The sequence below is a fragment of the Athalia rosae genome, chromosome 1, assembly GCF_917208135.1.
Source record: "Athalia rosae chromosome 1, iyAthRosa1.1, whole genome shotgun sequence".
NCBI lineage: Eukaryota > Metazoa > Arthropoda > Insecta > Hymenoptera > Athaliidae > Athalia > Athalia rosae.
In genome coordinates, this window is record NC_064026.1 from 27,568,110 (window position 1) to 27,674,500 (window position 106,391).

The window sequence follows — 106,391 nt, forward strand, 5'->3', positions numbered from 1 at the left end:
CTGTATTTTGTGTCGATCGATACTTGGAACATTCGAAGAAATTTTTTGAATCAATTTTTTTTTTTCCCTGTTTCTTCGCGGTGAAATTTTCAATATTTTCACCAGAGCGGTCGCCAGTTATACTTTTCATTAAACAGGACGCGACTCCACACACTTCTGATCTGAAAACTGCGCGAGTTTATAAAAGTTTATAAAGTAGGTGTATGTAAATATAGGTAATAATGGATCTAAAGTTCTCTAATTTACGGTGTACATAAAAGACAGAAAACAAAAAACGATAACTAGATGATCTCACGGATATATTCGTATATGAGATGCATTTTCTACAATACAAATCTCATAACAACCGCGCGTATATCTCATAGAAAAATGAGTATAAGACAGTTCTGGAAGGTTGATGGAGTTTTTCTGATATTATTATCATAACTTTTGTCATTCCAATTTCGTTCCTTTTGTCGTTATATATATATATACGTATAAGCTGGTAAACTTCTAACGAGATAGACAGACGTAAGTAGTACAGGTATACGAACGCGTAACATGCAGAATAGATCCCCCGTAGCTATACGTGCATGTATCCTATATACGTTATATTTTACCATATCCGTATGTGGTTTGCATGGGTATATATTTATCTCTCGGGATGAGCTGAACAATAATTCCGGGACCTCTGGAGAGCCCTACCGAAATAGATGCCTCCGCACCCTAAATTTCAGTACACTATTATATTATACCCGAAGACACGTGTGCTTTACGTAATTCATATGAATATATTTGGTATGTTATTCGTTGGATAATTCTCCCTTTGCGGGTAATATTTAATAACCCCGATGATAAACTGTGGCCATAAATATATATATGTATATATACGTGCACACGTGCACGTATCACAATCGTTTCAAAATTTTGACTCGATGATTACGCATGTACATATGTATGTACTTTTGAATTCAGATCACGAGCTGAAAATTATAACGGTCAGTCATTCGTTTATCCGATGGCGTTGGTTTAAAGAATATATTAAGTAGAAATCCATAACGCGTATACATACCAGTGTACATATTCATTTGTAGCTAAATTAATCGATCGATAAAATATTTCATTAAACTCGTTAAACACACGTGTACGAAGCGCAGCACTGCGGCGTATTATACCAATACTGCAATTATACGAATAAATTTATACGCATTACAGTCCGTGCATACATAATATACGCGAAGTGGATTAATTTTCATTCCACGATTCTATCAAGTACACGTTAATCACTAGGTACATGATAAATTGGTCAAACTGAATTATTTCCAATTCCGCACATCACTTGAACTCAACAAAATTATTTCATACGTACAATTGGTTTTGTTATCCAAACAACTTGATTTTTTCATCATATTCAACTGTTTGCATTTGCAGCATAGGCTACTGCAATCGTGTATAAAAAAAAAAACGCTTCAAAATATGGCTGGTATCGATTTTTTAACGTGCAGACAAAAATGATACGAGATAGAATTTCACACGTGTAAATAAAAACTTTTGATGAAGTAAGAAAGAGAGAAAAAGAATAGGTATCAAAAAAGTGAGTCGAGGATTGGTTGGTGAAGCGATTCGAAGGAACGGCGTTTGGAATTCCAATCGTGATGGGCAGTAAACGCGAAATGCCGAATTTCGTGTGGTTCCATAATACGCGAGGGGTAGATAGTGAGAGAGCTTAGCCTGATGCTGCGCTGCTGGCATAAGACGGAAGAAGAAGTCTCAAGATTAATGTAGCCCAAACGCACGCGGTGAAGAAGAACAAAAACGTACTAGTGATTTTCGGGTTAGTTGCACACACCCGCCCATATAATATATATATATATATATATATATATATATATATATATATAGATATATATATATTATACGTATACGTACATACATACATACCTATGTACGTACGTATATACCGGCAAGCGTTTCTCGATGAACTTTTTTCCGTGCTTTTGTTTGTTCGTTTTTTTGTATCTTAGGGGTGGGATAAGTTAGTCCTTCACTTTTTCCTGGACTGCACCCTTCAGCGAATATAGTTGCGGCTATATACCGAAAGAACGAAGAAAGTCTTTTTTCTGTACTCGGTACACATATATATTGTAGTCGACGAAATTTATCCCCATCGTTAATCGCCCGTTCCTGCAGAAGAGCTGTCCCCTTCCTCTCCGTATCTTTGGAGAATCTTTGGAGGGCGCAGGCGATTAGTAACGATACAATTAACCCTCGCGAATAAGCCGACATTCAATATCTTCAGCTGTCTCTGTCGCTGGCAGAGGGAAATTGTGTATCTTCAGCTAGAGCGATATTCTATAAGATTGAGAGGATTTAATATAAGTACCTTATACATATACAGACATTAATATTTCATAACTCAATCCGATATACCTTTCGAATTTTCGTATGTAATATTTACCGTTGTGTACAGAGCTAGAATTGAATATCTATTTAAGGACATGTCATTCGACAAGACGGATCATTTCTAAATCAATTTCTTTGGGCGTATCCGATAAAAAATGATCGAAGATAATACTAAGTAGCACCATTTTGTTTTTCATCCACTACCCTGATAATGATATTGCCAAGTAAAAATGTTGCGAAGTATTATTAGAAATTTTTCTCATAATTTTTTGCATCTGGTTTACTTTTATTGATTGAACAAAAAGAGAAAAGACGACAGAGATATCGTTGAGAAGAAAAATACATCATCCTGAAATTTTGGTTCCGAACAAAGGATCGCATCAACGACAAAATTTTTAACTACGTCAATCAATTAGTAAACCATAGTTATTTTCAAGCAAATTGTTCGTTGATGAAATTTCGAGTAATATTGCTTACGTGCTTACCGTGTATTCATATACATAATGCGACGATGGATCCATAGAGGGTATACAGCCGAGATCAGGAAAGAAAAACGAACCCAACCAAACCCAATTCAACTTGACCCATATAATATATGGGAGACATATATATATACATGAATGTATATATTATATAGATACATATATGAAGTCAAACCACACGAGGGTTTGAAGGAGATTGGAAAGTTTGGACGGACTTTTAGATTCCTTCATCCCTGATATTCTTATTATGCTTTGCTGTATGTAAAAAAATTTCGATCAGATTATGCACGTTCCATTTCACATTTATTATTGCAAATATATTATATCTATGTATAAGGGTATCTATTCACATGTTTGTCTGCCATCTGCCGGAAAATTATATATATCTTTTAATTCAACTCAACCGAAGAGTTAAATTGGCTTCACGTATACTATTACAGAGAAATGAGTAAGCAAAAATGAAAAGTATATGATCCGAAACACATCCATTCACCAATAGTTCCCGTCACGTACCGAATTATGTGAACGTCTGAAACTGATCTTCGTTGAATTAGCTTATTTCAAACTAGTTTCTGAACTAGTTACACTCTTACAGTTGATTCATAGTTGATTAAACTATACGAACCATTTCTATTTTCTTTAGAGTTTCTAATATCAGACTACCTCATACTCACCACCGTCCCTCCTCCCCAAACCCGATGGCTCTCGCACTGCTTCAGAACGAAGGCTGCGTAAAGATACGTACGGAAATAATGCAGACAAACATATTACAGCAATCTACCTGCCTGCTGGTGCAGCGGTAGCAGTTTTAGCAGCAGCACACACTCGTCAAATCTTAATTAAAGCCCAGAGACAGATGACGACGGAGATGAGTACACAGAATATATACTATATAAATATCTGGTACATATATATATACATACCTTGTATGTACGTAGGTAAACGTCGCACGGTGAGGCAAGGTAACGTATAAGGTACCTTATATAAAGGAGTAAAACACGGTGAGGGATACCTCGGTAACGATGAAAGAGGAGAAAGGGGAGTTTTGGATATAAACAAGCAAAGGGTGAGAAGGAAGGATTTGGCATCGAGTTTATAAGGGTGCTGGTAGTGGAGTGAAGGGAGTAAAAGGGAGTTGAAAGAAGAGGACAAGGAACGGAGAAAGTCGAGGAAGATGAGCGAGCGACGAAGAAGGATAGAGAAACTCGCGATGGTTCGAATGGGGTGGGAATTTGAGAGAGAAAGACGGAAAGAGAAAGGGGCGGAGTGAGAGGGAAGACGAAGGGTACCGGAAAGTTGCTCCAGAGTTGCTTGAAGACGGGTATTAATCAAATGAAGCGGTTTCTGTTACAGCCGGTGCTGGGCGAATAGGTGTTAGGTGAGGGAGCGACTCTCGGCGTAGTTCTCGTATACGTTGGATAATCAATCTAGAGAATTAGATCGGATAGGAACGAAACGTATAGTACGTTACATACATACATAATATACATATATATATGTGTAATACGTGTATACATATACCTCATACCCGCAGAAATCCCGACGAGACGACGATATTGTTAATCTCCTCTAACTGCAAAACTTTCGGTTTGACGAGCACAAAACACATAATGATATACAAGACGTACCTATATCCGAGAATTATAATATTTCGATGCTGTCAACGAGTTAAATCGATTTATCAATGAACATGTGGGACATATGTTCATGAATACATTTTCCTCTTTGTTTCTTCTTTTTATCTCCTTCTATTTTCCATTACGAATGACGACGATTTACGAGCGTTCGGAGCAAACTTGGGTTCGACACGGTTTGGAACTGTGAAAGACATGTAAAAAGGGTGAAAATTGGGTCGCGCAAAGGATCGACGAGTCATTCAGATTAAGCGAAAAACTTAGATAGGTTTCTGAAGAAAACCATTCCATATTGTACTATTATACGTAAATGTAAATGTTACGTGTACGATATTATAATTTACGGCTACCAGGTGGACGAATGCATTATCGTACATGCATAGCAGCTGCACATGCGGCGTAGTTGTCATTTTTGTTTGAAACGATAAAAAGTGGACCATGGAAATAAAACAATAAAAAATGATATTTATTTTTTTTATGTCGCGGGATCACCGTGCGCGCAACGTAAAATGCGTATATACCTAGTACCAAATGGGAAAAGTTTAGTGATTTATCAGTTGCGGCATAAATTTATATTCAAGTTTACAAAATGGTATCCCATGGGTCACGTTACGACTACCAGCCACTACAACCACCACCACCACCACCACCACCATCAGATTCGTTGAACCAACCCGAACACGTTGCACAGTGGAGAAGGCTCAAGTTTTCTGATATATCGCCATCCCTTTAAATGGCTCTTTGGTCTTTGCGGGACGTTCCCTAATTTTAAATTATACCCACCCACCCCGTCACTCCCTTCAACAACAAAAAAATCAAGAAAAAAAAATAGTCCGAAGGGGTAGGAAAAAAGGGGAAATCAGATCGAGGGCTGACAAGGTCCGAAAAAATACGAGGAAATATGTATACATACATTTTTTTCTTAATTCTACCCCACTTATACAGTAATTGAACCCATGCGGGGACCATTTGTTTTTTCAATTTAGGTACAAATTAGGCTGTAAAATAATTTTTTTCTCTTTCTCCTTATTTCGAAAAATATGATACATATTATCACTTCTCTTTTATTCATTCGCGTCTCGCAGTAGAATGCTGGAAGAGAAAATTTTTGAAAAAATTTCTCGCGCATATTCCGTGTAGAAACTGGGTGCAGAGTATAGGGAATAGAATGCTTTTTATTTTCCTTGGGCTGATATTGGCACATTTATTTTCATCCTCTGCCATAAAGAGGACCGGGGCTGAAACAGGATCGAGACCGAAACCAAGAACGGGTATGGGAATTGGAACGGGAATGGTAAGGGTGGAGTATTCGCATGAGAATAGAAATGCAGAGGGTCAACCGATACTCCCCAGTTGTTACCCTTTCCATCCCTAAATTCTGGTTACATCGAAGTCAGCATTGCAAACTATGTTTACAGAATTATTTATCCATTATTCATAATTTTTTTCTAAAATCAACTTTTATCTCCGTAATCGTCAATTACATTCAAGTATATGGATTACGACTCTATTGCACACACATTACGTTTTGAAATTAGGTGCGTGCATCAGGAACTACGAATTGAATATCGCAGCGATCTCTAGCGTTAATCCTTAATAACTTTAACTAACAATAAATAAATGATCCGGTATTTAACAAATAAGGTAACGCAGTCTGGTGGTGATTGTTAGCAACATTACGGACGGTGTTGTTCAAGAACTGCATTACCAACACGAATTTGATACTGCATATTATCGAATGTCATAGCTCGAAATAAAATCTCGACTATCGTGCAAGTGTCAAGGAACGGCGTACGGTGCGTCACTATTGGTGACTACATCATAGTATAAACGCGCGTTGCGTGCATCATTCATTAATCAGTATAGGGTGTAACCCTGCGTAACCGAAAAAGTTTGTGTAGCAATGTTATGATGTGTTCTACAAAGTACTTAGTTATTTTATTAACCCTGGTATACCTGGAGAACACAGCTGCATGTGAGTACTATTTTACTATTTGAAGAAATCGTTTCTTGAATAAAATATTGCAAATATTCTGTAACGTTTCTACCGTTGAAAGCGTTACTAGTGTAACAACTCTCAATCCGCCCAACCAAGCCCACATGCACTCAACATGGCGTTAGGTGTATCAATAACTGTGACAGAATGCCACAAAAATTTCTATAACCAAACATCCACTCCTCCCATTTTTTACCAATTCCTTATAAATTTCCGAAATTGTTTCAGTCTCATGAAAAAATTTTCCAATCATTTTCAGGGGACTATGAATGCAACGTACCACTACTTGATAGAGCTCAACTGAAGGCTACATCATTCCTGAATGAACGAGGAGCCAATAATGCAAGACTCAATGGTAAAAGAAACTATATTTATAAATTAATTTTAAATATAAATAAAATCTGCGTCATTTAAAAAATGTTATTTACATATTTTGGGGGACGTACTCATTAATTTTTTTCATATCAACTTCTGTGTTGTCTTGTAGTTTGAATAGCCTTGCTTATTTTCATTCTAGTTTATCGGTAATTCATTTTGGTTTGTTTGATCATTATTTGATGTATCAAGCTTCCCTGAGAGCAATTTTGATATTATGCTTCAATTATGTTAGCTTAATAAATGTTCTTTTCATTCTATTAATAACATCAGTTCAATAGGCACACCCTTGACGTCAATCTTGAGAGCACGTCTGCATTTTGTTTACAGTCGTTGATTAGTCCCACATTACACAGCTACACAGTTTGAAATAACTAGGATCATTTGTACACGTGTATCACCCACTGACTGATTTACATGAGATTCAAAGTAAAAAAAGTAAACTTAGCATTGTATATTTGCTTCAGGTGGATGCTAAGAAGTCCCCAGATTTTGAAAAGGAAGCCTTGGTAGAAGCCCCATGTAAAATAGCTTAGAAAATCTAGATTTCTAGACCCAAAGTTACAGTGAAAGACTTTATGATCCTTTACGTTATTAACTTTGCAAGAACTTATAAAAACGAGAATAAACTTGAATATAAAAATGGCAAAATCTGGTGTACGCTGGGCATTTAATTGGCATCAATGGAATCCTAGCGAGGCGGAATTTGCTAGATCAATATCATGTATACAAGTAGAGGAAAAAGAAAGAATAGGAAGATTTGTATTCAAAAAAGATGCACGAGCATCGCTAGTGGGTAGATTACTGATACGTAAATTTTTAAATGAGTATGGGGGTATACCCTATGATAAGATTGAACTTTCCAGGGATGAAAAGGGTCGACCTAATTTGAAAGGTGGTAACAAAAGCTTAAACTTCAATGTATCTCATCAGGGAAACTATACCGTATTTGCCGGTGAAGTTAGAAATAACCTTTTGCTAGGAGTAGATGTGATGAAGCTTGAGTATTCCGGTGGTAAAAATCTATCGGAATATTTCAGAATTATGAGTAAAATTTTTTCACCCTCCGAGTGGGTAACAATCAGAGGAAATGAATCTATGTCCGAATCTGATAAGGTTGCTATGTTCTGCAGACATTGGTCTTTAAAAGAAAGCTACACAAAAGCAGTAGGTGAAGGAATAACTATAGATCTTTCTAGGATTGTGTTCAAAGTCAATTCTGATTTAGTAGCGGGCAGTTTAATCAAAGATACTGAGTTGTATGTGGACGGTATCAAACAAAGCTGGCTTTTTGAGGAATCATTGATAGATTCAAATCATTGCGTAGCAGTTGCTTTGCAGGAAAATAAATGTGCGCCAAAGTCAGACAATATCAAATTTGAGGAAATCAACTATGAAAAACTGATGGAAAATTCAGTTTCCCTGCATTCCGTAGATATTGAATATTGTAAAGAATATTTTTCCAAATCTGAACATGCTAATATTTCATCAAAAAAATAATTTGAATGACTTTATCAGAGAAATACACCATCATGAGGTTAAAAGGCAAAGGTTTGATCTATCTCACTATCTCAGTAACAATATCTTTGCATCATAATGAGCAAACAGAATTGTACAGCAAATAATCAGCGGGTGAATAAATTATCGAAAACATGCAGCCAATGTCGTCTCATTATCCAACACAGAACTCCTCCATATCACGAAATAATATATTAGCTAATTTCTATGCATGCCTTTATACGAACGATTTTCTTGCTTTTGAAATCACTCAAAGTTAGACTTGAAAAACTCACAATTAGATTCAGTATTCGGGTCTCAATCAATATTTATATCCTTTACATAATTGTTTTCCCTATTCGTGTCTGTAGATTCTTTGTAAACAAGTTTATTGATCCCTAACATGATACACCAGATGTTCCGAGTAATCTTATTACATAAGTGGCATATTTCATAAACTATCCCCTCGAAAAAGAAAACAACTTAGGACGCACAGAAATATTCTTAGAATATGCCACTTTTACTTCTTTTCTGATTTAAAAAGTCCTTAATTTTTATATTATACAAATCTGCACGCATTTTTAAATAGCCACCAAGGGAACAATGCTCCACTAAATTCAATTAGGACTCACTTTTTATAATTCCAATGCTCATTAAGTTGATCAAATCATTCAAATTCAAAACAATTTGACTCCGATTCCATTTATTCATAGAAATAATAATAATTTTTTCAGTTATTCAAATCTCAGTAAACAATAACTGCGGGGTTTGATATTTAGAACAATTTCTAAATAGTAATTCAATAGTTTTACCTAAAATGAGTAGGTATTGTATAGACCCGCGTTGTTACATTATGTTTGAGTTGCTTGCATGCGTATGTATTATTGTGACATAGGCGGAAACGCATGGACAGCTAGCAGCTCAGACTTTGACCAATACCTCATCATCGACTTGGGACAAGTGATGAACCTGACTTCTATCGCAACCCAAGGACGTCCACACTCTAGCGAATATGTGATGGAATACCAAATTAGCTATGGCACAAACGGTCTTGATTACGCTGATTACAAGGAAGAAGATGGCAACACTAAGGTAATCTTCAGAGGATAAAGACAAATATCAATGTACCTGCGTTACAAGACGAAATCAACTTCACGTAATATACAGTTACTAACCCGTGGCTAATAATTTATCTTAATTTTATTGGGGTAGCATTTAATTGTTTTGTAGAATTATAATTGGAAAATGAATTTTGTAAAAGGCTTGAGGTAAGTGGTAACAATAATGCATGAGTAATATATGTCTGCATGTTAGTTCAATCTTCAGACTATGATACAGTTTATGTAATTGAATATGGCGATACTCCTACTAGGAAAATATAGCGCAATTTTTGTTGGACAATTATTTTGAATAGAAAGATGCGAGATAATAATTTTGAAAAACAATTATAAGAGAATAATCATCTGTACTCATACACCTGAACCTTTTTTTCTTGCTCTCTGCTTCACTTCTACTCTTTTCTCTCAACATTTGGATTCGGGGACCTGGAATTCCAGGGGACTCGGCATGGTCACCGGAAACCAGCAGTTACGATCAACACCTGACTGTGGAATTGGGTGACAGATATGAGATTCGCAGCATAGCGACACGTGGGCGTGATCATACTAACGAATATGTGACAGAATATATCGTCCAATATTCTAACGATGGTCAAGCTTGGACTAGTTATGAAAGCCAGGATGGAGTCGACGAGGTACTGAGAAAGAGTATTGGCGACAATTCAATTGATGGTTCATTTTATACGCGACAATGCATATGTAGCGTCGTATCGTCAGAATCAATATTGTTCTTAAGAAGTTTTTAATATACTATGTGTTATAAAAATTTCAAGTTCAAATGCTTTTGTAACTAACATTCTCACTACTACTAACTCTCATATATACACCTGCACTGGAGTTAACTGCACAAATAATTATCGAAAATTAAAACCATCCGAATTATAGTGGTAGGATATTAATTTTCAGTGACTTGAAATCTTCTTAAATATATACGTTATCAATTTTATCTCTGACTAAATTTTTCCTGTGTTTTGTATTGTTACTTGGCTGTTAGGCTTCGTTTGTATAACTTGGAGTTTTATCTGGATATTAAATCAAACTGTAATTTGAATTATAGATGTTCAAAGGAAACGTTAATGGAGACACTATTAAACTGAATAAATTCGAAGTGCCTATAATTGCACAGTGGATAAGGATAAATCCAACAAGATGGCGCGACAGAATATCTCTGAGAATTGAACTTTACGGATGTGACTATGTCTCAGATGTTCTATCTTTTAATGGATCATCCCTTGTGCTTTGGGATCTTCTGCGAGAGCCAATTGAAACCGATAGACATTCTCTTCGTTTCCGTTTCAAAACAAATAACGCTGATGGAGTACTTGTCTATTCCCGTGGAACACAAGGCGATTTCATAGCTCTACAATTACGGGACAATCGAATGCTGCTGAACATTGACTTGGGATCTGGTGTGATGACTAGTTTATCTGTTGGAAGTCTTTTGGATGACAATATGTGGCATGACGTTGTGATATCTAGAAACAGAAGAACAATTTCATTCTCTGTTGATCGAGTATTGATCAAAGGAAGAATCAAGGGAGAATTTCACAGGCTTGACTTGAACAGAGCCGTATGTAGAATTTTACTATTAATAACATCTTTGAACGATAGAAATCATCATTTCTTCATGCTTATTCCTATTATTTTTCTAGTTTTACATTGGCGGAGTACCAAATAAGCAAGATGGGTTAGTAGTCAATCAGAATTTCACGGGTTGTATAGAAAACTTTTACCTCAACACAACTAGTTTCATACATGAGCTCAAAGAAGTCGAAATCACTGGTGAAAATCTGAGGTACCACAAAGTGAATACGATCTACAGTTGCCCAGAGCCTCCAATAATTCCGATCACATTTTTAACGCCTCAATCTTTTGCACGACTGAAAGGGTATGAAGGAGTTTATTCCTTGAACGTGTCCCTTTCGTTCAGAAGCTATGAACAAACAGGGATGATTTTATACCATCAATTCACCTCTCCAGGATATGTAAAAGTGAGTACTTCTGATTTTCTACTGCTCAAAGAACCCCTCAAATGAGTCTATCATAAATTTGTTAATTCGTATTTGCTCTTTAAGGTTTATTTGGAGGAGGGAAAGATCAAAGTGGATATTCAAACACAAGGATATCCGAATGCGATATTGGACAATTTTGAAGAAACATTCAATGATGGAAAATGGCATTCAATCATTCTAACAATAAGCAAAAACAGTTTGATTTTAAATGTCGATGGACGTCCAATGCGGACCAAGCGTCTCCTTGATATGACAACCGGACCTCTATACTTGATAGGAGGAGGAATAACTGGAATGGGAACATCAAGAGGATTTGTTGGGTGCATGAGGATGATAAGTATTGATGGAAACTACAAGTTACCTACAGATTGGAAGGAAGATGAATACTGCTGTAAAAACGAGGTGGTATTCGACGCTTGTCAAATGGTGGACCGATGTAATCCTAATCCCTGCAAGCACACTGGAATCTGTCGTCAAACTTCTGATGAGTTTTTCTGTGACTGTACCAATACTGGTTACGCGGGAGCGGTTTGTCATACATGTAAGTAACGTAGAACTATATTGATACCGAGTTAATAAATTGTATGAAGAATACATTATATTTATACATTTCAGCATTGAACCCGCTCTCATGTGAAGCTTATAAGAATACAAACTCCGTCGATCAACGTGCTGAAGTCAGAATTGATGTTGACGGAAGCGGACCTCTACGCCCATTCCCAGTAACTTGTGAATTTTATTCCGATGGCCGAATAATGACAGTACTCAGACATAGCAATGAGCAGCCTACGCCAGTTGATGGTTTTGACGAGCCTGGTAGTTTCATTCAAGATGTTAACTATGATGCTGATTTTGATCAAATCGAAGCTCTTTTGAATCGCTCCACAAGCTGTGCCCAGAGAATTAATTATGCCTGCAAACAATCCAGGCTGTTCAATACCCCAGGTTTGCCTAAACACCAAATATAGGGTCTAATCCACATAAAACTACGATTGGTTTGATTCTAAATTCTGTTTCATTTCACAGTACCAATCGGGGAAGAATTCCGACCCAGTTCGTGGTGGGTGAGCAGAGGAAATCAACGTATGGACTACTGGGGTGGTGCGCTACCAGGTTCACGTAAATGTGAATGTGGAGTTCTAGGGACCTGTGTGGACCCGACAAAATGGTGTAACTGCGATGCTGGTTTCGAGGGTTGGCAGGAAGATGGTGGGGACATTACTGATAAGCAGCATCTGCCCGTTAAACAATTACGTTTTGGAGACACGGGAACACCGCTAGACGAAAAAGAAGGAAGATATACGTTGGGTCCTCTCATCTGCGAAGGAGATGGTGAGCTTCGAATTTTTCCAATTTAGACTTTTCTCACTTCTGAGAATAATAATCTGTCTGATATTCTAATATTCTTCCAATATTTTTCTGATCGATTTGTAAGGAACTGAATTACCGTGGTTACATGCAGGTGAGCAGATTAGCTAGTGGATAATGTGTACAAAATTGATAGATTAAAGGTAGCTACCATAGTCGTAGCAGACCCAAATTGTAGTTATTATCGATAACTATATCAATTAAAAATGTTATGTGTTCAAAATTTAACGGAACTAGAGGTAATGCAGAAGAAAAATCTACGTAGGTCATCAAAATCCTTACCCATAGAATAAACAAGTTCACCATTGAGAAAACCATAAACCTTTAAGAGTTCCAAATTTCAATCATCTTTTCTCCCACCAACATTAGACTAATTTTGTTTCAGATCTATTCAAGAATGTAGTAACGTTCCGTGTCGTTGATGCTACGATCAATCTTCCGACATTTGACATTGGTCACAGCGGAGATATCTATTTTGAATTCAAAACAACTATTCACGATGCAGTAATCATCCATTCCAAAGGACCAACAGATTACATCAAAGTATCTATAAACGGAGGAAATCAAATTCATTTTCAATACCAAGCAGGCGGTGGTCCACTAGCAGTCAGCGTTCAAACGTCTTACAGCCTAGCTAATAATCGTTGGCACTCTGTTTCTGTTGAAAGAAATCGCAAAGAAGCAAGAATTGTCATCGATGGAGCTCTCAAAAATGAAGTTAGGGAACCACCTGGTCCAGTGAGAGCTCTACACCTGACATCTGATCTTGTTATCGGTGCAACAACAGATTATAGAGATGGTTACGTTGGATGTATAAGATCCCTATTACTGAATGGTAAACTACAAGATATCAGAAGCCATGCACGAAGAGGATTATATGGAGTGAGCACTGACTGTGTGGGGAGATGCGAAAGCAACCCTTGTCTCAACAATGGTACTTGCCTGGAAAGATTTGACGGATACACCTGCGACTGCCGTTGGACAGCGTTTAAGGGTCCAATTTGTGCGGATGGTAAGGATACTAAATTTTTACTGAATTTACAGTCAATATTGGACGAAAATAAAGTAACATTTATTTTGCAGAAATTGGTGTGAATTTACGACAAAGCTCCATGATAAAATACGACTTCATGGGTAGCTGGCGTTCTACTATTGTAGAGAAAATTCGCGTTGGATTTACAACAACAAATCCAAAGGGTTTTTTGTTGGGTCTATTTTCTAATATTTCTGGTGAATACATGACTATAATGGTATCGAACAGCGGTCATTTGCGTGTAGTTTTTGACTTTGGTTTCGAAAGACAAGAGGTGATATTCCCCGACAAGCATTTTGGCTTAGGTCAATATCACGATGTTAGGATAAGCAGAAGAAATTCTGGAGCAACTCTGGTTATGCAGGTTGATAATTACGAACCAAAATTATTCAATTTCGATATAAAAGCTTCTGCAGATGCCCAGTTCAACAACATCCAATACATGTACATTGGAAAAAATGAATCTATGACGGAAGGATTTGCAGGCTGTATATCAAGAGTTGAATTTGACGACATTTACCCACTTAAACTATTATTCCAAGAAAGCGGACCAGCTAACGTAAGGTCTCTAGGTAGTCAGCTCACGGAAGATTTTTGCGGAGTTGAACCGTTCACTCATCCTCCTAACATAGTAGAAACTCGTCCACCACCACAAGTGGATGAAGACAAACTGAGAGCAGCATATAACGAAACTGATACAGCTATTTTAGGCAGTGTATTAGCTGTCATATTGATAGCTTTGATAATAATGGGGATGCTAATTGGAAGGTACATGGCTAGACATAAGGGAGAATATTTGACGCAGGAAGATAAGGGTGCGGAAATAGCTTTAGATCCGGACTCCGCAGTGGTTCATTCTACAACCGGGCACCAGGTACAAAAGAAAAAAGAATGGTTCATTTAGATCGAGACATTATCTCACTGAAATCATTCATTGCCTGGGAGAAAATTGAAGCAGAATCGTTTTTTACAGAAGTGAATTAATCAGATTTGTTCTGATTCGTAGAATTTCTAGTTTTCATAGCCAAGTAGGTCCTATCTGCTGATACGACCGGTGGACTCAGTCCTACACATTTTATATTACCTTCGAAAGGATTTGAGAATCAAAAATCAGCTATTCAATTTCAAACTCCACAGTTCTGTACCATCAAAGTACGACCGACCCAAGTTGTACATGCTCCTGAGGAATGGATTTCTCTCAAACTCAGGATTTTGATTCAGCCAAAATATCCAAACAGAATTTATAAGTTAGATACCTTTGATTATCAATGATTTAGATTAGACTGTTAGTTTTATAAATCCATTTATTAATATATTCCCATTTCGTAGTATGAGCCTAATTTTTTAATACTCACAAATTTTATCTCACCGTTGAGATAAAAACTAAATGAAAAATGTGAGACTTCGAATCTCGATCGATGTACAAATATTTTTATCACTAACAAGTACTTGATTTCATATTGATCTTTGCTTCCTTCATGTGGATCTGTACTAGTTGTAATGATTACCGTCCAACGTGCATTTAGCGACTTTAATTTTTTTATTTATAATTTTATTTGATATTTTTGCAATTATTTTATTATTTTATTTTGCTAATCTTATTGCCTACGCAAATAATTATTACCCTGCAATTCTGTATCACCTTTGGTGTTGAATCCTTACCGATAATTTTTGGCTACTCTCTTCTGTAACTAACTCGATTTTCGTTGTGTATATGTATATGTTTTACCCTGACAGGATATCAAAATAGCGAATTTTAATTCTAGGCTGTGGTTCAAGATTTGTCAGATATCGCTATAGAATCAAAAAATCACTATTACTTTCAAGAAACGCAACTTGCAGATGCATTGACATTACCATTTACATTATTGAAAACTGAGCCACCACCTTTACTTATAGTCTATATTTGCGATATGATTGCAAAAATAAATTTTAATGTATACAATTCCGATACATTCCAAACCAAAAAAACACATCAAACGTCTTTTATTTTCATCCATATGCCTAACTGTAAAAACTGAGCGCTGCAACATCAAGTTGTACAGTGCAACTCAACTTTTTCACCGGTATTCAAGTAGTTTATCAATGATGTTGGTAATTTATTATTTTCCATTAGAGCCTAGTCCAAGATTCAGATATTCTAGCATTACAATATAAATGCGCCTAATATTTATCACTCAACTTCCTAGCTGTGCCTTCACATTAAATAACAGGGTGCTAGCATAGGAATGTTTTTCAAATACCACAACATTTAGAAATTTTGAACACTATTAATTAGATTTCACTTATTATTCACAAATTCTTTAATTTAAAAGCCATGAATCCCTATGTGCAACATCGCAGTAAAAAAAAGTATTGACGAATCGAAATAAAAAGTAGCAAGATGATTTATTAATCAGTAGGACTACCATAAAATAAAACATTGGTTAGAGACTGTGATTAGTATAACATGTTGCATGTAAATTAGAGCTTTTAGTGGCAGTGAATGAACATGTAATACCAGTTTTGTAGAAATCTAAATCAGTTAATCGCCTGATGAATTTTGTAAGAATAAAACTTTATAATCAAAATATGAACGTGTCATTCTACTAGATTTTTCCATGAAATAAATATCCGAAAGTTCATTTTCATCTTATCATCATTTCGGATGTACGGCATCAGCATTGAAATGAACAACTCAAGAAATTTGTTCACACTGAATATACACACAGTCTTTCACTAAAAGGTGCGATAATACTTGATTCCTTACAATTTTTCGGTATTTGAGTTTAAAGCGTATGGAGCGTTGGCGCATATGAGTAGCAGTGACGAAACTTGGGTTTTTATTTCATTTTGAATCCCTGAAAGAAAATCTCGCACTACATGTTCGCACCATCAAAATCAGTCAAGTTTTCAAAGCGTCTTGCAAGATGGCCAGTCATGCTAGTTATGGCTTTATGAAAAATTTCAAGACCCATCTGATCTAAACGAATACAGTATATAAAACATGCAAACATGGATCATGCGATTCCTCGTCCTCGCGCTATAGTATTGCAGTACCGAATCAAATAGAAATCAGAATGTAAATCGTACTTTCATGAATCGTATTTTCGACAAAAGCACACCCCGGCATTCTAATCGACAAGCAAGAGATGAAAAAATTAAAGTTTTACCTCCACTTGATCCCTTATCTGTCTATCCCAAACTGAAATATCAAGGAGACACGATAATTCATTCTTCATGAAGTGGTTCGAACGCGGGAACGAATAACGAGTCGAACCGGAGGCACCCGAGCGCTATGCAGCACGAAATTCCGTCTGGGAAAATTCAAAAAAGGGGATAAAATAACAGCTCACCGTTGTGCTTCGTAGGAAAGACCGAGATCCGGTACGAATGCTTCCGGATATTCATACGCACTGAATATCACAAGTCTCAGAATCCGATATTATAACGTGTAATCAAACGAGAAGAGAGTTACTTTGAGCAAGGTAGAAGATTCAAAGTTGACGAGGTAGCTGCGCAAAGGCTTTGGACTGGATGATATCGGACCAATCAGAGGCCGCGTAGAAGTGCGCACTGGTACCAGGCTTTCACTAACGTTTCCACTAATTAATCCAATGTATCATCATGTTTAATCCTTTGAATTAGGCAGCATTATGCATAAGTGAGGTAGAATTTTCCAATTATTTTGACAAGCTTCAGAATCCGATGTTATAACGAATCGTTAAATGAGCAACGAGTTGCTTGGAGGAGACGATTCGAAGTTCGAAGAGTTAATGGCGCCGCCGCGCCATTCACTACTGTCATCTGTCATTTATCAACCCTTAGAAAAAAGTTTGTAAATTTCGACGTGTGGTGGCACGTTAGTCGAATTCATGACAGGAAAGAGATTTTCAGTGAACGAGATAAATGGTCCATGATCATGACCGTATTTCGGAATGTTAGTTATCTCCATAATATTGGTTTCACTCTTCATCAGTGACTTGTTTATCTGATTTAAAACGAAGAATTCGTTACATGTCAATTCAATTACTGCGTTATTGATGGTATCTATTTTTTTGGGGTTAAGTTTTAAGTCGCAAAATTCATGAGCAGAGATCCAGGATATCTGGAATAGTAAAACTTCTTAATCTTTGTAATTTGCTATTTACACGATTGTGTATTCGAAGTCTGCAATTAAAAATGTAACAATAATGAGTGGGCAAATAAAAGTGAGATCGCTTTCACTCAGCCGAAGAACACAGACTTCACCAAACAAAGAAGGTTTGTACACAACAAAAATATTGGTTTCAAATTCATTGCTGCAGGACATAACCTTTAGTATTTATTGGTAGAACATTTTGAATATTGTCTTGAACTTGCATTCGAAAGATCATTACTCTGCTTGGAGATAGACTCAAGTCTTCCCTTAATTTCTGTTTATAGAACCCCCTATACTGATGATCCCTAACGAGGAAAAGACTTCTATAGCAAATCTGGAAACTGTTCTCAGTTCACCAATTGCCCATTCCTCCCGGATTTGCTCAACCCCCATAAGTAAGAATGGGCAATTTGAAAACTTTGAAGAATCTCCAGACCATAACTACTGTGGAAGCCCAACATCTTTGTATCCATGTACTCAAGAAAGTGGAAGCGAAATTGCTTGGGACTGGAATAGCAACTCTAAACAGGACAACCATTCTCCCACTTTGGACAGAAAAAACAAGCACAATTCGATGCTTAACAATACCCCAAAGAGACCACAATTTCTGCGCAAAAAACGAATTGCAAAGGCTAACTCCCCGTTACTCAATATTCCTCATAAAAGAAAACTTAACCAATTAAATGTAGCTGAAAGTATTGGGAGGTTTGCAGAGGAGCTAAGAGCTCTCGCTGACAAAATTAAGACTGATCAGAATAGCGCAGAAAATGTAATCAGCAACGTAGCCAGTAAGTCCGTTGACAACGATGCAAAATCTTCGAAGGAATCGAATATATTTAATATGCAGACACAGGTGATGGCACCTGAGCCAAACATCCATGACTTGACAACACTTGAATTCAGTTATGAACCAAAAAAGGCTTCAGAAGCTAAAGATGATTCAAACAAACTTGATTCGAGCCTTGATGACTTATTTGACGACGGGATTGAGGCTTGCATGGTACAGTGTAGCCAAGAAGTCGAGAATAAGATGAAACTTGAAACAGAATTGCAAGAAAATGCCAATGTAACAAATACCAATGTGACTAATGGTGATAAAAATGTGGGATACAGTTCTAGGATAAGTAATGAAAACGATGTTAGTGTCCGTTTTGAACAGCCTACCCCGAAGATAAAAGCTGATGTGAATTCTAGCAAAGTTTTCTCAAACATCAATCGATCCGCTTCATCAGCGGATGATCAGCCTTCTCAAATTCCAGATGATTCGTTTGACGACTGTCTAGCTCTGTGTCTTGACGATGACCAGGACTTACTAAGCAAGGCTATGGTTGATAGAAATCCTGGAAATGAGACTCATCCGACCAAATTAAGCAAGGGATCGATCAGCCTTGTAGCCAACGTCCCCATTAGTAATTTTGACAAATTGAAGTCCACGCCAATTTCAAACATGATTCATCAGTCTTCAGATAGCAGTACAAATTTTAAAAGGAAGCAACCTTGTACAAGTACGAACCCCGGTTCTACCTCGAGTTGTGCAACTGGTGCCCAGAATAGAAAATTCTTCAAGACTAAAAGTATTTCAGATTCTTTTTACGGACATTCTAGTCCAGGATGTCCCAAAGCCTCAAATACAGGGTCGTCAACAAAATCAGGCATAAACAAGCAATGTCCAATCTGGAAATCGAATTCGTCATATAGTTTAAATGCAAAAACCAGAACAAATTCAGGATTTGCTATTCCAAATACGAGCAATCCTACTTTAGCTGCTGGCAGCAGAAATAATTCATCATGTTACACCGCACCAAATGAACAACAGTCGAATAATCGGGTCTCTTACTCATACCTGCGAGATAATAATGTGAAAACTTCGTATAGTGAATCGGTAGTATCGAATTGCAATCATTATGCAAGCCCTTCAGCGGCGTCTACAAAATCGCTCATGGAGCAGCAAAATTCAATGCCATCTTATTCTCGGCAGCTTAAGTGTACTCCTCAAGAGATTGAAAGAAAACGAATAGAAGCTAAAATGAGACTTGAAGCTAATAAAATGAAGAAACAGTTGGATTTGAATAAAACAAAAGTACCGATCAGTCAGTCAATTACAAGACTTGCTATAGTAAAGAGATGAAAAATAATTGTGTGACTAGATAACTAGATGTATGTCTATTTTTATAGCTTATAGTAAAATCTGCTGTATTAATTATTAAAGTTGAAGCCCAGTGGTTGCATTTTTAAAAAAACTTTATTTTGTTGTTTTTACAATTGATAAAATTCAGTGCGAAGTGATCATTCGTAATCATAGAGTTGAATTTGTGTATTCTCAAAACTAGGTCAATTTTCTTGTTTCATCTAAACGATCAGTATTTATAAAAACTTTGAGAAAAATTTCCATTTACAGGGACGATATGTGGAAAATGGCAACTTTGTACGCCTGACTAGCGTTAACATAACGTGCGCGGCGTTTGGAGTGGCCAGTTTCCACATATTGTCCCTGTATATCGAGACACGACGAGAAACCATACCTCCATGTCGTTGAGATTTAAATACAATCAAATAAAGAACCATCATTCTACAATTAATTATCAAACTAATTCATTAAACCAACCTGATCTCTATCCCGATTTCTACGCCACTATACGTACAAGGATGATACGCACCTTATAATTCTCTTCCTTTTACTTCAAAATCTACACTCATATTTCTCCACATTCATTGAGGCTTTTTTTTACGTCGATTTTTGAGCGAGACATATGAATCAGTTCTGCATAGAGTAAGATTAGATACCCGTTTTTTTTACCATGTGTATACGTATACATCATAATTTCGTAGCTTCGTTCCAATCCATGTGAAATTAGCAAATAAATTTTGAATTTGTGTTAAAATTCAAATGTAGTTATCATTATTAATTTGGAAGACTGCATATTATTCACTTTTATACGAGCTGTTATGCTATGCAAAATATATTTTATGTAATATCGCGAAGTTAAAGTTGCTTAAATTATATGCCTATAGTCTATAGATATACCTACCCTGTAAAAAATTCACCCGAAATCTGAAGGAGTCTCGTGAAAGTCAATTGAAATGAATTTCTTCATATATAAATACAAATATTTGTTCAACTTTTATACAATTGCGTGAAAAGTTGAGTTTTAAAAGTTCAAAAGCTTGGTACACCGAACGAGCTTTAAGACGTTTATTTAGTCTGTACAGAAATTAAGTAAATATATTTTGTTATTCCGTATACATACAATTGTATAACAGTTTTATTTTTCACCAATTTACAAGCCCCCGGAAAAGTTGGAGTTAAATAACAAGATTGCGGTAAAAATGCTATTTTAAGGTAATTTAGTAATCTTCCTGACGGCGTTCGCGTCACGTTTTCCGTTGACGCTGGATTTTCATCTTAAAAAATTTTTCCCTACCATTACTTTCCACCAGTCAATCGTCGAGTTTTAAATACCACTTATAACATCAAAACATTTTCACATCTCAACTCCTTTTTAATTTCACTTTATGTTTTTATTTTCCTTAAGATGTCTTCAAGATACAAACAATGAGACTTGAACTTTTAACACGCCTTTCTTTTCTCTTTATATAAAAGACGTAAATAATCCTCATCGATGTATATTAGGGGTGTATATCATTAGACTCTTTTATGGAAAATTATTTTTTACAGATGTAGTTGCGTGATCCAAGAGAATAAATACGATGGCGCCGTAACGGTGCGAAAATCATCATCGAAATATTGTGGAAGAAGAAAGAGAAAAAGATGAATAAGAATCTAAATTTATATCAATGATGATGAAGAAAGTTTTTACCTTGGCAAAGAATATGTCGATAATATTATTTCCAAGGAAAGTTCCACTGTAAAATCTTGACACGTTCAGTTTCTGAATTTATTCGACATTCTCCGGCGAACGTTCGCGGGATTACGTGAGTTGTCTGTCGAATTATTTGACGTCGCCATTCAGGCCTGCACGGTACAACGTAGCCAAGAAGTTGAGAATAAGATAGAACTCGGAACAGAATCGCAAGGAAATAGCACCGTGACTAACGGTGATAAAAATTTACGATACAGTTCTAGAATAAGTGATGAAAACGCTGCTGATGCCCAGTTTGAACAGTTTATTCCGTAAAAGAAAGCTTATTTAAGTTTTACCAGGGTTTTTCCAAACTCTAACCAATCTGCTTCATCATCAGTTTTCGACTCAAGAAATGTAACACGGTTAACGAGAGCTGCCCTTCAATTCCCACGGGAAACTATCCCCAACATATCAGACGGGGATCAAATTCAGGATAAATTTTTATCCATCTGTGCGAATCCAAAGATTGAATTTTTCTCCAATCATTACATAGGATTTGTCACATTTAAACAGAATTGAATCCATTTTTTTGCATAATTTGGTTCACCGAAGATAATTACTTTGGTTCGCGGGAATGAAAGATCTTCCGCCTGCCGCACAAGTTATACGGCTGATCTACTCGAACTTCAAGTAGAAACGATCGACGAGCGGTCAGACCGCCGCGCCGCAAGTAGAGTAGCGAGTCTGATTTAACGTTTGCCCTTACTACTGCGGTGTTTCAACGTCGCGCTCGTCGATAGCTCGCAATTAATTAGATTCAGGGTCGTATTTAATTGTGAGACGAAAATCTTTATGAATGGGTAAGCCTGGTAAACTGCTCGAAGCAAAATGTCACAGGTCAAATGTGAAAGTCGCCGAAATGACGGTGATTCCTGAGGTTATAACAAAAAAATTAATACAAATGAAGAAAAAAAGAAAATGTGTGGAAGTACGTACGTACTTGCCATTTGTACGAATCAATTAATTTTTCAGTGCAGAAGAGAATCCTAATTTTTTATCACATTTTCCTTCTTCAGCAATTAGAGAGATAAAAGTTCCAATAAAAAAAGGTATCAATTGTATACATTTCCAGACTTAACGCATCAGTGTCTTAGTCGCTTATTTCTGAATTTTCTTTTCGCCTACCAACTTCGCCTTCGCCGGTTTAACGAGTTGGGTATTATTCTTTACGAACTCTGACAACCGGTGATTCAAACAATCTTGAGTATTCTTTTTATTATCTACTTCTTTTAACGAGTCCAACAATATTTTTGTATAAGTACATACCAAGGACTAAGAATCAGAAGGGCACATACATATCTACAAAAATTAAAAACAGTTTCATCAAAAACAGTAATATCTACATTAAATTGAAAACAGTTGTTCGTACTCCTCATTTTTTTACCGAATACAACAACGAAATATTTCAAATTTTCATTGCCACCGAGTTGAATAAAATAAAAAAACGGAGAAATATTTCTCTTTACAAGTGGCATGTATGTACTTACGTGGGTACATTGCTCGCCACGCGCGGAATTATTAAACGTGACTGTTGAAGTTCAATTTTATGAAAAAAAAAAATCATTTTTTTAATTGGGTTTAATACGTTTTTCTTACGTATTTTGATCTCAGGAATCCGAATCTGGAAAAAAAATTGATCTATCTCTGAAATTGACCGAGTTATCGCCAATTTTCAGCTTTTTGGGGTCAAAAATAAAAAATTGACTTTTTACTTTATCTTCATGTATTTTGACCTCAGGAATTCGAATCCAGGAGAAAAATTGATCTATCTACAAAAATGACCGAGTTATCGCCATTTTTTCGCATTTTTTACCATAAAAATGGAGATATCTCGAGGGGAAAAAATCGTAGCTCAATTTGGACAACGGATTCGTGTTCCTGAGGTCAAAATACATAAGAAAAGTGCCATACGATCAATTTTTAAAGATAAAAATTTTTCGTCAAAATTTGAAAAAATCGTAAGGGGTACCCCTTGGAAAAATCTCAAATTTTGAGTAAAAATTTTTATTTTTCAAAATTGATCGTATGGTACTTTTCTTATGTCTTTTGACCTCAGGAACACGAATCCGTTGTCCGAATTGAGCTACGATTTTTTCCCTTCGAGATATCCCCATTTTTATGGTAAAAAATGCGAAAAAATGGCAATAACTCGGTCATTTTTGCAGATAGATCAATTTTACTTCCGGATTCAGATTTCTGAGCTCAAATTACGTTAAGATAGCCTAAAAAATCAATTTTTTATTTTTGACCCCAAAAAGCTGAAAATTGGCGATAACTCGGTCAATTTCAGAGATAGATCAATTTTTTTTCCAGATTCGGATTTCTGAGGTCAAAATACGTAAGAAAAGTGTAATACAATCAATTTTTTAACTAATTTACTTGGGGCTCAAAAATCGATTTTTTTCTTGGCTTTTCAAGGGTAATCTTACGTATAATCAGCTCAGGAATCCAAATCTAACAGCCAAAATCATCTACTCATGCAATCGATCGAGTAATCATCAATTATTCGCTTTTGGGAGCAGAAAAATCAAGACATATCGATTGGTTTCAGTCGTAGACCCACTTTGATTCGTCGCAATCCACGCATGGGTCGAAATATTTGAATTTCTCGGTCTACGAGGGAGCCCGAGCTTATCTGGAGTCAGGTAGCCACGGGCGCGGGGGTTTGTTGTGCGGCGTGACCTCTGCTCAGCGCCGAAGGTGACGTCTCACAACATAACAACATAGCGCTACGCTGCTGGCTACGGTGACTCTAGCATTGAAAACGTAATTGAAAAAGATATTCTGTCGAGAAATTGTAAAAAAGTTCTCTGCTGAAGTACGTTTCATCTGGACAACCGTGACAATAGTATTGATATTCGTTGCTTACGATAGAGAATTTATTGAAAATTTCAACTATTAAAATATCACGCAATTCGTAAGGCTTACAACTTTGCGTCGATCGTTGAATTGTTTTTTTTTCCTTCGTTTTTTTTTATTGCAATGGCTTGAAACTTGAGACATGTTTCATCACTTATGTATATCTAATATCATGGGTACGCTTTCGTTACCTTCTCAAACCACGCATTCTTAGATAATTTTATGCACAATGGAAAGTCTTTCGACGAACTTAAGAGTTTCTGTACGAAAGCATACCGCCCACGCATCTTACATATCTGTTCATGAATAATGTATTTATTTCGTCATATCAATACCTTATACGTCTATTTCCACTTGCGGGTGTTGCTTTGACGTAGGTATTTGGAGACTGTTATAAGTACCTACGTACTTGAAAAAAAAACCTGATCAAATAGAACACGAATTTTCTTTTTCTCACGCCGTCTTTGGTCAGCAATTCTGGTTCACCCCTTGCGGGTAAAGTTTTAATGACAAGTTCGGAGAACAGGAAAGTTTCTCGTCCTCTTTCTTTTCAGAGAATCACCCCGCCCGGCGATCGGTACATAAGAGATAACCTTGATGAAGTTTATTTCGAGAAATAATAAAATCTAGAAATAAAAGAACCGATAAAAGAGCCAACCGTCGAAGAGAAAAACTCGCGAGAAACTATCTATGTAGTACCTATGTGTACACCGCGAGAAAGGAAAAGAAAAAGGTACAGAGCTATGTGCGAGAATTTTATCCAGTCTGATGATTCTCGGTGTATTTTTTTTCTCTCTATCTGTAATATAATAACACACTTCAGTGTGATATGTAAAATCGAATATCGTATCAGGTGCAGCGGATGGTATGACGTGTTTTACGAGGCACTTCTGCAGATTGGGATTATGTGCTGCGCGCACAAGCTTATCTTAGCTCTTCAATTTCTTCGTTCGGGTTATAAACGCGGACTAAATCCTCCGAATTTATCGTTATATCAGAGTCTAGAAGGATCGTCTGGAATAAAACCCCCATGACATAAGCTATAACCTTAGAATATGCTGTCTTTATTTACACGGAACGGAAGGGCAAAGGTTAATTAAAAAAATATATTATTACACGCTCTCTGAAGTATCATCATATTTTGCAGGACACCGAGAGGATGAAAAAAAAGGGAAGAATAATCACACGCTTCACTAGACTAGATTAGTCGATCAATTCGGACATATAAATCGTTGGATATCGAGTAGGGCAATAATGTTCGTATTGCTGCAAAAATAGCAGATTCCAGGGATCGGAGAACAAGATCTGCAATTTTTCGGGTTTCTAAATCTCACGTCGCCGTACAAAACAAAAAGATGGACAGAAGAAAAATCGTGCGATGGGGACGTGATCGGAGTTATTTTTTATTCGAATTAACCCTTGTGGGCCGTGAAATTCAAACAAAACCCGATACGAAACCAAGTTGAAGAAAAAAGGGGGAAAGATCATGATGAAAAATAGAGTAGTCGCAGAAATGAGAAGTGGGCGGTAATCGCCGGCAGGCGACACAATTAGGCTCGGACCATGGCGCCAAAAAGATCGTGTTACGCCCTGGCTCAAAGTATCGCTCGTCTCCGCGAATATCATACCTATACTATACATCCGTCGAAATGGTCCGAAACCGGCTAGCTGGATCACGTCGAGTTTATTTTTTCAGGATATTATAGTTTTTTCTCGTATTTTTCTTTTTTTATTTCGACGCGTGTGCGAAGCAGCTGGGAGTTTGAGGTCTCGTTTAAGCACGTAGTAGGTAGATATACTTTCGTCTCATGATCGAGTTGCAACGCGAGAAGAGGTGAAAACTAGGGTGAAAATGAACACAACATGTTATGTGCATGTGCAATGGAAATGAAAATGTCTCATATATAACCATCGTCTGCGGTTCCCTCGAAGTTTAATCTCTTCGTTTCTTTCGAAACCCAAAATTTGTACAAACTTCGTTTTCGTTCCCAACCAAATGGTTGATTGGACAAGATAATGAATAAGACGAAAGAAGAATGATAGTAATTAATTTGAAAAAAACTATAGTTTCATTCCGACGATATTTGAAGGGTAAAAAATGAGGTAATTTTTGACACCCCCCCAAATTAGATATATTATGAACTAACTAGGATCTGAAATTCGCCACCGTGGTTCACCCTTAACGTTCGGTCCGCGCGGCTTCGTTGGTCCCTAAGGCGAACGGTGAAACGGGGATAAGTTTAAGGGTTTATCGTAGCTGGTAAAGGGAGGTTTCGTATAAGAACGACGCTTGCGCGTTTTATGATAAAACGCGGGGGGCAGCCGCATGCCGAATCAATATGGCCGCGTGACGTCAGACCTCCTGGAGTCTACGGTGGTCGTTGAAACTCTGAGCTAGGCAAACGCGGTGGGTGATTCGCGGTGTAACACCGTTTAAACCTATCCGTTGCAGAAAAAGCAACGTACCCGCGTACGTAACGTTCGGTTATAATGTCGGTTTCCAACAATTCCTAAAGTATTATTTTATTTTATTTTTTTTATATCACCTACACACAGGAATATACTATACAAATACGGTACTTGCGAGTAATTTTAGTTTTTATCAAAAAAAGTTGTCACAGACCGACGGATATAAGCCACCGACGGACCGTACGTACGTATCTCGTTACATTTATCAGAGCCGATGATATAAAAGATATATAGAAAAATACGAGAAACCGGTGCAGTAATATTATACGCGACAGGTTTATTGTTGCATAAGGTCGGTGTAAATAGAAGAAGCGAGGACGTCACGTGCGATCGTTACGATGATGCTACCGAAAGTGTCCACCGAGTTGACTTCTCAATTTCACGATGAAAATTTATCCGATCACTTCAAATTCGATCTGCCGATCGGCAAAGGGGTCATCGTCGATGGGAAGAAGTCGAGGGTTCCTTCTTTTCGCAGGAACCGCAAAAACTATGAAATCTCCTTCACAAACGTCCTGCGATTTCCATCGGTCAGCATTTTCATCGTCGCATTATTATTCTGCTTTGATATTTCGAATGGGGAAGTGTTCACGAACACGTTTTTGGTAAAAATGAGGCGACCGGCCGACGCCAGTCTCGCTGATCACATCGCTACCAGAAATGGATTCGTCAATCTTGGGTCGGTGAGTAAAATAATATTCAAATTTTATCGATGTTTGTCGTTAATTGTTTCCGATAATCACTCTAACTGTATGTATAAGTTCGAAAGGGTGCGGATGCTGAAAGCAAACACTCGGTTCAATTAGTTTCAAGGCTTCCTTGATGATTAAACCGGAAATGACGGAACGGTACAAGCTCCAAATTGATATCGCGATGGTCAGTCGATCGAGTTTTATAATATTCAAGTACGTATCTCACATTCCAGTCGAAAAAAACGCAGTTCAAATCTAAGGGTGCAGGTAGGTCGAACGGTTGGACTTTGCGTCCGCAAAAATTTTTAAAACTTTTCGCATGATTTTGTACCTTAACTATTTTCTTACCGTTTGCCCAGCTAATTCCACGTGCTAAAGAAACTTGAATTTCAGGAGAGTCTGAAAATTTTTCAGAGAATTTAAACGGATTTTTCACGATAATTTTCGCGTACGGTGTGACATTTGTATGGTTAAAATAAATTTGTCACCCGGAAGCGCCTCAAATCGGTGATCATCACTTTTTCCATTTCCGAATGTGCAATTCTTGAATCTCTATAGTATATGTATTATACAAGTGTACGTATATAATATTACATACAACAAGTATAGTAAGAGGTAATAAATAAAGCGAGCGAATGTTCAACCGAAGCAATTTTCTCGTAACATCAGGAAAAGCAAGGTGTCAAGACATAACGTGAGAAAATTGTGATATGATTGGCTTCTCAAGAAGTTTCATGTTTCGCTCGTTAACAGCAGGAGGTTAAACGTGCAAATCTAATACACGAAGTAAATAATATCAACGTATATACCTCTCTGTATATACATGACTTGCCACGTACTATATTCTCGCTTGAATAGGACAGTAACGAACCGTTTCGCCTTGTCGAGTTCCTCCAGCCAGGCATTTGGCGACATATGTGCAGACTAAACCGGTACCATCCCGGAGACGTGAGGACGCATAAAGTACATTAATATATAGACACATACATCCGTACCTACACGACGTTATTTCTTCATCCTCCACCATCCAAACGGTATTATCTCATTCCAGAGTAATTTCACCCGCAGCGAAACTTTTCGCGAAGTTCAAACCAACCAGCTGACTGCACGCGGCGCACTTAGAAAATTGAGGATACAAGTACAGGTTCATACGAAACGGAATCGACTATCTCCTCTTTTCACAGAATTAAATGCGGTACGAAAGAAAATATTAAAAATGAATTTATCCGCAAAAAAGACTCGGATGAGGATTATTTTATTTTCTCTTGTAAAAAATGGATCAGACGAGTTTCAACGTCGGATATGAGGATCGTTTGTGGCTCCGAAATCATCGAATTTTCGTAGCGAATTTAAGCGAGTTGATATTTTCTGTAAAAATTCACTTCGTCGATCGTCAAATCGTCAAATGTAGTTTCGCACTTGGTCGCTCGTTCTTTTTCATTCGAGAGGTTTACTTTTTATGCAAAGTCAGTAAACCGCACGAGTCGAGATGACCTACAAGAGTCGAAGGATTGAAATATATAAAATTACCAAGTCGATATTATCTACACGTAGTCGAGACAGTCGTCCAATACGTACGCGTACCGAAATGTTCCTCTTGACTATTTAAATTCGAAAAATATTGAAAATCTACAAGTTTCCAATTTTTTAGAAATATTTCTTGCTGCACACGATTGTCGCCACGTTTTCTTCGCTCGTAGGTGAAATAAAATTTTATCCACGGAATAAAAAAACATCTTTTTTCTCCCTGCGCCCACGGCGTCTGGTTATAGGTGTACATATATTAACATATTTATACTTTACGTATAAAACTATAATATATATAAATTATTTATGCATCCAGGGCGAAACTACGCGCGCATATCATATTCTAGCTGTCACCGTCGGGTACAAGCGAAGCGGGTTGTCGCCCGCATATTGTCAAGTTGCGGAGGTTCGCGTATCGAATAAATATATATATGTCCTATAAGTATACGTAGTTATAACACGTACGTACACCGTGTGTGAGATGAAAACCGCCGTTTCAGGTATCACGTGGTTATTATACACCGTGATGTTCAAGTCTGGCTAAGTAATTATACGTTAATAAATACCCGGGCCGCGTTCCGCGAGCGATAATCTCTCGCGTAGAGATAAGAGGGAAAAAAAATGTAGGTGTATGGTAAAATATACCATGGACGTCATATCATTGAATATCTACGTACACGTATAATAATACATTGCGTAGGTACTCGACGGCTTTGATAATGACAATGACGTATTATTAGTTCCGAATCGCGACCACGCAATATTTGAGAGATAATGGAAACCCGTAAATCACTACATCTATTTTTTTCCACTCCCTTCGTTTTACTACATTATTGTTCTCTTTTGTTTATAATAAATCGATAATTTCAGCTTCGTTAAGTAGGACGCGTATCGCGTATATGTATAGATGCTGGACGAAAGATAGAAAGATAGGGAGAAAGTTAACGAGGAATAAATAACTGAAAACCATCCAAGAATTAAATTTCCAAATCGGATCATATGGGAATAGACGCCCACGATGTACGATATCAGCTTAAGTACACCTACGTAAAAATATAACCAAAATATAGGGAAACGCGGTGAAGATGAAAAATTCTTTATGACAAATAATGAAAAGAAAACAAAACCAATTGAAGTCACCGACGATATCTATGGTCAGATATCGAAAGAAAACATTACTTATTTTATAAAACAATTTAACAGCTGTGAAACGATCTGTAAAAAAGTTATCCGTTTAGTTTCCGAATTCCTCTTTTTCGATTTCGAACACTTTCGAACTTGTTTAAAAAATTTATAGAAAGAATTTGGGAAAAAATCACACCCCATACTGAACCTGATGTACCGAAATTTTCCTCAAATTGGTTTACTGGTTCATGAGTTGTGAAATTTTCCGATACTTTGCGACTACGCTGTCTAGTTTAATGTGTGTCATCGCTTTGCACTAACAAATACTCCAAAAAAATTGATGGGTTTTTATTTTAAACCGTGATAGGAAAAAATGACACAAGATAGAGCTTTGACTGGCCCGTTGTAGCTATAGAACACAGATGAAAGGGATTCATTCATATTCATATTTATCTTTTTTTTAGTTTCTAGAGTACGTCGTGGTTTTTAAATTTCAAGCTTTGAGGTATCCGGCTGCAAAATTTTCAAAGAGAATTTCATCACCATGTTCAACCTGATTTCCGTGTGTCTCTTTTTCGATCTCTTTACTTTTGTGGAATTTTTTTCTCTCTTACTATCTTCTGATTCTCAGTCCTCGATGGTTCGTTTCTAATATAGCGAGGGTATTTTTTATTTCTCTTCGTGGTACAATAACGTGCCGTACAATGGCGGATGAAAACGATAGAATCGATATTATTACATCGGTTTTACGAGCGGATTTGCACTTTGTACGTAACGATGTTTGCGACCTCGTTTGTAGTTTGTAGCTAGCAGTTCGATTGCTCCACTTCTATGTTCAAATTTTGTTAAATATTCCATCGCTTCGTTCTCTTTTTCTATTCAATCAGTTTCTATCGTAGCCTTATCGTTACATGTTCATCCTCCGCTTCGGTTTCGAAACCGAATTCGTCGAGTTTCGATGAAATCCGGGGTGTGTCGGAAATAACAATTTTTTTTCTTCCGTTATTTTTCTGTCATTACATAATTAGCTTCCCGTGAAGTATATAATATTCCTTAAGATTCAAACGTCTCTCGACAACACTCCCAATTTAATTATTATATAACTGCACTGCAGAAAAGAAAAAAGAAAAAAAACAGGAAAATTTACTTTTATCATTATAAAAGAATTAAAATTTGGAGAAAGATTGAGGGCATCCCCTAGGGGATAAGGGAATGAGTAAAAACGAATTTATAAAAGTGCTTATTTTCGACGCACAGATTCAACTCTTACAGGCGTATAGGAGGGGGTGATTTATTTCTAACGGGACTTGGCTTGCGATTTTATTTATTCATTCGCCAATCGAATTCACGTGTCAGTGACGCACGATGAAAATTTCACGTGACCGGTCGGTCGGTGGTTTCACCGTCAATTCACAGTAGGTATGTATGTAACCCATACACGTACGGCAACGTATTAGATTACGTATTTAGCGGTTTATTCGGCTCGTTAGCCTCTTCTTCGTGTTGAAATATACGGTGGAGGAGGGCGAGGGCGAAGGGTGAGGAAAATCAAAACCCGCATGCTAACCAAGTTCTTTCTACAGTAAAATCAAAGCAATGCGATCTGCCAGAAACAGATGCAGTATCTGCGGGTGTCACGCATTTCCAGAGTTCATTCAATAAATTTCAAACTACGCGAATATCGACCGACGGAAAGTTTGGAAAATTTTTCTCTCGTACACGTCACGTGCGTTTGTATGTATTTGCACACGTACACAAGTGTACGATATTACCATATTCACGACGAGAGATTTGTACACTAGTTTCACAAAAGGATATGCGCCCTCTAATTCAACGACGTACACCTATAGGAAAACGTAGAGGACGGTTGGGACCACTCTGTAGGAAGTACATTGCTCGTCCAATACTTCCCTGTGGAACGGGGTGGCAGGAGAATGAAGAAGAATGCAGAGCAAACTAAAAGACGTATAGTAGAGGAAATTTATTTTCTCCATTCCATTTTTGTTTTTTTATTTTCTTAATCTCTTTTCTATTTTACGTCAATAGATATCCCTGCGGATCCACTAGGATATTTTTTTTTGTCTTCGTGACAATAGCAGATTTTTATGCAGTCGCGTTCGTACGCGGCTGCTACCGTTGATTTTCTACTTGCAGATGATAAAGAGATTCCGCGAATCTGTTAATTAGCGTAATTGCAGGAAGTGTTTTCTTCATATCTTGTTCGGGATAACAACCACGCCGTCATCAGCTGCGATAATAAAGTTTGCGCCAATATTATTTCTTCCCTTAAAGGCTTTTCTTTACACCTGCACGTGCAGATCCCGTACATTTCTCCCCGAGGTTTTCTCACGGCTGAAGCGAATACGCGGCATTCGTCATAACCATCATTGTTTCCATTGGAGAAAATTGTTGGAACAGATATTTCAAGGAGGCTTCACAAATTTTCACTGACAAAGCTAACAAGTAGGCACGTACGTGTACACAAGTATTCATACATACGAGTTTATTTATAATTAATAAAAAGCCCTCAGGAGCTACGTATGTACGGTACCTATGGTAAATATCTGAAATTTCTCTCCCTTTTACCGTAACTTTTTCGTTTATTTATTTTCTTTTCGTTTTATTTGAGTTTATTTTGGTAAGGTAGATGAACAAGACGAAAATCATTTTCGGTATTGTCTCCTTTACGTTATAATCATACGCGCACGAATGTGGGACGATGAAAAAATAATACTCCTTTCAATCGACCGGAAAAGGAGAGAAGATAATCTTTTTTCTAAAATAACCTTCATAATCGTTGTCATACTTCCCATTTGAATTCCTCGGTGACGATGTTCTTGATTCCCGGTAGGAATCGTGAAAAAAGCGAGAAATAACATAAGTCTGTGAAACAAAATCAGTCCTCTTCATTTTCATCCCCTTTTCAAATCTTCTTTGTTCTCGCAACTTCGCAGGATGTCGATCGTTCCGATGCGTTCTAAAAGGGAATTGGCCGTTAATTAAAATACCCGGGATTCCAAATACGATTTTATTCTCGTTCTCATTTTACTATTTCAAACTGTCTCCATCTTTTACTTCCTCCTGTCTCTTTTCAGCATCCTCTATCATAAAGTCATTTCCAACGAGACAAATTCTTCCAAACGCGGAATTGAGGATTTCAATTTTTTGCGAGGAGTATGACGGACTTACCGTATGCGGGGCATTACATTTAATACGAACTCCTTCTTCGCAACGTCGTAAAGAAATCGCTGGTTAGAAGGCGACCGGATGTCGGCGTCGAGTAGAATTTCGTGCCCGTTTTATCGACGGCTCGTTGATTTCCAACGAGAGGTTGAATTTCTAGGCTCGGCATTAGCTGGAATGCGTTACGCGTATGAACACCGATAATACTGGACTATATTCGAATTATAACGTACGATTAGCGAGTAGTGATATGCAACGCCCCAGAACGGGGGTAGGAGTATCTGGATCGTTCTCTACACCTATTTGCTCACGGCTATGAATAACATTCCGTAAATTTTTTTTGTGTCAATTATTTTCTCCCAGCCCCGCAAAATTTCACGATAATTGACGGGATTTCATACGCCAATTCAGAGGAATTGCGTAATTTTGATAAAAAAAAAAAAAGGGGTGAATATTCCAGTGAGACTGTAATACTTATTAAATGGGTGAACAATTGTGCGAAAGCTCAAACTTTTGGGTGTAGTAGGTGTTCGAAATATAACAGATAAAGACGATGGCGTTTTCAGAGAGGTCAAGAACGGGGATTAAAACGAGGGAGTGAAATAAAAATATATTTTTCCCGTAGGAAGATCTCTGACGATATCATGGCCGTGTGTGACATGTTATACCTTTGAAACGAGGATCGGATTCTAAGGACATCTGGGGTACGCGGATCTTTGTCTACCTACGTAACAAAACAGCTCTGACGACGAACATGATATTTTTTCATTTCCTCGATCATTATTTAGTGAGTAGAGTATCCCGGCGAAAAACATATAAAAAAGGCGAGAAAGGAAAGTGCGAATTCCGTTTTAAGTTGGGGTGATATTTTTTTACGTTCTTCATTGGTCTGGGTATATCGAGAAAGTGTGAAAGCGTATCACATACCGAATACGTTCAATCACAGCATGTTATTTCAAGGAAAAATGTCACGTAGGGTTACGTTCCGATGTATTTCCACAAAGTAACGTAATCATGCTAACGCGCGTTGCTGGTCGTTGGCAAAAGCACGTAATAGCTATATCTTGCTGCTGTCACGGTGGCCATGTTCATGTACTCTAATAAGTGGAATTACCTCCACCAACGCCACTTTAACGATGGATATATCGAACATTGTACGGTACATACATGTACCGTACGCATACTATATGCAGATCTGAACATGGCGAACATATTTTCAAGGACATGGGGAAACGTAGGGCGATATGGGGTTCTTCAGGAATCCATGAAAATAAAAATTGAAAAAATATTTAATCCTAAATGATGTTTGAGGTCCTTCTCGATCATCTTAAACGAATTTTTACGAAATTTTTGGGGCATCCCGTTCTGCCCCCCGCTCCTTTACAGATCTCCGAAATCGGTAAGCCAGGTAATTTTCCGAACGACGGTGTCAGGAAAAAAACCAGACTAGTGGTTTGATTTTTTTTCCGGGGATTTCGCACTGTACCCCATTTATACAGTAAAGCGCCCATTAGCCGGGTCAAAGGTCCAGCGATTATTCGTAGCTCCCCTGCATCGGCGAGACGGATCAATTCCAAAAATCGAATAATCAGATCTCGGAATTTTCGGGGAGAGATTTATCCGCCAATTTTTTCCTTCAAGCCGTGCCGCAATTTTTTTTCCTACGACTCGTGTTCCAGAGGTTCTCATGATTTGCGCGAAAGAAATTTCTCTAAAAAAGCTGATCGGATCTATTTCACGCACAGGTATTTAAATATAACCTTTTGTGGCTAATGTCGAAAGATATTTATACCTCATGGATTCGAGTCGGAAGAAAAAGTGCATCGGGTAGGTGAGTGAGAAAAGGTCGAGGTGGAATTCGATACCTGTATTGGCATACTTTTTTTGGTTTTTTTTTTTTTGTTCAACCTTTCTTTTCTTTTTCTAATAAAAGACTCGATATCATATACGAATTATATATAATACGATGTATGAAATACCTCGTGTTCAGGGTTGCTTTCATGTTATTTACCAGCAGTATCAGTGTCAGGGGTGGAATATTGCACATCAGAACTAGATGTATGAATGTAAAAAATATTACGTTCGATTTTAAAGCGACAGCAGGCCATGGCACCCGCTGAATATTTATGGAAGAAAAGTAAAGGTATACCGCTGCTTGTACCGTTATATAAAAGAGGGAGTAAAAACATTGATTGACCCCGGCGTGCTCGCCATTTTTTGTTCATTGACGAACAGAAGTATACGGTATAAAGGAAAAGTATGTCATCTACGTACATAAGCATGTCATAATGGAAAATAAAGGCGAAAACCCGACGGAATGTGGGGGATGACAAAAAGCGAGAGACTGACGCGCTCGAAATTATTATACTTAGCCGCGTGAATATAATAAAGCTCCGGTTAATCCCTGCACGTTCAGGAACAATTAAACTACGTTAAAATATCAGGTGAGCCCAGGGATTTACGGTCTGTGAGGTATTCTTATTTCTCTCCTATTCACCTGTATACATATACAGTGACAATGAATAACACATGGAAATATTCTTGTGCCGGCGGAGCGCAAATAAAATCAGGGAGAATAAAAACGAACGTGGTCGTGCACTTTAGGGAAGGAAGATAGTAGGGCAGTGAAAAAAAGTCTCTTGGGTCCGCTGAGGTGAAGTAGAAGAATTCAGAAATCAGACGATGTTTTTCTTTTCTTCTTTTTTATTCGATGTTTCAGGTGCTGGGAAGTAAAACTGAGTACCACTTCGAGCACCGTGCTTTACCACACGCCAGAACTAAGAGATCCGTCCCTCATACGAGAAGGCTGAAGGTCGATCCGATGGTAGGAATCGTTCATTATTATGGAGAAGGATAAGAAAATGATCGTACGTCGCACCGTGTGTACTGGAAAAAATTATCCCCTCGGGAATATTCGTTTCAGGTGCACACCGCGGTTCAGCAATCTGGATTCAAGCGAGTGAAACGTGGTTTCAAATCCCTGAGTATCGATCAGCTGGTACCTTTGCAGCAGATAAACAATGCGGATAATCGAGATCCGACTGACCCCTACTTCCAGTATCAATGGTACTTGAAAAACACTGGACAAAATGGAGGAAAGCCAAAGTTGGACCTGAACGTCGAAGCTGCGTGGGCTCAGGGGGTAACCGGAAAAAATGTTACGACCGCCATCATGGACGACGGTCAGTACGCGTCAGGGTGGATATATTTTGAGCTTTGTTTTCTCGTTCCGGTTCGTTACGTGGAAATCAATGTTCGCTTACGAAAAGAAACCTCGCCGAGGTTCTCGCCTCAAAGTTCGTTCAAGGTGTTTAAAAATTCATCTTATTCGTCAAATACCGTGAAAGTTATTGAACCGCAATTTTTGAACGCCTCCAACAAGCTCCGATTATGTTTTATTCTGCTGCAGAATTCTGAAGAATGTTATATTACGTCTTGTATTCAAGGCACATCGATGTTCGCGGTAAATGGAATTGAAATTTGAGAAACGAGCTCAAAATATGAATAATGCGATCCTTTTGGTACAAATATACGTTACGTTCGTGTTTAACTCTGTTTTACAAATCTATATTTTTGTTTTTCCGTTACAGGAGTCGATTACATGCACCCTGATTTGAAGTACAATTACGTAAGTAATATTTGCTAGCGTACCATAAACGAGATTTTGCCTCTTACGCAATACGTCAATTCTCTCGGATTATCATACGATATTTATTTATGGCGTTGCAAATTTTAGATCCCACGTACAATATGCATGATACACGGTGAATTCTGAACGATCTGTGAGCCGTAAGAATCCAAGAAAATATAACGCGAGATGACGTATTCCATCCACCGTAACAAACGAGCCATAAGGCGTCGCGACGCTTGTCGTACTATATCCGAGGCAAAAGACGTCACCCTGAAAATCTTCTACAGTGTAACAGACGCTGCGCGGCTCTCTTCCATACACTCCTTGATATAATAACCCTCCGGGTACCTCAGACACGTACATTCACCCTTCGTATATATGTACTATACACATAGATGAAAACCCTGGATTAATGATCTTGATACTCACTTGTCAACCTTAAGTGGCCGCCCACACGTAGTAAGACCGCTCGACGGATCCTGTACTCTCTACGAACATCCAGATCGAGCGTCTTTTTCCACTCAATTTTTCCGTCGCGAAAGTCGACGAAAAAGTGGTTGGTCAACTCCACTACCTCGCATCTCGAATGAAACCTGCAATGATTCGTTCTTTGTTTGTATTTCTTACAGAACGCCAAGGCTTCCTACGACTTCAGCAGCAACGATCCGTACCCCTATCCGAGGTACACGGACGATTGGTTCAACAGGTAATTTTTTGATATCGTGAATTGTAGCGATTAACAATTACGCTTGGGTCGAACGAGTTTGCCTCAAGCATGCATGGGATTACTTGCCGGATTAACTGCGGCGGAGAATTGAGCCTCCGCCGAATGAGCGGCTGATAGTTGACTACTCATCTCTAATTTTCTAGAGCCCCGAGTGAACGTTAATTAACCCTCGCTAATGATACGGTAAATTGATCAGCGCGTCAGTTTTTACATCAAGTGAAAATTGCCGCGGCTAATCGATAACAGATTTTCCATATCCTCCGCACGCTTAGTATCGATTATTTACGCGGCTATACGAGAATTAAACGCGAAAACGACAGGCTCGTGAACTTTGACCTTTACAATGACACCAAAAAAAAATGTACATGTATCTTGTACTTTTTTGATTTTGCTTCTGGTTTTGAGAATACAAAATTTTCAAATTTCCTATCTTTCGAATTCAAATTCGAATGAATATCAAAAATTTGTTCCAGTAATTCTTTGCGGTAAAGATCGATTTTATTTCATTTCTTTTATTTTTTCACTGACTGAATGAAAGAAGAAGGAAAAAGCGAAATTGTACCGCAAAAACTTGATGTACGTTATAACGACCTATAACGCTCCGTGACGAAGATCGACGATTGACAATATTTCCTCTGTTTGCGGAGTTTTACTTTCGCTTTTACTTTTGTTTTCAGCCGCGTGAACTAGTGGTTTTCCTTTTCCTTTTATTTGGGGAAAATCGCGAAGTACCGCGACCACTTTACCTGCTATATATATCGCGTAGTCGAGTATATTTTTATAACAACTTACGGGACGTCCTTGAGCTTTTATATCATTACGACCTCGCCTCGCGAACTTTGCCGAGCTTGAGCACGCGTCGGGGTGTTATAAAGCTAGAATTAATGCCGCAACAGCGACAGCTTTACGTGCGAAACGTGGAAATATTCTACTTTCACATCGTGCAGTCTCTCATCTGTGTACGATGTGTATTTAACGCATAATTTCATCAACATTTTTTTCAAGCGTATATAGATATACATGTGTGTATGTGCGCACCGCCATATAAGTTCGGGGAAAATATGCAATTTGAATATTCCATTTCGGAATATAATTAACCAATCTGCGTACGATTCGCCTTTATAGAGCTTCCAATTTTCATACTTGAGCACCGTACAGAATTCAAGATTCTAGAATTCCATTTGAAGCAGGTATACGATATGAAGTACTTGAACCAACTATCTCGTATACTTTATTTTTCGTATAATTTTCTGTATACCTTTACCGTAATATCACGTAATTTCTGTCTCTAGCTCAAGTACTTTTTTTCATTATTACAATTCACCCTACTCAGCGTGACATTTGCATATAATGCTGCCCGCTATTTTACGGCAGTGCAGTAAAATACGGACTATTTACTTTTCATTAAACACCATGGAGTGACATATGATATATGTATAAAACAACCATATGTACAACACATATATGTATATATTTTCAAGCAGAAACGTGATTTCCGCTACACCGGACTCGTTTATTTCTAAAACCCGTTTTTTTTTTTTCCGCGTACGAACAAAAGCACGTGTGCGCGGTTAACAAATGATCGATCCGCGAGGTGAAAAAAAAAAAAAAAACAACACGAAGAAGACAATAGGGATGAAACTATTTTTGAGTCACGCACGCTGATAATACCGATTGAATTTTATCAATAATTTTTGCGCAGTCACGGTACAAGATGCGCCGGAGAAGTGGCGGCTGCCAGAGATAACGGAGTTTGCGGTGTCGGCGTTGCCTACGATTCGAAAATCGCTGGCATACGGATGTTGGATCAGCCGTACATGACGGATTTGATCGAAGCTAACAGTATGGGACACGAGCCGAATCTAATCGACATTTACAGCGCCTCTTGGGGGCCGACTGACGACGGAAAAACCGTCGACGGTCCCAGAAATGCGACCATGAGAGCGATCGTGCGAGGAGTGAACGAGGTGAGTGTTGAAAATAAGACAAACCAACAAATTAATAACTAGAAACGTTGACCAGGGTAGAAAAAAAATCGCTACATTTTCTTTTTTCATTCGCACGAGAGAGCAGCGGAAAAAAAAAATTTGCCAAACAAAATTGACGCAGCTGAAAACCGAGTTTTCCCAGTACTAATTTCTTCCGATTACAATTCGCCCTCTGCAGTTTTTTGATTTTTTTTTTGTGTGTTTTCGTGTGTTTTTTTCCGCTACGTAAAGTAAGCTCCTCTTCCATACGTTTTTATCAACGTGCGATTAACTCGTGTGCGTATTTACACAGTGTATTTGTATGCGTGTACGTGAAAATCGAACATTAAAGTGTGACGTCGCGACGCGCGACACCCGCAGCGACTTTTCGGCGACGCGTGTGCTTCATCTGTTCAACGAACTTGCAAAATAGCTGTCTGCTGTTGTAAACTCTGCCCATACGAAGCGTATTTATAAGAATTGATCTAAAAATAAACACTAACGTCATTCATCGTTTTGGTGGCACAGCTTCGCGCTACTGAGACTGCGAGGGGTTGAATTTCGTGGCATCGTTAACCTGACCTAGCCCAGTGAATAGACGCCGACTATTTCTCCAGCTACGAGATTCGAAAAAAGAACACTCCTCAGAATTTTCACGCAATCACTTTCAACATTTTAGACATGAATTTGATCCTGCGCAATAGCTCTCCCCGATGTATAGAGTCGGATATGACATCTGCCTAAATTGAGACGAGGGTACAGGGTTGGTTAATTTGAACTGAATTGCTCTGCTAATTGTGCGGGTATTGAGCAAGTTTCGACATCCCGTCTAATAAACTGGTCTCCAATTTCCACGATGGAAAATTTCACGGATCCACCTCAATTTTCAGTTCATGTTTTCATGTTTCAACTCAACAGCAATTTTGGTTTATTATTTATTGTTAGAGAATTAACAAATCGGCAATTATACATATATAGTTTGGTGAGTTTGAAATAATTATTCGGAACCATTTATGGATCCGGAAGAATAAAAGTATTGAAAAAAAGGATATATTTGAAATCGTTCGAGGATTGGAGAGCCTTCATTGAAAACTCCAAAATCAGTGCACACTTGGTGAAATGAAAACGAACGAATGAATAAAACGCATCGAGGTAATAAAATTTGAGCACAGCAAAAAGAAGGTCGGAAATGAATTTTCCGAAGATGACGTTGAAAACGACGGAGGGTTGATCTCAGATCGGATCTCCGGTACTGATTTATCCGATGAAATCGCAAATTTATCGCGTTTTCTCACTTGTTTATCCAAGAGCGTTTAATGCCACGTCCCTCTTTAAAACGATCTCATGTGCAGACATTATGTACATAATGTCTATTTACACCTACACTCTCGCCCACACCTTATATAGGTTTACTGATTGTGAGTAGTATTTCTGACATGGAATAACAACCTCCGCACGTATTATGGTTCGATCCATTTCACGAGGATTGGATCAATGATTTTACTCCACTATTTTTCCGATTTTCTCGGGATTATCTCAATATTTAAAAGAATGTCCAGAATTGTTATATACCTACCGTTCACGGTAACATACGTACCCATTATATGCGATCGAGGGGGATTGTCGAATTTCATTGCTCGGACTTTATGAAATTCACGAACAATTACATAACCGGTGAGCAGGAAAAAAAAAAAACTTCAAAAATATGCGGGGCTCGTATTTCTGCGTGTGTTCGTGATTTTTGCACATACGTGGATGGAGTGAAGTGAAATTTCCCAAGCGAATATGACTTCATCATTGCGCTAGGTAAATTTCTCTGCACGTATGTATATTTACAATGTAGCCACGTACATGCGAACATGGCATGTATGTGCTAACGTTTGATGCATCATATTTATACGTGGAAAAGGTGTGGATATATTTTTTTTTCTTTGAAAAGGTGCAGGGTTTCCGTACGTGTGCTGAATTCACATGCTTCGAAAATTTCACTCCGATAAATGGATCCCAAGTAAAGTTACGCCTGTAGTTGAACATTGCGAGCGAGCGATTTTCCATAGTTTTTTTTTCAAATTTCGCCGAGACGTCCTAACGATGAGTCTGGATATTTGTCTTCGGAAAAACGGGAAAATAAGAAAAATTACACGACTCTAGTTTTTTTCTATGCCTTCGATACACACGCGATACATGTGTCGATTTCGTAAGGGTTTTTTTTTTCTCTTCCCTACCTGCAGAGCACACCCACACATCGACATATAATTCACCCGGGAGTGACGTGCATGAATATAATACAGGGGAGAAGCTCTACAGTTGATTCCGTTTAATTTAGCTTGGGAATTCGCCCCCAGTTTGTTGGACGCACGGATATCGTACAATACAGTATATTATGTGCGGTACGCATACATCTATGCACGATATGGTATAAATATATACATACGTACGTACATATAAAGGTGCGCTCAAAGTTCGGTGATAAATCAACCGTGGTACTATTGACTTTTATATTGACAATGAGATTTCTGCTCGTTTACGTATACCGCAATGTGTTCGGTTCATTTGAAAATTCAGCTATAACCATCCGTGAAGTATGTGTGGGATTATAGACTTTTATATGTACGCACCATGTACAGAAGCCATTCATCGACGTATCAGGTATGAAATCGAGGAAATCGCAAGCTCAGCCGGGGGAGCTTTACAAAGAGATTTTTAAAGCAAGATTTCTCTTACACGTCACATTGCGAATAAAGCGACCCGCTGTATCCTTCGTTTTCCGAAAGTTCGATCTTCGTTTCTTTCGTAAATTTTGGTTTTACCGATGAAAAATATTTTACAAAAAAATATAAATCGCCCCACGCTAACCCGAATTCTTCGAAAAATTCACTTCCCACGCTGCGGTGTCGTGTCAAAGCTGTGTATACATGTACAAAAAAACGATAGGGGAAGGTGATTTCCCACGATACGCGAGATGAAAAATAACAAAATAAAAGCAAACGAAAAATGGAAATTTTCAGTCTGTGCAAAGAATGAGAAAAAAATTGCTTGTCTTGCCGGCGCTGCGAGCCTTCTCGCGAAATAATATTATGTGTACAAATATAAGAAAATTTCTGCAGAGCTCGCGAGAAAGGCAAACACAGACGTTAATGAGAGACGACGAAAAGCAGTAAAATACAACGATATTAATTTATTCGTGACATGAACGTAATCCCGCGTTTACTCAGCTAACTGTAATTTTGCTAATTTTTTTTTTTTTCTCTTGTTACGTTTTGCGCGGCAGGGTCGAAATGGTTTGGGAAATATTTACGTTTGGGCATCGGGTGACGGTGGAGAGGAGGACGATTGCAATTGCGACGGTTATGCGGCGAGTATGTGGACCGTGAGCATCAACAGTGCCATCAACGACGGTCAAAATGCCCATTACGATGAAAGCTGTTCGAGCACTTTAGCCTCCACATTCAGCAACGGCGCTAAGGATCCCAACACCGGGGTGGTGAGTAGTCGATGTAGAAGAGGACAAAAAACCACCTCGAATAGAGAGGAAAAAATGAACCAACGCGATTATCGCCTGTTTCGGTCCGTACAAGGGGACCACCTTCGTCGGCACCGTTTTTATATTGACCAGCGTTGCACGCGCGCGCTTCGTGTGCGCCGCATTTGATTTTATTCCTCGTTTAAATTTTAGTCACGTAATTTTGTTTAATTTAACATCGGTATATTGCACACGCATGTGAAGAGCTTTTTTTTGGTCATTTACAAGGTTTCCCGATCGAGTTATCTCAATTTTTCTGCGCCGAATAGCGAGCATTTTTTCGGCTCAAGGAAATAAAGGGGTGCCTCAAGTTTCGTGATCAACTGCTAGTAGAAAAAATCATGAATAAGAAAAAAAAAAAAAAGAAAAAAGTGTTCGCGTATGATCAAAATTCAAAATGGCTCGATGATCCGGAATCGGTACGATCTTAATAAATCGAGTAAAACGGAAATTCCATAGCCCTTTGTTATCATACTCCTAATACCTCACGGTATATCAAAAGCCGTATCGCGATCATGAGGAATTTCCTCTGGAGCAGCTACTTCAAAAGACAACCCTTCTTGTAGAGGGGGTTGAAATGTGAGTGGAATAGCTGTTGACGTTTCACTTGGAATGTCAACTTTAAAGTAACTGTCAAAATTTGATATACACGTAGGCTGGCCACGGTCAGCTCGCCTTGTCATGTCAGTATTACACCCTGCATAGGAACGACGCGAATTTAACGTAGTATACCAACCGCAAGACCCTCTCTTTGAATGTCGTTCAAGGTGAACGCTACGCGTATGTACGGGTACACATCTGAAAGCCATTAATCGCTCTCTCTTTTTTGATACGTATGCGGTACGTTCTATGCGAGTATTTTTTCAACTTCTGCTCTATGTTGCGATTGCATTTGACAGGCGACGACGGACTTGTATGGAAAATGTACTACAACTCACAGCGGAACTTCTGCCGCCGCCCCCGAAGCCGCCGGTGTTTTCGCTCTAGCGTTGGAGGCTAAGTGAGTATTTCAACTGACCGTAATGTGCACATACAAATCTACACTTCTGGTGATTAATTGAAAAAAATGTGGCGATAAAAAATAAGAATAGAGGAAAGAAAAGATTCATATCTACCAGATAATCAAAAAAGCTCAGAGGGGGAGAAAAGCTCGACATTAATTTTTTCGACCCCGAGAAATGACGGGATTTTAGGAAAGGAAGTTTCTGTTTAATTTGGAGCTTTTGTAAAAATGAGAACGGGGTGATATTGAGCATTACTCCGGTTCCGTTGAGGGCAATAAATGATGAGAATGAAATGAAAAAATTCTCTTTGATCTTTTGTTCGGGTAGCCGGTTGAATTTTTTATTGGCGATTTCGGGGTGGATCGGTTATATATTCGTTTCACTTTATAGATATATAGCAAATGTCTGTAGAGAATGGAACTTATATTGACCCGCGCTTAAGGTTCGGTCGGGTGACTTCGTTGCCGTTCAAAACTTTTTAATGTTGATCAAATTACAAGGAGTAGCAGCTAGAGCGGCGCTGTAGGAAGTGGCAGCGACAAAATACCAAGAACTTTGAAACTCTGATTTATATTTGCTCCATTCGCCGATGTTCAGAACTACAGAGGCGATGGATTCGTAATGGGGGGGTGGAGGAAAATGAGCTTTGAAGATAACGTGATTAGATTTCGTTTTTCTCTCTCACTTTGCTGCCTGCTCTGTTTCGTTAAATAACTAATTAGCGAGATAACCGATGAATGTAATCCCGATGTTTTCCCTTTCTTTATTTCAGCCCTCAATTGACTTGGAGAGACATTCAGCATCTTACGGTTCTAACTTCGAAAAGGAATTCACTTTTTGACGCTAAAGGAAGATTTCACTGGACCATGAACGGCGTCGGTTTGGAATTCAATCATCTTTTTGGCTACGGTGTTTTGGACGCCGGATCGATGGTCGCGTTGGCCAAAAAATGGAAAACCGTTCCGCCGCGTTACCACTGCGAAGCTGGATTCGTCGTTCAACCAATGTAAGCAAGAGAAAAGAATTGGGATTTCAATCGGCAATGGGTTCAAAAAGGGTTAATTAATTTCACCGTGCTCGCTTGACGACCGTGTTTATCGGGCGAGCGATGTCCCTTAAGGGTGCCCTCGAGGTAAATCCGATAGGCATTTCGATCTTGAATTACGCGCATTGACGAAATTGGAAAGTCTTTCCCTTATTTGCAACGCGGCTCTGTATCTACCCGTATCAATTCCCCGATGCTAAAATACAGAAAAACCATCGTGTCTTTGTTCCTTTCATTACCCGTGATATAAAAACCATTTGGGTAGCGTTATTTTCACGAAGAAAGAAAAATCAAGACGTAGTGCGTGACGAAATTGTTCCAGTGGCTGTCGCTTCTATACTTTGATTTTTGATATCCTTTCGGGTTTTGTCGAAGGTAAAATTTCATCGCAATTTACACCCTCCTTCTTGCGCGAAATTCATGACCTCCGTCCACTCAAGTTTCTTCTACACCCCCATCTTTTATGTACTTTCTGAAATGGAATCGATTCTGCTAGCCATACACCTACATAACGTCGGTTAGTGCTGATAGGGGACCACATGAATCTTTGAAAGGATTTCACAATTGACTCAACGGTTGCGGTGTTACATGTATATATATATATATATATATCTGTTCGAAACTTGAACCTTTGAAGCCTTGTGAATTTTAGATCATAAGCTTCTTTCCTCATCTTCGGTTATTTTTTTTTTTTCTTTCTTTCTTCAACGACGTAAGAGTTTGCTCCGTTCTATGTCGCCTATGTAATCTACCGATTATTTCGAAGAGAAAAGTTGACTTACGTGTCCTTATGAAAGGGTAAATTTCTTTTATGGTTTCGCTCTGTCGGTTGAAAAAATCAAAGTTCTTCGCTCTTATGACTGCAGGTTAAAATTCTAATTCGGAATTGAGATGTAATTATTAATACCCATTAGTTTGCCTCTAATCGTTAACGGGCATCCTAGTAATTAGCGATTTGTAAAAATTTTCATTTCGCTGTATTTCTTTCAGGGAAGTTCCAAGCGATCGATCAATCCTTCTGAAGATCAAAACGGACGCTTGTGCGGGTACAGATTACGCTGTCAACTATTTGGAACACGTTCAAGCCGTGATATCTGTAAACGCTACCCGTCGTGGTGACGTGGAATTGTTCTTGACATCGCCGATGGGAACGAGGTGAGCGAGAAAAATCAAAATACTAAAATTTCGATGATATTAAAATGAAAATCGATCAGCGAGAAAGATCCAATCGTAGTGAATATTATTCGGGGAAAAAATTGAAAATTAATGGATAAAACGAAGGAGAACAAAATTATTATTCCCACCGATCCCCCTTTAAGGAGAAAGACGGGGGATGATATTTTGTCTGTCGCTGCGATGGCGCGTGATTATAATAAATTTCATTTTAATGTGACGAAATAAAATTAATTTTCACGCGTTGAATATAAGCCGATCTATAATACGCTGCCGTAATAGTACGGGTGTGGATGTAATCCAATTTTCTTTTTATATTCAAATTTTTTCATCTCTAATTGTCTTTCTCCTCCTGTTTTTTTTTTTATTCGTTTTCTCTCAGCGATATTATTATTTGCGCGTTGTATGCACGTGGGCGTAAAGCTCCACGCTGAGCGTACGCGTGAATCGGAATAAAACGTCGACAACGACGAACCACTTTATACTGCTTGGCTTGAGGTCGGCGAATGAATAAATAATTGAACAGTGACTGCTCAAGGGAAAAGCTTTCAAAGGATAACCTCCTCTCTCCGGGAACCACCGACGATTCGCAAATAACCTCATCTCGTCATGCTCTGATCCGCTGCACCCGATGTGGGAAAATTTTCAGGGCGTGGAATAAGCTCAAGCTCCCTATATCCCGCATTATTATTCCTCTCGTGTAACATTATTTTATTCAAATGTACGCGAAAATACATCGCCGACGATATCGCGATTCTTTATCCTAGATCATTCACTGTTCGTAGAAAATCCTTTATGAGAATGGCTCGCTTTGGCAAAGAGCTTTTTCGTCAGGATTCTGATTTTTTTTTTTTCAAGAATATCATCGATTATAGATGCTTTAATCATTCAGGTCCATGATTCTGAGCCGGAGAGTTAACGATGATGACCGTAGAGACGGTTTTACAAAATGGCCCTTCATGACGACCCATACATGGGGTGAATATCCTCAGGGAACCTGGCTTTTGGAGGTGGGTGAAATATAATTAACGTAATTATTCTGTTTCACGATCAAAACAACATCGATAAAAAGTCGTGATTGTCAATGGGAAAATATGATATCATTTGATACACGCAGCTTTGCGTAGTTACAGATTTTATCAATGGGTCCGTAAAGCTCGTGCATTTCATCAGAATTAAAAAATAATCGTGTATAATTTTAGTTTATAGCGTCGTGTTCGTTCGAAATATTCGTCGTGGGTCAAAAGGTTTTTCGTGAAGGGCGCTCAAGAGATCGTATATAGTATAATTTCGCCGATGTTAATTTACCTCATGGCCCTTTACGCTTTGATGGCCCTCTTTCCTGTTTCTGGAAATTATTTTTTCGTCAGCTGAGGGGGAGAATAAAAAATGGAAGAACGTTTTCAATTTCAGGTGAGTTTCAATTCGAAAGCACCGCAGCACGGTTGGATAAAAGAATGGACGTTGATGCTTCACGGAACTCGAGAACCTCCGTATACGGGTCTCCCCGCGGCTGATCCGCACTCGAAGTTAGCCATCGTTAAAAAAGCCCACGAAGAAAGATCCACAGGAATGTAACTGACGCCCAGATTATCGATCACAAGAGAAACCGAAAGAAGGATAGAAAGGGAAGAGAGCAAACAGAGGGAACCGTAAGAAACTTCACGCGGTGCAAGACCAGACATCACCACCTGCTTTTCAATTTCCGCGATTAAAACGCCGATGGTAAATTTGAAAAAATAAATAAATAAATTGAATAACAAATATATCATAATTCCGAATAAATGCTATGCTTTATCGAAATGAATATTATTTATTTATTCATTTATTTGAACCTTAGTTTGTGCTTGATGTTATTTTTTTTTTCTTCATATTCTACTTTTCTTTCAACCCAAAGTCCACATCAAATCTTTTATAAAACGAACGGGATATCCGTGATGCCTATAAATTTCAGAAAGAAAACGTTCGTCTGAGCGAGTCCAAAGTTTTTTTTAAACAAAATATTTTTCACGGTTGATAAATTTTTATATATATGTTTACATTAAGAGAATGAATAAATCAAACAAATAAGCTGTAATATATGATCTATGAGTGCATACGATATACACGTATATATACACATATATATATATATGAAGATTTATATTTCATATTTGTGCAAAAGAACAAAAAAAAAAAAAAAGTAGCAAATCGACGTTTCTCAGAATCCGATTCGTGGACCAAAGATATTATACTGCAAAAAGCTTATAAGAGCTTATCATTTATAATACTATACTTTTTTCCTATCAGAAAATAAAGAATATAAAAAAGTTAGGAAGAAATAGAATCTGTCTGCAATAACCGAGGAATCGTGATAATTATTTATATACTATATTTATTCGTACGATGAATCGCTGGAAAGTTTGTCCAATGAATTTTTTATATTTTATATTCCAATTACAGATTCGAACGATAAATTTTCTCCGCAAGTTTTTTCCACAATGGAACTGAGGGCGTCAGAATGCTCACTGATTGTGATTTTTATTTTTCCCAATTCATTCGGCAATATTGCTGGTTGAAAATCGATTGACAAACAAATAACTAAGTACTAGTCAAATGAAAAACTTGCTTTCTCTTTTTTCATTGCATGCGCTGCGGGATAAAATTTTTTGCGATAATTGTTGTTGTTAAACATTATTATTACTATTATGATGATTATTATTATTCTGACATTGTTAAGTAATTAATACCTGAAGTATATAAATTGGTTTTCCAATACTTAATATACTATAAAGATAAATAAATAGATTCATCTCCTACTAAAATGAAAAACTCTGCATTGCTGGGTGAGGAAGGCTGTTTCGGAAAATGGGATCGCATATTTATTTGCAGAGGTTGGCTTCTCAATTTCGTTGCAGCCTTCGATCGAATGAATAAAATAGAAAACTTGTGAAAAACGAAACGAAAAAAAAGGAAATGAAAAAATAATAAAAAAGAAGAGCAGCATTACAACATGTTTACTATGAGTTTCTGAGAGCATATTATATAGTAAACAGCATGTTAGTACATAGAAAATAAAATTCTACTATATCGTATTAACAATTGATTCGAATATAAATATACTTATATAAAAGTACGAAAGAAGTAAAGAGAAAAAAAACTAAAAATAAAATAAAGAAACAACTAACAGCCAAAAAAAAAAAATTCAACTTCTGCAAAATGGTCCAAAAATTGAGTCGTACGTACGTACGTACGTTCACTATTATTATAATTATTATCATCATCAATATATTGTTAATTATACGAACGATTATATTATTATATGATTTATATTTATAAATATATGTTAGTTTTTCGATATACTGTTATTCAAGAACTGTAATATACGATCTATTATCATAGATATATTCGTCAATGTATCTATGATATTAAATTGAATTATACATACATATATATATAAATGTATATCGACATAACAATGATAATAAGAATATTTCATCGTTATGAGAACTTAGGAAGGAGAAATAAAAGATAAAAAAAGATTGCCTGCGGTTTGATCGTTGCAGACATTATATTGTACGTTATAAAATCTAATAAGAGTGCGTATCATAATATGTATACATATGATAAATGAAAAAACAAAAAAAAAGGAACAAGAAGACGACGAAAGAAACCAAACAAGAAAGAAACCAGATTATTTTTATTTGTTCTGAAAGTTGAAAAAGAAGAGAGATATATAGAAAAAGAATTTGAATCATGATTATATTCGAGGGTAAAAAATAATAACTAAAAAAAAAGTAACAATAAAATAATTAGACAAATAAATGAAGAAATAAATCAATACCAAATACCTATATACTGTATTAGTTGAGAAACGTAACTTGTGTAGATATAATCTAGATCAGGATGACACATATATATATATGTATGTAGTTGAAACCAAAATTTGAATTGACTATATATTCCTATCTTATATTGCATAAATTAAATTATATATAGTTGAATAACTGAATTTAATCAACCTTATTCTGTAAAACGTAATACGTGAATTGAATAAAATCTTTATTTTTGGCCTGTATCGTTTTTTTTATACCACCTGCACACCTCGTCTATTCTCACTTTTAATGTACTACATCATATATAACTATAATGTAGAATTACCAAGAATCTTTCATTTACAGTGTGAAACAATTCGTAATAATGATTTCATACATAATAAGGTTGACTAAAAAATATGGGGTTCTCCGTCTAACATCGTTTATGGCAATACGAATCTCATGGATTGTAACGTATGTTGTACTTCAGCTTCATCTTTTCTTTTAAGATAATGAAAAATTTGCCGATCAAATTAACCGAGCGCATGAAAAATCGATCAAAGTTCTTCTTATCGTCGGAGTTCGTTCATCGATCGATTATACGAAGAGAGATAAATATATTTCGGCATTGCGCAAGCTCCGAGTTGTTCGTTTACTTCTTTTTTTTTGTTTTTCAGTCCAGTTGTTCGTAGGGTTTTATTATATTCTTTTCCCTCTCCCGAAAACTTTGAACTTTAGCAGCCGTGCTCGCAGGCATGTAGTCGAGGTGGTACCAAGTTACGTATCTATACGAGCATGTAGAGACAGATAGCAACGCTTTTGGCCGTATTCATGGCGAAGGTATTATTATACAAACAGTTTCAAGGTTTTAACAAAGTTTGGATTGCCTTCGCCACTTCGTAACTCCGTTGCTGCCGCTGCTACTCAAGTTGATGCTTTTGGTCGGTTGTGCCGGTTGCTACTGCAGAAACTCGGACTGCCGGAAATGAAATTTCCCTCTAACAATATCCCGTCGGAAAATCGATGCTTTTTACTTAACGCTTTACCGCTTGTACACGAATTAGTTATTATATTAATCGTGTACTGAGATCTGTTCACATTTCGAGGTTCGGAATGGATCGTAGTAAATCTGGTTCGCGTCTTATGATGTTTCGAGCAAATATTTCGCCATTTTTTTCTTCGAAGGATCGGTGTTTCGAAGGATTCTTATTTTTATGGAAAAACGATCAATCACACGCCACGTCTCCGTCCGCTGATATTTCAAAAACGGAACAAACATTAAGGATCGTCATTCAATTTAATTATCTCCGATGGCCGAAATGTCGTTCGGAAAGAATCGATGATAAAGTGAAAAATAGTTGTATCGAATTACAACGCTAAAGTGCTTTCGGTAGCTCTCATGCTGAGAAGAAAATAAATTGATCGATTTACTTGAAAATTGAAAAATTCCTTTCAAACAAATCTATAAATTATGAGAAAACCCAAAATAGTTGTGATCGCGTCAAAGATCCAACTCATGTATTCGTAGTCGGCATTCTTATGCTTTTTTTTCTTATTCCATAGTCCTTTTTTCCTGTGCCTAGGGACCGTGGACCAGGTAAATCTACGTTGCGCATATACATATACGTGTAATAATAATTTCTCGCGGGAAATGCGTATACCTTGCGATATGTATATCGAAGTGTTTCGCGTCCGTCAGAATAAACATGTGTACGTATTTATAATGCAGCTGATATGTATACCCATGTAAGAGAAGCTACACACCATATCGCGTATGAATAAAATGCAAATTGGGAAATTTACTAGCTTGATACGCAAGTATAGTCCCTTTACACATATACCTACCTATAGTATCATATATTAGAGTTGAAAGGCAGGCGGCGACGTTCAAACATTGGGAACGAACAACGAAAATCACGTAAAAAGAAAGAAGAACAAGAAGATAAAAACGCTACAAAAAAATGAAACTAGACGCGCAAAAAATTAGAATGAATAAAACAAAACAGAATAAAGATAAAATTATTAATGGCTCAGAAGCACGCGCGATATTCACGTGTATGTGTATATGTATATATACTATACACAGTGTTTAGAATCAACTTCTAGTTCATAAAACTTGAGTATAAATCGGTGAATATTTCTTTCGTAGACGAGAGCGATTCTTTTTTTTGTCAGTTTTTTTTTTTTTTTGTTCGTACGTATAAATGTTATCTGTAAAGCGCGCAGAACAATGTCTGACAGGTAATTGTTATTTACGCATTGTATAGGATCATTAAACCCACCTAATGTGACGATGATACAGTTAGCGATGCAGAAAAATATACTTTAAAGTCAGAAGGGCGCAGTCACTTTTTCTTTTTTTGATTAACTTATTATTTGAATCCAACGTTTTTCATCAAGTTCTCATACTCGCAACTCGATTACGAATGTACGACATTATGCAGTTACAAGAAGTAAAAAGTCGTATTACGACGTTTACGATCTTATGTGCCATTGCACACGCTATGTAAGTACCACAAATGTTTGACATGGGGAAAGTTATTTCCAACTTAAGATAGATAAAATATAGTCCCCCGTATATACGGGCAATAATCTTGGTAACAAAACGGAGGCTTCCAAAAGTTAGCTCATTTTCAGTCTCTATAAAAGCATAAAGCTTGCAGTTTCGGTTCTGCAATTCTTGGTCTTTCCTAACTCAATTATCCTACCAAATGTCTGTTATATAAATACACTTCCTCCGGAGATTTGCGGTATATCACATTCGCGGATAAAATCTAGATAACTGTGGCTCAGGTTATTTATATGTACGAAGCTGTCAAAAGTCCTGAATTCTAGAAGGGATTTTGGGACTAAATTGGAGCAGGCTGGGAGAAAACAGGGGCAAGGAGAAAGTTTTCACGACAAAAGGCGTATCTAGTTTTCTCTGAACTTGTGAAACGTATACCTATGGGTAGAAAGTGGGGGGGGGGGGGAGGGGTACAAGACGGAGAAAAAAACCTTTGATAACTTTGTTAATTAAACAGTTTTACCTTCGGTATTATACATAGAACTCTCGAAACCAGCTTTTTTTTTCCTTTTTCGCAAAAACCCCAGCTTTGTGTATATATATATATATATATGTATGTCCATAAATTCCTTTTCTCGTGTATAAAAGACAAGGGGTCCTGTTGGCGAAACGGAAACCAACGGAATCTTTAATTTCTGACAATGATCGACGACCCTTTCTCACTAACTTTTCGGCTGCCAAAGAAGAACAAGAGGAAAAGGAACCTAAGAAAAAAGAAACTTTGGTGATTAAAACATTTTCCCGAGGAAAGTAGATTCTTAATACGTATAATACCTTATACATATAAAATTGTACACGGGGCGTTTTACGCCAATACGACCATTCCACGATCTGATTCACCTTCATCTCCATCGGATTCTCTACGATTTTAATTAACACGACGAAAATTATTTTCACTTTTTTTAAAGGGTTTCGACAAAAGTCAGTAAAAGAATCGATTCACTTTACATCGACGATCGTTTGAAAATTTTCGTATTCAACAACGACGAATCTTGTCGGATTTGAAAATGCGATCGATCAATATGAAAATGTTGGTTTAAAAACTTGTGGACAATTGGAATCGATTCGAAACAAAAATTACTTCAAAATGAAAACCTGACAAAAAGGTCGAGGTTCAGTTCTCGCGGGTCGAATTGGCACGGAATATACCATACATGCCTAACGAATAAATCTCGAGGGATTTCTTCAAACAAACGAACATATTTATTCACGCAGGCGCGCGTGTTCGGCGATTCGGCGCCGGAAGAAAAACACACGCGCTAAAAATGGAAGGAAAAAAGAACCAGGAAAAACATGCTATTCCCAATTCTCGTATAACCTGCGAACCACCGCGGCCAGATGCTATTGCAATCATTGCCATGGAGCTGGCGAAAGTAAAAAAACATCGATTGCCATTCGACGTGATTGGCAGCCACAGTGGGCAATAATTTTCGCGCTGCACGGAACCACCATGAGCTTTTTTGACCACCGCGAAGAGGCAAATAATTCTCTTTTCTATTCTCATTCTCTCTTTCCTCCCTTGAGACACGCACGTTGCGTGCATCACCGTTTTTGGCAAACTATAGACCGATAAATTTTTTATCGCGATGCCTTTGGTTTTTTGGCAATCGGTGTAGCGAAACATGCGATTCTCTAATTTCATCCGAATCGGCATTATCGGCTGATGTATAAGTTACATATTGAATGATTTAAGAAAAATCGTAGTTTGTTGTATACCTCCTTATTCACGAATGGCGATATGCAAAGCTGCAAACTAACTCAATTATTATAACCGTGTATCGAGTGGTCTTACGTCATCGCGGGTCTAATTGTAAGCCCCGCGAAAGGTGTCTGAGATATCTGGAACATTCCTAAATCGTTGTCATGGTCACAGCTGAGGTGTACGTCATCGCACGGAGCCATTTATTTACATAAATATTTTTACACATATATTATATACGATACATTCGCTTCCTTGTATATACGCTTCCGATGTTCGCCCCGGATTTCCATTTGTACCGAGATATTAATCTCCTACCATAGACATGACATCTATGCTCCTACGTACGTACGAACCATTACTGGGAAAGACAAGAGTCTGCGAATTCGCCATCCCGTCATCCGTCGAGAGCCAGAATTTTTTTGCTTTTCACTCGCTTTGCATTTCAACGGGATCCGGTCGTTGTGTGGAAAAAAAACCATGCTAATCGAGCTATGGTATTCGTCGCTACACGAAGAGCGACATTTTTCGAAAAATTTTAATCCCTCTTCATTTACAGAATTATTGCGTGTTTTTGTTATAATATTTTCATTTCAACGGACATCAATATAAGGGTGACCGACGCAGGAGCAAAAAGTGAAATAAAAATGAATAAAATAAAACGTAGTTAGTTGACGGGTGCGTTTTGGTATCGCTTTTGACAATGTGATCCGTTTATCTGTTCACATTAATGCTCGGTTTCAATCGAAATTCGGACATGCAGGGGTCAGAACGACCCTTGTAGTTTCGTTCGGTTTTCGCTCCCGTTCGCCTCGGTTACATCTCGTTACATTTCAACTTTCGTTTACGGTACGCAGAGGTTAACGGCAGATCCACGAGTTTTGGATTTCTCTTTATTACTACAAGTTTACCAACTAATACGTGTTGTGAAACCTGGGAAACTGAGCATTGCGTGAATTACACGGCCCGCTGCTCCCGGCTCTTCCTTCCGTCGACTTTTAAAAATTTGATACCCCCGATCCCCGACACGTTTGCTCATCGTTAGAACATGTTTGCGTCGAAATTATCGTCGTCGTTCGCGACCTCGTCGTTATCAAAGTATCGCCAAATCAGCTTTTGGGGTTCTGGGGTTCTAGATTTTCGAAAATTTATAATCTCAAATTAGGCGCGGTATCGTTGTCATTCGTTTCGTTCGCGCACCGCACGATTTCTTCTCTTCTCTTTTCGTCAAGAAGTTGAAACGTTATTTTTCGTTTAAATTCTCGAAAGCACGGATCTATGAATCCGAATCCCATATGCGATACCGCGATGACGCAGTGATTTCGAATTCGGCTGACCGTACGAGAAATCGGCAGACCGTTATTAATCCCGCTCCAGCGAAGTGGAATATTACGAAAAATCGAATGAACACCTGCGGCAAATGTATTTTGATTTTTCGTGATTAGGAACCCCTAAACTAATCGCTAAAATCATACGATTATGAGAAAATTGTACTTTTAGCAAAACGATATGAGGCGATCCGTTACGAACCCGCGTAATGGGATTAGGACCGCCCATAGCTACAGCCGGCACGGGCCAGGACCGTAAACCAGAAGATCAGAAGAGGACAGTCCGATGCCCTACGTTCGAATGGCCGAGGGCGTTTTCACTCGCACCCATCGGTTCGGCTCCTATGCGAGGAACCTCCTTGCGGTAACACGTGCGTACAGGTATAACGCGCATATAACGCGGTACGGTACCCTTGAGTTTTGGATTATGGTACTACCTCGTCCTCGACGGTGCTTCTTATCGATAACGATCATATATCCCCGCTATACGTACGCGCGGAGTTATTTCCAACAACCACCCTATAACGTGAATAATATCGCAGCTTGTGAAAACAGCGTACGCGGGCGATGTGATTTATTTTTTTAAATTGGAATCGTCGAGAACATCGGCAAGAAAAATCGAAAGTCGTCGAACTCGAATCTCTGACACGCGCATTTGCGTAACTTTATGAATTCGTTGAAAATACATATATTAGCGACGAAAATAATTCACCTATAGAAGGGTATCGCCTGATTTTCCGTTGGTTACGTTGGATCGGAGCCCAAAGTCAGCGGTCACGGACATGCACGTTTTTCGTTTTTTTTTTCACGTCTCGATCGTACAAAATGAGGAGGAAAAATTCATCCCATTTCGAGATCTCTGGATCATGGTCTTAGACGATACTCGATATCGAAATATGCTCGGGGGACGGAATTCGGTGGTGAGAATATAATTTGAACTTGCGATCGGTAACAGGTAGAGTTTATCGAATTAATTGGCGACGAATTCCGTAATTTTAGAAGCTCTTCTAACCGCACCGGTATGCAGGTATAGTTCGATCTTCCGCAGATTGTTTTGCCCCGCGTGTATTGTATATGTATACAGGGTGTGTATAATATATTACGTGTACTTAGCCGAGGTGTATACCGAAGCCCGGGTATGCGACGTTACCCCGAACCGGGTGATAACGATTAATTTCCTTAAGCCGCACAACACGTATAGCTACCTATAGGGGTAGTTTGCTGTATACGTATGTTACAACCCCCTGAATTAGCTATTGCCGTTTAATACATGTTAGCTGGAACATCCGAATAGTCCGAACCGTTCCAACCGTCGTTGATATTGTTGCTACCGTTGTTGCTGCTGTTGTTGATGTTGAAATTGTTGTTATCACCTCCTCCCCTTACTTCGGCAGTAATCGAGAGCTTAAAAACCGCTGTTTTCTCTTCGTACCTACTGCACAGCAGCGTTGACACACGATGAGAAAACGCGTTCGTCCGAAGCCTTTTCAGTCACGGACGTCACTCGATCATAGCTTCCAACTACTACACCGTTGCTTGCAAGACGAAAGCTAGGCGATTTAAAAAAAATGTAAATATTAAACCGTTGCAGCGTGATTTTGCACCCCTTGTTTCTTGACTCGGATCATATTCACGTGGATGTTCGCGGATGGCGAGGTCGTGAAGTTGAGAATAAAGGTTCGGTTCTCTCTAAATAACTCGTTGAGATTAAATTAAGTTCGGCGTGACCGAATAAAAACCGTACCGGGTACTCATTCGATATCCCTGCGCTTATACATTCGGAGCGTGCAGCTTTCTTCGAGTTATTTTAATTAACGTTCTTTCTTGTTATACCTACGCGATGTAGAGGTATACGTACGTACATATTTACTTTATACTTACAGCATTTTTTATTATGCCCCAGCTGTTTTACGCCGATATATTTCGAGAGCTCTGAAGTATGTATCAACTCGTTACAAAAAGAACCTGAAACTGCGTTGCAAATTAACGTATCGATTGATACCCGAGATTTTAGCGAGACATAAGCGAGAAAAAAATTTACCTACGAGTACTAAATTAAAATTTCTTAAAGAACTATCCTCAAGGTCGTGCAACTCCATTATCAAGATCTGTAGTGAATCAATCGCGTTGAAATTCTGGGTGTACCTTAATAGGTTACTTAATTGTTACATTTTTTTCTTTTATTTGATGCAGAATTTATAGAACTTCCAATTTTTAGTATTCGAAATCAGTGCGTATTTATTTTTACTTTGAAAATAATAAAGAGAGAAGGTTTCTCCGCCCCAAAATGTATTTGGTAAAAATAAAAAATATTTCTCCCCTTTTTTTTGGGGTTTTGAAAATCCGAGAGCCCCACCACCCGAGCGATGTGCCGGAGGAATTTGATAGGTGTATAAAAACCCTCTTTAAAAGCACCTTACCTATACCGACCCTTCTGGAGGATCACTCAACTCCGAAGCTAATTATAAACGATCTTAATTACCACTTATTCACGGTCGACGGGCTCAAATCGTGCGCTCCAGCTATCGGACTAGAAGGATTGAACGTCGACGTTAGACGGAGGGACGAACGGTCCGCATCGAGGTATAGCAGATTGCGAAACTCTTTCCCTCATTTTTAATCCTCGATACAAAGCGGTAAAGTAACGTTTTAGAAATCCATGTGTCCATGTACGTAGAAAAGTAGCGGACGCTAGTTTCGAACGCGGATGGGTGAGAGGGAGACGAGAAGATCGGAGTAAAGTCGGAGTGCGAGGGACGAAAATACAGGGAAGCCTGCGCCCTGATGCGATCGCACACCGTACATGGATGTATTACGTATATATTCCCATCTGTATATAACCTTTCTGCACGATTCGTAGGAAAGCGACTGCGTGGCCCATCCGCACGGGGGTTGGAAAACCTCCGGAGTAGGGGATGGCGGGCGACGCGACGCCAGCGTTCGAAGGAACGGCGCCTCAGTCCGCGTGTCCTTCCGTACCGCGATACAGCAGGGTCCAAGGGTATAACGAGTGAATATTTTTCGTTCCATCTAAGGCATTCTTTGCAGCTGTTATAAACAAATAAAACGTTACCTTATAGTTTTTATCATTTTCGTTTCTGCCGTCTGTTAGGAGAATCGCAATCTTCATTAGGTATACAAATGTATCCGCATCTTCGACCGAAATGGGAAAGTCCAAAAAATTACCCCATCAAAAGACCGCGGTCGTTGACGATTCACCCGACCATTTCTATCAATGATGTAAAATGCGGTATACCGTGTATCACACGCTAAACAAGACGGATAAAGAAAAACTGAATCGCGAGTGTTTCGAGGGAATCTGTATCGAATTCCCTATGAAATTAATCGTCCTTTGTCACGACTATTTTGATCGATACGAAGATAGTCCGTACAGAAGCATAGACTGTGGATACAAAAGTTTAGGGTATATGAGAAAAAAGTAAAAGGAATCAATGGAATAAACGGAGAAATAAGTAACCGAATAAACAGAGAGAGATAAAATAAAAGAAAATAAAGAATTTTGGCGCCAGTTTGTGGAACCCCCGCAAATGTGGCTCTGTGTACGTTGAATCGAGGATACACGGGCGGCCGTGCTGCCCGTGTCGGTGGTTCGCGAAGCGACAATAGTGTTAGATTACCGCTTAGCCCGCGGACTTTGTGCGCGCCGGGTAATTCGGGGTCCCATGGAGGTCAGGCCCATCATCATCAGGCCGTTACCGGAACACCGATGGTGGGCGACGATGGACCCGGACCCGAAGAAGCGATGGTTCAAGTCGAAAGACCCGCCCAAGCCGGCACGTGGGTTTGCTGCGTACCCTGCTATTGGCTAAGGAGAAGTAAAGCCGTCCACAAGGCCCTTCTCACTCTGGCGATGCTGCTGGTCACCAGCCTACTCGTTACTAGTCCGGTACTTTTTCTCATTACCACGTTACCGGAAGCTGAACAACCGAGGGAATGCGCGCCGCAGGTGAGGGGCCCGTTCTTTTCCTCCCTCCCTCTCTCTCTCTCTCTCAAGTTTTTCTTTTCGTTCCGTACCATCTTCTCGATATATTCGTGAGCCGACACACCGACCGGGGGAGGGAAAGAGGTCGTTTCTCGATCAACGAAATTCGGGGTGAAATATGCGGGTTGTTGTAATAATTAATTTACTTTTTTACTCCGTACTTCCGAATCTCCGTAAAAGTGTAGACGGGAAAAACTTCGGAAAATCGAATCGGACACGCAGCTAAAGTAAGATGTGACGCGAACGAGTCATGACATATATTCAGATCCGAATAAATGATGACTCGGCGTTATATTGCAAGCTAATACTTATTATACGTAACTTTGTTACTTATCCATGTATGCGTACACTGCTTAGGACACGACGCGCATCTCGTCAACCGAACTTGTAACTTACTGACGCCACAAAATTTCAAACTTTTTCGTTTTCGATGTGGAACGGAAAATCACGATGCGAGGTATTGGCGTTTTATAGAGTAATAACAATTGAGTGCATAAATTTATAATTTTCATCACCGTAGACAAAACGCCCGCGTGCGAGTCGTGGTGTTTGATGCACTTAACTCGAAGCGCGTCATTTGGAAGAATAATTTTAATTTCCGCGATGTGAAACTTCGTCAATTCCCCCTGTTATATCGAGTCAATAGGAAATTGACGTTGACCGTCAGCGCTGGGTATAGGTATAGTATACACTCATAGCTGTCCGTGCATGGCTATCGCTCCCAGTACGTATCATCCCTATCAGGGTGTACGTGTACGTGTACATTAAACCCTACGTGTATAATGTACGTAGAGATTATCAATTTCAGATTTTCGATAGTCGCGTTCAGGAGAATCACGCGGAGCGACGTTGCGCTGCAAGCTCATTAAACCCGAGCGAAAATTGTCGCGAAATTTACTCCAAAGTTTGACCGTTTTCAAGGCTGAAGTGGATTTTTGAATTTTCGATGTCGCTTGTCGTCGCGCGAAAGGGGATCGTCGAAGTGGATTTTGATGGAAAAGCTATTGCTGGAAATCAATTGACGATAATTCGTTTAGTACGTAAGTGGGGAATCATTAATAAATCGCTGTCATGACGAACTGCAGTTGAATTATCCGAACGATTGGACTCGTGCGAATTTCATCGACACGCGCATTCGTTCGTTCATTTATTCATTTATTCATTCACTCGTTCGCTCGCTCGATTCGTTGATTTATTATTACCGTTCCGCTCCACTTATCAAATATAAATTCGTCATAGATCGGCTCGTGCGTCAGCTGCGATGTGTGCAACCCTATACGGCTACCGAATTCCGATGAAACGAAACATAAAAAATGCCACTTTTCTCCCGGGATTATAAAATAATTATTTTTCATCGACGTTCGAATAATTTCCATATGTACGGCGGTGTAGACATGAGAGAGATTCGCGAACTGTTCCGAAATTGTACCATTACACGGGGACTTTGATAATTATTCAACCAACGAACCGTGTCACCATATTTGCATAACGGTGCCGGCCGCGGCATTGCCAAAATTATCTCAACCACTTTGTGTAATTATTGCATTATTAAACAAAACTTGAAATTACTGGACACTTTAAGAACATGCAGATGCGTATGGAAGATGGCAGGCCGCAAATCTTTTTCAAAAAAGTTTTTTCCGAAATCCGATTTTTTTTCCGGATACGTTATTACCTATAATCGAATAAAGTTTTTACAGGCATAGTCTTACTTTTTCCTCACATGAAGCAATTTTTTTTTGTCAACAATAGTTTTTCTTCGAATAGTTTACAGCGAATTTTACAGAGATCTCCCCTCAAATGGACTCGAAAATTTTGACAAAAGAATCTATAAGTATAACGTTTCTGAAATGATAGTCGTCATTGACACGAGGTGACCCTCAGATTCTATCGGATTATATTGTCAAAGTCTATGAGGTCTATGAAAGGCGAGAATAAAAAAAGTGAGGATGAAGAAAATTTGAAGAAAAACGTATAATAAGAATGAAGAAGGTATAACCTATAGAATGAACGAAGGATAAAGAAAAGAAAAATTGTGGAGTGATTCGATCCGTGAGGAAAAAATCTTTCTTCTCGCGCTACTAGTTTCTTTCGGAGTTGCATGAGGTGATTTTTGATAGCGATCCCTCCCCCCCCCCCCCCCCCCCACCCCTCGGGTTTGAGTCCTTTTGTGTTAGCTGCTTCAGATTCTCGCGTTTTTCAACGACGACTTATATCTGGGTATATGTATAACGCTATATGCAGTTCGCGGGTTGAAGCCCTATTCCGAGCTAAGGTTTCGAGGTAAATGTCAACCGTCCTTTGGGTCAGGGTTCTACTCTCCCTTCTCTCGACACCCTTTACGTACCCCTCCCCCCACCATTTATACACACAACGACGACTCGAACCATTTAACGATCACGATGCCATTTTAACGATACAACCGATCCGAAAAATGTAACAAGAATTTGCAATGCTCATTCAAATTCCTCTCATCCGAATCACTTCTGAGATTCGAGCCTTTCTTCCAAAGCTTTCGAATTTATTCTGTACGGGAACCTGAGGAAGTCAAAGAACACAAAAAAGATGTCCGCATACACGAAGGGTTGATAATGGCGATCGATCTCGTCTAAGGGCAGCGACGTGGAGACGACGATCGAATCGTCGCGAAGAATGAGGAGAGCGAAATGAGAGCGGGAAAAAGAGAGGCAAAAAATTTTTCGAGGGATCGCGAAGAAGGGTTTGAGTTGATAAATTTCATTTGTTTCGCCACAACGCAGGACGAGGTGTGCCTGAGGGACCGAGAGGGTCAGGAGGGTGTTTGCGAGTCTACCGTCTGCGAGGAAGCGTCGCGACGGATGTTGGCCTCGATGAAAAGGGGCGTCGATCCGTGCAGAGACTTTTATCAATTTGCTTGCGGTGGATTTAGAAAGAATCGAGAACCGCAGCAACCGACGTCAAGTTTCAACGGTCTCCAGTCCCACGTTGACAACCAAATTAAAGGTTAGTATTGTACATATACATATACATATGTACGTTGTACACGGTGTAAAAACAGACAATTTTTTACCAATAAGACTAATAGTATTTAGCGACGCACCCCGTGCCCACGGGTTTTTTTTTTTGTACACCATTTTTCATCCTCTCTTTTATTTTGGCTACTCTTTTTTAGTCCTCCTGTTTCAAAAGGGTATAAAAGACGGGGGAAGCTGGAAAATTTGTACGCGAAATATAAAACCGCTGTACAGACCTGCTTTTACCCGGATTAACATTAAGCGAAATTTTACCGGCTTTTGACTTATTCAAAAGTATCCGACTGCGGCTGTTTCTCTTTTTTTCGCCCGTTTCTAGCTCGTGCAGAAATTTCGAAAAGTCGGTACTGCAACCTTTTGTTATTGCACACGGATCATGAAAACCTTAGTGCAACAGCCGGAGCGGTTTGGTGGCCCATTTCGAATGATCCAGTCAAATTCTTGAAGAAAAAGTTTTGCGTACGAAACAAAAGTGGTATTGAAAGAGATGAGTATTTGTCGGATCATTTTTATAATAATGAGAACCATTTATGGAATTGATTTCTTTCAGTCAAAAGTTGAAAAAAAAATCCAGAAACCTCAGATCGTTGGGTTTGCCTTCATGCCAGCAAAACTTTTTGCGTGGAGAAAAAAAATCAGTTTCTGTTTGAAAAAAATGCGAATAATAACTCTTCGGTGTATCTGAAAATTTTTCTCTGCACATCTTCTATTTCAGGTCACGAAATATTTGACTGGATCTTTCGAACGAGCCAACCCGGTGTGTGTGGCGTATACCCTTGTCGATCAGGGGTAGTTTTATTCTCATTTCAGGAGAAAGTCATTCGAAATTTTTGGTGATTTTTTTCAGCCGTATGTGGTACGCGATAATTTAGAAAACCGAGTTCATCTAACTATGCGGCAACGTATGAGTTGGGCAGTTCTCTAGTTTGGCAGACGAGAAGTTTTTCAATTGCGGAAAGAGCAGTTATATATGCGTATGAGCTGTCGTCAAAAATCAGCCTCCATAAAGTAAAAATCCAGGAATCGGTACAGCCTGTCCCCCAAAATAATTTTTCCATCACCGTTCGTATATATTTCTGTTGTTTTTTTCATAATCGAATTCTTCTTTCCTATCTCCGCGTCATCGGATTTCTTCACCAACAAAGCCTCGGTGAAATAGGGTGGCAGAGCGTTGGTGGTAAATTGGAGTTTGAAAAACTTTCGTGCGAGGATGATGATTAAGCCCGCTTATATTTGACTGGTAATTATCGCCGGATAGAAGCTGCAGGAGGAATAAGGAGAAGAAGTAGGGAAGAGAGAGGGAGAAAGAACAAAATTAGAAGAGGAAGAAAAATCAGCTCAGAGAATGAGCTCGGAGTATAACCTGCAGCTATATACCTGTATGCTGAAATATACGTACAAAGATACCTTCTTACGAGAACGAGCTTTAAAGGAAATAGCGTACCTACTTTCAGTTGAAATTCGCGTGCGAATTTTGTACAACGAGCGATGCTCAAAGGATTCTTATTTCTCTTTAAAAGTTACGTAATAGTTATACAGCCCGACATTTTCAACAGTTACACGCAGCCCGCAATTAAGCCACGACAAAAAATGATATTATCATTACTTTTATTACACGAAACGAGAACATCGCTTTTTCAGTACGTGTGATATTCAATTATTACAATCCAAGTTTTGTCGCGAAGCGTCGCGTCTAGCCGGTTGTCCTATACGTACGTTATACGATAAAATCTCTACACAAAAAAAAAGAACGAGGAGAAAAAACGAGAAAGCAACAGGAATTAAAATCTGTTCTCCAAACGGAACGCTTTTGCTTCCGGAGCAGCGGCGTTAGAAGCAAAACTATTCGCTCGCCCGAAGTTCGTGTGAAGAATTGTACGGTACGGTCGAACGCGATTCCGCGGTCATTCCGAAAAGCAATAGGAAGAGCTACGAGTATTGAGACGTTTTACGGGAAAATCTATACAGAATAGTGGAGAAAAAAAAGCGTCGAGGTTGTTGCGTTGTTATATAGAAAAATGGGAGTTTAGGGGTACCGCTTGAAATAAGGGTTGGCACGATGACAAAAATTGGCAGACATTTGGGCGCTCGCGGTTTGCTTGGGACACCCTACGCTCAAAACGTACAAACCACGCGCGCAACGTCCGCGGTGAGTTTGGATACACTTAAAAAATATATGTATAACGTGTAGCATCTGTGTCTGTGCGTGGGAGGCGAGTCGGCGCCGCTGTTTTTGCGCCTTCATCCTCATGGAACGGCTCTATTTTTCATAACCGCCGAATGTCAGAGTCCTACAGCTCGCTGATGACGAAAAGCGGCTTTCTTCACTTATATTTTAGTCACGTGTACGCGTGTATCAGCTAGAACACCCCTGACGCCGGCATTTGGATTATTAGCGAAAAAAATCGCGGCGGCGATCGTTTTATTTATTTATTTATTTATTTATTTATTTATTTATTTATATATTTTAATCGGATGATACGTAATGGAGTCGATTTTTACCGCGTATATATCGGTATATTACAAGGACGTTCAGCTATTGGAATTCAGTTTGTGACGCGAGAAGCTGCAGCTGCACATCAGAGACTATTATGATTCGCTCTGGTTACTATTTTTTCCTCTTTACTTCCCCCCCCCCCCCCCCCCCCCTAGTTTACTGCAGCTGATGCGGAATAAGTAGGTCTAGGTGAAACTAAAAGCGTGAAACGAGCTCCGCTAAGTCCGCTTTTAGTTTGAACTGCATAAAATCCCGAAGTCCAAGGTTATACGACGGTTCGCATTGTATTTTACAAATACACATGTAGGTAAAAATGGGTAACCGAGGGAAAAATCTGTAATCTTCCCTCCTTTCTTTTTCTTCTTTCACTCTCTTCTCTTTTCTGGAAATAAATCGAACCTCCTTTCTCGATCATTCCACATGTTCACCTGTAAGTATAATAACGCTTCATGTACCGCGTGTCCCAACGGTTACAACGCAGTATCTCCGGTTGCCTGCCATCCCGCTATATCGGTAAGTTAAACTAATGAGATCCGTGGATGAACTTGGCGCTACATGGAAGTTGGCGCATGACGCCAAGCAACCGGACATACTGCGCTGTAAACGCTGGGACACACGGTATATGATGTCATTTTACTAGATACGTACATTCATGAACTATACCTACTTGCATGCCTCGACAATCTTTGGTAACAAACGGAAGCCGTACACATATTAATACCGGGGTGTATGTGGAGAAGAAAAAAAAAAAAAAATAGATAAATAAAAATGAAACAAACGGACAACGAAGAAGAAAGAAGGAGAGAGAGAGAGAAAGAGAGAAAATTACGTAAGAAGAAAACGAGTTACGCGCGTAGCAGCAGCGGCGGTGGATATCTGTCAATTCGATTAATTCATGGTTCAAAATGGGTCAAGTTCGCCTTAATCGGGATCGATTTGTTTGTCACTTAGATTGAATTGATTCGGGTGGATTCAGCCGGTGCTACGCGATGGAATTGAAATCATTAATCCAACCGACTCCCCCGCCCCACATTTCACCTGTACATATAACTCCGCCGGGAGAATCAAAATTAGAAGGGTGAAACCGTGAACCAGAAGCTATATATAATATTAATACCTATGAGGATCAACTTATAACAGGTTCTTTTTCTTTCATTTTTCAAACTTAAGGGGATAAGAAGAGAGGCAGGGGAAAAAAAATATAATAAAAGGGATATATCCTGATCCTTTTTTTTTTCATATAACCGTTGCTGTATGAATACATATATATGTATATTTATGGAATCTAATATCTGTGTCGACGAAATATCCGTCTAGGACTTTTTTTCATTCTTCGTTTTTTTCTCTCTTTTTAATACGTATATTCGTGTGTCTCGTCGTTCACCTAAACTCCCCCATACGAATTTTTCTATAGTCCAACCCCAAACGATGCCATCCACCCCCTTCAAACTTTTGTCCCTATCGACAAATGAAGAACCCAAAAAATTAGTGGAACTCGATCAAAAAAAAAGGGGGGGTTTACTCGTCGTCGCTAAATTCACGGGGGAAAAAAGCTATGAAATTTTGCGTAATTAATCAGTAACTGACGCGTACGAACATAAAACTTAATCGACGTGACCACGTCGAAATCATGCAGTCATCAGGATTGTAAATTGTCCAACCGACAGGGACTTTTTAAAAAAAATTTTACGCGTGAGTACGTGTATTCAGATAACGCGAATGAGAAGTTTCAGAAATTCCGAGAACTAAGTGAAAGTGATAGTGAAATTTATCCATAGTTCAGATTTTAATAAAGAATATTGTTCTTCGAGCCACCCCATGTATATTTAGATATCCTGGGGATAGAGCGGATTCGAAAGTATGAAATTCAGATGCACAATAAGCATTATACACTGCCACGTGTGGTGCTTCGATTCAAAGATGAAAGAGATAGATATACGGACATACACACACCGCGGAATAGATATAGCACGTATACATATATACGTTATTATTGGGGGCGCAGTTCTTGGTCCGCCAAATATAAATTTGGGTCGGTCGTTCGACGCGCGTCGTATAGCTAGGACGACGAATGGACGTGCGGAAGCAACCAAACTACCCCGCTGTGCGTCGTCGTCGTAGTTTTCGTTGCGACGAGAGGCGCCGCTACGGCGTGCAGTTTAGATCGATCGCATATCTAGTCGATAACAATAAGTCCGATTTTATGTAATGCACATTTAGTAGGGTATGTAAATACATACGCTGCACGTGTCATTAGATTCTAATAGTACAACGATACATATGTACGTGCGTTGTAACGGCACGTCATCCTTTCGCGATAAAAATTAAAGCGAAACAAGTTACGATCTCTCGATCTCCCTTCCTACTCTCAATCACGACTGTGGCAAGGAAAAATTATCTCCGAATGATTCTGGCTCCAGAAAATCATCATCGACTTTGATTTTTTTTTGATTTTCTTTCGATCGATCGTGTCTATTTCAGCAGATTATTTTCCAATCGATAGAATGGTGTCTTTTGATTTTCAAAATTCAAAATGACGAACCAAAAAACCCGAGCAGGAAATTTCGAGGCCGGCTCGACTTTTCTCTACCGTTTTTTTATCCATTCAAGATTCGTTCGTCGTTTTAGTTGTACCAAGGTCGATACACTTTGTGCTTCTTCCTTCGATTTTTGGCGCTTCCTTTATCGCGTACCGTTATTTCTTTATTTTTTTTTTTCTGTTTAGACCACGGGGGGTAAAGCACGACATATAATTGACCTTCTATAAATAACCTCGTTCTATGCGATTATCGGCACGAAGAGCGTTATAGATATAGGAATGTGTTTAGTGCCGTAAGGTGACCCAGGTCCGTGAGTGAATGGCCTTTATATTATGTATGTACGTACATGTTTCCTAGGTGAACAAATTCATGTACGTTACAGACCCATGAGAATAATACGAGGGTTTAATTTATTCACACTTTACGTGTACCCGTATTAAAACTAAACATGTACGTTATGTAATATGTAGGTATATATATATATATGTATGTATCAAAACATTGTACATAACATGTATAATATCGTGCACTTTCGCGCCAGCTCGATAATAAATTTGTCCGCGCATCAGAGAACAACCCCGTAAGAAAATTGTGAAGATATACGTCTATAGTAAATTCGTAATACGTATTATACTACCGGAGGGATCAGCTTTTCAGAAGCTGTAAACTCCACTTGTCTGAGGTGATGAAGTTTTACTCTGCAAATTTCTGCCGAGATTATAATATTGAATACGTTTGATGTATAGAAATGATAGCCGAGAACTTTCGTTCGAAATCCGAAATTTGTTATCCACACATCATATCGGTCCAACGAATTTTTCAGTTTTTCATCGAACTTCACACACACACACACACAGACACACACACAATATACGTCTAGGTACGTAGATCCCCCTATATTTAAAATGAAAGAGCATGTCTAATTCCGAATTACACGGAAACTCTCTCGTAATTGCCCTTATTATACGACCCTCTGTAATGTACGAAATGGAAAGAAGTGGCACTGCAGCACGTTCAAGATTATACATTAATCAAAGGAAGAGGGAAAAAAGAAAGGAAAAACGAACACATTTCATGAAGATGTATTATACATTACGAACATACGTACCCACTCGTCATCGCGTTATCTTTCAATCACGAGTGCAATTCACATCGCTGAAGTTATTGATTTGTCGATCTTTCAGAAAAGAAAAATCACCCCCTAAAGTATATCGTGGACGTATAGCGATAAAATTTTTCTTTGCCTTCCATTTATTTGATTTTCTTTCATCTTAGAAAGAAACCGAAGAACGTTCAAATCTAGGGCAACGTAAATGACTTCGAACTTCACCCCCACTCAATTTCGACAAAAATTTTCTCTATAACTTCCGCCTACGAATAGGATAGAAATTTTTCACTGATCGGGTACCCCCGTTCTTATCGTTCCCACAGCCACGCGAACTGCACGGAAAAATTTCAAATACTACAAAATATCGCAGATCCCACGAGTATTCGAAATAATAGCAACGTAAGGACCAAAAAAATAAAGTCAACTCCGAAACGAACGCTCATAATTGTACCACAAATTTCACATGTTACGTCCATCTTACGCTATAAATATATGCGAATAGGTGTATCGAGTTTACGTCTAGGTATGTATGTATTATATAGCGTACGATCCATTTACTACAAATTGCAGTGTACCATGTATACCGTACGCGTATTAGCATCCGTTACTCTCTTGTTCAACACCCCAGAGAATTTACGTACGAAAATAATTTATAAATATTACCACCGCAGTGCAACAATTTTGTATTTATACACTATTTTTTTTTTCCATCGGTTGCGCACAGTGCGCGGATCGAATTTTTCGTTTTACAAATATATCGCAATCCTCTTTTTTCGCATTTTATTTATTCATTTTTTTTTCACGATGTATTCACTGTCCAGCGTTCTATGACGAAGTGCACGCAGAGTACACGTTTGTGCACAACGTTCACGTAGTGCGGCGAGTAAAAAAGTGAATTATTTTGGAAAAACGGTAATAAAAAATAAAACAAATTCAACAAAATTGTTGAGGGAAAATATAAACGGACTGCATACGTATATAAATACGTTGAACTTTACGTGTGTCGATCATGTAGCCCGTATGTATATGGGATACATTTGCTCGTAAATAAAATGTACACGGTATCGTACAGGTACAGGTACTACTGCACAGTGCACCCCGATGCTGTTGCGGTCCAAAGACCTCCGCATACCTATACACGTACACGTGTAATATATGTACATAAAATACATATCCATACGTATGTTGCACATATTATGCATTGCTGTATATATACATATGTCGTATAAGCGACATGTACTCACCGGCTGGACGAAGCTTGACTATAAATAATTCACTTGAATCGATATGTACCTTATACTCAGTTTTCCTGCTAGTATACATGTATACCGTGTCGTACAACCTAGCTGTAAAAGTACGGAACAGGTGTGTGTGTATATATATATATGGAAAAAATATCATACGTACTATGACCTCTCGCCCCGCAAATACGTTAACGGTGTCCTCATCGAGGCCCTCTTCGGAAAAAAGGAAAAAAAAAAACCGATCACTCTCCATTACATAATATGATTTGATAATTTTCAACTCTATCGATTCAATGTAATGCAGATCTCGTTCCGATCGAAACGATGAAAATCGATGTACGTCCTCTGGTATGATAAGCGTATGAGTGTATAAATTTTATAGATACGTACGAGAGGGGATTGGAGAATAATTTTTCGTTGTTCTTTTTGTTGTTCAACATTTTAGATATCCTGGCAAACTCAACCGGCAGAATGACGGGAGCTTTCTTCAAATTGGGACAGTTTTACAAGAGCTGCGTCGACTCCAAGAAACAACCGGCTAACTTTTCCCCTAGTGAGTATCCTACGCACGAAATAAGAAAAATGACCATAGAGAAACAAGAAGGAAACGAAAGAAAGAATTTATAAATCTCTGCGGATTTTTTTCTATTTGCATGAGGAATATTTTTTTTTCATAAGCGCCGTTCGTGAGCGATAAGACGTATGAAAATAAATAAACGAAGGAACGAATTTCGAAAAATTTCTCTCGCTTTTCACGCGTGCTTTATATCGACAGCGAAACTTTGCTTTTCCTGGTGCTGCACCTCGATACACCAGATAGGTGGGAAATTGCGACCCCGCTGCACCTGCGATATCGGAAATATGGTGTGTATGGAGCGTTCCATGTCGCTTCGAGCAACGCTTGACCCCCGCGTTTTTATTTTATTTTATTTTTTTTTTCAAAAAAACTTGACGCAGAAGGAGCATCCGAAATACACCAAGTTTTCGTTGTTTTTGTTCATTTTGTTACTCGAAAAAACGGCGTGAGGTCCGAAGCTTCAGAGTCGTGCTTCCTGTGAGAGAAAGAAAAAAAAAAAAGTGACGGAAAGTTTCGGCGATCATTCGTCCGCTCCGAAACTTTTTTCCGTCTTATCTATTCCGGTTCGGGAAATATTTGTTGGAAACGTTTGAAATGGGCCACCCTGTGTGTATAGGGCTATCCATGTACATGTACATGTATACGGACGTAGTTTGTTGTTTGAAGGATTTTGCGTTCCCGTTTTACGCGGATAAATCAAGGCCGCGGATTTATAACAATGGCAGATGTGCAGCTCCGGCTATTTCACGAAATCATTCTGTGTCAGGTACGTGTTTAATAATACACGTATACAAGCACAGCCACCCATCTAACCGTCAATAATTTGAATATCGAACCGCATGTTCAGCTGAAACCGCTGTAGTATAGTCGCTAGTTATCCCTCCGAACAATCGATCCAACCGACGCACATAGGTATACGAAGGAAATAACCTTTCCGAATGAAGCGCGAACGACGCGGTGCCTCACAACAATAAAAGAAGGTACTCCGACGTTTGCGATAATTTGAAAAAAAACAACAACAAAAAAAAAAATACTTATCGCGCTCGATAAAAAATTGTCGAGAAATTGTCGAAGTAGTTACGCACATCCCATACGTCCCCATTTTTCGTATCGACGATCGTCTGCACGCCTGCAATTTACCGCGGACTTCGGCGAAACGCGCGATGTACTTTTGGTTTCAAAATGGCGGACGGCTATTCTCTGGAAAAATCGTGCAATATCTGCATTAATCTTATCAAAATTTGTCGAAATTTGAAACGTGACTCAACGGTAGAAAAATACATCGACCAGAATTTTGCGAAAAATTTTCTGCTGACTCTAGTCAAAATGGCCGCTCGATACCTTGACCACCCCCTCAAACGATAGTCGTGCTTCCAGAGAAGAATTCAAGCTTTTTAACCGAACCAGTTGTTTCGTGCTTACGATGATCCCAATTACCTGCAAAATATGTCGAAAAATTTAATTTTGCGTTAATTGTTAAAAACACGCGTATATAATGTCCGGTTGACTCGCACATGCGATACAATTCACCGTAGTACACAATATTAAAGTATTAATTTTATTCTTGTTTCAATTTTTTTTATTTCCAACAAATTTTACCGTACGTATCCCTCTACTATCCGCAAATATCCGCAGTAATTAAAATTACAACTACGTGTGGTACGCGCGGTAGTGGAGCGCTGATATACATATACGCAATGTACAATACGTATGTACGTACAAATGGTATAGTATTTGCATGAATGATACGACATATATACATCTATTTTGGTCGCATAAAATTTACGCGGTGGTTACCAAATTGTACACACACGCGATCACGGTGAGTTATTATATCGATATATATACACCTGACGCGAGTATACGCGTAATGGAAATCGTCCATTTCTTTTTTCGAAAATTCTTTCGCAAGTTCAACCACGTTCGAAACCGCAACTACATCGTCCCGCATCTTTCCTCTTTTTTGATTTTTCGAATTCTCTTTCTCTTCGTCGCGATCGGCTGCCGATGCGTCATCGCGTGTGCAGCTGTACGGTGCGTGAGCGTATTATTGGCGGGTCGATTTTTACGGTGCAATAATAATCTGTCGATTCGATGTTCGCGTTATGCCGTCGGTCGGACCATTACCGATGGCCACGCACGGCACGTCCTTCGAGCCGGCGAGATCCTCGTCTTGAAACAATAGTAACGTGGCCCGCAATCGACGCTAAAAATCCAGGTCGGAATACAGGGTGTTCCACCCGAAGCGAGGGATTTTCGCATCCCAAAAACCCGACGGATCGTCAAAAAATAGACAACGAGTTTCAAACCGACGTCACGTGTATTTCGGACGAAGACACGTGTCCCCCGATTCGCGTCGATGTTACTGTACGGAATTCCAAAATTTGACAAACCTGTTTCGTTTCATTTTATTGCTCGAGAACTGATTTCTTCGACGTGTCGTTTACAAAGAATTCTTTCACGTGGTGAGGAGAATTGGGATCGGTGTAGGTCGTCCGACCGACGGAAAATTCTGGTCCACAGATTGCCCCAATTTGCGGACCGAAATTCCGCAGCGCGACTCGTTTGCGAAGAAAAAACGAGGGAGAGAGAAAAAGAAAGTAGAAAATCGAGAGAGAAAAAAAAAAGGAAAATAATGACAGCGCGAGAATGTCCCGAACCTTTGTAAGTATGTATAATATATATATACGTACGTACACGTATAATAAATACCGTACACAGAGATTTGCGCAGAGTTAATTCTCACCGTGATATACCTACGCAAGCCACCGCGTATAGATAAAAAAAAGAGAAGCAAAAAAAAAAAAGAAAAGAAACGTGCATGCACTGCATGTGTATTTACCTGGCGCGGTTTACATTCGGCTTGACACTCTGCCAAACTGCAGCAGCAGCGATGGTAAAAAAAAAAAGAGAAGGGAAAAAAAAGAAGAAGAAAAAAAAATCAGAAGCGAAGAGACGAAGAGAGGAGGAAACGAAAGAGAAGGCGGGAAAAGCTCTCTGAGAGATAGTAGGTATACCTACACGATTTCCCATATTTAAGCGCATAGGCGGTAGCGGAAACGTTTGTTGTAGTAATAGGGTCGAAACTGGGGACCATTTGGAAGACGATACTCAGATTCCGGGTTCCCGAGCGTTAAGTGGAACACCCCAACGTGACCGGCCTAGAAAACGAAAAACGGCAAAAAATCGCACCAGCCGTTCCAGAGGAACTTGAGGATCTATTCAGCAGATTTTTACCTCACCGCCGAACGTACCTGCACAGTTTTTTCTCGACGTATACGTTGAACCTGAAAATCGTAAGGAAAAAAATCAAAAGCCAAAGTCGCATTCGCCGTAAAAAATCACTCGACCCTTTGACATACGAACTAAATGAATCCGATATCGAATAAATTTGAGCTCGCCAAGTGTGCTTGTAAAGCTTCAAAGAATCGAACGAGAATTTCGAGGATCGATGTGTAGTACCACTTTTGAATTTCCTACCGCCTTCCCTTTTATTTTATTTTATTTATTTTTTTATTTTTTTGTTTCCAAAACTTAAAGGGGCGTATAACGCGTGTACGTACATTGCACGTACAGCCGGAAAAAATAAGAGGAACACGAAAAAAAAACCGTAGTGCGTCAAAGAATATCAGAAAACGGTATACATATTTTCAGTTGTTTCGTTTTTTTTACCATTTTTACTTTCGTATACGTGATCGTCGCAAAATATATTACACACATTATACAGACCTACGTGTACATACACGTAGTTTATTCCGTTTGTCATAAGCTTTTCACCCCCATCAATTTAAATATTTATCCCTTCGGAACTCAACTCTGACCTTTACCCTTTAAAATACGCGCAGGACGGTGTATCGCGTACAGATACGCACGGTTTTCCGGGAAAATCTACCGGTATGCCTAGGCGCGAGATGTTCAGCGGGTTCAATAAGAGATGAGAAGGAAAAAGAGAAGAATGGGATAATACGTGTAGATATGGTTCGAACTCTGACGCACGTGAGTCAGATAAGTGACCGTCTGGTACCTCGAGATGCACCACGGCCCCCCTTGAAAAAGAGATACGTACCTACGTGTACGTGTGTTAGCGGCACCTCCCGAGGTGTAAGATGAGGTCGAGTCAGGTTGGGAGGAGGAAGAGACAAAAACGGAAGAGGGAGAGGAAAAAAAAAGAAGAAAGTTCACGGTGCACTATAAGTTGGTGGAGCGTCGCCGGACAAAGAAGAGTTGGCGTGTTGCGCAGCCGTTAGCCGTTCAACGAAGATGGCAAAGCACGAACTGGAAAGCTCCTCTATTTCGAAGACACGCTACGATCGGGTGTATACTTGGCGCATCTGGACGGTAGGGTAGCCTGAAACCGTCGCGTTGTCTGGTCGGACCGCGCCACTCCAAGGGTCACCGGATCCGACTACTGCCCCTATACGTTTCTAAATATAGCGAAACAACGATCAGAAATAGCCGCGGACTACGGAGGCACCTTGATTTTCCCTCTCGAGGAGACAAATACGTTTTTTTTTTCACCCTTCTTTCTATCGCCGACATGACTCTGTACGTGAAATTGGGTGTTATGGAAAACAAGAGAGACGAAATGAGGAAAAGTGGAAACCGAAGAAAAATAAAGTACAATAAAAAGATGGGGGAGGAAAATGTGCCGTCGATCGGTTGGAGGGGGTGGCATCGGTTGTGAGGAAGGTGTAGGCGCCGGGACGCTGAGGCTAATCGATTTTCCTTCCTGTTTGCATAAGTTATAACTTGCGTGGAGTTCAGCCCTTACCTTAGCTACTCGTGTCCTTAAGTTACGTATACGTATATACAAGCAGTACCTTAAACTAACCTTTATATGTATACACACGTACCGTTATACCCATAGATTTCTAGCTACTACGCGTCGCGACGTACCTCTTCGTGTCAGGCGATTCGACGTAAGCGGCACGTTCTTGACGCAAAACGTAATGCCATAAACTATACAGACTTATAAACTATATACCTACGCTATACACATGCCTGCGGTTATGATAAAGTTGGAGAATCACCGCGGGGTCGGTATTCGCAGATGCGCTGTCGTGATTCTCTTTTTCATCCCCGAAGACGAGGGAGAAATCGAATTTTGAGGTGGTAACTTACGTGTGGGGAGAAAAGGCTGATTTTAGTTTTCTCATTCTTCTGTTTTTCGTTTCTTTCTCCCTTGAAATTCGTCATTTGATCGTTGACGATACTTCGCGACGTCCTTAAAGTGCTGGAAAATGAGATATTAAATACTTACCCGACATAGTTTCTTCATAACTCGAAACGACGCGAAAAAATCCATCAAATTTTGCGAACGAAAATAAAACTTTCGCAGTTTGGCAAAATCTTTTTTCTTTTTTTTTTTTTAGACTCGTTCAATTGCTCGGAAATGTGATAACTCTTTGCTTTTGATTCTTTCAAGAATTTGGCTGCCTCAGTTCTTTTACAAATAAATTCACTTCTGAATAATATCGACGATGATCTGGTCTCAAATCGATAGGTTTTTCTGAAAAGATCATATCAATCGAGACGACGAATTTTTTTCTAATTTTTAGTTTCGATTTCGAACCATCGCTCTGTGCTTTTATTTTTCCTTCATTTTCATTCGGATGCAAACCACGTTTCCAGACCGTGACTGATATAGTAAAAAATCGTTTCTTTTTTTTTCGTTCGCAAGCACTGAAATAGTTGAGAATTTAATTGTATTATCAAAGTCCTTTGAAGCGCGGCGGTGCATCTGAAGTTGGTTCCGCGTGTTTTGCGATCGTTTTTTTTTTTCACCCAACGATTATATACTTTTAATTTTAGCTCGTGAACCAGTTTGACTATATAACAATTAATTATTCCTGCTCCAGATTTAACCCGCTATAACTTCCTAGCCGCTGGTCTCTTTACATTTATTATTCATTTCCATTTCCGCCATTTCCTCCATTCTTCCCATTCCGTTCTCCTTCTCCTTCTCCTTCTCGTCGTTCGATATTTCCGAGATTAAGAATACCACGTATCCGATCGATACATGGAAGACTAAATTTTTATCCTCATAATCTCTCATCCCGATCCCCCCCTCATCGATCTAGGAGTCTGACGTCGCAAGCTCAACTGTATGCATATACCTACTACATCTATATACCCATATTATACAATATCTTTCTCCTCTTGGTATACCGCATAAAATTTATAAGCGGTACTTCAATCGACTTATCGTTTTCCTAACCAAATATAACAAGCCGAGAAGCGGGCTTACCTCTTCATTTTTTCCCACCCCCAAATTTTGTTATTATAATTTTGAAATCTCCTACGTTCGTGACGAAATATTTTTCCACCAGAATTATATCTTTGTACGTAGAAAAAAAAAATCGTTGAAATTCCGTCGTTTGAAATTTTTCGATTTTTTCCTATAACGTATGACGTTGACCTTTCGAACTTTATTAGTGATCCTGAGAGGAAAAAAGAATGGGCTTCGAATGAATTTATATCTTTGTCAATGCCAGAGGGCTAATAGCGGTAATCGATTTATCTTTTATGGCAAAATCGAGAAAAAGTGAAAAAGGCGAAATAGAAAAAGGATCAAAATGTAAATGGGGACGAAAAAGAAGAGGAAACATGTTAAAATCATCGAACGACCAAAGAACTGCTAGGTATAGGAGCTTTGAAATGAAACGGATCGCGCTTTAAATAATTTCGAAGAAAAGAGAAGCAAAAAATAAAATTGGAAAAATCATACGAAACAAAATGAATCGCATAAAAGGTACGTACGTACACTTTGCACATTCGCGTACACGTCAAAGAGAGAACTGCGCGGTTTTGAAAAGTTTAATTCGAATGGAAGTCGGGGATATTGAATGTTGAACTCGCAATCGATACATTCGACGTAATATACCCTCGCACGAGGTAGTTAGCTATAATAAAGATACGTTACGGTACGAGGTTCGTTGAAGCTCGGTGTACTCGTAGTTAAAACGGGTGCAGATGCTGAATTTTAGGGGTCGGTGGCGGCAGCGGTACTCGTGAATAGAGGGAATTTAGGGGGCCGGTTGGAAGAGGCGAGGGAACGGAGATAAAGAGAAAGAGGAGGACCTTTTTATCTCGGCGATTTGCATTCTGTGACATCCGCCAGCGTCGCACCGTGCAGTAGCAGAGCCAAGGCCAGAGCTTTTTGCAGCTCCGTTTCTTTTCGGGTTTTTATTATTATTTTCTTATTATATACCACATCTACGTACGTATACGTATATGTAGGTAATCCATACCAATGTGCACAAGCGGAATATAATGGTAAGACCTTTTAATTTGCTCCGCTCCATTTTCCGGTCCATTCGTTAGGTTTACTTCAATTTTTCACGCGCTCGGGTACAGGCGCAATAAAAAACTTGATGTTCGATAAAACTTGCAAGGACCAATCGTACTGCAGAATCTTCTTTGATTCGTCGTCGGATTTTACTACTTTAATTTTGCGGTCTAGAATTTCGAGCGATATCGTGGCGATGAGTCGACGTTTTTCAGTTACGCGTAGTTGTGGTACAGGGAATAAATGATATGATGATTCGGACGATTTTCCGAGAACCCGAACTGTGTTCCATAGATTGTAGAAATTACATCGAAATCGATAAAGGCGCAGGCAGGGCGGATGAAAAATTAATTCAAATCTAGGTGCCTCCTATTTTCCAGAATGAAAAATGCCGTTTCAAATGAAATGAAAAAAAAAAGTTGTACGATTCGATAAAACGATGAACGCAGAAATTTGTTTTTCTTCTTCTTCAACTAGTTCACGAAGAAATCGGTGATCGGAATACGGAATTCGATACCATTCATTTTTTCAGAGACAATAATTGAGCATAATTGAAAAATAAACTAATTAAATTCGAAACTCATTTTCAACGTGTTCGACCTCATGCATCTCCTCGCAATTTTTTTTTCTCATTTCATAATTTTCCAAATACACAATCTGACCCCATTCGTGTCGTTTGAGTTAGCGAAATATAATATTTATTATTATATAATCATATTTCATGCTCACTTCGAAGGTTAAGGCTTTTTGTGCCTTCGTGTTACTTAACAGAGTCAGGTCGTCATATTTATGAACACACGTGTATAAAATCACTGATTTCTGCTATTTATTACCTACCTCACCGGTTACCTCGAGGGTTTCAGGAAGTTTGATAGAAATCATTCTCGAACGAGAGAAAAGAAAAAACAAAAAAAAAAATATAAAGAAAACGAACGCTTAATCAACTGACCCACATTTCATTTTGTTTCCTACATAATTAATACCGCCACGGCAAGCGACCGACTACACATTCACGATCGTATATAGATTTTGAATCACGTGAACCCACTTTTAATAAAGAAAAAGCACCGCGAAAGCTCACGTGCCGTACGTATAACGTACGCTGTGATATTTTTTAAGATCACGCGTTGCATGGGCAAAGAAACCTCAGTCATTTGCTTATTTTCTATTTGTTTACTCATTTATTCAATTATAAAATATATATATTTTTTTTTAACAAACTACGCGCCCTTTCTTCCCCCTGATTTTTATTTGACATTACACGCATGCGGCGCCACTAATTTATTCTCGATTGTTTCGAGGATTTTGTCCCTATTTATTACATGAAAAAAAACTCCTTTCTTTATTCTGTTTTTCACGTCACGAACAGGTATATAATCCGCACGGAGATAACGCGTTGCATGAATAATATTGTACACGTATATACTATGTACTTTGTTTTAATTTCTTCCTCGATAACCGTCGCGGGGGCACTCTATTTTATTCAATTAAATGCCGAGGGGTAGAAGTAAACAGAATGTAAAATAAAATAAACGAAAGGGGGATCTCGTTTTTTCGTTTTTGTTATCTAGAAAAAAAGACCCGTGCAGCCCATCTTGTATAATACAGCTGATACGTCTACGCACTTGCGTTATGCAAGTCGCAGTCGTGTGCGTCCGCCTTCTCTTGTAATCTCACGATTCATGAATAATAAACCTTTTACCTTCTTGCCGGGTGGACATGATATAGGTATATTCTCGTACGTCTGTAGAACAGCTCTTTACTCGCGTGTTTTCTCTCTTTTTTTCCAGCGTATCTCGCCGTGCAGCGCCCTTGCCCTTTAATTTTCTCTCCCTTTCTCCCGTCCTCTTCGTCCTTCGTGTTCATGCGATCTTCGCAACACTTGAAACTTGAAGTTCTGATATGTGTGCCACGAACGTAAAAGGACTCGGTTGAACTTCACGGCCCGTAATTACAAGTCGCTTTTGCCTCCGAAGGTATACGTCTGTTGTTTTTTTTTTTCACGAACGTAAATGCGAGAGTCATTTTTCGAAATTACACGGCGACCTTGTCGTACCCGTGATAATGAGAAATAATCTGAAAATTTCCAAAGAATAAAACCTAATAAATAATTTGCTTAATTTTAATAATTTGTCCCCGGGTTTTTCCATTGTATAATCCGATGCGCGAGCTCTTTGGACGATCAGAAATTTTCGTCTGTCCACGACGAGATACGCTGCAGGTTTTACTTACTTAGACAAATTATATTTTTCGGGGATTCGCATGCGGTAAAAAGAGGATGTTGTTGTTGTATAGGTTTTATAAATTACACGATTATACGGTGTACGATATCGTAGAAAACAACTTTTATCTGAAACACCCAATTTCGCGGGGAAAACAATTTTAGAACTTTTCCGCGTGTTCCTGAAAAAATGTTTTCGAAGATTTTTCCAACTGTAATTTACAGAGTAATTCACGTGTCGCGAACATACGCGTATATGTGTTCACAAGCATACACATAGACATATGTGTATTCGTAGAAGAGTACGAACATCGTGCGGAAAAATATAATCATCAAAAATACCTTTCATCCAAATCTACGGATCGGTGTTCGAGGAAGCGTACGGGGATAAAATCTTTCATGCAATTTTCCATCAGGTATGCATGTAAAGTGGGATCTTTGAAAAGCGACGAGACGGGTGTACGATACAAATATGTACATGCTATCCAAAGGACGCGAAGAGTTGGTATTTAAATCCGCAAATCCCGTTGCCTTACGACCTTGGCCTTTTTAGCTCAAATGTTCTCGCGGGTTGTAACCGTTCGGTTATATGCATACGCGGTCATTAGGATCATTATTTAATCGATACGAGTCGCTTAAGCAGTCGTCTGACGGTGGAAACGCGACTTCGGTAGAAACAACGGGAGCGAAGAGAGAGACGAGAGAAGGGAGGAGGGTAGATTGCTGCGGGAACTGTGAACTCAAAGTCTGTTGAAAGCTCTCACCCTCACCCCCGCGGCTCTTTCCTACGCTCGTTCCACCGCCGAAAGCTCGCCTGACGGTCGATTCCTGTAAGTCACCACGCGGAAGCTTCTGCAGAAAATTTGTTGATACGATTTATCGCTCTACCCTACCGTATACATACCCATCCGAGTACATACCCTATGTGTATGTGTATACATACGCCTAAAATATGATACGTGCATATCTGTGCTTTTACGTTATTTCATTACAGGCGAGCTTCCCTACGATTTACCGGGACTAAAATAGTCCGATCGAAAAGCGCTAAGATCTTCTCTACATCGTGCCACGTAAAAAGAGAAACCAAAACTTATTTTATTTTCAGCTTAGTTTTGTGGGAAATATCCTTATGCCATAGAATTGTCACTTTTTTTCCATTCTTATACGGTTCTTAGCCCTTTTTTTTTTTTGAAAAATATGTGAGCGTTAAAATGCGAAACTGAAGCAAAATTCTCTTGCATGTTACAATGTTCGCAGCAAAACTGGACAAGGCGAATAAAATTTTTATGTACAATAGGTACATAATACGCGTGAAGGTATACGATGTACGAAATGTTGAGATGCTATGCAGGTTGCAGAGGCGAGATGTGCCTGTACAGCAAATTCAATTCTTCAGTTTTATATACAGGGTGGTTGGTATATTCGAAGTGTTATTTTTCTAGCCAATTTCCACGTTTATGATGACATCAGTTTCCGCGTGATCCAACGAATTTCTAATGATCCATTACTTCCTTCCTATATAATGCTAAACTCTGTGAATCTCGTTTTTGTGTCGAAACGTTTTTATTTTTCCGTTTCCAATGATAGATCGGTAAGTATCAGTTAGTAGGGCTAAAAATAGAACACCCTATACACGTACAGATAGGAGTCTCTCGGTGCGCTTTTCCTCCTCTTCTCTTGTTATAATATACCGACTCCCGCATAGGTCTCGGACAAGGCAATGCACCTCTGGCACAGCGGTAAAGCTGCTTCTGCTGTTGCTGCTGCTGCTGCTGCTACCTCTGGTCATTAATATTGCATGCCCACAACCTACCCCTAGCCGGCATTAAACGATCCCCGACCAAAATACGAAGCCTACAGACCCCGAAAATTTATAGGAACGTTCTTCGGGAGTCAGATAGGGTGACCTTTCTTCCATCTTGTTAAGAAGTTCGTTTCCATAATTTTTTCTAACGATAGTTTTACTCGATTACTTTGATTTTTTCTTATCTTCAATTTGTGGAATTTCATTGGTTCCTCGTGAGTGACGAAGACAGAAAAAAATGATAAACAAAAAATTTTCGACAAAATGCACGTCCGGCGAATTCCACGATCCGGATTTGAAAATTGGCCGTTTTTTTGCCGGGCTACCAGGTACCGCGTACACAAGATAATAACGAGACGGTTATGGAGCGGCTCGGGAATAACGGTCTACGAACATCGTTCCCATCTTCGGGAAGAATTTCGCATCAGGATCGCTGGTATAAGTTAAATGGCGATTGTCGCGTCGCATCGCGTTGAATCGTCGCAGTTGAAAAGAGGAAAGGCAAACCCGTTAGGCGCTTTTAGGGGCTCAGGATTACGACCGTAGGAAGTAACGGACGGGGTGATTACGCCAGAAAAATATGAGAAAGTGGATTTACAGAATACAGTTCGTGTGTATGAAAAAAAAAAAAAAAAAATCGATTGAAAAATAAGCCGGAAACCAAAATCCATGTCAAGGTGAATTTTCAGATCCCAATTTCCCTCGACTTACGATTTTCGATTTTCCGGTATATTGCTTAACGACCTTTGAAATAGTACCTCGAGCATTTTGAAGAATATACTCCGAGGGTGGTGTGAATTTAAGCTAGTGTGAAAACAGGGTAAATTCGAGCAAATTGGGGATGTAATTCCGTTCTTTTAATATATACCGTTCTCTTTCTCAAAGTGTTAGAGAAGAAGGAGTTGCGCCAGGCGGCAGGGGGGGGGGGGGGGTGACAAATTTACATTTTTGAATTATCTGGCCGGCGCAGAAGCGACTCGACGCCTTGTTCGCCGCTTGATGATTATTATCACGATTATTATCATCGTAGTCTCGTAGAGAAGAGAATGAGCGCTTGATGACTCCGAGAGCTCCCCGACTAATTGCGTTTCTTGATTCTGTTGAATTTTCCCTGTGTTTCAGTGTTCCAACTTTTGGACGAACTCGGGGGATACCTTCCGCCCAGGACGATGGCACCCTCCGATATAACGCCGCTGGTGGCCGCACTCCTCAGAGTCAATGGGGCCCCGTTATTCGACGTCTACGTCGACGTCGAGCCTTACGATCACACCAGACGCGCTATTTTTCTTGACCTACCCACGAAATCCCAGGTCAACGCCCTCTACGATCGTCAGGTAACAAATTGTATACGAATGAAATTCCTCGCGGTCCTTCGATCGTCTCATCGAAACTTTTCACTTTTCAATTTCTCGCGAGACATGCCGCAGCGGTTGATCAGCGAAGAGTCGCGCGGTGCCCGGGTAATACGAGGGAGGAGATGAAATTTGAAAGGCGGAGCGAAAAAAAATAAATGACATCGCGCCGGGTTCAGACCTGAAGATAAATCTGAAAATGAGAAAGATCCGTGTATCACCGAATACCTACTTATACAGCGGGACGTAGAGTGAAAGAATATCCAAAGTTTTTTTGTTTTTTTGTTTTTTTTTTTTTTTTTTTTTTTTCTGCTCCCCGCCCCTTGTAAGGATGCCTATAGGAATAATACCCGAGACACACGTATACGTACGCACACTTTTCCGCACATGAAAAATGAAGTTTTTCCGGCAAACTCTTTTTCAATTCTATCCGGGGATTTTTCTGCGGATATATTCTCGCTTTGAAAAGAAAAGACTCCGTCCGTCGGATGAGAAGGAGAAACTGATGCAGAAGCACCGCGGCGGCAGCTGCGCGTTTGTTTTGCCGGTATTTTATCATCGTTAACTTATTTCTATAAAACTTTCGGTTCGGAGATGGCTCCATACTTATATATACACACATATATACGCATATATATATGTATGGTCGGTACATTTACTAATTGCTCTACATTCTGTAATTTCATTCTGAACCGCTATAGCTATTCCGTGCACGTATGAATTGAAACATTAGAAATTACAGTTCCGACACGCGATTGTCATTTATTGTGTTTAATCTCGCCGTTATTGATCGGTAATTATGATTATAATTATCGCGTTATGTACGAATATATACAATCTATTGTATAATTTCGTAGCGACCGATATTGTTTTATAACTCGCTTTCACAATGTCAGCCTCTAAATCACCGATAATAAAGCACGTTTTACAAATACATCGTCAATAATCGTGCAGATTATGTGGTAATGATATCACAACGTATCTACGACGACCTCGAGAACCGCGGCATGGAACCCCGACCCGAATTAAATTAACCAATTAGTAATAATAAGCAATTAATTTTCCGAGCGTCTCTCGTAATGTTCGGCAGTTGAAAAGTTTAATCGTGTTTCACGTTATCGTTACGATAAGTCAAGTTCTACCAGCGACAAATCATACGTAACTTCGAGTCCCTTTAACTTTTTTTTCTCATTTTTTAATGTAACGGGATCGATTCAAGATTAGGCATAAATAAGTCGCAAATACAGGGGGGAAAAAAATGTCCTTGAAAAAAAAGGATCTCTGTTCAGATTCCATTGAAAATTGTTGTGATAGTTTTTCAATGTCTTGTTCGATATATTCTTCCAAAGGTTTATCATTGATTTTGAACTTTGAAGATGAGTTTGCTCGGGGAGAAGAGAAGATTTTCGTTATCTCCAACTCTTGGGCTTTTCGACGTTGGGGAAAACCGAATGGGTTGAAGACCCTCGCAGACGTTTGGGATGCTCAATTTTCGAAAGAAAGGTCAACTCAGGTTAGGTCTACCTAATAGTAGGTGAAAAGGTACGTAGGTAGGTATAAACACGATTGGGGAGGGTTGGAAAATTCTCTTCACCCCAAAACTGAGCTTCACGAGTAAATTCAAAGCGTCGCGTATTCCGAGATCCCTCAACCTCGACCTCCAACCCCTGAGCAGCTACAGCCGACGCTGATCCTGAGCCAGCTACTCCCGGAGTCTTGACTCCTAAAAAGTCAAAACGTGGATATAAAAGCGCGGCACGACCGGGACGCTGCAAGAGAGCGTTCTCAGTATACCCAAGTAGCTAGATATAGAGGTTTGATATCTATGGTAAAACATAGTGGAGAGGATCATCCGCGGAAATCGATGAATAAAACTTCATCTGCATACGGCGATGGCGTATGGAACTCAATTTTTATAAACCACGCCATGAAGGCTCCGCGATCTCACCTGCGAGCGCTCATTACAATTGACTTCCTAAATTTAGTAACTCAATATGGACCGTGCCTACAATAAGAAATAAAATATGAAAAATCGAGAGAAATGAAATATCGAAGCAACGAAGTAGTATTTACTCGAAACGTAGATTTTGTTCAACGATATAACTCATTGTCAGTGGGGTTGTTTTTGAAAGTTCAGTAATCAAATTCTCGTTTCTCTCTCCGTTGTTTAATTTTTCGCATGTCGTGTGTAATTAGTAATTTGATTTAGGTACCGTGCTTAATCAGTAGAGCTTTTTTTCACTAACGATAAGTAAACAAGCTCAATTTATCGCGAGGGCGAAAATTAGAATGAGAATGAGAATGAGAATATAAGAATATAAAAAAGAACGAGGGACTGTTCCAACAGTTCGCAAGTGGGGCTCGAGTGCAGCGAGCTACGCGAGCTTTTGTGAGTTTTAAAGGTACGACAGACATACGTATGTGTACATAGGGAAAAAAACGTAAAAATCTAGAACTTAAAAAACCCCGACATTTCAACCTCCGCTTTCTTCGGTCAAAACTACGTTATTTCTTCGAACGAACCGACAAACGAACCAGAAAGCTGAGAAACGTTCAGGTGGTAAAACTTGAAGCTCTCGCAAGCTCGCAAGCTCGCGCGATCCGTGCAACAGGAAGTTTATAACCTGTATATACGTGTATAATATGTACAAAAACACTCGGTATACATAAATATGTATTCAAGGTTTAAGAACCGCGAGTCCGTGTGTCTGCCTACTTCACCCGTGGAACTTGTAAAATGTACGCGGCATATAGAGGGTAGAACGAATAGAAGAAAAAAGGACGAGGAAAGAGAACATTCGTCCAGGAGGGCGAGCCGTCCGCTGTATGCGTAGCTCTCCTCCTGCGGAAAATCTTTCCCAAGAGTTTCCTCATTCCGCGCGAATACAGGGTACGTGATCCGCTATAGCCAGCGGGCAATTTTTTCGGAAAGGAACCGAGGTATCGAAAAATGTTTGAGACGGCGCGAGTCCTCGAGAATTCAAGGACGTTGTCTCGATGGATCTCGAGGTCGTAATTCGAATCAGGCTCATTTTGATTTTGACGATTGCATAGCTCGTTGTGAAAATCGAAAAAGGGTTCGGTTCTGAATTTATCTTCGACACGATAACACAACGACGTTAAGCTACGGCTCTTTGTTGAAAAATTTGTCCAGACTCGTTGTTACACACCCAGATGATTTCGTACAACTCCGTTAGATGAAAGAATTTTTTCAAACGTTTTCACACCCCCTTCATAGAATTTATTCAACCGCGTAAACTGCAGGTACGTTACACGCTACGATCGAATGCGGTGGAACTATGATTGCTTTGTGAAACGTCGATGAATATAATAAATAAAGAGAGCGTATAGTAGGTGGAATCGATTCATAAACTAGCAACGAACAGATTCTACGTACCGCGACGGTGTATTCACGGGTATTACAGATGGAAGTTTCGTGAACTCCCAGCTACGTTATTCCTTTTTATTTATCGGTGTTTGTGAATTCTAATAGTTTTCAGACTTTTTGATTTCCTGCAGGTATGTTATACATATGTATACGATAATATTGAAAAAGGGGCTCGTGAAAAAATATGAAAGCTCGAGTTTCCGTACGTACGTACATAACGGTTGGAAAAAATCGAGAATTAAAAGACGAAACACGAACAACAAGAATATACGAGAATAAAAACCCGAGCTTGCAGAGAACCGAACCGAGTCAAGGTCTTCGCGGAGTTCCGGAGCGGGCGGATAGTTGAAAATATCGACAAGGAATAATGAGGGGGGGGGAAGGTTTACGTGCACATTTACGTGCGTATATTTTACGATGAAAAGCAAAGCAGATGAGGGATACAGACTTCCGTGTATAGGCGCAAATATACACGCGTACGTTGTAGGTGTAGGGAAACTTATAGAGGAAACGCGAACGACTGTACCACACAAGTATATATACATGTCGCGATTTATTAACGGGAGGGTTGAACCGATAATTTCCTCCACGACGATGATTATATTTCAACTTTAGTGCGTAACTTGTACACAAATTCACAGGGAATTGATTCGAGGAATCCGCGTTGCTCGTGCAAAAAATAAAAATCTATCAGTATTGAAATTTTATTTTCGTAACGCATACGCGGAAAAGTTTCTCTTTAGTGCCCAAGAATTAGCTGGTGTAGATATGGCAGCGCAACGTTCCGCTGATGTGTAGCGTGCAAGAAAGTTTTTTATTACGGACGGTGTGGTAAAAACAAAAAAAAAACCTTTTTCACGCATACGTTCCAACCGCTAACGATCAACGTTCGTGCGAACTGAGGCGTTTAGGCTTGCGCGGTTTTTTCCGTACCCGTTTTCACCTCGATTTAAGTTCGCACTGTGAAAATCACACTCGCATAAGCTCACTTTGTGCACTCGTATCGATACGTGCTGTTAAAACTACACAGAATTAGAAAAAAGTTGAAATGAGCTGGACGTATTCTGGGGCCTTAAAAAATTTGACTCTTTAATTTAGCGATGAGCAGATCCTTGGTGGAGCAATTATACCACAGCGGAGTCCTATAGATTTCCTGATTCCCAGAGTTCACCGTCGATTCTCCACCCTGGGAATGACGTAGTTCATGTTTATCAAAAGCATAAATTATGCGGTGATACGTATACCTATACGCGTATACCGACATATTATATTATTCCACCGGATCTGCATGTAATATTGGGGTAATTATCACAGCCGTATAATCCTGTCTGGAATTATACATTTATTATGTAACCTCGATCCCATCGGATTTCTCTCTTCTTCTTTTTCCCTTTCCAGCCTGCAGGTTCGTATCACCGATCAGCGCGATCCGTATTTTAGGGTGAAAATATATTTTATCGCCGTATGTGCGCTGCATCCCGAAGGACACCGCATAGAGCGGTGTTGCGACGCCGGGCGTCACGACGCGGAGCTTGCCGATGTTGGCGAGCTTGCGGTACAAAAATATCTGAGGAGCTAAATCATTATAATCTGTTTACCGGAGAAAAGAGCTTTATCCTTGTAATAACGATCCGAAACGAGATATGTAATTTTTAAACTAAACTCCGGAGGTGCTGTAATTTCTCCCGTCTCATCGCGTTTCGCACACCGTTTCCCACGTATCTATATTTATATCATACATCAGATGTTTTCTTTTTTCAATCGACCGCGGACTGATCTATACGATATTTTTCAGAGAACAACTCAATCGCTCGATTTCCTTGTACAGTAACTTTTCGAAGTATAGCAACACCAATAATATCAATTTTCCTACATCTGTCACATTTCCGTTTTTATTTTATTTCCCTGTCCCTCTTTTGCGGAATAAGATAAGAATCCTAATTCCATTTCTGTAACTGACAACGAGTAGGCGATCACCATTGATTTTGTGATCAGCACATGAAAATAGAAAAAAGAGTCGAAAATGTTGCCGCTCTCGTAGATCTGGATACCTCGATACCGTTCGATACTTTGGTGAGATAGAATTAGGGATTTTTCACGCGAGGGCGTACGGACGCGGAACTAAAAATACCAAAAAGGAAACTGAGGAAGGCCCTGCGGGTGATTGGAGTATAGATACATACGCGAAGCGAACAACCTTCTCTGATAAAGTTCAGACCATGTGGAGCTACAAACGAGCTTCAATTTTCTTTCTCTTTTTTGCTCCCCTAATTTTCTTCCTTCTTTTTTCTTCCCGCTACTTCTCACTTTTTCTTCACCACGTTCAAGGCAAAAACTTTTACCACTCCGAATCTAAATATGTATAACTAGATAATTGTGTGACGCGATCTCAATTATTCAAGGCCGTTCATCTATGGGATGAGTTTTTTGAATTACGCGACCTGCGGTGTAATCTGCAATGAAAACTTTTCCAAGATCGTGCGGATCGAATTAAAAAAAGATTAACAAAAAAGACTAGAGAAACTAGAAAAACTTCTCTTACGTTTTTAAGATTAAACACACATTGTTAATGACCCTATCGTAGGCGAGATATGTATGTATACATATTACACGGTACATAAATAAGAAGTATAAAATCGGCGCGACAGGACAGTCAGGAGCCAGTTTTCCCTAGGGTATGAGATTTTCACCCCGAGATTGGCGGCGTGCCAAAATAAGCCACTGACACCAGAAGAATTTTACTAATTCCCGCAGAGTATATGCATAACGTGCACACACATACACGGACACACGTGTTCGCGGATTCTATCACTTTTGCCACGATAGATAAGGTCACACATAACGTGATAGTTTGGCATACACCACCCTAGCAGCAGCTCTGAGGGTGAAAAAAGAAAAAAGAAAGAACCCTAATGCTAATCCGCAAAACAAGATAAATCTTGAACGAATCCTGAAATTTACTTTGAATTAACGGCGCTCACGAATACCCCGGGCTCGATAATTATTCCCAGATATAATATCACCGCAATTAATTTCCACCCTCGCTTTTTATCGTATAATTTATTTTAATATAATCGAGCAAAATGAGTAACATTTTATTTCCCAACTCATACGCTATATATATATATTCGTAATATCCTCAAGGGTTTGCTATTACTATTATCTTTATGATTACCTCAATCTCTCCCCTGAAAACTAAGGTGGAAAAAAAATCGATAGCTCAAGTTTCAGCCAATTAGTAGTACATACCTAATTTTTTTTTCGGTACAAAAATTAACCACCTCACTACCGCGCGGTGATAATTGAATGGGAAAAAGTGCGCGGAGTTCGTTTGAAAGACTGTTTAGAATTTTCCGTTTTCCGGCGCTGAAATTTCACGTACCACGCATAATATTGAGGTAAAAAATCCCAACTCAAGGATAGATCGAAAGTAGAGAAAACGGAAGAAAATTAATAGATATATTTTTTTCGCGTTCGTTTTCTATCGGGCTTTCGCAAGTTGTTGACCGAATCGTAATGTCTCTCGTCTCGGTTAAACCTGGAGAACTTCGCCGCTACTTTTTCCCCCTTATCTTTTAACCCCGCGTAAATCACTCGCGAAATGGTTGACGTAATATAACACGATTATACACATGTTACAGAGATGGGGACCAAAATGGCCCGCCAGATTCCTACCAACCGACGAACGCAAGTTAGGAACCAACGTCGTCGAGAGCAGAGCTTACACCTTCATAAAGGCGAGTGTTCATCCCCTCCGTTTACCAACCCCACTGGTATTACCATTGTTATTATTACCGTTATCATCGTCACTATTGTTACCACGTAAAAATGTATACGTGTACATGTATTTACATTCACATAGACGAATACGTATGTATATATACAGATGCATGTGCACACGAAGCACGTGATTTACGGAGCAGCCGCTCCTTTTATTCTCGCTCATTTTCTACCCCCTTTTCTTTACTTTCATCCTTTTGTGCAGTCACTTTTATTTTTTACCACCGTGACATCCAGTGTACAGAGTTTAGAGTTTGGCACGATGACACGCGTGGTCTGCCCCAACGCTCGACCCTCTGCTAGAAGTTTTTTCGTTTTTTCTTACCTCTCCGTTCCTTTTTCTTATTCTTTACTTACTCACATAACCTTATACCTTATATAGAAATCTCTCTCACATATTGAGCTATAAATCCAGAACCCTACTGCATGTTATGTATAGCTGGCAATAAATAATACCCTTTGCTTTTTATACAACGATTTCTGAAACTCCGAACTGCAGCAAGGGATCGCAACCGCTACGATCCTTTTGAGGAAAGATCTTCTTTGATGTTTGGTTGCCTTTTTTATCCCACATATTTGTGAATTTTTTTAACTTTTTCTCTCTCTTTTTCTTTTTCTCTATTTCGAAATTTTAATATACGTGCAGTCACGTCACACATTGGGTTCTCCAACTATAGGTAAGGATTAATTGGGCCCTATTCCTTTGATTTTATCAAAAAGTAATCAGGAGTTTTCGTGGACAACAGCGAAAAGGAGGACGTGCATGGGGTAGATTGTTCTTTGCGTTTTTCATTTTTGCTTTGTCGGGTTTTCTCATGTTCCTTATTGTTGGCTTGAATGAGGTGTATACAGCATCTACAGACATACGTATATTCGTACAGGAGAAACGAAATCAAGATGAAGGATTACGAATGAAGGTTCAAAAAAACTTGACACGCGATTAAACACAACTCCGCTGCACGCACGACGAGATTCAAGTTTGTACGTGCAGCTATAACCTTCTGTCTCTTCATGTACGTTTTTCACATCTTTCGCGACTCTTCTTCTGACCCCCGAGTCGAGACGATTATTTTTTAACGGATGCCCGGAACGAATTTTCCGGAGCGTCAGAAAACACCAGATAGTGTTAGCTATCGTGCAGGAGCTTTTTTCGTACCCTAAAAAGGAAAATTCGCAACGTGAGCAGAATTATTTTTTTCTCCTCAAATTCTACATCGCAATTTATTTATTGCATTGCGGTGAGAATAAGCAACCGATTTAGTCGAAAGACAAAATCGATCGCGTTGGACAAAAATTTTCCGAAATTTGAATCTCCTGAATATTACTGCCCACCATTTTGGAAAAGGGTGAAAAAATAAAACAAGCATCAACTAAAAAATTTAATTGAACTGAAACGACTTTTGTTTCGCTTATGTTTATTAGTTCTCGCCCCCAACCCTTCCGTCATCTTTATTTCAATCAATTGTGCAGTATACCTGAATCAGCGCGTTCCTGAAAAGCACACGCGTTAAATGAGTGCGGCAAATAGTCGGAAAAACTTCTTCTCCAAATGAACCATTTTTTCGCAATTCATTGAAAAGTTTGAACGCGGGGCAAAGCTTCACGCGATATAGAAAATCTATCAAGGCACTCCATTCCGCTCACGAACTTTTAAGCTTAAAAATGAAGCGAATGGAGTCGGATTTTGCTAGTCATTCGTCTGGATGTTAGTTACCTACCCATACACACCTAGGTGTACGTACTGTCATAGGATCTGTGAAAAAAGCTTCGCAGGTTCGGTTAGTTCTGGGTTTGAGTTGATGCCCGCCCATAAATATTACATCTTATCCGATCGCGTAATGGAACACGAGGGAATCGTCGTCGTCGAGTGGCGGAGAAGTGAGAGAGGAGAGAGAGGAGAGGAAACTGCTTCTACATTGCCACACTGCACGGGGTGAGAACAGCCTAGGTATATATATCGATATAGAAGAGAGGAGGAAGTGGTGAGCTAGGGAACGCCAACGGGTGTCCTAGATATTTGAATGGCTCGATATGTTTCCATTAAAGTATTTGAAGAGGAAATTCTGAAAATGACTACCGACCTCCCCCAATTCTCTTTCTCTCTTTTTTTTTTTTTTCTTTCTTTCTCCCTCTGCGTTTCGCCACAAATGTGTGCATGCGTATAGCTGTGTGCCTCGCACGTACAGATATTACTTTTACATACCGATACGGATGGGGGATCTGGGTGCGGACGAATGTAATGTGGTTGAATTCATGAGAGGACATCCATCAAATATCAAGCAAGCCTCTTATTCACGGTGTGGCCCCGTAATATGTTAAAAAACCATTTTATATACGAACATATGATATTGGAATATAGTATAGGGTGTACATAATGTATATACATATACGTATACATACTGACAATATATATTCGGGAGAAAGAGTTCCGTTTCCGTATACATGAGAAACAAAAAGCGCCGGATATCCGTTTTCCTTATTCCTTATACACGGCCAACTCTCTTCTTATCACGTATTTACTCTTACTTTTCTTCAGAGACCGATGAAATTCAAACGTATATACGTACACCCCTTACACTGGGACATATTGCTTTAGTTACCATAGATATTCCAGTCTAGACTTATATAAGTATTCCTATATATATGTAGAAGGAGTATAGGTATGTATGTGCGCATAAGTACATACCTTAACCTGCACAGCGAGGAACTTCGGACGATCATATCTCCTCTATTTTACATTAAACACACATACAACACGTCGGATTATTACGGGGGGGGGGAATAGTTTGCCGCTCGAATATTATATATGAAATATTATAATATTATGTGTATACAGGTACATACATATAATACGTACATACGAGTCGACAAATTAAGAAGGATTATTAATTAAGAGCAGAGGTATCCTGGCCTGCCCCCTTCCAAAAACAGATTTCCTGCAGCCAGCAGGTTTACATCGGAAAAGTAATTAGCGTCTTCCTAAGGTCAATCAAGGTTTGAAAGTCAGATGTATGTACGTACATAAGCCTACGAGTAGAATATTTATATATGTATAGTACACCCATATACATGTACACTTTACGTGGCTATATACAATCCATGAGATGTATTTTTGGAGGGTGAGTGAGAAGGATGATTATTTGATTAATTACCCATAATCCCCCACAAGTCAGACTATACGGGGTTGTTAATTTATCTGTTAATTGTCGAAGTAACGCGAGACAGCTGTTGTACAATAATTAATTAAAAACATGGCAGCATCGTAGAGAAATTCATACCCATGACACGGTAACTGTAAAGAGACAGAAAAATGGGATGAATTGTTGCTAAAATTCATATCACAAAAAAAAAAAAAAAAAAAATACAACCGTTCGATATCCAGCACTGCGGACTGAGGAGAGCTTTTATCTGAAAACAAATAAATATAAATAAATTGATCAAAATGTAAATCGAGTTCACCGCAAAAGCGAGGCGTAGTTAGCCTAGCGACGGAATAATAAATTCGATGCAATTAAAGGTGGTGGGTGCAGGTGAAGATATACATTCATGCATATAACGAACCGAACGGTATTTATGTAGTCACTCGGTTTATACTACCTTCTTATTTGACTCACCGCCCTCTCAGCCGTGAGATGTTCTCATTAATTGTTCGTTTTATTTTTTAATTTTTCTCTCGTTTTTTGTTTTCAGCTCAGAGTAGAAGAGCAGAGACTTCTGGAGATGGAGAAAATTCTACAGGAATTTTTGCCGAAAAATATGGGCCCTAAGGATAAAGAAAATGAAACCAATCAGATTCTCCTATTTTGTTCAATGCTCAATAAGGTAATTTTTTGTTTCATTTTGGCCGCGAATCGGTGCAACGTAGACCGAAATAAAAATATCTGTAAAATATTTCTCTCAGATTTATCCGCGACACAAGGACCTTTATAACTGGATGGACCAAAGAGGTTTCTTGGCGCACAACCTGACTTCGTTGCAGGAGAATTTCGGTTATGTAAGTCGTTTAAATATTTCTATATTAATTTTTATCGTCGTACGTGATATTTTACCGAAAGCAGAGAGAAATTTTTCTCACCAATTTCTCTTTGGCGTGCATCTATCTACACACTCGGGTTTCAAGGATATACCATACGCGATGGATACATCCAATTTGAAAGCTCAGATGGTTTAACGTTTCGATCGATTGAAATTTTTCCCTTCATTTTCTCGTCGTATTTTATTTTTCGAAGTCAAAACTCAGATTGCATTGGTCTTGCAGGAAGTTCTCGGATAAAATATTCCACTTTCCACGTATAGGGAGATTCGAGTGAAACGTAGATTTTGAAATATTCACCGTTTTCAATTATTTTGTCGTTTTTCTTCAGTGAAACTCGTAATTATGTCAACTTTACTTTTTTTTTAACTACTTTTTGATTGGAAACAACAAAAGTTGATCGATAAAAACAATTTCAAACTGATCGCAATACTCTACGAGATCAGAATAGCTGTATACTCCTATAAAAAATTGCATTTTTTTTTTGGTGGCGAGAAAAAAAAAAAAAAATTGAATTGAAAAAACAGGAATACGTCTCGACTGCGATATCGTTTGCACGTATATGCAACACACGAGAACATTTTTACGGCGGTGCAAAGATACGCGCAGCCAGCGCGTAATTCAGAATTCTGATCTCATTCTCTCTTCAGTTATCGTAAACGCCCTCGTCAAATCAAAAACGGATATTCTACTTATCGGATTACAACGCACGTGTGAGCTTTGCCATTTTTTCTCCTTTTTTTTTTCCTTTTTTACTTCGCTTTTTCTCTTAGGATTTCTTTGTTTTTTTGAGTTCTCTTCTATTTTGCAAGACAATTTTCCACCCTTGACCCTCGTATTCTCTGAGATGTCAAAAACTACCAAACAAGATAAAATATATAGCCCAAGGCGCTTTCCATTGTCCCTTCACTCTGTTCTTTCATCCATTTTTTTCTTTCCTCCTTTTCTTTTTCCTTTTACCGCAAGGTAGATATATATAAGAACAGGTTGTCACTAGAGAACGAAAGAAAAAACGAGTTCACGTAAATCACTGTGCTTTAATATATGTACATATGATCATTTTCTTTTTCTCTTACCGTTTTGTTTTTGCGCGTGAAAGAATTTGTTCGGATTATTGTTCGGATTGGTTATTTTTTTACTTTGACAAAATATGCCTATCTCGTTTCAGCGTAAAACTTGCAGATCTATGTCCATATATTCCTAATCCTCGCGAACAACAAAAATGAATCGAGTGGAGTCGAGAAGGAGGGAGAGAAAAAAAGGCAACCAGGAACGCAGAATCACATCGCAAACTTTTTTCCGACTAAGGGAGGATCACGGAGTTCGGTTTTTCTGATATAAGATAGAATAGAAAAAAAAAAAAGAAAAAGAAAAAGTAACTTAAAATAAAAGGAAGCAAAGGAAAAAAATTAGAGTCGCGCGGGGGCTACTATAAAGCCTGGAGACGTAAAACTTGCGCAAAGTTTGTTTCTTATTTTGGTGCGGCTTTCCTCGCGAGTTTAAAAGAGAGTTCATGTGAACGAACGAAAGCTGCTTCATGCATAGGTTCTTATATTTCTAAAATGTGATATTCTACAACCCTCCTGCTCGAGATAATCGTTTGGCTTCTCGACGAAGCTGAAATTTTATCCATCCGATCCAGTCGCCTCATTTCCATTCCATCCTTATCCCCCGAGACCCGATCCATAATTAGACCAAAAAATCCCTGGGTCAGAAAATAAATTTTCTAATCACACGACGTTTGATCCGATCTCGAGGCTAATTCACCAGTAAAATTTGACCTTGCCATTTCGATTAATTTTTTTTTTTTTGCCAATCCCTCCTTCGCCCATTATACGTAGAAATGTATGAAAGTAAAAAGGGTAATAAAAAAGCTGCAACATCCGGGGCCAGCATGTATTCTGTTTTCCGCGTACGTTCCGTTCGTGCGTATTCTGTGATCAGAATATGCTTTGTTGCTGGTTTTACGAGATATAAATGAAAGAGGATAACTATCCGCCACAAACTCAGTCGATGTTCCTTTGGTTAGATAAGGTGGGGGACGCTGTTCGGTGAAGTGCTAGGCGCTGATCGCAATCACGATCAAGAACTTGTTGGTGCCGAGGATCAGGTGATTTACGTATACGTAACAGCACCGCACTATTTCAGAAGTCTCGGGAAACTGCTGAACCGATTTTCGAGGAGGTGAGTAAATTAATCTAATAATTAATTAATCATTCAATCGACGTACGTATAGAGCGCGTGCGATGTACCTCGATATCCGATTCGCTCCTCGTCGCATTTCTATGCATTGAAATTTTGCACGCGATACGAAAAGCTAGCCGCGGATATTATCGTTTCGCGAAATTATTCATTTCTGCGATTCGAAATCCCGATTTTAGGATATAATAATTTTCATCCGTGTTTCTTCGAATTTTCGACGATCTCGTCAAAGACAATGTTGAACAATCGTCCACATAATTTACCAGATAATATTTCCGAAACAATTATTTTCGCGAGACGGTACAGTTTTATTTGTCAATTTACCGTCGTCTATTGTTTCTTCCTAATTGGCAATATTTCACGGCCGTTATAATAGATCGTCGTACACTAGCTATATTCAGTTCGGTTTTACTACCCTGCAACCAAAAAGAAAAGAGAAAGATGAAAAAACGACAACAAAATATTAAACGAGATAACCAAATTTCGAACAACATTCTCCGCGTACATTGCGTCCGTATAATTAATTATTTTCGATCCAACCCGCGTCGACGCGTCAACGTCGTCTCCAATTTCTAGTTTAATAATGCTGAATAATTCCGCGAACGCTCACTCTCCACGTTATTTCGCTTTACAGAACCACCGTTCGTTCCGATCGTTGCGACAATTTACCTCTTTTTCGTCACTCTTCTTTTTGTATATCTCCATTTATGTGTGTTTTCCGTTAATTTTTGACTCTGTTATTTTTCGTTCCCGCAATTCCACCGGCTAATTGTCGTAGCTATATTATTTCTTATCGAGGAAGTTTGATCAAATAACACAAAAGCGAATCGGCCCTCTTCATAATTGCTTGGCCGCCTTTCTCCTCCTTTTTTCCATCCTTTATTTTCTTCATTTTTATTCGCTTATTTATTTATCTCGTCCCGCGGTATATTTACTCATCATCCCTGACAAACTCCATTACCGACAAGAGAAAAAAAAAGAAAAAAAAAACAGCCAAACCAAACGCAATTTTGTTTTTCCTTTTTTGGTTTTTTCTCGCAAACCTTTCTCACTTTCTCTCACCGCGCCCCGTTATGTTGCCGCTAAGCCAACACCTATTTCAACCCTTTTTCCGCTACATAAAAACAGCCTCTCTCCAACCCTAAGTCTAAACCATAACCTTGCTCAAACTAAACGCTGATAATGTTTTCGTGCAGGAAATCTTTAGCAAGATTCTTGTTAGGTCCATGGTGCGGTTGGTTTAACGTTTGCGAAGCTCCGTTTCGTATGTACCCACATACACTCGTAGTAAATGTACTTATATGCTGAACCGCGTGCCTGGAATGCTGTCCTTTCAGCACGTGGTCTTCTATGAAGAGTAAATTTTAGGGGTTGCGAAAGGGATGGGGAAGGGAATGGAGGGGGGGGGGGGGGTGGCGCATTGCTATGGTTGGTTGGTTGAAACATAAGGCTAAGAAACGTGAGGGTGTAAAGGAGATCCCTAAACTGAGCCGGTGCCGCTATACCGTAACCAGGGAAAACGATTATGTTCCTCTCTCGAAATTCTTGAGATACCTAAGGCGACCGTGCCGAATATAGTATGTAAGATTTGTCCTTTATACCACAGAGAAAAATAAAAAACTACGCGTAAAAAACGACGCGCAAAAGCCTAAGAATGAAGAAGAGATGGAAAAGCTGTTTTTTCCCCAGTTGACAGAAGCTTACGTATCTTGATCGTCGAGCTCCAGATATTTTTTTGAATGGATAAAATTAGGGAATAAGAAATTTCCCTTTTTTTTTTTCCTGTGTATACCTACGTTGAACACTTCGAATTCGATTTCTCAGATTTTCTCGAGCTCTCGAAATCATTATCCATACACATGAGGAGTAATGGACAAAACCGATAGGAATTTTACACATGACTCGTAACGAATCGTAACAAAAAATACCGACTGAACATTATTAATTAACAAACCCTCGGTAAGGTGGTTAGTTTTGTCCTTGACACACGTTGACCACTCCCCGTGGTCAGGCCCGAAGGGGGTAGGAGGAGGGGGGGGGGGGGGGAGGAGGTGGAAGTTTGTTTGTTCGTTGACACAAAATCGATAGAAAAACAATCATAACTTAGAAAAGGGAATGATATATTAATTAATATAACGCCCACATAACGCCTCCAGCTGTAGCGAGTATACACCTAGCTGACGGTTACGTATATTTTACGTTACGTTCAGGTGTTATGTGAATTCAATATCGTTGAAATTCCATATTTTCAGAAAAATTTCTCCTCCCATATCCTATCCCTAGAACAGTTCAAATCGACGGACTGGTTGAGAATTTTCAGACCACAACGAAAGAGTTATAATTGTCGTAACCACAGTTGGTAATTTCATGCCAAGGCTTATCGGAACACCAGGTTCTCTACGTGTACATAAAATGAATCCGTTAAAGTAGATGAACCGCGCAGTGGTACAACGGAGAGAAAGAAACGGTGGAAAAGAGAGAAAAGTATCGCTGAATAAATTTTTAGCCTCACGTCAAGCGGGACCGTTGATTGCGAGCTTGTGACCGTCTCTGTACCGTTACGTCGAGCTTTCACTCCTACGAATGAATGTCAGCCGCATTCTGTTCAGCTAATATAAACATAATAACGAAAACAATATCAATAACGGTGAAATAAAGCTGGAGAATTTTTCTTCGTCAACCGCGCGACGTCGATGGACATAGGAATACATATATACGTATAAATGTCCATACAATTATACACGCGGAGTGCTCGGCATTGTAAATCTCGATGTAGGGTCCGTTTCCATGCAGCGTGTCGTATCGAACGTGGTAGACGAACGTTATGCAGAGATGAAACGCTGCGATTGATACAGAGACACGTTTATACGGCAGTACGTTGGTGTGTACGGATTTACATATAGAACGGAGAATGCAGTTCGGGTAATACGACCTACGTTTACAGGATCATCCACAATGGTTTACTCCTGTTATACGCAAGAGACACCCTACACGACGTGGTGAACGTCAGTGCCAGCGAGAACTGGAATGCTTCATGCAGCAAATTGTCAACCGCCGTTTTCAGTTCAGCTGTTGGTGCACTTTACGTACAACAGTACAATCAGCAGTACCTCAACGCTGTGGCGGACAAGGTGAGAATCGTGCATCCTCTCGTTAAATCTTCGTCCGTATCTCTTTTTTTTTTTTCTTCTCTAATTCATTTTTGTTCGGTTGCTTCTCGTTTTCTTTTCATTCTTCTACAACGTATACCGCAAATTATATCACCTGTGCTATGCATATTTCACGCACGAGCGCGAAAACCGATCGGTTTTCTTTCGTCTTATTCAGTTTCTACTTTTTCCACTTCAATTATATAGGTTTTTTTCTTTTAGTTCTTTTTACTTTGTTTCTCGTCTGCCGTGTATAGAGAGATATTTTTTCACCAATTGACGGAAGGAAACAGATCATCGGATCAATTTCCGAATATAACGGGACAGGAAGTTGAGGCTGTCCGAGCGTAAGACGATGGAAATAGCTTTTCGCATTTCTTATTCTTCTTTTAGAGCCACCGTTATTTCTCTCCTTATTTTTCCGTGCTGGAATGACGAAGTTTGTATGAAAAAAAAAAAAACTATCGGATTAAATAATTCAATAAAGTCAGCGTTACAAGCTTGCGGATTTCCGTCTATATTTTCATTTGAATTTCTTTTTGTTCTCCATTCATTATTGTAAAACCTTTTTTTTCCCATTCTACGGCAATATTCGCACCGCGAGGGGTGTGTGCGTAAGCCCACCTTGATTACGTGTAATTTCTGTTGTGTTGCCACCCTTATTTGGCCGTCATATGCTAACATTGAAACACTGTTCGGTAATATCCTTCGACCTGCATCGGACCCGCACTAATTACGCCCGGTATTAATGTTATATTGGAATATCTTCCCGCGGCGCGGCGCGGCAATGCAAGCGTCAAGTTTCCAGTTTGCTAATTTCATCGTGAAATCTACCGGTCTAGAATGTATAACGCGGAATTATACACCCCGCACACCGATATCCGTGGAGCGCATCTACTGCGCGGAAAAATTTTTCACTGACAAATACGAATACGAAAGGTATGAAGAGAAATAAAAATTCGGGGTATAGAAAACTCAATTTGCATTCTAAATTTTTCCCCCGTATATGTACACACACCAGAATCCCGGCAATCTCCCTCGCAATACATACGGTATCGGTGTATTTTCGAATCAGATTTTTAGCTCGTAGTAAAATTTTTCCGCATGCTTTGGAGATATTGCGCTTCTGAATATTTCTAAGATTTCTCGCACGTTATTTTATTTTCATCCGCACGCCCGTTCTACGCGTGCCAAAAACATACGTGCAGATGTACGTACGTACGGTAGAGTCGAGAGCCTGGTTATTGTCTGTGAAATTGCCGAGGGACGTCGGGTAATGTTGTTCGATTTCCGTTGTTTAAGGTAACGCGTTTGTTCGATCGAATAAAAAGTACACTGGCGGAAAGAATGTTGGTCATGTCTTGGCTGGACGAAGAAACACGTACTCAGGCGTTGCTGAAGCTCCGCGCGTTGGAAGGGAAATTTCACGTTTGGCCAGGATTCCACAATAACACGAGAATCGCCGTGGAAATGACGGAGGTAAATTAAGCAGATGTTTAATGGGATAGCGATTTTCACGACGCGCCGACGACTCGCTCTTTCATTGAGATATCCTTGGATACTTTTTCTCGTTTATACAACCCGTCCCCGAACAACTGATATTCATCATCCCCGAGTCAGCCATAAACCAACTCCTCTTATTCTTGGGGACTATCGATCATCTTGGATCGCCCATAAACAATCGAAAAGAGCTGAACTTGTAGAAACGAAGATATTATAGATTTTTCTTCTTTCCTTACACTCGTTTGTCTCACGCTGTATCTATATATATGTATGTATGCGCCTTTCTCATGGTGATTCAGGTTACGGTCGACCCTCACGATTTTTTCTCAAACGTCGTTAGGAGATTCAGACAAATCAGGGCCATCAAAGGCGATCACGCACTCAAGGGCAACATGACAGCAAAGTAAGTCTTCCACCTTGTCATTTCCATGTCTTTGCGTTGCGTTGAAGTCGAAAATGTTAAGTATCGCATTTTCTTCTTTTTTTTTTTTCTATCCGTTTCTCTCGATGCTGCAGATGGCCTCATCCATTCGTCGTCAACGCGTATTACGATTCGACGGTGAACGCAATCGGTATGTGAATCGAAATGATGATATAATAAGAAATAATTGAATCGCTCGTCGCTCGCCACTTTTCCAAATATTTTCCTCATCTCGCTCTTCCAGTCATCCCCCTAGCGATGTTAACCGCTTGGCCTTGGGACGGTGGTCCAGCTTATATGGCGCACGCGACTCTAGGGGTGATAATCGGTCACGAGGTACTTCACGCATTTGATGTCCATCATCGTGGCCAGCAGCCCGAAGAGTGGCTTTGGTTAACCGCCGAATCACGACGTCGTTTGGAAACTAGGATAGAATGCGTTGCCAAACTTTACGCTAAAAGTTTTTGGAAGAAGGTGCAATTCCTGGGCAGCAGCGTCGATGTCCAGGTGATTGATTTTCGCAATCTTCGTCAATTTATTCACACGATTAGATCGGAGTTCAAACTTATTCCGAACTCTATTGTTCATCCCCGAATCTCAACCTTGGAAAGATCTTGATTATCGCGAAGAAATTGAAAAATCATCGCAAATTTTTCAGCTGGTCAGCTATAGGAAAATAAAAAACGGATTTTCGAAGACCGTTGAATATTGAAAAAATTTGCGACGATTTTTTCCTTTACCGTATAGTTGAAATTGTCAATTTTACTTCCACGATGTACAGTTTGATTGGAACGTGACGAGGAACGAAAACATGGCCGACATTGGTGCCTTGCAAATATCTTACCAAGCCTGGCAGAGCTTAACGAATGGAAAAGACCGCACTCTTCCCGGTTTGCAGTCTCTCCGACCGAGTCAGTTGTTTTTCATAAGCGCAGCTCAGGTGAGATTTTTTGGAATTATAGGTAATCGCAAATTATCCGAAACTTGGAATTTTTATCGGCATTTTCTCATCCACCACACAGCCATATTGCTCAAACGTTACAGCGGAGGATTATATCCTGTCTGTAGAACTGGACGACCACACGCCTCACCCGGAAAGGTAGATGGAAAAGAATTATCATTTTTTGAAAATATGTAGATGACAAAAAAAAAACGCACTCGTCGACGTCATTCGAATGATTATTTTCTACTTTTTCTGTTGACAGAGTGAACGGGATAATGATGAATTCCCAAGCGTTCGCAGAGGCGTTTCGTTGTCCGGCAGGTGCTAAGATGAATCCACCATTAAAATGCAGCACCTGGTGACCCCCGGAAGTGGATGTTGTTACTGAGGGTTAACAGGTCATTCAGAAGCCCCAAATCTGGCGAGTCAATTTTCAGCTCAAAAAATTAAATGCGTATCTGACCGAACAGGACTGCGTTTATTTTATGATGCGGAATTTGAAAAAGGCCCGTCGAACAGAAAAAAGAAGAAAGGATATAATGTATAGATTTGTTAGAATTTCGGGCATCGCGTGACCGGAAATTCGGGTGAATAATTGAAGGAGAAAAAATAAAACGTATAACCAATTTTCACCCTTACGTATCGAAATTGTTTCGCATATATTTTCGTTCTCTCATATTTTTTGTTTGCATCCATCAGGGAAGATGTCAGGATGACGATGACGAACAAAGTTGCGGTGAAATATTTTCCCACTCGAAAGCATCCCCGACAAAAAGAAAATGAATAAATGACCTGCGTAAAAAAGCTATTTGAAAAAATTGACGGGATCAGGTGTTACGGGGGATTGCGGAGAGCGTGTTTCCACTTTTTTCGCTTACAGGATGAAAGCTGTACACGCACCGCAAACATCTTATCCGGAATGAAGTATTTTTTTATATTCGACTTTTTCTTCATTTTTCTTTCTCTTAAAAATCAAAAGGTAGGAAAAAAAAACAAAAACCAACGAAGAAAACCGTAAAATAAATCGCGGTCCGTGTTCTACCACGAAAGCAATTTGCCGAATGTGATATGTCTGTGCTGCTTGTTAGTGTTTTTCAAAGTTTAATGATTAATATTAAAATGATTATGTACAGAGTGTCACAACTTGATAAATGAAGGATTTTCATACCTCGAAAACCGGACGAGATGCGAATCGCGCGTAAAGCGATCAAATTTTTTGGGCAAAGTATTTCTTCAAACGGATATCTATTGTTTCTCCAAGCGTAAGAATTCAGGCCGATTTCCAGCAATCCGATTTCAATGTTTTCCAGTCTAGTCACAACTTCCAAACATTCGCGAAATGATGGAAATGGACTTTACGAGCAATGTATGAACGATGGCTGAAAAATTTCTTCGAAAGAAAAAAAATCAATCACCATCATTAGCAAAAAAAAAAGTAGTCTCTGTCAAATTTGCTGAATACCGTTGCGGATCAAGGATCTTTCATTTGAAAGTTGTTTTCTTTTTCGTTTATCAGGCACCGAAATCCTTCGTTACAGTCACGACACCCTGTATACGAAATATATTACGAAAACGTTATCCAAAATTGTATAAGATAAATAAATGACACTAACAATTGAATAAATAAATCGACATAGATTATATATATACCTATAATTACGAGGTTCAACGGTAGCTTTGTAAGCGTTAATAGTAATTGTTATTATCATTATCATTATTGTCGTTTTTATTACTGTTATTATATAATAATCATTTGAGCCTAATTAAACAGATCAACGGTTGTTTCGGAATTGTTTTCCTATTTATGATATATTATGCATAGGAAATGTTCCACCGATATTGCGTGAACGAAAAAACATGTAGGTACTAAATAGACAATGTAGAGAGCGAGACGATTGAAAACCTGCAAAAATGCCTGTTTCCGTTGAAAAAATGCGACGTACAGAAGAGTCGAATTTTCAGCAGGGGGACGCGCGGGATATAGTGTAATAATTATTGAATAAATAATATAGTCGCATAATTGAGAATTTATCGTTAGTAGAAAATGAGAGAGCTAAGTAGTCCATAGTGAATACGAAGTATGTAGTGATAACAGCAACAATAATAATAATAATAACAACAACAACAAGAATGGTAATAATAATATTAATTACAATAAGCCTCGGCATATTTTTGACGCAAGAATCGCAAACTGTGATATTCTTATGCATACGCAAATAATTAATTAATTAATTATCGATCCATTGTTCAACACTGTAGATTATAAAGTGAAGATAATTAAAATTATTCCGAAAATTTCGATGATTAATTTGTCGTTGTGAGATCTTTATAATGGAATAAAAATTAACCATATAAATTGGCAAATAACGTGTATTGATATATATACATATTTATAGTATGATAACATTAAATAATTCGGAGTGTAAGTAGGTGAATCGAATAAAGTTATAGGAAAAAAAAAAAACGAAGAAAATTACCCAAAAAAAAAAAAAAAAACTAACGATTGAACAAATAAGCATATTGTTTAAAAATAACCGGTGTTCTCGGCGCAGTTGCGCAATCACTATTATAACGATTATAGGCTGAAACTATAACGAAATGATGCTTGAAGACCCAGTTTATTGAATTGAGAGCATGAATTCCTAAATAAATAAATAACTTTAATTACTTTAAGTAAATAAATGTACCTATACTATAATTAAGCTGTCTTGTATGGCAAATAAATATGATTTATATTAATCACCAGGCTTTTTTCCCTCGTAGATCAATGACGAGCTGATTTCATCCATTTGCCTCGCGTCGCTTTCAAGACAGGAAGTTATAGGAAATTGAGTACACGTTTTTTACTTATCGGAAATTACTTTGGATCGACGAATAATTTGTAAAATCGGTGATACAAAGCGTAGACAAAATAATTGAAATTCGTTCGTCTGATCGTACGTTGTCACGTCAGCGAAATTGAATTATCTGTTATCGATTAACGTGTATGAATTTTACGAATTTTGATTGATTACTCATTGTACGTTTCATCATTTCCGCGAGTCTCGGGCGGTGGTTGCAAGGTCATTGTTAAGAACCTGTGAAATCGGTATCTGGATCGTTTGATCGCAGCAAAAATAAGGATCTCAAATATTC

General features: G+C 39.0%; 5 protein-coding genes across 10 annotated transcripts; all 5 read left to right on the forward strand.

Moving 5' to 3' along the window:
- The first annotated feature begins 6,292 nt into the window (after positions 1-6,292).
- On the forward strand, positions 6,293-16,467 carry LOC105692339 (neurexin-4). Of its 2 annotated transcripts, none has more exons than XM_012411486.3 (10): positions 6,293-6,473; positions 6,754-6,849; positions 9,923-10,119; positions 10,542-11,054; positions 11,137-11,475; positions 11,560-12,037; positions 12,112-12,441; positions 12,523-12,828; positions 13,250-13,876; positions 13,948-16,467. In XM_012411486.3, the coding sequence occupies exons 1-10, from the start codon at positions 6,407-6,409 to the stop codon at positions 14,799-14,801; spliced, it is 3,807 nt and encodes a 1,268-aa protein (XP_012266909.1). In that variant the 5' UTR covers positions 6,293-6,406; the 3' UTR covers positions 14,802-16,467. The 2 variants fall into 2 exon arrangements, with proteins under 2 accessions (XP_012266909.1, XP_012266899.1); XM_012411476.3 differs by lacking the exon at positions 9,923-10,119 and adding an exon at positions 9,262-9,458 and having other exon boundaries at positions 6,294-6,473.
- Positions 6,429-8,526, forward strand: LOC110117367 (L-aminoadipate-semialdehyde dehydrogenase-phosphopantetheinyl transferase). The gene is made up of 3 exons (XM_020855902.2): positions 6,429-6,473; positions 6,754-6,849; positions 7,337-8,526. The coding sequence occupies exon 3, from the start codon at positions 7,512-7,514 to the stop codon at positions 8,367-8,369; it is 858 nt and encodes a 285-aa protein (XP_020711561.2). The 5' UTR covers positions 6,429-6,473; positions 6,754-6,849; positions 7,337-7,511; the 3' UTR covers positions 8,370-8,526.
- A 1,257-nt stretch (positions 16,468-17,724) lies between the features above and the next one.
- Positions 17,725-20,899, forward strand: LOC105692092. Its single transcript, XM_012411079.3, has 2 exons — positions 17,725-18,139; positions 18,302-20,899. The coding sequence occupies exons 1-2, from the start codon at positions 18,070-18,072 to the stop codon at positions 20,143-20,145; spliced, it is 1,914 nt and encodes a 637-aa protein (XP_012266502.2). The 5' UTR covers positions 17,725-18,069; the 3' UTR covers positions 20,146-20,899.
- A 6,208-nt stretch (positions 20,900-27,107) lies between these two features.
- LOC105692395 (neuroendocrine convertase 2) lies at positions 27,108-50,860 on the forward strand. 4 transcript variants are annotated; one of them, XM_012411573.3, is made up of 13 exons: positions 27,108-27,392; positions 27,484-27,891; positions 36,455-36,559; positions 36,659-36,917; positions 37,326-37,363; positions 37,996-38,072; positions 39,796-40,060; positions 43,332-43,544; positions 44,483-44,583; positions 45,360-45,593; positions 46,623-46,787; positions 47,698-47,815; positions 48,219-50,860. In XM_012411573.3, exons 2-13 carry the CDS (start codon positions 27,547-27,549, stop codon positions 48,381-48,383), a joined length of 2,085 nt encoding a protein of 694 aa, XP_012266996.2. In that variant the 5' UTR covers positions 27,108-27,392; positions 27,484-27,546; the 3' UTR covers positions 48,384-50,860. The 4 variants fall into 4 exon arrangements, with proteins under 4 accessions (XP_012266996.2, XP_012267014.2, XP_012267005.2 ...); XM_012411591.3 differs by having other exon boundaries at positions 27,501-27,891; XM_012411582.3 differs by having other exon boundaries at positions 27,108-27,388.
- Positions 50,861-59,140: 8,280 nt separating this feature from the next.
- LOC105692426 (endothelin-converting enzyme 1) lies at positions 59,141-105,995 on the forward strand. Of its 2 annotated transcripts, none has more exons than XM_020855994.2 (16): positions 59,141-60,159; positions 62,955-63,177; positions 71,041-71,148; positions 83,608-83,819; positions 90,867-90,998; positions 94,696-94,827; positions 94,907-94,999; positions 97,068-97,222; positions 100,185-100,371; positions 101,692-101,868; positions 102,192-102,295; positions 102,409-102,464; positions 102,558-102,820; positions 103,095-103,253; positions 103,336-103,412; positions 103,519-105,995. In XM_020855994.2, exons 1-16 carry the CDS (start codon positions 59,920-59,922, stop codon positions 103,616-103,618), a joined length of 2,418 nt encoding a protein of 805 aa, XP_020711653.2. In that variant the 5' UTR covers positions 59,141-59,919; the 3' UTR covers positions 103,619-105,995. The 2 variants fall into 2 exon arrangements, with proteins under 2 accessions (XP_020711653.2, XP_012267050.2); XM_012411627.3 differs by having other exon boundaries at positions 90,867-90,962.
- The last annotated feature ends 396 nt before the right edge of the window (positions 105,996-106,391 follow it).

What these genes read in the sequence shown, in the direction of transcription:
- LOC105692339 (XM_012411486.3), top strand. Translation starts at nt 6,407, where the DNA reads ATGATGTGTTCTACAAAGTACTTAGTTATTTTATTAACCCTGGTATAC. An exon ending in CCTCTCCAGGATATGTAAAA is followed by an intron (nt 11,476 to 11,559) that starts GTGAGTACTTCT and finishes TTGCTCTTTAAG; the next exon opens with GTTTATTTGGAGGAGGGAAA. An exon ending in CAGGCTGTTCAATACCCCAG is followed by an intron (nt 12,442 to 12,522) that starts GTTTGCCTAAAC and finishes TTCATTTCACAG; the next exon opens with TACCAATCGGGGAAGAATTC.
- LOC110117367 (XM_020855902.2), top strand. Translation starts at nt 7,512, where the DNA reads ATGGCAAAATCTGGTGTACGCTGGGCATTTAATTGGCATCAATGGAAT.
- LOC105692092 (XM_012411079.3), top strand. Translation starts at nt 18,070, where the DNA reads ATGAGTGGGCAAATAAAAGTGAGATCGCTTTCACTCAGCCGAAGAACA. An exon ending in GACTTCACCAAACAAAGAAG is followed by an intron (nt 18,140 to 18,301) that starts GTTTGTACACAA and finishes TTCTGTTTATAG; the next exon opens with AACCCCCTATACTGATGATC.
- LOC105692395 (XM_048657560.1), top strand. Translation starts at nt 27,547, where the DNA reads ATGATGCTACCGAAAGTGTCCACCGAGTTGACTTCTCAATTTCACGAT. An exon ending in GATTCGTCAATCTTGGGTCG is followed by an intron (nt 27,892 to 36,454) that starts GTGAGTAAAATA and finishes TCGATGTTTCAG; the next exon opens with GTGCTGGGAAGTAAAACTGA. An exon ending in TCGTGCGAGGAGTGAACGAG is followed by an intron (nt 40,061 to 43,331) that starts GTGAGTGTTGAA and finishes TTTGCGCGGCAG; the next exon opens with GGTCGAAATGGTTTGGGAAA.
- LOC105692426 (XM_020855994.2), top strand. Translation starts at nt 59,920, where the DNA reads ATGGTGGGCGACGATGGACCCGGACCCGAAGAAGCGATGGTTCAAGTC. An exon ending in TTCGACGGTGAACGCAATCG is followed by an intron (nt 102,465 to 102,557) that starts GTATGTGAATCG and finishes TCGCTCTTCCAG; the next exon opens with TCATCCCCCTAGCGATGTTA. An exon ending in TTTTCATAAGCGCAGCTCAG is followed by an intron (nt 103,254 to 103,335) that starts GTGAGATTTTTT and finishes TCCACCACACAG; the next exon opens with CCATATTGCTCAAACGTTAC.